This window comes from Amia ocellicauda, chromosome 21 (genome assembly GCF_036373705.1).
Source record: "Amia ocellicauda isolate fAmiCal2 chromosome 21, fAmiCal2.hap1, whole genome shotgun sequence".
Taxonomy (NCBI): domain Eukaryota; kingdom Metazoa; phylum Chordata; class Actinopteri; order Amiiformes; family Amiidae; genus Amia; species Amia ocellicauda.
This window is the reverse complement of record NC_089870.1, coordinates 5,697,095-5,823,566: the sequence shown is the minus strand read 5'-3', so window position 1 is coordinate 5,823,566 and position 126,472 is coordinate 5,697,095. Positions and strand designations below refer to the sequence as shown.

Genomic DNA, 126,472 nt, shown 5'->3' with positions numbered 1-126,472 from the left:
AGGTTTGTTTTTCTCAATTCATACAGCTTTTTCTGTTGCCAGCTTAAAATCAGAACCTTTTGAATAATAACATTCTTGATCCTTGTATGATTTAGTTACATACTGAGGAAACTGAATTACGTTCATCTTGACAAAATATTGTTTACCACAAAGTACTATTAGCATTACCTTCATTCTGAGAAAATAGGCAATAATAGAAAAATAAGATAGAAGAACACTGAATTCAAATTTCTCAGATAACATTCAGCTATTTTGTTTTAAGCTTTTAAAGCACTTTGTTATATTACTTTCAAATACAGGTTTATGAATGTTAAATCTGTGGCCCAGTTCTGATACACCAACAGGCTGATATTTATTATAGTCCTTTATGCAGACTTCACTTTGGCACTATGAGTTGGAGGACATTGCGCATACTGTAGTCTCAGTATCTGTGTCAAAAGTTACTGGAAGAGGCAGGACATTTTTAATTTCTAGCCAATATAGCTTAAAGAGAATATGCAGTACCTCCATTAATGGCCTTCAACTCTGAGGCCGGTGAAGGCTTAGTGGAAATCCTTCACATCCCTACAGTTTGTTTATATATGCCTTTCTTTGTTTAATAATCCTAATTAGTAGACACCTTATTTTTCTTTGCTTGGAAAAAGCTTCAGATCTTCAGTGTATTCCTTGGCTTAGATCTCTCAAGTAGTAGTGACAACAACTTATGTTTACATAACCATATGTTTGTCTGTACAGTACGTAGATCCAAAATGCATCAATTGGATATTCAGGCTAGGTTGTCTTGGTTACCTTTACAAATGTTTTGCTTAGTCATGGCTGCCGATTGATACTGGTTGCTCTCGGAATAAATTGAGTGAACACAGATTTCAATAAGTAAAACAAAACTAAAAGAAGAGTTCGAGTACTGAAAGCAAAGGAATGACTTTAAGAGAATAAAAACCTTTTCCTGTGTCGTGCAGCGTGGGCAACACACAATGACTTGAAGGGCGTACCTAACAGTGGCACTCGTGTTGTTCTCAAGGCTAAACTAATAGATCCCACACAGACACAGTACAAAACAGGTCCAAGACCCTGCGTGGTGTACATCCCTTTGACTTCAATATACACTTCGCAGTGCACTTCGAAAGCATCTCATTCATAATTAACTACCCTGAGTAATTATTAATACATGCTAAATAATTGAATGCCTCAAGATCTCTGTCAAAATGAGAAATAAGAGATTCATTTATCCTAGTTTTCTGTCTTGCCCTGTACAAATAAAATAAATACAAAATATCTATATTATATTATATGTTGGTGGCGTGCTCTCTTTGTCATTAAAAAGATGCTGACTCTTTGGTTTGTATGCCTTTGCTTGCCATTATCAAAGACTTCTGTTTTGTTAGATGTAACCTGGGATATAAAATATTGAAGCTCCACCAAGGCTAGACTCTTGCTGCCCATTACTTCTTCTCCTTCTCCTTCTCCTTGATATCAGGGGAGTACATTAGGTTTTCTCCTTTCTATCTAGGTTGAATAACTTAACACACATTTTAGCTTGACACACTTTCCAACAGGATCCCTTTACACTAAGATAAAAGTGTTTTTATAGGTATGAAGCCTGCCCAGACCATGCAGTCTCTAAGCCTGCCGAAACAAGGTGTCATGCATTTCTGTGCACGTGTGAACTTTTTGTGAGGTAAGGCGATTGTTTTTTTTTATTGCGGTCTCTCATTTTTATTTGTAGGATACAAAAACACCAATACGTAAGGAAAAAAAATATTGTTCCTTCTTTGATTGCTATTCTTAAATAATATACCTATTGTCATATGCCAAATTTGTGTTGAATTTTTATTGTTTTTGTATTTTGTAAGCAGGCATTTTATCTGGGCTGAACCTGGGCCAGAGAAAGAGGAAGGTGTGAGCTTACTTCAGGTGTTGACAGGTAAGACACCTCTGATAATCTACAAAAAATAGTTTTTGCCTCAAAGTCAATGTGAAAGCCTTGACTAACCAACAAGTGGATTATCATTCAAATCTCATTACTCATGAAGGGCTTAATTACCATATCAGGTGAGCCACAAGACCTGGCAGAGGCTGCGATGATTGCGGTGGCAGACCTGCTGGTGGGAGTGATGGTGGAGGCCATGCTGCATCATACGTGCCAGGGAACAGTCTAGACAGCTGGCACCAGTCTATCCACGTGTTCCACCGGTCCACCCGCAGAGACAGGTCCCCCGACCGCGGGCTCAACCAACCCTGCCCTTGTGCTATTTATGTGAAAAAGAAAATATTACTCAAAGCTTGCAGTGTTGCGCGGGAGTCCTTTGTCTTCGGTCTTATTTTCCAGCCTGTACATTATGACTTGTATACAAGCAGTAAACAGGAAGGGGCTGCTTGTATGACATGTACAGCGACCAATAGGCAGCTTTCTGTGTTCGTGAGATTCCATGGTAAGAGTCTTAAGCCCCTCCCCTTTGGGTAGAATGCTCTTTTTCAGATAACTGGTGTTGCTTTGTACAAGCATTTATTTTATTTTTTAAATTAAATCCATCATAGTTTCCAGTACATATTGTGATATTAGGTGGGTAGCTCAGTCTTCAACTCAGTCCTTTAGGACACATTTGGGATGAGCTGGAATGGTAAATCATGAAGACACTGCAAAGACTTCTACCATTTAACTACAAACTGGTGCGGTAAAAGGATTCTCACTCTGTTCCTGTGTCTTTCGGTATGTGTCTGATGTCACAAACATACTGCATTTTCATGAATCAAAACCACACACACACACACACAAATGTTCAGACATCATGCAAGTCTTATTCAAACCTGGGCTAAAGATGCTAAATACAGCTGTCTTTGCATTGCTCATATATATCCAAATAATGGTTCTGAAATTCTTTAAAGTACACCTTGGGCCAGGATTTTATGTGGTGGTCAAAATGTGCCTGCCATGCACATCTTAAAATGGTTTGCATGCTAATGTATTCCATCAGTGTAAAAAAGATAGCAGCTGCACCAGTACTTTTGCACAATAAGAACCTTTTAATAAATCACAAAGCTACAATTTCTCCTCCCATCTCCATCGTGAAAGAATGCCAGCTAAGCAGTTGTGCTACCAGGAACACTAAATGTTGATTACTCTTCAATGTGTATTTAAAAACAGCCTATTTATAGTGTGGTCCATAGGTACTGTGGCTTGTTACTGCCTACCATTTTAAGCACTTTTGCAATTTTCTTCTTCAGTACTGCAGGGATTGGAGGCTTCAAAAGTATGACCCTTGACAATTTAATCTTGTTTTTCAAATTGCATTTCATATATGGTATACTGTATGTAATGTATATCATTCTCTATGCAATTTTGCAGCTGCATAACCAATATGCCATTTTTTCTGTGATTGGGAGATTTGAGTCAAACACAACAACAATAATAGTATGTTGTTTTTTTCCATAAAAAAATATATAATTTTATTGTGTGGTCTTAATTGTTTTCAGTAACACACTGAATGAAAACGTCAAAACATGATTTGATTAATACATTGGAGTATTGTATTGTAAAGACTTAAACAATTTGTGGATTAACTAGCTTAATGTCATTCTAAAATATCCCTGCAGTTTTACAACTATGTAACATTTATACCAGAGGGTCTGAAAGGGCGAGAAAGTAAATCCTGAAATAAATAATGCCAAACACAGAATAAATCAGTAAAAATAAAAAATTGCTTGGCTGTCCTAATGTTGCTCTCCTAATGTTGTAGCGTTTGCATAGTCAAAATACGTTTTGTGACATCATGCAAAATTGCTTAGGTTAATCTGTAGTCTGATAAAAATCATGGTGTCGACACAACAAAATTAGATATAAATCATTTCCTCCAACGAAAGAGTCTATGCATAACAAAATGTGATGGATACAAATCACACCCCATAGTTTGTAAACTATACATATAAATACTTGTCTAGGTGCCCGACGGAAGGCATTTGTTGGACTTCAAGACTATTCATATCTGGTAATGCAAAACCGAGGAAGCAGCCCCTCTCTGACCTTCCCAATCCTCCTCCTTCCCAGTCTCTCCTTATTTATTTGTATTTGTTCACCCCAGGAGGAATTGGGCTTAGTGTGTGTTTGTGATGGTCATTGTTATTGGAAAAATAAACCAGTGTTGATCTTCTGCTGCTATTGTACTTAATGAGATCAAAAATATGTCTTAATGTTCCCCTTTATCTCCCTATTTCTTTTACCAAATGTGGTGCAGTTCCCCTGAAAGAAAGAAAAGAAAGCAGCATACGACCAGACTTAATGCACATGTCATGTATATATAATAACGACTCCCCTAATTCACAGTACAAACACTTGATATTCAGATGTGATTTTACTCACACAAGGTATAAAGTAGAGCTAGGCAGACTGCTTTACCTCCTTCCTTGTTTCTGTATGGAAGGAGCAATGATTGGATGCGAAGTAGGAGCCTACACCATCTCTGCTCTCTCTAATCAAACCGAATTGTCATTTCCTGGCAAAGGTCTGATCATTGTAATCAGTGTAAGTACCCATCTGGAGCTCATTTTATAAATGTCAGCTCCCTTCTCTCAGCTGTTGTTGCTCATTGGGTCATGAGTGCATCTGAAATTGACCCACTCCTGGGTAAAGTGTGATAATTGAGTTGTGTGCAAGTTTAGCTCTATTGCTCACCTCTTCACCAGACCTGCTGAAAAAGAAAAACTGTAGCTTAAACATTTAAATTGGAATTGTTTGTTACATGGAGAACATGTAAAAAGCATCAAAGTATATAATATGGCAGTAGGGGGATGGGATTGGCATAGATGTTTCAAAGAGTCTTGGAAATAATTTGGGGGTGGGGGGCGCAGCATTCATCTCATATTCATATGTTTGGCTTCTAAACTCCAGGTCACACATTGAACAGAGGTAAGCACTTTTGTATTTCCCCTAGTGTTCAACAGTCATGACAGTTGTGCAGTGTGAGAGCCCAGATTTTTCAATTGAAATACAGGAAGTGAGTGCAGTGAGAGTCCGATATTGAGAGAGTGATTAATAATGACTGTACACTGTTGCCTGCCTGTGTCTTGCCCTGGTTTGTTATGAAAATGCTTCGCTTGGAGCAGTCGGAGATTGATCTGCTGGAGCTGGATGGCCGAGGGAAACGGAGGACTCCGGGAAATGCATCAGACATGTTCAATGAAGCACAAACGATCAATCTGGGCCTAAACACAGTGCGGAATGACATTAGGTAACAGGAGACAGCGTGCTGTGAAACTGCACAAGGTTTGTCAAAGTTAATTGTGCTTCTACATTTTAACTCCACCCCCCAAAATAATAATACTTAAAGACTTTATTCAGCTTGATGGGCACTGAGTCCTGTCCACCTGCTGCTGGTGTTGATATCAATTATCTGTATCCTACAAATTGTAAACACAAGTAGGCTCTTTAATTAAAATAATCACAAGCAGTATCTGGAAACTAATTGTAAGCTCAATAGACCAGGAATTCCTCTGAGAGAACCAAAGTGTATACTTTGCCATGTAAGATGTTTGTTTTTGTCTCTGTGATTACTAATTGATGGATATTTTTGTTGCTTTTTATGGTTGAAGGGGCAAAATTCATAGATGAGGGTTACAGCTTGGCCTTGTGGTTTGCTTTCTCTAGTGCTGTTTCAGAATCCACTGTGGACAGAAAGACCCATTACAATTCTGAACAGGACTTTCAGTTTTTACTGGATTATTCTGGATAACACCAGAAGGAAATTGCAGAACTGTAATTATGAACAAATACAAAGAGCTATCTAAAACTGCTTACTATACCCTGGAGTGGAGTCAGCAGAAGTTTATTCCCTTCTAAGACATTCTTTCAAAACTTGATTTTATTTAGATTTTTTTATTTGTTTTACTTAAAATGCAAACTGAAAAAAGCAAACTATAATGGAGATTTAGTGATCAGTCACAAGTGATATGAATTTGGAATACAATGTATTCTGTATACTGTATACTGTATATCCATTAATGAGTGAAACAAATACAAAACAAACGTTTGGACCATTGGCAGAGTGTTGACAATGCTCTTCTGGCATCTGTAGGTCTGCTCTTTGTCTTTCAATCTTCCGGGAAGTGAGGGACAACAGCAGCAAAGTCTTGGTATGAGGTAAGACTTTGCTAGTTTGTATGCACAGGTGAATTAAACCGCCGTGTTACAAATTTAACATTATCCCCAAATTTTAAATGCTTGTTAAAGTTAAAGTCCCTAACATCTGATGGCTTTTGTGAGCAATCGGAGGCACTGTGACACCGTACAGCTCCAACAAATCTTTAATCAGAGCTGCTGTTCAGAGAGTCCATTCAAGTACATACAGGTTCCAGGGGACTGTTGTGATTTGGCTAAGGCCTTTGTGGTCTCATACAGATCCAATACATATACTATGGAGACATTAGAGGGGAACAAATAACACAGGGAGTTCAAGAATTGAACATGGTTTGCTATATTTGAGAGTTATAGACCTAAATGCCACCCCCACCCTTCTCTACATTGTGACAATTGGCTCACTTCCATCATCAATCTAAAGAAAATAATCGCATAGCCTCCTGCGAGTGCGAATGGCTGGTGAACTCAGCTCCGTGTTGAGAGGGGACAATGACCTCAGGGATGCACCATTTCTGAAGGATTCCCCTGATTAATGTCACTCTCTGTCAAAATCTCCCTGAATACCCCCGAATGGAGGAAAAAAAAACAAAAAAAACACTGTAATCATATCAGTCTTTGGGAAAAATCTGGATTTACGCCCAGCTCACTGAAGTTTAACAACTCCTTGATATATTCCATATTCTGCTCTAGCTTTCTAAGATGCGGACCGCCATTATTTCTAATGATAACCAGAGGGATCTTTTCTGTCACGTTGTTCTGTATTCAGCTGCTTAAATAAACACTGGAGCTGTGGGGAAAAAACTTAAATATACATTCCTACATGACAGCTTCAGCTATGCTACATTACTTCATCAGCTGTTAACTAACCTGCCAGTAACTTTCTTTTCAATGCTCATAGTTTAAAAAGAATGGGGAGTTTTAAATTTGAAGATGGCAGCCTGTGACTGCAGGGGATGTGTCCTGAACTGAAGGTAGTGGTCTGTCTGAAGTCTAGCTGCTGCTGTTGAAATGTTTTTCCCTGCTTCTGTTTATACCCATCAAGCTAGAGTGTCTAACCCCTGCATGAATTAGATGTTGTCTTTCTTAAAGATTAAAATCTCTTCAGGATGTCGATGAAACAAGACAGCCTTGTCATTTAAACATTTAAAGCAGCATGCTGATCTGTACAGCATGATTTTCAAAGCAGGAAAGATGAACCAAACAAAATGCATACAGGAACCATATGAAATGCAACTTTCAACAGGAGATTGTAAAGTGATTTCAATGAGGTTTTAGAAATGGCTCTGGAACCTAATTATGCATTTTTTTGCTGATGTTGTTCTTGTTTCTCTGTTGCTTTTTTTTTTCTCTTTTCCCATTATTTGCTTTATTAGGGAATTTCTGTAGTTGCAAAATAAAATTAGTAAAATTCGCACACACATACAATTGAGTTAGATTCAAGCCTTCGTTAGGAATGGGTACAGATGAAGAAGGCACAAAAACAAAATCATTCACAAACAAGCTTAACACAGTAACAATGTGATTCTTTTCATATCAACATTAAATCTTAAATAAAAGTAAACTACATGGCAATTAAATACAATATGTCTGAAAAAAATGCATGTGGCAGAGTAAACCTGTACTGTATAGACATGGGGGATTGGTAGTCTCATTACTTAATTAACTAATTCCTTTATAACGTACACACTATAATTTGGAGCATGCTGGGCCATGTGCTGAGTCTGAATAACTAATTGGATACATAAATGTAATGTTAAAGATATCCAATTAAATTGAATCACTGCTACTAGGCACACCATTTATTTCTTCTTTTCTTTTTCTTTTCTTTTCTTTTTACTGAAATTGATATAACAGGCCTCTAAAGATTCCATTACTATAAAGCCAGAGTCAATTTTTCTAGGCAGCCATCTGGCAGCCTATGGTAGAGTTATAAAGATTTTACTACAGGTTGCTGAGGAATTGTATACAGTGGACTAAGTAATATGTATTCTATGTACACTGCAGTGTAAAAACACATTCCTCTCCCTTTCATTTCCCAATTCATTAATCTATTGGTAACGTGAAAAGAAACCATCTGTCTGGGCTTCTCCCAAAGTAGTTTCTCTGAGGGGAAAAAGAAAATATTACTGTTGTGTTTTGCACTCTGGAGATAGCAGCACAGAGATCCATCACAATGAAATGAGACCTTATTCTCAAAGGCGTTCACAGATTCTACAAACACAATTTTCCTTTTTGTTTATCTTTTCTCCCCTTTAATACAAAGCAATTATATATATATATATATATATATATATATATATATATATAGTGTGGTTCCATTGGTTTGTAGAAATATACATTGGTTCAGTTATATATATGGGTAAATTGGATTCCACTTCATATATTTCTGAACCAATCTATTCCTACCAATGCATATATTTATTAGCCAGTGCATATTTATTGACCAATCTGAACCAATATTTGTATTTCTGAACCAATGTGTATATATATCTGAACCAACATGTATTTTTCTGAACCAATGTTTCTAAACCAACATATCTGAACTGATTTATATATTTCTGAACCATGTATATTGATATATTACCAATGTGTATATGTAATCAAAACTATGTTAATAGAAACAATCCAACCAATATATCTAAACCAATATGTTATTATAATAATTGATAGGCAAGATCATTATCGGCAATAGTTCTTCCCCAGGATCATACAGTGCCGTTGTATACAAAATGTACGTTTTTAGATGCAAGAAAAATCTGCTTTTCTTATTATGTTACTACACTGATTAGTATTTATTTATTGGCAGACGTCCTTGTCCAGGGTGATGTTTCTCTATTAGAACAAGTGAACTTCTGTAGAATAATGAAGCATTGTTTCTTTTCTTTTGAAGTATGCAGCAGTTAACTCGAGAGATTAAGGAGCTTTTTCATCATATTTTACAGTGATGTAAAATAAATAATCACATACAAACGACACCTCACCACAAAGACACAAAAGCAGAATGCATGGTTCAACATTAAACTGTTTATTTGAATGTGCAAATCTCTGTAATTAATGTGAGTCACCCTTGGTGTCCATTTTCATTTCAATAATATTTACTTCATATCGTTGTGCTTAAAATAATAATAATAATTAGAAGAGACTTTATAATTGCTTTATAATTGCAACTCCACTGAGCCCTGTTTAGTTTGCGTGTGTGTTGTTTGAAAATCGATTGTATCAGCTACATGGAGAACAACATGTTTCACGGTAAGTGTGCTCTTTTGGTTGCTATTTTGCCATTCAGTTTGTTTTATGAATATCAACTTTAAACTTAACTTTTCTAACTTAATAATAGTAGGCTGTTTTTAACGTGATTTCTATTGGGTCTCGCATTGTAGTTATTATATTTTGTTGTAGAGATGAGATCCCAGGAGGCACTGAGGTTGTGTTGGTGAAGTTTGATTCTGCGCAGTTGTGATAATTAAACAATCATCCAATCAAATCAATTTCTGCAGGGTTTGTGCAGAAAGGGGTTCTTCAATCTGCTGCGTGTGATGTCAGGCATAGTGCAGCAAGCTGTGGGATACGCCAATGCGACCTAAACTCTGATCACTTAGGTAGTCTGTAGAGTGTACCTTTTTTGTTTTAGATCATATTCCAAGAAATATTGCATTTTTTTCTGTAATACCATCTGGTTAATGTACAGCCCCGAGTCTCAATATAGATAGGATTCTGCCCTACCCCTTTATTAGTGAAAGGAAGATTTATAAGCTATTGTTTTTATTTCAGAGAAACCAATTCATTTTAATCACAGTATTTCGTATTTCTTCAAGTTGTCAGTTAGACTCATTAATCTGTGTGACTGCATGAATTGTACTAAACCTCTTTTAGGTTTCTTGTAATACTCTGCCTTTTGGATTTGCTTTTCATGTTATATAAGAACATAAGAAAGTGTACAAACGAGAGGAGGCCATTCAACCCATCGTGCTCGTTTGGTATTCATTAATTACCAAGTGATCCAAGGATCCTATCCAGTCTATTTTTAAATGTTCCCAAATTTTCAGCTTCTACCACAACTCTGGGGAGTTTGTTCCAGATTGTGACGCCTCTCTTTGTGAAGAAGCGTCTTGTGTTTTCTGCCCAATTTCCATTTGTGTCCCCGGGTGTGTGTGTGAGCTCTAACTAGTGCATTGTACAGTCTGAACATTACTGCCCTTGTTCTCAATTCTACACTTTTGACAATATACCCTAGCATTCTGTTTGCCTTTTTTTATTGCTTCCCCACATTGTTTGGATGGAGAAAGTGAGGAGTCCACATAAACTCCTAGGTCTTTGTCATGTGTTACTTCATCTAGTTCTAGTGCCGCCTCATACCTTCAAGGTTTGCTTTTTGACTTGGTCCTTGTTTTTTAAAAGAATCCTTCAAAGCTAACCATATTGTGATCACAGTTTGCCATTGGTTCTCTAAGTAGTGTCCCTCTGACACTATCTTGGACATTTGAAAAGATCAAATCAATGCATGCTCTCTCTCTGGTTGGTTCCCTGACAAATTGAGTTAGAAAGCAGTCATTTACCATCTCAACCATTTCTATTTCTGCTTCTGTAGTCCCAACTGGGCTTTCCCAGTCTGTTTGGGAAATTGAAATCCCTCATTATAACAGCCACATCCTCGCTACATGCAGTAATGATTACATTGTACAGTGCAACATCTTTCTGAATTTCTGAGTTGGGTGGCCTGTAACACACTCCTACCGCTAATCCTCCGGATCTCTTGTTCAAAAGTTTAACCCACAAAGATTCTGTTTCGTTTCTAGGATCTAATTTGAGTTCTTCTGCCTCAGTGTCATTTCTGACATATAATGCCACCCCACCACCTCATTGATTTTGCCTGTCTCTCCTAAACTGTGTGTATCCTTTCAACTTGTATTCATCCACATAATTTTCTGTAAGCCATGTTTCTGGCACTCCTACAAACATCATAGTCACACGCCAGCACTTTCTTTCCTTAGTGGAACATCTCCCATTGTCCGAGCTCCCTGTCCCCCTGGTCCCTAGTTTAAAAGATTCTCAATTACTCTGCACATACAATGCATTAGCCCCCCTTCTGTTTAGATGTAGGCCGTTCAGTTTTCACAGGTCCCATCTATCCCAGAAGAAAGACCAATGCCCGATCAATCTAAAACCCTCTTCCCAACACCATCATTTTAGCCACATGTTAAACTTTCTAATCTCTGCCGGTCTCCCTGGCCTGGCACGTGGTACTGGAAGTATTTCAGAGAAAACAACCGTGGAGGTTCTGCTCTTTAGTTTTGTTCCTAACTCTTTAAATTTGTCTTGCAGAACCTCTGCCAACCAAGAGCTGGATTAAATAAAATCTTTGACCCACCCGCTAATAGCAAACTACAAACCTGTTCATCATAGCGGTTAAATATATGATTAGAAGAAAGTGTCATCTTACTAAAAATGAAACCGCAACTGAGTACAATACAATACAACAGTAGCTTTAAGTTCCCTTTTGTGTACCTGCCCCCAATTCACACCTAACTGTCTCCAACTGGATCCACCTGGCACAACTCACTGAACTGAAATCCTGCTAGTCCTAGACTAAATGACCTTTCCTTCAACCTATTTACTTTCACCAACTCAGCAGCTCTACTGAATTGACTTAAATTATGGCAAACTACAGACACGATTAACTTCAACTAAGGCAGTTAAAACAAAATCAGGAATGCTAAGACTGTCTGAGACTAGGAACACAACAAGATGGCTGCCTCTCACCTGTACTGTCCTGTGTCTGTCTATGGCAACTTGTAAATCCTTCTGTATATGACTCATTTTATTAGACTGCGGGTTTTCCTCAATAAGCTGTCAGATAAGGATGAAACAGGGTTATATAGAAATCAATTTTACATTTTATTCTGTTAGTCTTAGTACTGAAAGCCCAAAGCGACACAGAATGACACCTCATTTTCTCTTATTGCTGTTTGACTATTGCATAGGCCTTATAATGAACCATAATGATGGATTAGTTCCCTGTTCCCTTAGCCCAATAATTCCTGTTTTGTATGGCAGAAAAGTGATAGTTTTTTTTTTACAATAATCTCTAAGCGTACAGTACTGTGCAATAGTTTTAGGCAGGTGTGAAAACAAATAGACATGTTAATAGATTTATCAATTAACTAAATGCAAACTGAGGGAACAGAAGACAAATCTACATCAAATCCATATTTGGTGTGACCACCCTTTGCCTTCAAAACAGCATCATTTTTTGAAAACATTCTTACATTACAGCATTTTTTCACACCTGCCTAAAACTCTTGCACAGTACTGTACGTCAGGCCCTTCTTGTTCCAAATGCACCTACTTTCGAACTAAGAGAGCCCTGTCCTGTTAATAGTAAGCAACATAACTTGTCTGTCCCTTTACCTTTAATACCATAGCAGTCTCAGTGAACACAATGAAAAGTATAAATACCCTTTGCAATTGCTGCATTTGCAAATGGCAATAAAACAAAGCAACATACAATTTGTATCACTATAAGCCTATTTTTACACCTTTTGACACCCCCCACCTCGCAGCTGTTGCTCTTGAGCAGATAACTTCAAACACATGCTTGTGTGACTTCCAGCAGTCGGGCCCTGGAGCCCACATATCGACAGCGTCACCACCAGTGAATCCATACAGCATTAATGCCAGCCTCCTCTCTGGCACCACCGTGATGGATGACATCATTAGGCCGAAGTAAATCCTAATGCGTTGATGAGCAGAGACCCCGATGTGCCAAAACTCGGACAAGTTCACTTACAGAACCTCCCACGGCTTCCATTGATTATATGTCACTGTGATTAAATCCATGCAGACAGTTGGGCTGAATCAGTCTTTTTAACACAGGCACATACAGACAGATAAAGTCTCGCTCAGTCTCGGATTCAAGGCTTTAATTGCCATCTTGAACAAGGGTGTCACTTTAAAACCTTTTAAATTGCAAGTCGTCGGCTAATTTCCAAACTCCTAGATTGGGAGTGATGAGCGATTGTGCTCCTAACAGACCAAAGTTATTAGTACAGGATCAATTTCGGCTTCAAAGTGCTATATCTTTATCGGAATTCGGGATGTGGCTGAACAGTGGTTGGCCTTTTACTGAAGAGAAATAAATGGGGCCAGGAAATGGTTTGGGAATTATTCTTTCCAGTTAATCCCAATAATAATTATCTCATTGACTTTGCCCAATTTGAAGTACTACTGTTTTGTATTTAAGCTTTATTTTCTCCCAAAATATACAGTGAGGGAAAAAAGTATTTGATCCCCTGCTGATTTTGTACATTTGCCCACTGACAAAGAAATGATCAGTCTATCATTTTAATGGTAGGTGTATTTTAACAGTGAGAGACAATAACAACAAAAAAATCCAGAAAAACGCATTTCAAAAAAGTTATGAATTGATTTGCATGTTAATGAAGGAAATAAGTATTAGATCCCCTATCAATAAGCAAGATTTCTGGCTCCCAGGTGTCTTTTATACAGGTAACGAGCTGAGATTAGGAGCACTCTCTTAAAGGGAGTGCTCCTAATCTCAGCTCGTTACCTGTATAAAAGACACCTGTCCACAGAAGCAATCAATCAATCAGATTCCAAACTCTCCACCATGGCCAAGACCAAAGAGCTGTCCAAGGATGTCAGGGACAAGATTGTAGACCTACACAAGGCTGGAATGGGCTACAAGACCATCGCCAAGCAGCTTGGTGAGAAGGTGACAACAGTTGGTGCGATTATTCGCAAATGGAAGAAACACAAAATAACTGTCAGTCTCCCTCGGTCTGGGGCTCCATGCAAGATCTCACCTCGTGGAGTTTCAATGATCATGAGAACGGTGAGGAATCAGCCCAGAACTACACGGGAGGATCTTGTTAATGATCTCAAGGCAGCTGGGACCATAGTCACCAAGAAAACAATTGGTAACACACTACGCCGTGAAGGACTGAAATCCTGCAGCGCCCGCAAGGTCCCACTGCTCAAGAAAGCACATGTACAGGCCCGTCTGAAGTTTGCCAATGAACATCTGAATGATTCAGAGGAGAACTGGGTGAAAGTGTTGTGGTCAGATGAGACCAAAATCGAGCTCTTTGGCATCAACTCAACTCGCCGTGTTTGGAGGAGGAGGAATGACCCCAAGAACACCATCCCCACCGTCAAACATGGAGGTGGAAACATTATGCTTTGGGGGTGTTTTTCTGCTAAGGGGACAGGACAACTGCACCGCATCAAAGGGACGATGGATGGGGCCATGTACCGTCAAATCTTGGGTGAGAACCTCCTTCCCTCAGCCAGGGCATTGAAAATGGGTCGTGGATGGTATTCCAGCATGACAATGACCCAAAACACACAGCCAAGGCAACAAAGGAGTGGCTCAAGAAGAAGCACATTAAGGTCCTGGAGTGGCCTAGCCTGTCTCCAGACCTTAATCCCATAGAAAATCTGTCAGCCTCGAAACCTTAATGACTTGGAGAGGATCTGCAAAGAGGAGTGGGACAAAATCCCTCCTGAGATGTGTGCAAACCTGGTGGCCAACTACAAGAAACGTCTGACCTCTGTGATTGCCAACAAGGGTTTTGCCACCAAGTCGAAGGGGTCAAATACTTATTTCCCTCATTAACATGCAAATCAATGTATAACTTTTTTGAAATGCATTTTTCTGGATTTTTTTTGTTGTTATTCTGTCTCTCACTGTTAAAATACACCTACCATTAAAATTATAGACTGATCATTTCTTTGTCAGTGGGCAAACGTACAAAATCAGCAGGGGATCAAATACTTTTTTCCCTCACTGTAGTTAACTTCAGATGTTGAGTTAAATTCCTACATTCATCCATTTAAAAAGGAAGCATATAATATTAATACTGAAATAAATAGTTCCTTGTTAGTTTTAGAAGTAAAATGTGAATATTACCAAAAAACACATCTCAGTTTGTTCTCTATATGTCATAATATAGCAGTATTTTGGTATGTTTGCTGTGTTTTTTTAATTAAAAGCCATTGAACAGACTTGGGCACAGTTGTTAAGATTACAATCCCATCTTGTAGACATGCATCCAGAACCAAAGTATTAGTACATTTTTTGTCTACATCATTCTTTATTTTTTATGACCATCTTATTTATCCATTTTGCTTTTAATGTGGTGTGACAAGCTCTCACATGTTCTCAGTTATACAGTTCACACTCGTAAGCATTGAGGTGCATACATGGCACATGCATTCCCTGGGGAAATCAAACCTCTGAAATCACTTTTTTTTTTTTTATCAGGATCTATCAAAAATCAAGGGCATTTGGATGATGGTTGCCAGATGTTGTTGCTTTGAGGGTTTCTTTATTACACTGTAACTAATGGTGATCTACACATACTGTTTCATTTCCTCCACTTATTTCAGTCTTTAAATGAGTAAATGTCTGAGGTCATCTTTTACTGTGATTGTCCTTGGTGTGATTTCTGAATTCTTAACTGCTTGGCCTTTTGCTGTCCAAAACTTTATTCCTATACGTTGAGTGTTTGTATATATATAATGCTCTTTGCAATTGTTTAGGTTCAGTTTCCTCAAAAAACCATGCAGGTTGACCTAACCTAAGATATTTAGTAGAAAAGTGTCTGGCACTGTTTCACTGTATTTGATCCCGATATATTTGAGCGCACATTCATTCAAAGCCTCTAGACATTACAGGGGGCATAATCAGTTCGCTGAAATTTGTATATAATGCCTAGGGAGGGATGATGCGTTACTCCAAATTGTTTCTGTCATGTACATGGGTTAAATATCACAAAACAACACGTAATTGTATCTATAGATAATTATCTTAAATGTTCCCGTACTTTGTACAAGTTGCGTCTCATTTTTCTTTTCAAAACTGTAGAACGTCTTAGAAGTGAAGATGACCGCTGCAGTCAGAACTAAACTGATGCACTTGGGAACTATTGCAGAAAATATTAGACCTCAGTTCCTACAGAATTAAATCACATTCACATTTTACAAAATAATAATAATAATAATATACTTAGGTGAGGTCATTAATAAATAAATAAATCCCACTTCGGTACCGCTCTCCATGGTCCTGAAGTGGAAAGTATGTTGCAGCTCCATATTTTTTGTAGGTATTCTAGATTTTTATTTAATCTTTTTTCAATAATTGAATATACAATTATTTATCATTATTAATAATAGTATCATCGTCATCAGGTTAATTCTTTATCAATGAGGTTGCAACATTATCTTTACATGCATTTATCTTGATTTGCACTTTGCAATGAAGCAGAAACATCAAATGAATCAAAGTTCGTTTGTTTTAAAATGTTATTACTTGTATTTCTTGTTTTAAAGTGGTTTTTTTTTCTTTCTGATACCAAGACGTTGTGTAGAAAATTCACCCAAGATTGAGAGCAATGGAACAACCCATGCAGCAATTTAGAAGCGGATGACTGCCATTTTCAACCTGTTAAAAATAAACTGTAGATAAGGCTGAAGAAAGTCGCTTTTTGGTATTTCTTGTCTACCACCACAACCCAGCAGCTGAAGACAGAGCAGAGAACATGCTGTACCTTATGCGTCAGTGTTTCACTGCGCAGGCGCGGCTGCACTGGGCACTGAGACTGAATGCCAACAGGAGAGAAAAAATGGCTCTCGATAATTTTCTCTTTGCCCAGTGCATCCTCTATTTCTTGGCTTTTCTCTTCGGCTTTATCGCTGTTGTGCCGTTATCTGAAAACGGCGATGACTTCCAAGGGAAATGCCTCCTGTTCACCCGGGGGATGTGGCAGAACGAGAACATCACGGTGGAGAAGCAGAGGTTTATTGTGGAGGAATGGGGACCCGAGTCGTCGTGCCGCTTCAGCACTTTCGTTGGGATAGTGTCCCTCATCTTCTCCGCAGTGCAGGCGTGGAGAGTCCTGTTCTACCTCTGCAAGGGCCACGATGAGTGAGTTTGCATCCTAGGACTGGACGCTGCTGTCCCTTCTTGTGTGCGCTTTGTGTGTGCTTTTAGGTTTGGACGTTGCATTTGTACCTTTAGGATAAACCTCTCCTCTTACAGTCCCCCTGTTTACGTGTATATGCGCTGTAACCCGGGTGCAGTGTCAGGTTCATATAAACGCGTCCCCTGAATGCATGGTCCAATAATTGTGTACATGCAATGGTGAGTCTCACGAATTGGCTCAAGATGCTACTTATTCTCTTATTGAAATGACCCCGTCGTTACACTATTATCGTGCACTTCATTGCTTTTATCCACCCAGATTTGGCGCTCTAGGGAAAGCAAGCTAGATCACTATCTTAAGCAGCAATATGTGGCCATAGGAAAAGTGCCGGCGGTGAGAGCAGCAGGGATGGCATTCATTCTCCAGGGCTGTGATAAAGGGAGAGGTGGCTGTTTGAGGTCCCTCTCGCCTTACAGTTTCGCATAGATTAGTCACCCCTGTTGTATTGCTGTGGGGGGTCTATTAAATCAGGCCTGGGATATTTTGCAGAGACTGGTCATTCCTGCTGGAGGCAGGGGGGTGGAGAGGGGGAGGAGGGCTTCTTTGTCATTTTAACAGCGTTTTATTACTTTTACCTGGAACATCTACATATATAAAAATACTCTCATGCAATGTCGTTAACAGCACAAGCACTAAACTACTGTATTTGACCGAAGCAGGTCTGAAAACATCACTGAGCGCAAATGAAGCTGAATGCCTGTGGTTTATGACATAATTGATTCCAAAACTGTATTTTGAGGCACAAATCGGGCAAACAAAAGCCGAACTAGGGGAATTTGTATATGTATATCTATGTATGCCAACGAAGGGAAAGCAATCCATTGAAAATAACAGTAGATCATATAAAATCATTTTCAGATTCTTGAAATCAATCTTATGCAATAGAACAACCCATGGCATGCACCCCCAGATTTTCACTGGTTAAAGGGAACAGCCTTTCTCCTACGCAATCCATAAGCACAAGAAATCAAGATCTGTACAAAAACTAACTAACTAAATAAATATGGCAGCTCTTATGTATTTGCTGATTTACATAATACTGTCATTTTCTTCCTGTGAAATATCCTTAATGTTTTTGATAATTATACTGTCTGGCTGCTCCTTTCTGTCATTTGCCCAGAGAATGACAATTAGGGAAATTGCTGATGTTGTGCCTTTTTCTCCCCTTCCCTCCCCTGTCTGACCTTGAATCTTTCTGTAATTACAGCTCCTTCTTTTATGCCTTCATAAATCTGCTGGTGAGCTCCTTTGTGGTTTTTGTCATCTTCGTGGCCAGTACCATTGTCAGCGTGGGGTTTAATATGTGGTGTGACGCCATCACAGAAAACGGGAGCATGCCAAGCAGGTTAGTAGCTCTCCTTAGCATTCATATGAACTAATTCTTCACTTCTAAAGCACTTTGGTAACTTTAAGCACACACTATTGATTTTATATCACGGAGGTGGCTATATATAAGAGCTATCAATTGAAGTTGGCATCGGACACGATGGGAAAAGTGATCTGTTACATGGGGACGACATCAAGCTTAATTATTACAAAGTGTGAAATATACAAAATAAATACTTTATTTTGACAGTCACCAGCTAAATCTCAATACTGGACTCACACAGAGGTACTGAATTAAATGTCTGATTCCCCATTTCAGATTGGTTGAAACCTCTGCTTCATAAATTAATTTCCAGTTAATGCATTAGTCTACTGGCCTGGTCAACATGATCATAAGCACAAACTGTATTTAAAAACAAACACACAGTCTTAGCCTGTACTAAATTAATGGCATCCCAAAGGAGTGGGATTTTTATGTGGATTTCTGCCTTTATTGACTTGCATAATCCACGATTACAGCTGAATATGAATAGCACTATTTGAAGCACATTTAATATGCTATGAAGAAGAGCACACCAATTCAACTTTGTCATGCATTAATTGCTGCCTCCAAATGTAATGTCAAATAAACATGAAATAACAGATTACTATAAATCACTGTAGGGGCAACAACTAATATATTCCCCTTTAAGTTTTAACTTAGAATAATCTAAAATATATGTATGCATGCCAACTTTTTAGTTTTCTTTGACTGACACAAATATTTTATGAAATTGGATATTATAAAAAAGGGAAATGTAATTTATAATATGACACTGAATCAAGTGAAAATGTCCTTGATTAGTGAGACGACACACATCCGGTGCTTATTGCATGTTGAAAAGTCATGCTTGCACTGAATCTACATAAAGGGATAGACTTGATCAAACTGTGTGCTACAGTTCTTATACTAAGGACTGAATTTGACACTAACAAGTATTGGATGGGATCATGAGAAGGAAAAGGCTTTGAGGGTCCCTGTAGCATTGAGGAGAGAGTGAGTCATACCAATGAGAGTGAGTCAGTTTGTCCAGGTTATCATTCAGCCATGATGGCAATGATGATCTACATGTATGATGCACTGACCTTTGAGTCTATACTACTGCAAGGGAATTTGCTGAGAAGTGCACTGAATTGGGAAATTGTCTGGTAGGTAGTTGATTTAGGTTTGCTTTATTTTCTCACTGATACATACAGGACACTATGGCTTTTAAATGGCCCTTTCACCCTCCTGGTGAGCGCAGCTATTACAGGCCTAGTGTTCGTCAGGTGATCATTGACTTTTGAGAGTAAATCTTGATTTAATTAAATTGTTTTGCTGGGGAAGTTCAATCTGCAGTTTCCTATGTGTGTGTGGCCTGTGTAAGTGTTTTATTAGGCATACATTTCAAATGTTCTGATACTGATAAGGGTTATTGAATATTCAGAAGTCTGTTAAGGAGCTGTAAACATCGCATGTTCAATGAAAAGCAATTTCCATGCATCTGATTTGCAATACAGAGAGCAAATATCATTACAGGGAACATTAGTCTTTGCATCTCGTGTTGGTACAATGCTTATACCTTGTGCATAAATGATTACATTAACTTAATTAGCTTTGTTAATGATTACAGTAGATGTAAAATAGTCTCAAATTAACTTTCATGTTACTGGTGTAAACATTACATCACCTTTATTGATCTACGAAAACAAAATATTAGGTCATTCACAACCCAATTACTAACCAACATTTCTCTCTCCAATTGTGATAACAGCTGTGAGGATCTACAAGACACAGACCTGGAACTGGGGCTGGATAATGCCTCCTTCTACGATCAGTTCGCTATAGCACAGGTAGCATCGCAAAATAAAGTAATCGATCTTTATCTGTTTCCAAAGTCAAATAGTATTCAGTTGGAAATACCTCTGGTTGAAGGAGACATTCATTTGTATTTGTAAGACTTGTGTTTTACCCTGACAAAGAAATTGCAATGATTGAATCAAAGTAACTATCCAAAAAATTAGATTCATACATCTTTTACATGGCCTCAGCCATTAGCAGATAAAAACTGAAACTGCCATCTTTGTTCTTGTTGGTTTTCCAACCAAGAGTGAGTAGGCGTTGGTAATTATTCCGCTCAATGCTGTGTGCAGAACCGTGAATTTGGAGAGGATGGGGTTTGATGACTGCGCTTCTGTCTTGCAGTTTGGCTTGTGGGCTGCCTGGCTGACGTGGCTGGGCATCACAGTCCTGGCCTTCCTCAAAGTTTACCACAACTACCGGCAGGAAGATCTGCTGGACAGCCTGATCCACGAGAAGGAGCTCCTGCTGGGGAGGTCCTCCAGACGGGGCTCGGATGTGGATGAAAAGAGTGGCATGATCTAATAAGTGCCCCCCGTCTGCCCACAACCCCATAATTCCTTCCCCAGGAGTCAGTGTTACTTATAAACTTCCAGTGAACCTCTGTATCGGTGGGTGTTTGTGACCTAGGGACATCCAGAGCTCTTTGGTTCTGATCTAGAACTTGAACAGCAGTTCATTTTACATTACCTCGAACCCTGGTCCTCTTTGCAGTGTTAGGAAGTGCTTAAGGAAAACCTTGTTAAGTGTTGCTAATTTGTAAATTTTGTTTTTTATTAATGAAAGTCCTTTCTTTGTCCCCAAGGCATGTATTGAAGCGCAAATGAGAACTGAGTGCAACACAAGGCACATGTTTTGATCCTAGCTCAGTGGGCACCAATGGGTGCTGCAAACATGATTCACTAGTAGATAATATGGAACAGAAAATGCAATTAAATCACAATCCATTTAGTTATTTCACAATTGCACTGCACATAACTAATTTTGACCTTTACTAGATAACTATACAAGGCATGACTGTTCCTGTGCATGCTGGTATTTTTCATGTCTGATTAGCTCCATCCAATCCCACCAAAAAGGAATGGAAGTTTGTAAATAGCAAAACTCAGTAAAACACCATTCTGGTTGGCTAGGCCTAAGTGCAATACACTCCACCCTCTCTATTTTATGGGAGCCAAGTATTTTGCATGCTGCAGCGAGGTGTGGTGTGTACTTTAGCAGTTTCACATGTAATCACAAGTAATTATATAAAGCTGAGACTCTTCAAAGGACTTAGGATCTGGACAATCATACTAAAAGGTTTTGTCATGTGTGCTCAATTCCTTATTTCAGTATTGTACCCGATAGCCTAACGGTTTCATTTCTGTCCTTCTCATCCATTAGAGAAATATGTGGGACCATGTAACTTCTGCTCTAGCAATGCCAAACCAGTTGGTTATTCATATTGGTTCTCACCTTGCCTGTCAGTGCGTTGGTTTTCCACATCCCTCCTTGGTAAGATGCTTTCTTTGACCTCTCTTGTTCATATGTTTGGCAGTGGTTCTAACTTGGATTCCTGGACCCCTAAATATGCTTAAAGAAAGCACCAGATGTATGAAATAGACAACCTTATTCAAGGATACAAAATATTTAACTCACTGATTTGATTTAACATATACAGCGTTCATCAAACCATCTGTAGAAATGTATGGAGCTTCATGGTGCTCAATGCACAAATCAGACTGTATGAGTACTGCTGTTCAACTGTATAATCATCAGTTTACAGATTCTACTTCACAGTATTCATTTAAAGAGGGATCCTCAGACAGTCAAAGGTTAAGACTTTGTTCCAGTTGTCCATTGTAGCCCTGGTCTATGCAGTACTCAAAAAGGGGCGGCTGCTAAGATGTGGAATCGACTTTAAAGAGCTACTCTTTAAATGACACGAGTGAAGGTCTTTCAAACAGTTTTCATAGATCCCTGGTTTTGTGTGTCAGATCAAAGGCTTCTGTTCTGTGACACTTTCCCAAATTAACCCGTTGTTACCCGACAGGTACATTAAAGACTTCTCAAACAGTGTTGTACTGGTGAGTAGGTTTCCATTTCAAATGCTCCGACAATGATTTTTCCTCATGTAGAAAGGATTAAATGTAACCACATGCATGGCATTCAGAAATCAATTAATTTACCAACTATATACTTTACTAATTTATTTTTCGAAATGACCCTGGGGTCACTGGGGTTGAAAGTTTACTTTTCCATTTTTTCTCCTCCTGTCTTGGCCTTCTTAGTCGTTTGGTAATGAGTTCATCCAGTGCAACATTTCTCAGTGAATGTCTACTCTAAGCTGTAGTTCACAGGTCATACATTTTCTTGTTTCTGCATGACTGAATAGTTTATTTTGTGGTATTCAACTGAACATTCCTCTGGCACCATATCCGAATCACCATTAGCCTTTTCTCTAGCCCTGTACCCGTCTCTCACAATGGGATGTGGAAGAGGTGTATTACTCAATTTAGTTTCCAATGAGTTTTATTTTAAAATAATAAAAATATATAAAGGCACTTTTTTTGTAAGTGACCATGTACAGATTGTAATACAGTGAAATACAAAAACAAAAAGGTATGCACTTTAAAGAGAAACAGACCATGTGAACTTGCTAGAGATATTTTTGTTGCTTAAAAACAAAAGCTTCGGCGCAATTGTCGATTCTGAAGTATTTTGTGTATTTATTGATATTACACTGTCACAGTGTATTGCTTCTAAGTGCAAGGCTTCCAGATACACCTACCTTATATCTATGAAAGTATTTACCTGAAACTTGGAAAAAAATGTTATTGAAAGCTGTGTTTTGTGTCTTCTTATTGCTCTGAAATTAAAGGCATTGACATACATTTAAAACGTGTTTTTTCTTTTTGCAGCTTTAGTTGACAGTCGGATTCAGTTGTCCCCAATGGCTAAAATGTATTTTGGACATTAGAAGAAACATTATTAGCTTGTCAAAATGTTGTATGTAGTGAATTGAATGACTGTGATGTATATCAATTTTGTGGTCACTACTTTCCAGGCTGTAGCTCTTTTACACCACTGTGTTATTTTAGTTAGAAAAACATGCCATAATAGTTGTGTTTTTGCTTGCCTGAAATCTCATTGTATTAAGAATGTGTAAGTATTTTAAAAGGCCTTACATAGTTCCATAATGTATCAAAGTGTTAAGGTTTATCATTGAGATTCAAAACAGGAAAACACAGAGTAACTAACTGGGGAAAAAGAAAAGAATGGAAGACAAGCAAAGAATGTCAGGAACCAAACATTTCAGATTTAACAAAGCAAGTTATGTATTCAGATATTTGCTGACACATAGAGTGGTACCCTTGTTTCCATCTAGGAAAACCAATTTGTGGCATATTGGTAATGAATTAATACATGGAGAAAGCCAATGTCAACATCATGTCTATTCTTAGAGTTAAACAATCATGTCGTATATGAAGTATCCTCAGACACAGCTGCTGCTAATAATGAATGCATAACAGAGTATTATACTGCATTTCCCTGTCAAAATGTTGTGCTTGATATGACTGGGGGAGTTTGGTGCCAGGTAAGTAAAACCATATTTCTGTCCCTGTTCCTTAAAGCTATGAATCTGAATAACTAGTGTACCATCAACATGGGGGAAATGGTCCTTTTGTTTGACATATTCTAAGATCCTTTTCCTATGTTATGCCAGTGTAGTATCTTAGATGACAATTTAGGAATGATTTCAGTGGTCCAAATGAAGGTTGAGTTCATCCAAACATGGAGTTAATTTTTGGTCTGTTTATTGAACTCTGTTTTGAAGCTTTCTGGTGCTAATGGATATTCAAATTTACAAAAAGGTGCTGAACAGTTGTGCTTGTCCCTTTTAAGTATTTAATGTCCCATAACCTTTAGAACACATTGGTAGTATCTTCCTTTGTATATGTACTGTTTGGTTTTAATTTGGGCATAGCTTTCACTCCAATAATCTGCCAATTTATTTCTAAAACAACTTCCTAAGGTATAAATATCCACATTCTAGATATAAAATACTTGTTAAATATAGGTATAAAATAGTTACTATTTTAGAAAAAATAAATGCAATGATGTTGGATTGGGTGGTGATATTCTCCCCTGTTGATGGTACCACCCCACCCACCCAGAGAAGGAAAATAAGAAAGCACAAAATAAATACCCACTTTAAATGTCAACACTGTTGACACGCCATAAGCTTAACAAAAATCCTGTTTACAGTGCCAGAATAAATGAGCTGGAAATGTATATATATTTTACTCTATGTAGTGTGAACCTTCTAAGGTGCATTTTTACACAACATTACAGAACTGCAGTTTTGCAGTGTACATTAAGTGCTTTTAAACAAGCCACTTGCTTGCTGAAGACTTTGAGTAGGACAGAAGCCACACACAAGGCTGGGATGTCTCCCATTCTGCTTAATAACCTTTTCTTCTATCACTGCATTGTTAGCCAGATCCAACAGCCCCACAGAACTTGCTTCACCTGAACAAAGTAGACAATTAACATGGATTCCAGTTCCTCGCAGGCTCTCAGGTGCCTCCGCCTGTCCGTACAGAACAGCACGGCTCCCAGCAGCGACAGCAGCACAAACATGCAGGTCAGCAGAGCAAAGTGGGGTCTGCTCCTGGAGTCGTCGTACGCTGAGGGGAAGAAAAAAAAAAACATTAAATATGTATAATGCATTTATAAATATTTAAATGAAGTAATACATATACATACACTCAGCTTTGTGAAGATACTTTCTACAGTCCCAGATCTAAAATCCCAATGTAGCACAACACTACTTTTGGTGCAGGTTAGTGGTTCATTTGATCAGCTATCAGCACCAAAACAAAAACTAAAAATGAAGCCCCAGACTGACAACAGAGGATTCAATTTCTTGTCCAGACTCCTCAGGTCAGAGCTTCACACACTATTTCAATGTGACTCGGTGACAAATACAGCAGGGTTATAGTTTAGATTTCAATGCTGTGCTGTAATGCTCAGATCTAATGATGTAAGAACTCAAAATAACTTCAAGGCCGGAGTCAAATTGTTTAACTCATCAATCGAAAATTGGAAAACCAATACTGATTATTTAAAAAATATATACATTTTGCAGAAAGCATTTATAAGTAACAATGACGAGACAATTGCTATGCACCTGTAAAAATGGTGTGTACATGTAATGCTTAACACTGATGCAAAGTAAATTGCAAAGTGCAAACGGTGCATTATATGCCCTTCAAGTGGGGCAGGATGTGTGGGGGGGAAATCACATAAGCTGTCACTTGTTATAGAGCAAAAACAACACACCATTAAAGCACAGTCCCTATGCAACAAAAACAGCAGCCCTGCAAAAAGACAAGATAAACGCCTCCCAGGAGAACAAGTAACAAACAAATAACCAACTCATCGGATGGTGAAGAGCATGCCGGCACTAAATTATCATTTATATAATACAAGAGATGGTTATTTTTATTAGCAGCGCACTTACTAGCTTCAATTAAAGGGAGTTTATTCCACCTTATCCTGATTTTATTAGACCACTTCTGTTACTGCTTTCATTTCTTTTTAATTCATTGTTTTAATTATGAGCGGAGACAAATGGTGAAGTTTCAAGTGGATATTTAAAAATATATGCATTTGCTAATAGTCAGTGCTTCAGTACCAAATAATCAACCCCCCTGACCCCCCAAAAAAGAAGATAAAAATAAGCTTGAAGCATATTAAATAAAACATCCTATCTAAGCTAGATCAGAAGTAATTTCCAAACGCCACAAGCTGTCATAATATTTTAGCTCCAAGTTGTTCCAGTACCATTTTAAAGCACATCATCACATTTTGTGGTATTAACTTCACAGCAAACTCTTATTGGTTACAGCCAGCACCTCAGAGATAATCTGAATTAGTACTCCTTTGTCATATTACAGATTTCCTGATGTTTTGTTGCTTCCCCTCTGGCACATTCTGATAAATTACATGTACGATTAAAAAGAAAAGGGCTCTGTTTTCCTTTAATGTGTACAATTTAAACAAATCAGCTTTAGAACACATACAAATAAAAAAGTAGGGCTGCTGGAGGCGGCTAGAAATTATTATTTTTTTCTAAGATCATGCTTGTAGCAGCATGAATAATACAAACAGTTTTGACAGTTTTAATTGATGAAGACAAGTGACACGCTGCATGCAGTCAGTGCATTCTCTTTCAGGCTATTTGCACTTACCTAGTAAACAATCATAGTAAGGAATGTCTGAAAATTAGACAGATGAAAGGGAGTTTAAGACTTGCAAGGCTCCACCACAAAAGCTTTAAACAATTATCGTGACTGTGTAGACTAGTGAACACACACACATTACTGCTGTAATAAAGTAGAACATATTATAGGCCTCAGAGCATGTGTTATTGTTCATGCAAATCACATATGTAGATTTGTTCCTGAGGTGCTTACTCTAAGTCTAAAACTATAGTACTCAAGAGAATTACCGTTTTTGTTCTCTGTGTGTTCCTTAATTGAACAACTTATTATTTTAATAGGACAGATTTCACTTTTTTTTCCTGTTCTTCTGTGTCACAGCAGTCCAGGGCTTTTATTGTTTTAGTTTCATCTTAATCTCTCCGGGACTTAATTGCTCTAAACATTTCCTCATCTGAGCACATTCAGCATTTTGTTTTACAAGTCTTTTCACAGATTTGTTATGCGGTGCAGCTGGGATACCATCTGCAGGGATATAATATGCTGTGGAATGATTTTTAGACCCGATCTCAGAACTTACTGTGAACGATGATCTCGGGGTCCCTGAAGCGAACCCTGCGCTCTGACCTCTTTCTGTGCGTTGCCTCGCCGTCATGGCTGCTTAAGTTTGACCTCTTCCTCAGGATAGAGGTTGGGAATGTACACGTTGTAGGAATGCCATTCTGTTGGAAAAAACAAAGAATAGGCCATGATTTTTCTAACTAGGTAAGGCTGACCTCATAGTTCACAGTACAAGCAGTTTGGGTGAAATTTCCCTAGATTCAAATAATGTATAAACCAGATCCTACATACCGAGTGAAGGCAAATTTGAGGGTCAGTCTTCACTCAGACAGCAGTGAGATTACAGGCACTAGTACTAGAACTCTTAACAAGGTGAAGAATGACATATATTAAAACTAATATTAAATAGTAAAACTTTGTTAAAGAAAACAAAAAAGGATACAATGCAACTAAAATTGCCCAAAAATGCAAGAGATTCCAGTGTATGAATGGTCTAATGAAGACCTTCTGTGTATTTGGCCCCTGACTGTTTCTCACTGCACCTAAAAATACATTTCCTGTTTTATCCAACAAATAAAAAGCCTTAGATATGAGATCTACCTTGTGGTTTACGACTTCTGGTGGAGGGAGGACTTCCTTTTGGTGCTGAAGCCTCACGTCCAAGCGATCCTCGCTCTTTGCTGGGGGAACACCATTAAGAGCATCGCTGAATGAGTCAGTGGTGGTGAAAGTCTTGGAAAGTGCTGACATATACTGTCCTAATGCATCTGTGGAAGCAAAGGAAATCATGGGCCTAAGCAGACAGCATTCGGAGCCTGCTTTCTCTCAATTCCTTGACCATGAAAAGGTTGATTTCTCCAGTTCTACAGAAGGAAGACAAGATATGTGTGGTGTGTGCTGATGGCCTTACAACCATACAATAATGAGAAACTGGACCCCAACAGCTGGTCCTGGACTCTACATTGGGCAAACAGGGTTCATGTCACCGTATCCCCGTGGTCATGCAACATTCTCATACCACAGCAGAGACGTGAGTTTTCACTCTGTCCTTGTGAAAGACATCTAAATCCTAAAGAGAGACTAACACCCGGCCTTGGTAACAGCCAACCATACGCTGCAATATTTACAGTGATAGCTCAAGGTGTGCGCCCTGCAGGAGACTGTGTAGTTGCACGCTCTACTTCCTCGAGTGCGTTCTAGCTGAGAGAAACACAAACATCAGACACCTTTGCCCGTGATATGCACAGACAATCCAAGTAGGATTCCACAGAAATACTTTGCTTTCCAGAAAGTTTTAGTTTGGTAAAATTAAATATTATATTTGTAAATACAGTGGTTGTGTGGATTCTAACACTGTCTTCTGATATTGATGTACAGTACTGCTGCCCCTAGAACTACGAATTCTGAAGTGTTTTCGGCTGGTAATGTCTGTGCAGCAAAAGTAGACACTTTTTCACATCCCAAACTCATGTGAGACTTTTTTTTGCAGCTGATACAGAGCCAACACACACACACAAAGCTGAAATATGTGTCTACCATCTACACTAGTCAACGTTGTAGTGTATCCTTCACTTCCACCATTATTCCTCTCTTGACAAGTGCCTCAAATACACTTTTTGACACAAACACACAGAAGGGAACTCCTTAAAATAATTGTGTATAACTAAGCAGTTTAAGCAGATAACTTTCTCCTTGTACAATGTGTAGATACATTAATGAGAGCTAATTGCTTCACATCCCAAAGCTATAACTCTTCACTGGTGCAGGCCGTGGTCTCGTCCAGCTCTCCTTCAGCTGGTAAATTAAAGCTGAATTAAGGAAAGCTGACATCTGCTTACCTGAATACTCTGTCTTTCCGATTTCCGCATAGACTGAAGCCAGCAGCTCGAGGCTCCTTGCAGTAATTGGGTGGTCATTACCAAATGCTTTCTGCCTAATTTTAGTTGCCTGAACCAAGCAAGAAAGAAAGAAAAAAAAACCTGAATCAAATCACAGCTCAGACTGATTACACAATAATTAAGTATTTAATTAAACAACTTAATTACGCTGTGATAAAATGTTACTACTTAATCACTTTTGATTGTGTTCAAAAACAAGATTTCTTGAAATACATCACAAAAGGACATGGGCAGTCCTAATGTACCAGTTATACTCTAGAAATATGTGACAAAATAACTGTCTCCCAGGAGGAGAAATCAGTGATTCTTGAAAACTATTGTTCAAAGCACCTTCATTTTAAAGGATGTCTTGAAATCACTGATATCTTAAGACCTAAAAGAAGTTCTACATACCTTTCCACTGTACTCTAGAGCAAGATGAGGCCTGGAAGCAAGAGAATAAAGAAAAAAGTTAGCTTGTGCTTGGCAGCTTGTCACACAGACATTGCCTCTTCTCTTACGTTAACGTTAACATGTTCAGTTTGTTTATGAAGGTCATGGTTGGTTCCTCCAGCTGTAATATTTACCGGGGCGTTCCTGTTTCAGTGTGTATGCCCCGAGCCGCTGTCCTAGGCTGACTGGGGACACGTGCGCAGGGTATTTTTTTGGCCTCCTGCTTGATGGTTGGGAGGCAGTCACAGAAGGTCAGTGCTCTGTGAAGACAGGCTTTTTTCCAACACGTGGCCCATGACCCCACCGTGCTGTTGACATATGGGCATAAGCTGCAGGACTGTAACCCCCGCTCTCTCTCAGCAGATGGGGAAGCCAGTTCAACACCTATCTCCTTCCTCTGCCAAGAGTGATTAAGGACCACTAAATATTTCACTGCTGTCAAGACTGACTCCTGCCCAAAATGTGCCGAAGATTAGGCATTACTTCACACACTGACAGGCTGGGTGGTGTCAGAATGTCAGAAATATTTAAAAAGTCACCACAAGAGCTACAAATACCCCCAAACTCACTTCTTTCGTTCAGGATACTATTGAAATGTAACAATTAAGGCATTCCAGATTGTGCGTTAAAAACGATTTGGCTCTACACATTAAATAAATACATGAAAAAAATCCCCTGATCCCCTTCTTGTTTTGAAGAACGGTTGAGTCGCAGGGATTAAAATCGAATTGCTAACCTAGACAATATGTCAAGGGTGACCTTTCGATTTCAGCGTAGACATTTCTTTCATAATGTGTACTTATCTTCCAATTTCTAAGGAGAGAGACACCCCTCCACCCCTACAAAAAAACACAAAAAAACTGAAAATCTGTTCTACTTGAATTCAAAACTATCCTGGGAATAGAAATACAGTGAGGGAAAAAAGTATTTGATCTCCTGCTGATTTTGAAATGATCAGTCTATAATTTTAATGGTAGGTGTATTTTAACAGTGAGAGACAGAATAGACAGAATAGACAGAATGGTGGAGAGTTTGGAATCTGATTGATTGATTGCTTCTGTGGACAGGTGTCTTTTATACAGGTAACGAGCTGAGATTAGGAGCACTCCCTTTAAGAGAGTGCTCCTAATCTCAGCTCGTTACCTGTATAAAAGACACCTGTCCACAGAAGCAATCAATCAATCAGATTCCAAACTCTCCACCATGGCCAAGACCAAAGAGCTGTCCAAGGATGTCAGGGACAAGATTGTAGACCTACACAAGGCTGGAATGGGCTACAAGTCCATCGCCAAGCAGCTTGGTGAGAAGGTGACAACAATTGGTGCGATTATTCGCAAATGGAAGAAACACAAAATAACTGTCAGTCTCCCTCGGTCTGGGGCTCCATGCAAGATCTCACCTCGTGGAGTTTCAATGATCATGAGAACAGTGAGGAATCAGCCCAGAACTACATGGGAGGATCTTGTTAATGATCTCAAGGCAGCTGGGACCATAGTCACCAAGAGAACAATTGGTAACACACTACGCCGTGAAGGACTGAAATCCTGCAGCGCCCGCAAGGTCCCCCTGCTCAAGAAAGCACATGTACAGGCCCGTCTGAAGTTTGCCAATGAACATCTGAATGATTCAGAGGAAAACTGGGTGAAAGTGTTGTAGTCAAATGAGACCAAAATCGAGCTCTTTGGCATCAACTCAACTCGCCGTGTTTGGAGGAGGAGGAATGACCCCAAGAACACCATCCCCACCGTCAAACATGGAGGTGGAAACATTATGCTTTGGGGGTGTTTTTCTGCTAAGGAGACAGGACAACTGCACCGCAACAAAGGGACGATGGACGGGGCCATGTACCGTCAAATCTTGGGTGAGAACCTCCTTCCCTCAGCCAGGGCATTGAAAATGGGTCGTGGATGGGTATTCCAGCATGACAATGACCCAAAACCCACAGCCAAGGCAACAAAGGAGTGGCTCAAGGAGAAGCACATTAAGGTCCTGGAGTGGCCTAGCCAGTCTCCAGACCTTAATTCCATAGAAAATCTGTGGAGGGAGCTGAAGGTTCGAGTTGCCAAACCTTAATGACTTGGAGAGGATCTGCAAAGAGGAGTGGGACAAAATCCCTCCTGAGATGTGTGCAAACCTGGTGGCCAACTACAAGAAACGTCTGACCTCTGTGATTGCCAACAAGGGTTTTGCCACCAAGTCGAAGGGGTCAAATACTTATTTCCCTCATTAACATGCAAATCAATTTATAACTTTTTTGAAATGCATTTTTCTGGATTTTGTTGTTGTTATTCTGTCTCTCACTGTTAAAATACACCTACCATTAAAATTATAGACTGATCATTTCTTTGTCAGTGGGCAAATGTACAAAATCAGCAGGGGATCAAATACTTTTTTCCCCCACTGTATGCTTTTAGTTTGCCTTTTTTAAGTGAAACCATGAAAAAGCCTTCGATTTACTTTGTCTGCTCAGGTTTGAGACTCTGAGAAAATATTCTCACCCAATACTTTAAATGTATTATCCTAAGCAAACCACCAAGGCTCACAATGGTGTACATAATAGCTCCTGTGTCCTGGGCTTATGGGGCTACATTTTATAGGCAGTCTTAGGCAGTGCAACACTCTGCCCCTTCACAATAAATTTGCAATAGCCATAAGCACAATTGACTTGGGTAATGATTATATTATTATTATACATAGTAATCATACCTTTGCTTTATGTGTCAGTATTAACAGAATAACAGGTTTCATTTAATATTTTTAGAGCAATTTGGATGCGCAACAAAGAAGACATGAAATCACAGTATCATTCAGGTGAGATACTGTTAATTGGGGCAATTTTCCATTTAAAAAGGGAAAAGAAAATGGTCAGCGATGGAAAGTCATAGCTCCTTTGTGTTCTGTATAAGGAACAATAGCTGACGAATACCACGGCGGCTCAATTAAGACAAATTGGGTCACCTACATTGCCAGGGTCTTGTTTTCCTGTTTGGACAGCTCTGGGTAACAAATCTAGCCCAGATAAGCAGTGATTCTCAGGCTGTAGGCAGAGAGGATAGGTATCCGGACACAAAATGAAGTCAATGGAAATGTCAGCCTGGTGCCAAGTGGCAGCGATGTGACCTGGCAGCATGGCGACTGTTACAAACACGGTGAGGGAGCGGAGTCAGGTGTCGCCGAGGGGCCCGTGCCATATCCTCCAGAGTAGCGTCGCTCTCTGCCTGTGTGCACTGCATGGAGGTCAACCATCACCTCCGCGTGTACTTAAAAATGTGGAGCAAGCTGTATTTAGTGCTACAGATGTAACTGCTACTGTTCCAAACCATATCATCTTAAATAAGTAATAGAAGGGAATCGAGTGTCCTGTTTGAAGTGTGCCAGGGTATCTGATAGCTGCACTCCGAGGACTCCTAAGGTCCGGGGACATGTCTGTCTTCGATAGGAAAACTTTGCTTTACCATCATCATTGATCAGGATTATTTACAAGACAGTTATCCATCACAGGGAATTGTTTAAAAACTGCAGTATACATCTGGCTTACTGTATAAAAGACTATCTGCACATAGCTTTGTTTGTATTTTATTTCGTAAAAAATTAATCTGTAAAATGGAAAAACCCTATTATTCACTTTTCTATATGCTAATGCTTTGGGGGGCAGTCCTGACATGTTTTCACCGGCTGCACTGTGTTTTATGGTGTGTGAGCTGACATCTCTTATACAGTAAGAGACATTCTGCACATGACAAATTAAGTTATATAAACAGTTATGTCTGGCATATTTCTTGTGTCCAGCCCCAGACCTGAACCAAACTACAGTGCTACTGCAACCATATGACTACTTACTAGCATAGTTAAAGAGAGAGCACCTTCATAAAAGGCCAATGAAGTAGAAAACAAAGAAACACAAAAGCAGTGACCTCCCTGCCCATTGCACTAATTCTGTTTTTATAATCTGCCAGATACCCATGATCTCAGTGAGAAAACAGACAGTGTGAAACCCCAAATCTATTTGAAACAGCATACAAACACATCTGTTTGTATGTTGTATATAGTTATTGAATAAACTTTAGGAATTGTTTCTAATGGTTAGGAACCATTAACAATTACATTTATAAACTATCAATAAACCTTTATAAAATATGATTTATTTTTTTCTTTAATAAAATGTCTTTATTAGTTATGATAAATCATATCTTATATAGGTTAACTGATCATTTACAAATGACATTCCTGACTTTTTATAAACAATTTACCAATCAATCATTTAATAATGATAGTATAATATAAAGTGTTACCAAAACTATTCTAAATACATATATAAATGTTTAATATAGCCTCTGTATAGCCTCTTATATAGAGGCTTTTTATTGTCCGATAAAGAAAACATACTATCAATGGCTCCTCAGAATAACTATGGTATTCTTGAAAATACAGAGATTGAGATGATGGATGGAAAAAGCAGACTGTCTTACAAAATAACATTTAAACGATTTTAACATGCAGTAACAGAAATAATGGGAAAGAATATATTATATATATCTTTACATTTCTTCACCCCAAGCAATTAAATTAAATGCTACAAGCAGAATGGAAAGAGAAGACTTAAATACATGTTTTAAGTTCAATTTATTTTCCTTTCTTATCTTTGTTTTTGCTTAATGAGTTATTGCATCAAGTGTAGACCAATGAAAATAGACACCGGATTCCAGTGTTCCTGTAACACCTGACTCACTATAAAAAGTGGTGTTTGTTTTCTCTCTTGCTAGTCTTCAAATACATTAAAGTGCTTATTTTGCATACGGTTAATGATACATAGACATTGCAGCCTTATAGGCTATACAGGAAATTGGCACTCTCTTTTTCTTTGTGTATAAGGTGTATACATCCTTATTTCTATATATAATCAAACCAGTAATGGTATTTTAAAGAAGAAAAGCTTCCAACACACAACGTGTAATAAACATATTCAATTTTGCTAGCCCACTTTGTCACCGTACATAAAAATATATCAATGTCCAGGCAGAGGAACCAAAACAACAACAGCAACACAATCTCCACATTGACCTTTCTAGCAAACAACAGGAGCACCAGTAAATTAAATGCACTGCACCATAGGAAGGTTTCCATTGTTACTCGATAATATAGGCTAATACTGGAACAGCAAACACACTACAATTTCTGACTGAACAGTAAATTAAAAACACAACAAAATCCACAGATGCCCCCCATGCATAACCCTCCAACATCCCCCCACGCACACAAATGTAGCAATGCCAATTATTGCACTGTATTGATCACATCTGTAGAGTTAATTATTGTGTCTGGAGGAGCTGCTCATCTTCAATCACCCCATATCAATAACGTATTGGGCTTTAAAAAAAAAACAAAGAAAGAAAAAGAAAAGAGCCATAATCCAACTGCTTGCAGTCTTATCTCAGATGCTAAGATACAAGCCCACAAAAGCAGCCTGGTATGAAATTGCTAGGCGTAAGTACTCTTGAGAAGGTGAGAAACAGATTAGAGAGAGGAGATGTGCAGTGAAAAGAAGAATCCATTTCAGATTAAATCCCCTCCCGAAATCAGGGGCCTACCTTTTACTCATGATGCAAAGCTGGGCTAGGTTCTCATAGTCCCTGGCTTGGGAGGCCTGCGCCGACAGATCCTCGACAGAGTCCCATGCTCCTTCACCCTGCTGTGCTACTTCAGGAGGGCCTGTCAAAGAGAGTGTAATCAGAATCAGTCATCAACCAGCACTCCTTCCGAGGGCCAGGAAACTAGATCCCAAACATGGGCATTTGGCCACCTCAAGTAAACCTTAAACTCAGGAGGAGAAGAAAAAAAAGAACGAGGAAAAAAACAAAAAAAACAAAGCTTCCGAATAAAAAATAAACATAAAAAAAAACACAATTTTGCCAGGTGCAGTCCCACAAAGTGATGCCGTACTCTGTTGTTCCCCTTTCATAACACACCATACTGCGTATGAGTCATAACCTTGGGAGAGAGAGTGGGGGGGGGGAGAGAGGCACAAATGTGCTGGAGCTGCTCGGGTACAGAAGTGCTGAATCAGAGGCCGTCGTGTTTCCATAGCGCTTTGCATCTCCTAATCAGATAATGCAGGCAAGGGGCATTTTTCTTCCCAACGGTCTGGGCTGCTGGATTTACGCAGATGCGAGGGCGCTGTGTCAGCAGAATTCTGGCGAAAAGAAATCCAGTGACAGGCCGTACCAGGCCATTAATCACACTCTCATGTGGATACTCACTCCTTTCCTTTTTTTTTTTTTTTTTAATCCACCAAAATCCGAAATTCATTGATATTATAAAGGGATACTGTTTAATTAAGGACTAACTCTTGAATAAAACGATCAAAGTCAGCTGTGCGTTAATAACAAGTGAGTTAGCTGCAAATGTCAACACATCAGGGTGAGAAAAATAACAATGGCTTTTTTTATTTCTCCCTTGATAACAGGAGGAAAGTGAAGGAAACTGGAAAGGAAGTACCTCACAAGATTTCCATTTCCTACTGTAATACTGGCTAGCAGTTTGGAGGCTGAAACAGGGTTGCTTGGAGCAGGAGCTATACTAAATTGCTGGCGTATTTTGGAGTGTTTATTATGGGATGCAGGTATACTTCTAAATTGTCTGATGTGTTCTGCTCCACACCTTTGGAAACATAATTAGTTAAAAACTTAAAATCTGCTGTGCACTGGAATATGAAATGTTTTAATGCTTATCTTCATCTCACTAAGAGCCATATTAAAATAAACATTTTGGACCACCTGCTGATACACTCCTGTACTCAGTTTTGTGCCAAATACCTTTTCATTTATATGCAGAAAAATAACAGCTATTCAGGTCATGTTAGTAGTTAGCTCTAAGCAGGTAGACAATAGATTAAAGTTCTGACCTAATCTGGCCTACTAGTCTGGTTTTGAGGATTTACAGAGTTCAGAGGCCTTCAGACCATCTGGGAGGTGATGAAAAAATGGTTGAACATAGAATTCAGTGTTAATCAATGACACTAGTTCAATCTTACATCAGTCATATTTTTAAGATGTATATAATAAACTGCAGCTATACCAAATGATGGACATATGGCTACACTTTTTGAGAACAATGTAGAAAAACACAAATACACTTGTCGAGGTCCCCAGCACTATAGAACTTCTCTTGAAGGGACCGTATTGATCTGCAATAGTATGCCTGCTGTATCCTAAAATGAAAACCTGTCTCATCTCTCACTCTGAGCTCTAAGCCATATGACTCACCACAGTGAAACATCTTCATCACAGCATCACGATTCAGGGAAGAAGTTTTATTTTAGCGTCTGAATCACCTTACTATTTCACCCACTGCACACAGTGAAATGTCAGCCTGCACTTCTGTCCATCATATTTGGCCTCTACTATGGACAAGCTGAGAAGTAAATGCCCTAGAACTCAGCACAAGTTTGAAATAGAGATTCAAAACATTAAAAAACTATATATATCGATATATAAAACAACAGATTTAGATAGGTCAAGACACTTCACTGAGGGTTGCTTATTTTCCCCAAAAAATGTATATATAAACAAGAAAACAATACAAGAACTCACAGTATATATTTTACTACTTAATTCAAACCAGAAGTATCTCACACATTCTCACACATTACAGGTCACATTTGAGTAAATACACATTACACACACAGTGGTATCAATATACAATAAAGCACAAACTTGCCTGGGCTCTCCTGGTGAGCGGCGAGGTCTATTAGTGCTACTTCGTAGAACATCTTCTCCGCCTGAATGAACTGAAGAGCTTTCCCGTCTGTTTATATCGGTTAAGGATTAGTGTCAGCTGTCACGGAACAGAAAGGAAAAGAACAATGGCAACAACAGACGAGGGCCCGACAGGTCAACAACTCTGTCTGTGGCTTCCGCAAGGAACGTGAGCACTGAAAAAATGTCCACTCTAACCAAATCCTGAAGATACTCAGAGTGTAACAGGCACAAGGTATATGCTCTGTCAATCTTCTTTCCTCATTGGACACTTGCTGGGATTTTGTGATTTTATTTTAGTTCAGTCTTGTTTACTATTGACTACTGTACATGTGCCACAGCTAAAAATACACACAGAGCTGGAGTTCATTCCCCTCTGCGCTGTCACGTTCTGCAAATAGAAGGAAGGGGAAAAAGTAACCTGCCATTGGGATGAATAACAGACCTGCTTGGATGGAGAATATGTGCTTGAAATAAACAGTGTTCGAGCCCTAAGTAAGCTGCATTATGTCACCTTCATGTGTCCTGCAGTTCTTCTGTTACTCACTTTTTCCCTTCTGGTTTTAGCAATATAGCAGGGCTAACCTTAAGCTTACTGCAAACACAAACTAACTAAGGCTTAAATGACATCTACCGTGTTTTTGTGGGGTGGACACTTTTATAATAGCCAATACAACAGATCAGAACACAAGCACCTCGGTTTAATGTTAGTTCAACCATATCCAGGCTAATTGTAACCTTTCCAGATCGGCCATTACCAAGCCTATTATAATCATGCATACCTTGATAGCTATATACAGTTCAAGTAAATAAATAATCAAAGTTGAAAAATTAAAACAAACATGGTTACACCAGTACTGACACCGAAGCTACTGGCATTGGGGAAAAAACATGACTTCCTGTCGCCCTGGTTCAATGCCCTTTGTCCCAGGCAATCGATCCCCTTCAAGGCCAGGATAATGAGTTGACATTCCCATTTCTAAAAGGACAAAATACGAGTACACCGCTGGACACAAACAAATCAGATAAGCCATTACCGTTAGCTGCATTTATTTCTGCTGAGGAGGACACAGCAGTATGATTAATCTCAGACTGTGTACAAAAAGTGAACTAACTACTTCCATAAACATGAAGATTAAATATAAACATAACTTAAAAAAAATAAAAAAATATATTAGTCCAGTAAACACTTGAAGAACATAAGCAACGTTGTAGCTCTTAAAGTAAAAAGGACATCTTATTAAACAGGATGTTCTGGACATCGATGAAAACTCAGGCCCATGCACACATTTCTATTTCATCTCACCACACCAGTCTGCTGCACTACACAACCTGCTAGCATAGTATCTTTTCTCAGAGTTCAAACATGACACACAACTCCAACTGGGGATGTCAAATACTTGTATTTAAAAAATAAAAAACTGATACTGCCCTTGACAGTATCAAGATTCCATAAATATATCGACATTAAGTTTAAATGGTCCCTTTCTCCACACAATTTCAATATGTATCCCAGTATGATCCTGCTTATCCTTAATATGCACATGCCAGCTTAGACATGTTCTGAATAACAGGTCAATTATGATCATATGAATATGATACCCATGTGACTTTTTTAACACATTTTAAAAGCAGCACGTGAGTAACACTGACATAGTTTGAAGTGACTATGAATAGGTGCCCTACTTCAATGCCTGGTGCTTTTTTTGGAATTAAATTGTGGGCTTCCTAGATTGTTACCTAAATGTCCATGATATTTAAGGTGAGATTGTATTGTAAATCATAGACATTTCTTCCATATGCTACATAAAGTGCTTTAAGTGGATCCAAGTAACTTTCAAATTTAATTCAAACTGAGTCTTTGACAGTAAGGTCATCTTGTTGTGTTGGAAAAGGAAACAAAACAAGGAAAATATTACTGTCAACAATGTCACTTAAATGAGTCTTTTGAATGATTTATGTGACACTTTACAGCTTGGCTCTGTTGTTTTTCTTCGCACAACAAAACAGGTGTAACTCAGTGTGATGGTAAATGTTTTATGAATGTGGTCTTAACTATTTAGGCAGGTGTTCCTTTTGAACATATCCCAGGGTAAGAGAATTTAATTTGAAATTTAAAATTGAAGCCTTCTCGTACGCAACTCTTCTCAGACACAGAACACGGATTACAATCAGGACTTGATAATACAGAATTTGTTGCTTCAGACATCTGAACATGTAATGTCAATTTAAGCGTGCCTTATTACACACTGCAGCGGCTGGACCAGGAACGAACGAACGATACATTCAAGTAACACGGAATTACCACCAATGTAAAAGGTAACCTTCATGATTTTTATCTTATACACTTCGCTATCTTTTAGCTTCTGCCTCTGGCCTATCCTTGCTTTTGGTTGTGGACACCAGGCAAACCTAATCTTTGACACAATTGCCAAATTACAGATACACATTAAAAAAGCAATTGCTGAGGGTGGGTGTCTGTCAGACAGAGACCAGAGGTTCTTCCTTCTACTCCCAGGGGTGAAAAAGTGCCTTCAAAGGGGATTAGTTTCATGCTTTCAAGACACACTACCGAACGATAATTTAAAAGCAAAGCAGCACACTAAGGTTGCAATGATCAGGCTTTAAATTGTGTGAAGCGTGTAAGTGCTTTAGGTGTTCTAGAAAAAGCCATGACTTGTAGACTACTGTCGGAAACCCACAACTGCAGGCATTCTTTAGCACCCCCTAAGAGAGAGGGCGTCACAATGCTGACAACAAACTAGGTCCGCCTCACAAGCAATTAGTCCTTTTGACCTTGGAAGGACTGAGGTGGAACAGGAAAGTGTCCCATGACCCACACACATACTTGGCCATTTGCTTTGATGTTCACATGGCGTGAAGACTGGCAAAATGGAAAGTTTTCAGCTTGGCGCTTTGGGTATAGGAGTGTATTTCACAACACGTGCATTAACTAAGTGAACACTGTTACTATTTCTGGTTGTGCATATTGACTCAAACTTATAAAAAAAAAAATACCTAAACAGATTTCAGAATACCGGTACTATTTCTGTAACGCAATTTAAAGAAGGACAGGATAATTCTTATTTGTTAGTTTTCCTTATTCAGTCCATACAACATTTGCAATTTCTATGCAGGAACGTTTTGTCCTGACAGTCTAGGAAGATAAGAAATTGGGCCATAAAACAAAAACAAAATCAAACAAACACACAAACTTTGCTTACTATTAACAATGAAAATAAACAGAGCCAAAGCCTGAGGTTTAGCACTGACACCAAGTTCTGTGGCAGTCCATAGTGATTGACACCAAATGAGCACGCTGGGTCGAATGACCTCCTCTTGTTTGTAAACTTTCTTATGTTCTTATGACTGTATATCTATGACTGGAAGTATGCATAATTTATATGAATGTTTGATTAAATAAACATAAAATAAAAATAACTGCTATTTGGTTCAATTTGATCTTCCAAAAGGATCTGAGCACAAATACATAGATCTGTTGTTGGTTTTTTTTTGACAACATTTACTCTGTATATTCTTTACTATGCTTTTTAATTGTATTATTATTAGTAGTGGTGGTGGTGGTATAATTATATAATTAGTATAAAAGTCCCATAATATTAACCAGTTTAGACGGTTAATCTGGGATGTATAGCAGAGAACAAGAGAGCACTAATAAGACTGTGAAACATTAGCTGCGGTTTCAAACAGACGTTGGAATGTATATCATGAACACTACACATCCTTTATCTGCAACCTGTACCTTACATTACACTTGTACTTGCAGGAGGCCGATAAATTCAAGTCAATTAAGCTTTTCATTGAATGTTGTAGGAAGATAAGAGGCTACATCTTTTTTTCCAGTACAATAGCTTCAAACACCCTGATTACTGCGCACAAGGCCCAGGAATGAATAAATAATGGCTGATACATAGTCATGTGGCCATTGAAATATGGAGTCCACTATGTATGCAGTGTGTATACCTACAGTATCTTTTAAAATAACTCTGTGATGTTAGGATACTTATGGCTGGATAAAGGAGGCAGCAAAAAAAAAAAAAAAAGTATATTGGAGTTAAATTAATGGTCCATGTTGGTCCTTTAGTTTACATCTACCATGGCACTGTCATCAGAGCACCAATCAATTCCTCGTCATACCTCTCAGGAACAACCTGAACCATTAACAGCAGCGAAAAGCAAAAGGATACACTTCTTCTCCTTCATGAACACTTCAGCAATCTGTGAAATAAATAAGGAATGTTTCAAACAGCTAAGAGATGATTTCTGTAGGGATCCTTCAGCCGCAGAAAGTGCAGGTGCTTGAATTAACGCAGATGGTTAATTGGATTTACAATACTGTGCTGATTTAACCCTGACAGGAAGCAAAATTTTCACAGTTGATAGTATAAAAGGACAGCTGTAGTGTGGAGATAGGAAAAGACTGTCATTAAGAACTGTATGTGCATATATACACTCACCTAAAGGATTATTAGGAACACCATACTAATACTGTGTTTGACCCCCTTTCGCCTTCAGAACTGCCTTAATTCTACGTGGCATTGATTCAACAAGGTGCTGAAAGCATTCTTTAGAAATGTTGGCCCATATTGATAGGATAGCATCTTGCAGTTGATGGAGATTTGTGGGATGCACATCCAGGGCACGAAGCTCCCGTTCCACCACATCCCAAAGATGCTCTATTGGGTTGAGATCTGGTGACTGTGGGGGCCAGTTTAGTACAGTGAACTCATTGTCATGTTCAAGAAACCAATTTGAAATGATTCGACCTTTGTGACATGGTGCATTATCCTGCTGGAAGTAGCCATCAGAGGATGGGTACATGGTGGTCATAAAGGGATGGACATGGTCAGAAACAATGCTCAGGTAGGCCGTGGCATTTAAATGATGCCCAATTGGCACTAAGGGGCCTAAAGTGTGCCAAGAAAACATCCCCCACACCATCACACCACCACCACCAGCATGCACAGTGGTAACAAGGCATGATGGATCCATGTTCTCATTCTGTTTACGCCAAATTCTGACTCTACCATCTGAATGTCTCAACAGAAATCGAGACTCATCAGACCAGGCAACATTTTTCCAGTCTTCAACTGTCCAATTTTGGTGAGCTTGTGCAAATTGTAGCCTCTTTTTCCTATTTGTAGTGGAGATGAGTGGTACCTGGTGGGGTCTTCTGCTGTTGTAGCCCATCCGCCTCAAGGTTGTACGTGTTGTGGCTTCACAAATGCTTTGCTGCATACCTCGGTTGTAATGAGTGGTTATTTCAGTCAAAGTTGCTCTTCTATCAGCTTGAATCAGTCGGCCCATTCTCCTCTGACCTCTAGCATCAACAAGGCATTTTCGCCCACAGGACTGCCGCATACTGGATGTTTTTCCCTTTTCACACCATTCTTTGTAAACCCTAGAAATGGTTGTGTGTGAAAATCCCAGTAACTGAGCAGATTGTGAAATACTCTGTGTAATGTATGTGTAATATATATATATAGTAAGTTTCTAATAGAACAAATAGCTGTTTAATGATACATACACACACACACACGTGTATTTACAGTGAGGGAAAAAAGTATTTGCCCACTGACAAAGAAATGATCAGTCTATAATTTTAATGGTCGGTGTATTTTAACAGTGAGAGACAGAATAACAATAAAAAAATCCTGAAAAACGCATTTCAAAAAAGTTATAAATTGATTTGCATGTTAATGAGAGAAATAAGTATTTGATCCCCTATCAATCAGCAAGATTTCTGGCTCCCAGGTGTCTTTTATACAGGTAACGAGCTGAGATTAGGAGCACTCTCTTAAAGGGAGTGCTCCTAATCTCAGCTCGTTACCTGTATAAAAGACACCTGTCCACAGAAGCAATCAATCAATCAGATTCCAAACTCTCCACCATGACCAAGACCAAAGAGCTGTCCAAGGATGTCAGGGACAAGATTGTAGACCTACACAAGGCTGCAATGGGCTACAAGACCATCGCCAAGCAGCTTGGTGAGAAGGTGACAACAGTTGGTGCGATTATTCGCAAATGGAAGAAACACAAAATAACTGTCAGTCTCCCTCGGTCTGGGGCTCCATGCAAGATCTCACCTCGTGGAGTTTCAATGATCATGAGAACGGTGAGGAATCAGCCCAGAACTACACGGGAGGATCTTGTTAATGACCTCAAGGCAGCTGGGACCATAGTCACCAAGAAAACAATTGGTAACACACTACGCCGTGAAGGACTGAAATCCTGCAGCACCCGCAAGGTCCCCCTGCTCAAGAAAGCACATGTACAGACCCGTCTGAAGTTTGCCAATGAACATCTGAATGATTCAGAGGAGAACTGGGTGAAAGTGTTGTAGTCAGATGAGACCAAAATCGAGCTCTTTGGCATCAACTCAACTCGCAGTGTTTGGAGGAGGAGGAATGACCCCTAGAACACCATCCCCACCGTCAAACATGGAGGTGGAAACATTATGTTTTGGGGGTGTTTTTCTGCTAAGGGGACAGGACAACTGCACCGCATCAAAGGGACGATGGACGGGGCCACGTACCGTCAAACTTGGGTGAGAACCTCCTTCCCTCAGCCAGGCATTGAAAATGGGTCGTGGATGGGTATTCCAGCATGACAATGACCCAAAACACACAGCCAAGGCAACAAAGGAGTGGCTCAAGAAGCAGCACATTAAGGTCCTGGAGTGGCCTAGCCAGTCTCCAGACCTTAATCCCATAGAAAATCTGTGGAGGGAGCTGAAGGTTTGAGTTGCCAAACGTCAGCCTCGAAACCTTAATGACTTGGAGAGGATCTGCAAAGAGGAGTGGGACAAAATCCCTCCTGAGATGTGTGCAAACCTGATGGCCAACTAGAAGAAACGTCTGACCTCTGTGATTGCCAACAAGGGTTTTGCCACCAAGTACTAAGTCGAAGGGGTCAAATACTTATTTCCCTCATTAACATGCAAATCAATTCATAACTTTTTTGAAATGCATTTTTTTGGATTTTTTTGTTGTTATTCTGTCTCTCACTGTTAAAATACACCTACCATTACAATTTTAGACTGATCATTTCTTTGTCAGTGGGCAAATGTACAAAATCAGCAGAGGATCAAATACTTTTTTCCCTCACTGTACATAGTGAGACAGGGAGAGGGAGAGTGTAAATATCTAACAGGGTTCAATGAGTCGACAGGGGCTTGAAGGGAGCCTGGAGCCCAGTCGTATGGTCTGCTTTTGTCCTACAGTACCTGTCTGGGAGCAACATTGCATAACCCTACATAACATACTTTTGTGCTGAAAATGAGTGATCTGTGGGAGGGAGGGGGCATACGCAGAAATGATACAATAAAACTTGGACTTTACCCCTGGTTACCCCAGAGGCCATAACTGCCAACCGGATCAAATTTCGAGAGTTGTGAGTTGTGACGCCGTGTCAATGTGGGCAATGTGATGATGACAGCAGTGCAATGGAAGCATTTGTCCTTTCCCCTGTGTGTTCAAGGAAAAATCCATACCTTCACTAGCTGTTTAAGGGACCTCTATACAACTGAGAATTGTCAAATGACATGAAGAACAGAAAAAAAAACTAAAATAAATCTGTCGTATAACACTGTTTCACAGCTCTGGACAGTTTAATTGCATGTTGGACTCAGAGGTAAACAATTAATAAACATACAGAGATAATTAATACAGAATAAGAAAGTGCTGATGTGGGCCTGAGACACACTGATGTGTTTCTGTGCATAATTCAGCTGGAACAGGCAAGAACAATGTCAGTGAAGTCCCAGTTGCAGTCAAGACAATATCCAGGAGTATTGTGAGATTAATGGATTAATGGGAGATGAATCTCTGTATTGTTTCAGGTTTTTTTTTTTGTGAGATAAACCAGGGAAATTGCCTAAATTGTACAAAACTGTCCTCTGTTAAATACATTGTCTCTTGCTTCGAAGTAATATCATAGCAGACAGACAGACAGATATATTAGACAGATAAAAGAAACAGATAGATATCTATTGATGCTTGCAATAAGTGCTAACTGGTTTCATTTGAAGTGCCTGCTATTTAAATTATACCCATATATTCAGTACAGCCAGCCAGAACTATGAAAATTAGATGCAATTAACTTCTGTTTATATTTATGTTCAGTTTTCAATTTTAGATGGTCGGATTCACCCCTATTGTTAATTCACCTCTAATCATAATGCATGTTTTCCAGAACACTTCACAAAACAAAGCCTTTTTTTTTAATTCACAATATATTCCACCAAAAGCTCGTCTGCATGTGCACTGTGTTGGTGGTGGATTTTCTAATCATAACAGAAAGTCATTTCAGATCTAATTGAGTCTCAGAGAAATATTTACTTCACAATCTGTGATTAAAGCTTTTGGGGTCCGCATTTAGATTCATGATGACTAATTACAGTAAAATGTGGTTTGTTCAAATGTGAGAATTACCCTGTTCTTCCTTGTTCTGTCAGGAGGGATACATTGCCAATACATTTGGCAGTACAGATTGTAAATGCAGACCCATTTTCCCTTCTGCTCCCCCCCATCTTCAGCTTGATTATATTATGAGAGCTACATTGTACAGTCAGAAATTCCCCTGTTGCTTAAATTAAAACATTGTCAGCCTTTGAAGAACAAGAACTACATCTTCTTCAAGAGACGTTCATGGAGTACTGTATGGAGCATATCTTAAAAACATACAGTGTTTACATTAGCCAGTGTACAAAATCTTAGCCAGGCTAAAGTTGAGGGAAGAAAGCATGTGCCATTTTTAACACTGTTCCACATTTTGCTGGGCTTGGAATAAAATAGTACAATCTATACTTTAGAAAAGCTAGTCTTGATATTTTTTTAATTAATTATAAAAGGCGCATTCCCCAATTTTATGGAGAACATTTTATAATTTATATAGATACATACACTTAAAAAACAACAACCTCCCACAAAAAATAAAATAAAATAAAGACAATGAACTAACAAACAAAAACACTGTCCTCTTGTGGACATGCAGACAAACATTTGTGGCTTAAGTAATTTCCCTTGGCTGATATACATTTGAAAAGTCCTCCAAATAACACTGTCTTTTTTTTTTTTTTTTTTTAACCCAAACAAACAAAACAAAAAGCAACCAATCAGAGGACAGCTGATGTCAGTGCGTGTCAGTGTGTGAGAGGAGGTCTCACCTGGTGAAGACATTGTGGCAGCGAGTGGAAGCTGTGTACGTGCGTCAGGCCGAGCAGGCAGGTCAGGAAGCACGTAAGAGCGGCCTCTGACTCCCCCTGCTGCTGAAACTGCCTCCCCTGCTCATACAGATCCTCCCGGCCGTCACTTAGCATGTCTGCCCTGCTGTGGAGCCCCTGGAAGCTTCAGGACCTCCCATCTGAAAATACAGGCCAAAGGGAAATGCGTATTCCAAGAAACAAACCGGGGGGAAAAAAGTGGAAGTTATACAATCAAGGCTCAAGGTTACATTCTGCTCAGCCACAGACAATAAGAGAGTCGAAAGATCGCTACGGGCTGCCTTGCTGAACAAAGGCACCTCCCTTTCGCTCTTCAGACACACACAATGAGACTCGCTCTGTCTCCTGTGCAGCTTGATTACTGACAGGCCTCTGGTCCAATCCCCAATCACTCTGCACCACTTACCTCCAAGAGTTCATTTATTCAAAACAAACGCTTTTCTCTCACAACTGTACACTGCTCAAACTGTGACACATGCTATTTGGCCTCTGCATTCACTTGAGCTTTTATCATTTTAACCTCTTAAGCCCCCGGCCCCTTCCTGTCAATTTCTGCCTTTAAGGCTTTCCCACAGAACAAAATATATAATTACAATGCATTACAATACTGACACCTTGAGTATATTTAATTTGTTATGACTGAACTATGAGAAGCCTATAAGTGTACATGTATGCTGTAAAGGCTAACTATGCTACAGTTAAGTATTATGTATTTATTTGCTGTATTATAAAAACATGTGGAGGTCTACTGCTGTCAAACCTTCTTGGAAAATTAATGCGTGATGGTCACTGTAACGACAGTGATGCATTAGGCTAGCATGGGGTATGTTCTAACCTCAAGGTAAAAAATAAATAATCCTCGCAATATTTAAATTGCATGCTAAAGGCCGGTCGAAAAGAACAAATATTTGTCTGCCGGGGCAGAGCAGAGCAATTAATATTTACATTTTCTTCACACTTTAATAATCAAGGTAAAAAGAAGCAATTTGTGTGGCATGGTGTGTAATCAAGGTGAAAACCACAGAGCACTTTGGGGGCTTTATGAATATGTATGCAAACATGGAGAGCAACAGCAGCTTGACACGTCGCACGAGCCCTAAAATGAGACTCCTGAATAGATTTCTATTCTATCACACAGGACAAAGCCGAAGCAGAGCGCAACAAACTGTCCACTCCCATTCAATCTGCATCTGGGATTGGCATATCTCCATTCTCAGCCCTGGGTTTTAATAGCCCCTAACACTCACCTCTAAGAGCAGCCTCCACATTAAATTTGCATGGCTGGATCCATTTGACGAGCTTTTGAGTTGAGTGCAAATTCTAGTTAATTGCCTAAAAAAAGCTCAGCTGATTATGCAGATGAGGCAGAATTTAAGTTTTTTTTTTTTACACTAGAAAGATCCTGGAAGAGATCCCAATAACCATTTATTGACAGACCAGTTGAGAGAAAATCTGTCTCTAACTATTTCATCCATTCTTTTACTAAACAGGCGAGCATGTCATTTTCTTCGGATACCCCTTTATTTACATACATCTATTTAAAGATATGACACAATGATCACATTTAAAACAAATGTAATTCAAAGAAAAACTTGTCACAACTAAAAATCTTAAGGTAGTAAGGTACTGTTTATATGAACACAAGATTATATGTGAAAATTAAATTGAAATGGCACCTTCATTTATTACTTAATATTCACAGTTTAACCAAAGCAATGAATGCCCCACATTTGCAAATGGTTCAGTTTACGTTCCTTATAGTAAAACCTGGAAAAACTTGTATTCATCTGTTACTTAAAAGGCAACAGACAATGATCCAGGACTTGTCAGTTTATATTTGCCCATCTCCCAAATCATGTTCATATATCAGAGCAGAAGGAAATGCATTCTTCTCCAGGGACTCTGACATCATATATAACCATTATAAAAACATCCTTTGATGACAGTTCTGCTGCAGGAGCGGATAAAAAAAAAAAAAAAAAAAAAACTTGCATGCACAAATATGAATACCTATATACAATTTATTGGCATTGCCACACTCTAAGGTACATTGCATTACATCACACAGCACTATGACATGACATTGATGCTAGTTTTTTGTTCAGGAAAATGGAAATTAAGTCAATGTTTTTGGATTTGCATAGCAAGGTTTTTGTTTCAGTGAATAACTGATAGTGGGAGAATTGAAGAACAGGTTCTGAACAATCAATACAACTTCTGTTGAGATAAACCTAACCAAATGTACATGAAATGTGCCAAAATATACTGCCTGGAGGGGAGGCAACCATTAGGCCTAGGCCTTAAGCTATGGACCCCCAGAGATTTATTTTCTCCTGTAACAATCCGCCATCCTATAGGATTTTTTGTTTGTCTCTCCTCCATGCCTAATGGATTCTTTTTTTTATTTTGCTTATATGTCTATTTGTTTATTTCCAATCTGTTAAGCACTCAATGTCTACTCTAGGGCACTATACTTATATGTTATTAGGTGTTGATGACTCCTCTCAGATGTCCCTTTTCCATAAAATACATATATATTTTTTTCATACCAGTAAGAAATTCTTAACTAGTTTTAAAACAACACATACAATACAGCAGTACTCCTGCACTGCAGCATAAAACAATATGTATACATATACCATGTATTTGACTGACAAATTCACATGCAGATAATCAAGGGTGATGTGTCCTGTTTCCTGGAAGTACTTAAAAAATCCACAGAGTAAATTGCGAACAAAAACATTAGTAAAATTATGGTGATTTCTCCAATAATGGTGATTGCAGACGTGGAACATTTTCCTGAAAATGGCTATAATCCTCCGAACTTATTTAAATAATGCGTTGTGATAATTAACACAGTGAAGTGTTTTCTTAGGTAATTAACATTTTATTGCCTGTTAAAATTAGGTTAATACATGATGCACTTATTGTAACCTCAGAAATGGGATTATGTTGTGATTTTATGACAAGAATTGTATGAATCAGTCCCAGGCAAAGCTTTAAGTCTGCAATATATCACTTTCCTTAATGCTGATTGAATTGAGTATGGTTCCCTTGAAACCGTTCTAAACATCTGAACAAGTGGCATTCACTTGCTTAAAAGACAAATAAAAATAACATGAAATGAAACAGTTTGTGGTTGCTGCTTTTTCATAAGATCAACTCCCAAGGTAACACTATAACACCCAGTGCATACAGATAAATAGCTTGAGAGTGCTCAAGAACAAATTAAGAAAATAGCCCGTGTTCACATCTTTAAACTCTGATAGCAAGTTGGCTCATCATTTAGTCTGTCAAGACACCCAGGCTGTCATAGCAACACGTTTCCGCACTGCCTAGAAATAAGATATCTGAGAACAAATTGATGAAAACAAGAACAATAAACCAACATACCAGCTTCTATTTAACACAATCTTCGGTTTTGTTGTCCTTTTTCTTCTCCTTAAAACAGTCCTAATGTTAACCTGTAGTACGTATGAATTCCACCTCTGCTAAATGTATTTTCCACAGTACGGCAGGCTCTGACCAATGTTTGCACTTTCTGTCAATAAAACACGCCTTTGTATTTTGCTTGGTTAAACAAAGGAAGAACAAATAAAATATTAACTAATTGTGTATTTCCAGTTTCGAAATGTGAATGGAAAATCTGGGTGAATGTGCAGTCCTTAATAAATTAATTGAAAACATCAACGTTGTCCTGGATACGGGCATCTGCTAATAAATAATAAATACAAATAAATAAATCAAGGGATCTCTGAAAAATGGCATCAGATGGCACAATATTGTGGTGTAACTGCTGCTTATGGGATGACTGTGCTTTTAATTGGTTGTTCGTGCCTAGATTTGTAATATTTGTAATATGTTTTCTCTAAAATAATGTGAAGAGTCATTACCAAAATATATATTCTAATATTATTATAGTTATTAGTGTTGTGTTCTTTAAGCAGCCACACAGCCTACAATCAGAAAGCCATCAGTAAAGATCCAACAGATCAAATGGGAAAGCAACAGCATCATGGTCTTCGAGGTTAGCAGAGCTGGCCAACTGTTTTCATGGCTGACAAGTTGTATGGGATTGCTGCACCCTCAATTACATGTGACATGCAATATTCTAGATATTTTATATGGGCATGCCTGAAAGCCACAATGACATTTAACATCTAATGAAAGACCTGAGTCAACTTATAAAAGTGTCAGCTGGGTTATTGGAAAACGCCACAGTCAGTGCCAACATTTGAAACGGAAGGCAGGACACTTCACAAAAAAATAAATGAGTGCATGATACCAAAACCAAAAGGGATTTGTGCGATCTGGTGTATGTGCTAAATTGAATTTAGCAGGCATATCATTTTGTTTTCTCAAATTACATTTCCTGTAATGGCAACATCATTTAGGATATGTATATAATAATTTTTTTTATCAATTTCTAGAGGGAAGTGACTACATGAATTGCACATGTGGAGTATCCAGCTGGGCAACAGATTCAAACTTACCACATAGTTTAAACAAGCAACAAACCCACAAACCGAGAACAAGCAATCCCTAGCCAGTGTTCAGAACTCAAGGGAGTCACATGTATACACAATGAGAAATGCCAACATACAGTCAAAGGTTCATTTGAGAGAGTGGAGGAAAAAGCCTAGGAAATGGAGATATAGGAAAGGATATAGGGAATGTTCTTTTTTAGGCTACCAAGTGAATCCTGCATTCACTCCAGTGGAGAAAATAAAAAATAAAAAACATTTCATTAATAATTTCAAAGACTTTTCTTCTCTTTGTAGTAAGCCACTATAATCAAATAAAGGTTAGGCCCATTTCTATGAAACAAAACACCACTTTATACGATGGAATTGAACATCTTTGGCAGTTAATCTTTATTTCATGAGAAACTTTAATAAAAAGGGTCAAGGCAATTGCTCCGACCAAATTGTCTACTTATCCCATCTCTCATATCTGGTATTTTGTAAAAACATTTATCAGCCCTTTCTTTTCGAGTTCCATAGTGTATTAGTGCTCTATTTTTATCATTATTTATTTGATTTGATTTTTGAAGTCAATGAGTTGGAACACAGGGGGAAAAAATGCCAACATATGTTCTGCCAACTTGGCTATCGTGAACCTGGATACTTGTTTTATTACTGTATCGATTGATGTTGCACAGTTTTAGAATAGGAATCTACCTGTAATTGGAATATTGATTCTTAGTACTCCTGGGAATGGGAAACAGTGGCTTTGAACAAAGGGATTAGCATCATTGGCATTCAGGTAAGCACTGTCACTGGCGATCTGTTTTCAAGACTAATGCGCACAATCAGAGCATTGTCAATGAGATTTGACATGCAATATTCCATACCTTTAATACGGGTATGCCTGAAAGGCCCCATGACATTTAGCATCTCATAAAAGAAACAAATAGGCAGGTGAAAGCCTCAGATATGTTATGAAGCCAATTCCCACGATTACATCAAGCAGCTGAGTATGCCAGTCTTATTAAGATTTGTGAGAAGCAGTCATGATGTTACAATGGTGCATGTAATACCCCGAGAGATTTCCTCTGAGGTGCCAAAACTGTGTAAGACAAAACACATGAAAGTTGGCATATGAAAATAGTCATGGCAGTTATATATATATATATATATATATATATATATATATATATACACACACAAACACCTCTCTTCTATACTTTTATAGATAGCTTATAAAAAAGTAAGAGTAGAAATTTCATAAATGTAATTGCACAAAATTCTTCAGCTTTTCTTGGAAAGTTAATCTGACCTCCATGTTAAATCAGCTGAGAGTTACCTTCAAATGACATCATTCATTTTGTCTGTTGTTTCATTACACAGATATGCATTTCCTCTTTCAATTAAACACAAAAAGTTTCCACTTACTAATCTGTCCCATCAATTAAGTGAAAAACCAGGTATCAGGCACTGCAGGTGACGGTTGTGTCCTTCGTGTTGGTCCCCAGCTCACAGAGGTAGTCAGCCTGTTTCAACATGTCCTACAAATAATGTTTCAGATCATAATCAGTGTGTGGGCGCTGACTGCATTGCTCAGTAAGGTGAAATATTTTCGGTAGCATTACTGAAGCAGAAGGTATATTGTCATTATATCGGCTGTTAGTATCTTTGTACATTTTTCCCCTTATCATTACCCTGCCATTGCTTAAAGAGACATAGCTTATCTGTTACTGGTACACTGTACTGAGGCACTGAATATGTATTTAACAGTCAAATTCCTGAGCCCACGCACTTAGCAAATAGTAAAATCTTAGTGAAATGACGACAATTTGCAGGATTCCTATTTTACAATACAGGGTTTTCCTATATTCCTGTCTATGTGAATTCTGCTGTATGGCAAACCAAAATTAATTGAATGTGCTGGTACATAGAGCACCCCATACATGTGTTACTTTTTAATATGAACTCACAGACTGCACATATTCTGTAATATCAAGATCTCTGTTGTGGTAAGGGCACTACATGACTGAGCAAGAAGACACCTGTTTAACCAGTTGTCAACACAATGGTGCCACAATGGTATCATTTGTTCCTTCTTTATTAAGTAGAATTCTTAGTGCTAACCATTCATGCAGATTAATGATGTTGTCATCATCAGGGAGGAGAAAGCCAATGCTAACATTATGTTTTGTGGAGGGCTTTTTTTCAGATGGATTTTCATTGCAACACAAGGGAAGCACCTGTTGTTATAACTGGCAAGAGGAAAGAGAAACAAACTAGCAGATGTCTGTTAATTTGTACCTTTTTTTGCAGAGGAAAGAATAATATTTTTCTCCTTTAAAAAAAAGATTCTAACTTAATTAAGTTAATAGCAACTGCTGGCAAATTACAGAACAGGAAGCATGGTGGGGTTTCAGAGAGTACGGGGAGTCCTCAGAAAGGTTCCCCAGCCAAGAGAGTCAAGTGACCCCTGGCCTCCAGCATTACAAGAAAACATACTGAAAACATTTTGTATTACACTACCAGCAAGAACAGTTCAGTGTACAGTATGTGCAATTAGACAGTCATCATCAAGAATACTGATATATATTGGAGTAGAGATGTTTCAAAGCATATGGGACATTCTGTTCTAAGGCCGACATTTGTTACATAGCTCTAGACACAAAATATATAAAAAGGTAACTGATACACTACTAAAAACACAAAGAAAAATCTTTAAAATTATCTAACAAATGTATGAATTACTAAACCTATCATCAGTTTATTATGCAGTTACAATTACTCTCCTGCCTGAACTTTTACGATGAAAAAGAAAGGTGTACCTTTATTGAGATAAATTAACCTCAATACCCATATGCTTGTATTTAATTATTATTTGGAGTTACCTGTTTATTAGAAGAACAGCTCTCAGGAACAGGTTAGGCAGATTATCTTAGACTGAATGTTGAAGTTTAGTAAAACAGTAGCCTTTCCTTAAAAACCTACAGGCTATTTGCGACTTGGCAGGATTCCTCCCAGCAGTAATCTCTCTGCCTTTTATTGGCTTATCCCTGACATTCAATACCTATTGAAAGGTTTTTATTATCTTCATGTAATCAGCAGTAAAAAAAAGCTCCATCTGTTTCTTTTTAAGCCAATTAGCTGACCTAAGATGTTTTCCTGAGAAATATAAAAATGAGCCATTAACCCATTCAACTCTGTTAATTAAGTGCACACAGTAATTTTTCTATTTAATTGGTAACTTGCTTACATTCAGGAGTTTGTGTCCTTCATGCTGATCCTTCTTTTTAGTTTTTTTAAATCGGCTTTGCTTAGTAAACTTTTCAATTATTTGACATTACTCTTTACATTAGACCTGGACGTGTTTTCCTTGCAAAGAAATAGGCTACTATACAATTCTTATAAAAGGTAATTTTACAGAAAATACTTCAGTGACTCAGTGGTATAATATATTCTTATTTTATAACCTTCTTTGCCTTTGAGACTGGATAAAGGGCAACCAACAATGGGGCAGTGTAACACTACTGGACTAACTATGCCACTTGTGTCAGCCGATACTAAAGAAGCTGCACATCTTATTGATTCAGTCCTCACCTCATTAAATTGGAACAAGCCAATTGGGAGATTCGATAATTGAAGAGCTAAACCACTTGAATGGATATGGATTTTCAAAATATATATACTCTCTGCACCTCACAACTAGAAAAAAAGACGAGTCAGTTCAGGCTTGTAGCATTAACATCCCCCTCCCACACACACATACCTTGTTACAGCTAAACAAAATGAAAAATGATCAGCTGAATCTCTGATTGTGAACAGAGTACACATGGTTTTCACCTTATAAACAGAAATACACCTGAAATAAGATCTATGCTGCACTGCAAAGCAAAGAAATGGATTGTAAAAACATGAATAGGGGGTAATATAGGATATCAGATACACTAACTAGCCCATTGTCAATGCTAAACTTTATTTTGATACCGTTATCTGAACTATATAAAACTAACAAACCTATAAATCAATGTACATCAAATGCAAATACAAATGCTAGTCTGCCCCAGCTACCTAGATCTGAAAGCGTACCCCTTGCCTTGATCCTGCTTCATTGATCAGGCCACATACGCTTCATAATTCCTTTACTTTACAACTTCAAGCAAAAGCCCTTGTTCTCTCTCTGTTCATTGAGCCCAAAACAAAGCTCATCTTTCATCTGATAACCAGAAAAGCTTTTGTAGTTAATAATGGGTTTTTAATTGGCTTTTAGAAAGCTTTTTTTAATTTTAATCATCTTAAAAGCAGGATCAAACAACATCATTGTTTTTAACGTGGATCTCATTAATTGTTCACTATCAGGAAAGCTGAAGAATTCAAAGTTATTAAAAGTTGTGTATATATACATACAGTGAGGGAAAAAAGTATTTGATCCTCTGCTGATATTGTACATTTGCCCACTGACAAAGAAATGATCAGTCTATAATTTTAATGGTAGGTGTATTTTAACAGTGAGAGACAGAATAACAACAAAAAAAATCCAGAAAACCGCATTTCAAAAAAGTTATAAATTGATTTGCATATTAATGAGGGAAATAAGTATTTGACCCCTTCGACTTAGTACTTGATGGCAAAACCCTTGTTGGCAATCACAGAGGTCAGACGTTTCTTGTAGTTGGCCACCAGGTTTGCACACATCTCAGGAGGGATTTTGTCCCACTCCTCTTTGCAGATCCTCTCCAAGTCATTAAGGTTTCGAGGCTGACATTGGCAACTCGAACCTTCAGCTCCCTCCACAGATTTTCTATGGGATTAAGGTCTGGAGACAGGCTAGGCCACTCCAGGACCTTAATGTGCTTCTTCTTGAGCCACTCCTTTGTTGCCTTGGCTGTGTGTTTTGGGTCATTGTCATGCTGGAATACCCATCCACGACCCATTTTCAATGCCCTGGCTGAGGGAAGGAGGTTCTCACCCAAGATTTGACGGTACATGGCCCCGTCCATCGTCCCTTTGATGCGGTGCAGTTATCCTTTCCCCTTAGCAGAAAAACACCCCCAAAGCATAATGTTTCCACCTCCATGTTTGACGGTGGGGATGGTGTTCTTGGGGTCATTCCTCCTCCTCCAAACACGGCAAGTTGAGTTGATGCCAAAGAGCTCGATTTTGGTCTCATTTGACTACAACACTTTCACCCAGTTCTCCTCTGAATCATTCAGATGTTCATTGGCAAACTTCAGACGGGCCTGTACATGTGCTTTCTTGAGCAGGGGGACCTTGCGGGCGCTGCAGGATTTCAGTCCTTCACGGCGTAGTGTGTTACCAATTGTTTTCTTGGTGACTATGGTCCCAGCTGCCTTGAGGTCATTAACAAGATCCTCCCGTGTAGTTCTGGGCTGATTCCTCACCGTTCTCATGATCATTGAAACTCCACGAGGGGAGATCTTGCATGGAGCCCCAGACCGAGGGAGACTGATAGTTATTTTGTGTTTCTTCCATTTGCGAATAATCGCACCAACTGTTGTCACCTTCTCACCAAGCTGCTTGGCGATGGTCTTGTAGCCCATTCCAGCATTGTGTAGGTCTACAGTCTTGTCCCTGACATCCTTGGACAGCTCTTTGGTCTTGGCCATGGTGGAGAGTTTGGAATCTGATTCATTGATTCCTTCTGTGGACAGGTGTCTTTTATACAGGTAACGAGCTGAGATTAGGAGCACTCCCTTTAAGAGAGTGCTCCTAATCTCAGCTCGTTACCTGTATAAAAGACACCTGGGAGCCAGAAATCTTGCTGATTGATAGGGGATCAAATACTTATTTCCCTCATTAACATGCAAATCAATTTATAACTTTTTTGAAATGTGTTTTTCTGGATTTTGTTGTTGTTATTCTTTCTCTCACTGTTAAAATACACCTACCATTTAAATTATAGACTGATCATTTCTTTGTCATTGGGCAAACGTACAAAATCAGCAGGGGATCAAATACTTTTTCCCTTCACTGTATATAGGTAAAATATTCGTCAGCTCCAGTGTTTCCTCAGGGATTTTAACTTCACAGTTCAAAATCTGCTCGTTATTCTGGGAAGTTGTCCATTGTCCTTTTCACGTACATACACCCACACAGTACGTTTACACCACACAAACAAAAAATGCATCGATACACATGTAGTTTTACTCCTTTCATAGAACAAAGACAAAGTAAATCCTACTATAATGTTTCTATAATGAGTCCAAATATAAAGGTTTAAGAATAATGTAACTTTAGATTAAGTCACTTACGTTGAAACTGTTCTTTGAGAAAAACAAAATACTAGTTATTTTTCTCTCTTACACTTTTTAGTGTGTTGGGTTTTTAGTACATGGGAGTTTGGCATTTCCTTCTGGTCTGCCCTTTGACCCCTTCCAGAAGAAAGCTAACATCAAAAGCACAGCACTTGACTTTTCAGTGCCCTATGACATCACGGGTTGTTATTGCTGTGTTACCAGTTCACTGATGATAATAACAAACAATAAACTGAACATTCTTTCGATTTCCTTTTGAAAAGCAAACAAAGATGGACTTTAACCTTTTACTGTTGGAATGGTCCATTCCAAATATGTTAGTTTACAAGTCATGAATGCGCCATAGAACGAATGTACACAACTACACCTACTTGTAAATCATACGACCTTATTTTGGCAAATATATACACAAATACATATACCTTCCTAACTGAGAAATGTAGGCTTGTGTTCAAGGACTTAAGGAGACAAGTTTTAAGTTTTATTTTTATACATTTTCCACAGGCTTGAGTGGATTCCGTGCTTTTTCGTGAAAAATCCCTGCCCACAGATTCCGTCTGGCCCTGCTTATAACATATAAGACCCATCCTGCAACATGTTTGCTTACTGTGCTGTACTACTGTGTCACCTTAATCACTCTTCAGCAGTTCAAACTGCTGGGCTATCATTGTATACACTGAAAAATAACTAGTTTGTACGTGAATCCCAGTGCTATCAAACTGAGCAAATTGATGCGGTGGCTGAGAAAGATAATGGATGTATAGCACATACCGCAGCTACTGCAAAGACATATTTCCATAACACTGCAATTGGCAGTAACATTTAATATAATGTATTTCCTGAAACCCTCAAACAGTCCATCTTTAACATTGTTATTGAGGTTTTTGTTGGGAATTGCCAATACATTCCAGGATAGAGGCAGATTCAATTCAGAAAGCTGTTAAGATGAGGACCAGTTCAGGAACATTTAACCTGCTATGTATTTACTGCCAGGCCTGTGAAAGGTAACAGCTCAATTTGATGTATTTTCACAAACATAATCCAGCAGCATGTAGTGTTGATGTGAGTATTAGACGTACAATGTTGTGGCCAGACCCCTTTGTCTGTTTATATTCTCTCATGAGATATACATCAAAAGCAGCATTTACATTGTTTATTCTCAGGTTTTTATCCTGCTTTGCCAAACACACTGAGGTATCACTCACAGTTACAGTGTCATATCAGTATACTGATACTAATACCATTACTTTTACTGCTACTAAAGCTAGGTCATTAAATAAATCGTGAAACATTTTACATATATATTAGATTATACACATTAAAATATTGAAGGGTTGCCACTTTTGTTTTTAATTGGGGAATGGCGGACGAACGTCATAATTTGTTAAAGGAAATTATACGAAGGTAGATCATTAAGATCCTCCGAAATTACGCATTCGCAAAATTCCCTTCCAATTACGTGTGCACATGCCTGTGGATGTCCTCGATTATAACACTGAATTATATACATATGTATGCCATAATCCATCGGCATTGCCCTGCTTTCAATTCTATACTATATTTGCCCAATACTGTGTTGTTTCTAAGATGTATTTCAAGTGAATCTCCTATTTTTCCGTCCCAGAATTCCGTACACAGTAGCCAAGACAGGGTTAAGGGAACTAACTAATCCAGTTTAAAAAAGTTTTAGTTTTTTCCCTCTTCTCTTTTTTGTTTTGTTTCCTCTGATGCCTCAGCAGGACAGCAATTTGCTAATCGTTACTTAGTGAGAAAGCTGGGCAGTTATTTCAGCGTGCTTGGAGCTAATTGGGCAGCCCTGCACACTGAAATGAACAGCCATTTGCCGCCCACTGTGGAATTAATCAGTCCTACAGAATTACATAATGCAGTTGTGAAAGCCTATCTGATTGTCCAGTAATTGTACTGCCACCAAGTGTCTGACAGTACTCCCTTGCACTCGTAATTTGGTGGCAGTCTCTCCGCATCTCTTTTGCATACACGGTTTCTCACCAACGCACCATTGAACTGCTGAAACTCTAGTCCTGGCTATGGACCCTGCCACCACAGGTGCTCACTGGCAATGAGGTTTCACAGCATTGGTAGAAGGACATAATTACACAAATAATAGGCTATTTAGACACAGCAAACACAGGCTGGGCATTGTCTATTGTGCTGCTGTCTCATTTCTCAGCCCAATTTCCTCATCCTGCATTACAATAAATAGCAATGGTGAAATTCATCATAAGGGCCCTTTGTCCACTTTGTATTCAAGTTTCCCGAGCTGCTCAGGTTAGGACTTTATGACCCTAAAATGCTTTCATTCCTTGACCTTGAAAAATAACTGAATGTGCTACTCTCTAATGCATGGCTGGGTAATGTATTGATGATGGTGAAAATTATAATACCTCGCATTTGTATTATATTTTTCATCTCAAAAGGATCCCACCGCACTTTATAGCTTCATCCTTCACCGCACATGGAAGCCAATTTGCACCAGCCGCTCACAATCCTGCAGGTATGCCTGGAAAATGCACTCAACGCACAATGGAAATCTTCAGAACAATTTAATGCTAGGACTGATCTTGGTCGGTTCACAGAGAACAAGGCACTGTAAATGGTTTGGATGGAGGGTAAAGGCCTCATTTAGCCAGTTTGGATTTTGTATAAGTAGACAGAAAATAAGTTGGTCCTAACGCTGAATAACACTAATTATACATTTTAAGGACCCTAAATCTGTAAATATAATTATTTTATTTGGCATTACAATGACTGACAGTACACCAGTACATTTAGCAGTACATTTAAAAGCTCACTGCAGGAAAGGTGCCAGGTTTATACCTTGATTAATCCCTGAACAGAGGTAAAATTGCAAGCTACAAAACTTGAAAATGTACTTATAAAGTGAGACTGCTGTGACTGCAATACAATAAATAAAACACGTACTTCAATTAATTAAATGCAAATGTATAAAACCAAAATCTTAATTCATGGTTCATGCTGCCATTTGAATTACTACTTAGAAGGAGATTATACAATTAACAGGGGAATTCAGTTATTTAATAAAGAGATCAATCACTAACAAACCTGGGAAGAGGCCAACACAAGGTTTTTTGGCAGTACATAGCATAGCAGTTCCTGTTTCTAAAAGCTCTGTAAAATAAAAATGCAAGTTTGTATGGCAAGCCAAGTTATCATTTAGAAATTTCTTCAGTTGCATTTCAGATATCTATAAATACTTTAACTTTTTACTTTAAAGATATCTGTAAATGTATTTAAGATATCTTTAAAATGTAGACATCTATTTTATTTAGATAACTAAATTATTTGAAGATATCTTTAAATGCACTTTAAAATGAGATATCTGCAATTAATTTCAAGATATCTTCTAATCATTTCGAGATATCTGTAAATGACATCTTGTATTTAAACCAAGATTATCACTTCCTGTTCACTTGTTCATTAATATCTTTGTAACTAAATGAGTAAACATACAGGAAGTAATTTAAAGATATCTTGAAATGATTTGCAGATATATTTAAATGATCAGGAAGTTATTTACAGATATCTTGAAATGATATGCATATATCTGTAAATTAACAGGAAGTAATTTGCAGATATCATTAAATGATTTGTAGATATTTTTAAATGAATATATATATATATATTTAGATGTATTCAAGATATCTTAAAATTAATTTCAGAGATCTGTAAGAGGAGTTAAATTACATTTCTCAAATTTAGAGATATCTGTAAATTATTTGAAGATATATTGAAATGCAATTGAATTTTGCTTACCCATAAGTTTGCAATAGAACAACTATCATTATCAGCTGCATTTGTTTTAAGGACTAGTCTGGTTGGTTTCACACAGCTGAAGCAAACTGGATACAAGACACAGTTTAATGTAAAATTCGCTCAATGTAAATTGAATAACAACTGGCACACAATATGGAGGAATTAAGCTGACAGGAATCTAGAAAATAATCCTATTGACTGACACTTTCTCCATTGCCTCCCCATAAAGCTGAAACTGCATTTGATAACTCCTTTGTGTCCAGGCCTAGTTTCTCATGTTTGTTCTGTGAGGAGGTGCCAAATCCCCTGTTGTACAGAGTTTAATCGAGGGGTCTAACAATATGTTGATTTACTGCAGAAGTGTGAGCTTGGTCCAACATCTCGAGAGGCCAAATTAACAAGTTGCACCTGCAGCCCAGATCTGCAAACAAACACCGCAATCTTCATTACAGGATATCTTAATTTTCTCAGCCATTAACTTGCGTAATGTTGCAGCTGGGTAAGCTTTGAAGGCGAGCATTTCACCATTTCTGAGTTAGCTTGACCAACTGGAAAAATAATGATGGTTTCTGGATGCTCCTTTGTCATTCACAATACCATTGCCAGAGTCACTTGTTCCTCAACACGAGATGAACTGGGGATTGAAAAAGCTGATTCAGTCTTGCTTGATGTTCTTCCCTTCCATGGAAACTAGTGCTTGTTGTGAAAGGGAAGGCTTTCTGCAAAACATTTGGAAGGGTTTGTAAATGTGAGTGGCAATCTAGAGTTTCCCTCAGAGATGTGCATAATGGTGTCATATTCATACGGTCTTGAAACCCTTTAATAGATTTGTATTATTTTTAAATGTACATCTTTAATCCTCCTTCCTTCACTATGCAGTATTTAATCTTTTGTAGTGTTCTCTTTTAGGCACACAGACCAGTAATCTCACAATGCAAATGAATACAGTGAACAAATAAAAAAAAAAAAATGTAATTGTGAAGGGGAACAATAAATTGCATCACTGTTAGAAATTAATTTATAAGTGTTGTTTTTGTGCTTTGGATGATGATGATGATAACCACAAAAATGCATCCTTTCTAGTGGAGCCAGATGTGGTGTAATCCTCGAGTCTGTACAATATCTAGCGATGATGGACTTCCTTTGTTAAGGTATCTGCCTACCCTTATTAAACATTCATTTTCCAGGCTTGCTCCACACTACCTATCACTCTGGAAGATGATTTCACTGCTGTGTGCTCAGAGGAGCATCTGTAAAACCAATTAAATCAGCCAGACTTCAAAAGAAGAGGCACCGTTCAGTTTTATTACAGGTTGTGGCATATTTCTACATTTGGTTCTTAGTTTGAACTCATTTTTCTTTCACTCACAGGCTTTTTTTGCATATATGGTTAAGGGTGCCAGGCATGCCAAATAACATGGGTTAACTTGTGGATAGGAACACCTTAAACAGTGAAACTAAAGGCCAAACAATACAATGTAATAAGTGTAAAAAATAAATGTGCAGAGTTACTAATGTAGTGATGGACCAGTGAATCCCATGAACTTTTCTGCCTAAATCAAGGCTGTTCTATAAATAGATATAAAATAAATATAAAGGCAACTTAATCCACAATGCAAACTACTTTGTAGCACGCATCAGTCTATGTAAATATTGATGCAAGATTCTTAACCCCAGTCTGGCCAAATCCAATGCAGTTTGCTTTAAAGTGGCATACATAAATTAGTCTTTCCAAATCCACATCTCTTACAAATTCACTTTCTATTAAGACTAGTTAGTGCTAGTTATAGCAGTTTACTTATACAGGATAAAATCTGCTTATCACACCAGAAGTTACACTTCAGTCCCACACAGAACAGTTTAATCTTAAAATCTTAACTTTCCTAAATTATGTACCACAAAATTTCTGTGGCCTTACAAATTTTCAAAAACTGCTGATGGTGTAGCAATGAGAAAGGGTTACCAATATCAGATTCAAATTATAATAGCCAACATCACTCTCATAATAATGGATTACTGTTGATGTATTTAGTCAGTTTCTCATAGATGAAAAAGTAGTCCAATTAGACTGTGCAATTCAAAATAACTGTGGCACTGAACCATTCGTCTATATCTGAAGATTTCAATTGCAAAGGGAATTAAATTGCACCGCAATTGGATTTCTTGATATGATCACCTTGCTTCAGACCTCCCAGAGCGCTCTTCCAAGTGGCACTAACTCAATCCATCATTAAGCATAAGGGTATTGAGTCAAATTAGGAAAAAACAACCAAAATTATATTAAAACGCTATACTGGCTGTTTCCGTTTTTCTTTTATAACTGGGAATCCTGTTAGACTCCTAGGATCTCTTTGAAATGGCCCTGCTGCTGCCAAGGGAATTATGTTGTATTATTGAAGGTAATTTGTTGCATCTATTTTATATCATAAATAATTTGTATCCCATTTGCTTTTGTGCTTTCTGATTGGATTACGCCCCCTTTTCTGTGAAATTCATGTTTTGATTAATTTTGCTATGGACTTAAATTGGGATTCTGGAATGAACTGGGTGGAACGTTGAATGGCAGTGTCTGTATAGTGCGAGATGATCTGCACCACAGAGCAGCTGAGTGCGCCGAGTCCCTGTTATTAGACATGTCACTCGGTTCCCGCTCTCAAAGTGAGACTGTCTTCTGTGTTTTGTAATAATAACATAATGTAAACGCACAAAGGGATATCTGCTTCAACACTGCAGGGGAACCATTACAGTGATATGTTTTGCGAATTCGAAATGGCTTTAGAATTTAGTTAGTCACAGAGGTCACAAATCCTGAGCATTGATGTCAGGCTTAAACAAATCTGCAGAATGCCAATTTGATCCAAGACCATTCCTGTGCATTGTGTTGTGCAGAGAAACATTATTAGTATTGAAGGGAATGCTGTAATGTTGGGTTTGGGTTTGGGTCGTTTTTGTCTCTTTTTATCAAAAGCAGCGTACTTGCGGTAATATCAATCAGATTTCTTGTACAAGACAGGTCAGAGAGGATTTAATTTGTTTTGAAAATATTAAAAAAGACATCAAACCGTGTTTACAGGTTTCAGATGAAATGTTAAAGCCCTAGAGCCAGCAGGTGGATTTATTGTATATGTGTTGTAAATGTTGGATAGAGAAAACAAAACAGGTGACCCACATCTTCTTCAAACAATAACCATTTTTTCACTGTTGTGTTTGGATTTCAATAAACACCAGTTGCCCAGATCTTGTGCTAACTCAAACACAGATTGTCTCGGCCTAGCTTTTTTCATTTTTTATTATGTTTTACATCAGCCTTCCACTATCACATTTCAAAGCCAGGAGAAGCTGTCAGCAATGGTCAGTGTTGAGAAGGTCAGAAGACGTGAGAAATATGGAAACCAAACACACTGCCCACAGACACACTGGATGCAGCTCCAAATGATCTTTCTGACAGGGAATCAGAATTAAATAGTCAAGTCAATTTATGAACTTCAATTGTGGGCTGGGAAACACAATAAAACATGTCATTAAATGATGCAGCCTTAATGTTTTTCAAGATATTTATCATTCACAGACAGCGACTGCGATCATCCCTGAGATTACAGTATTTTGAAACTCGCAAGCACCGCTGAAGATTAAACGCTTCGCAGCAACGTTATTGCTCCTGACACTAATAAAATTACTTTTTGATTAATATGTTGTATTAAAGCAAATTAATTTTGAACTAGGGAGGACAGATTAACTGTGACATTTGTTCACAAGCAAAAGTTCTTCATCAGCACACAGACACTTAACTTGCAATAGTCCACAGATGGGAAGCATTTCTGTTTTGTGCTCTTGATGGATTGACAAACTTTTTCAATTATACATCTGAAAAGCAATAGTATTGACTGAATGCTTAACATGCATTTCCGTCCTGGTTTCAGGGACTCTCATAAAAAATAATGTGCACTTGGAAGATATGTACACCTCATGCAATGAAAGTTTATCTGACGTTCCCAGAAAAGTTACAATACCATATTAGTGCTGCAAGCAATTCAGCCTAAAAAGATATGTGAAACAATAAAAGTCTAAACCAAATTTTAAATAAAAGTATAAACTCCTTCACTTTCTTGAGATACCTGGTTTTGTACAAACTAGTGCTCTGTGCACATATATATATATATATATATATAAATACATGAATTAAATAAATACACAACTTTTTTTTTTTTTTTACAGCTTTAGATAACCAGGAAAACTATTTCATTTATTTCTGCTATAATTACAGACTCGTAGCGGCTTTTCACAATTTCTAACGTCAATAAATCACACTGTCTGTGGTCAGAATTAATTGGGACCCCTGTCAGCAGTTTGAAGAAACTGGCAACCCAACTTTTCTTCTGTATAAATTATTTCTTAACATGTCTGGGTGGCGCTGTGGATTCAAGAATCAATCCAGTTTGTTAATTTTAGAAGAAATCAACCTCCAAGAAAGTACAAAAGGCCATACTACCTTTGGGGGTTATAAGAGTGACCCCACAGTCCTGCAAGTGACTGACAGTGCAAGGAGTTTGGTTACATATATGTGAGAATGCTTTGAAATTTTGTACCAGGATCCTGCTCTTCTGTAAATCCAATCAATTACAGTCAATCACAGTGCCAATGCTTTTAGCTAATGTGTTGAGGACAAGTTTCCTATTTTGTGATTGATTATTATTGTGGGAAAATTTCATTGCATTTGCAAAAAAAAAAAAAAAAAAAAAATCTTAGTTGTAGTTTCATCTTTAGTTGCATTATTCAGGATTAGTTTACATTTTCTGCAAAATTTTCACATAATTTAGCATTTTATTCCATCCTTGTCCAAATACAAGCTATTTTATCTTAGAATAATACAGTGCATCTTAAGTTTGTCTGTTTTTAGGAAAGTTGAATGTTGGATGGATTGGATGGATGCATGTTGAAACAAATAAAAAGAAATGCAGTTAATATTAAATGTAAAAACATAAAATAGACCAATTATATTTTCCTCCCAGTAGGTCCTTACACAGCCTTGATCATGTTAACATTGCACTGCATGTTCCACGTGACTGACAAGGCATACAGCCATTCTTAAAGGTTATAATACCGGCAGTATATGGGGTGAAGCTGGCAACAAGAACCTGGGCAATCCGAGAGAACAAGTATACCCTTGGTCAGTACCGTTTTCATTCCTGGAAAACAACAAAAATAGTCTCCTGTGCTCTTCTTGTTGCACACCAGTTCTTTGGAAATCATTCAAATATGATAAATACACTGGTAAAAATATTTGTCCCAGAAGTAATTCGGTCTGAAGAGGGTGCAATGAATGTAGAGACCTATATTGTGAATTTAAACTGACCTTTGTAAATAGCATTATACAGTAATGCCTGGAAAGATGTCCACAACTGAAATTCAGACACAGTGATTCCAGGAAGGGATCGAATAGAAATGCAGACAAAATACATGCAATGAAGGGCCAGCATATAATGGTGTACTCATAAGGACTCAATAAATACACATGTTCATGAAAACGCAATAGAAAGAGGGTTGTGAAGGATCACAGGGGGAGGAAGCTGGTAGCTTGGGCTCCATTACAATGCCATAAATGTTTATGTGTTTTTCCATCTATAGTTGAAAAAAGCTTTTCATTTGTACTATAACTTTCCTCTGTCGACCATAACTTTTATCTCCTCCTCCATGCATAGATGTGTGCTATAAAATTTTATAGGCCAGGAAATTTCGTCTGTTTGGAAACTGTGATATTTAATAATCCTGAAAACTTCTCATTTTACATGTGAGTTGTTTCAGTGAGGGAGCGGTTGGGCCCGTGTGTACAGTCTTAATAGAAATAACATTACTTCCGCTTATGCGACATCATTACCCACTGCAAATAAAATATATATTTCTTTATTGATCTCATTTTTGGTTCTTTGCATTTGTCTTTTAACATTGTGGATTTTCTTTTTATTATTATTATTATTATATTTTTTACAGCTACTGGGTGTGAGGAACTGCCTGAGCAGCCCAGGGATAAACCTTGTAGGGGTCTTTTATGTTTCTCTTTTGAAGAGTGTACAGCAGCAATAAACAATATGCTGACATGGCATGGGCTGCTAAATCGACAGAAAAAGCGGAATCAGATCTCCGCAGAACGTGCAGCAAAAACATAAATAAATAAGGACGCAGCCTGCTACAGCCAAAACTCTCTTCAGGATCTGTATCTTTCCAATTACTAACAATTATTGCGAACTATCACAGCTGAATTAATAGTGGAAGTGAAGAATCCATTACTGTGTGAATTAGAGTTGGCAGACAGTTTCTGCCACAGCTCAGACAGGTTTTCTCTAGTAGATAATGGCTGCCGAAAAATTAAGAAAAAGATCAAAATATACATATTAGAAAAGGAATGTATTTGTCAAATAATTCAGAATTTCTACAATATCAAAAGGTATTTTCCATCACTTGTGGACCATTGAGTCACAGCAACTAAGAAGTTTCAAGTTAAGTCCATCTTTGACCTGGAGCAGGTCCTCATATTAAAATTATTATTTTTTAAATCTGTATATTAATATATATATATGAAGGCCTCTCCAAGAGGTTTCCACCTGCTTTGAATCTGCAGCTTTCCTTTTCCACGTCGCGCTTACAAAGTTTATGATTTAATCTTCTCATCTTCTATGTGCTCGTCTTCTCTGTCTTTTTTCATCTCTTGGTATCTATTCAATAGCTTCCTTTGTCCATCTTTCATCTGTTCTTCTTGTAATGTGTCCGGCCCATTGCCATTTCAACATGTTCACTCTTTCAGTCAGATATTTTGGTTTGTTCTTGGATCCATTAATTTCTTTCTCTATCTCTTCTTGTTATTCCAAGCAGACAACTGTCCATGCTCCTTCGTGGTGTACAGTTTCTGTATAATTTTTGCATTAAGTGACCAGGTTTCACATCCATATGTCAGCCCTGGTAGTATGCATTTGTCAAATACTTTTCTCTTGAGGTAAGTGGGTAGATTTCCTTTGTGCTGTTTCTTTCAAATGCACTCCATACTGTATGGAGTTACAGTATAATTAAGGCCAATATATTTCAATCATTCCTGATCATATCATGTGTTTGTCTCATATATTAAGGTATGTCCCTTACCTTAAAGCTTCCCCTTTGTCATTGTCAGTCCAATAAAACAAAACACCAATTTAACAAAAGACACAGGCAGGAGACTATCCAGCAGTTAATATATTAGAAAAGCAGACACTGATTACTGTAAATCCTCAATTCCTCATTAGTGCTTCTGATTACACCAGAATGACTCAACATTTCAGTTATTTGTTCATTTAACAGAGACAAATAAAGCTGAAACACTGAGTCTCTATCACTATGATCTCATACATAGCCAAACCATATGTACCTATTATTTTCCAGTAAACTGGCCCAATTCCTCTCGCCACAGAGGCTTTTTACAATTAAAGTCATGCATGCTCAACTTCCAGATGTCATTTATGCACTATATATGGACATGTGTGCTGGCTGTAGCTTTTAAATCACATTTCAAAGCACATCATATCCAGCAAGCTTTCAATAATTGGCTTTCATACTAGTTAGATGGCTGAGATCTGGTATACTTAATCAAGTTTCAACATTGTGCCTGTGTATGGGTCATTCTAGCTATGTAAACTGCCTGGATGAGCGGTCAGTCAAATCTGAAGAATCACACTGACATCATCTTTACTTTGGCTTCTATCATGGCCCTGATAAATATGATAGATAATGTTCTTTAGTACTTAACATACATATCAGGACAATTATATATTTAGTTTATTTGAACCAAAGACAGAAGGCAGAAAAACACTTTTATCTTCATATTTCAAGCTTGAAATTGATTATTTATTGGGATACTAGTACTAGTTTATTTTTTTTCTTCACTGCCTTTAAACTATGAATTTCCACTGATCGAGACTGACCTGAAATGAATGACAGTGTATCTCCATCTGACTCCATTTACTCAAATGCTGTTCATGTCAATACATATAGGCTGATAACACATCGATTTACATTGTTATTTAATATTAGAAGACCAGAGGGGACATAACTAATATCATAAGCTGCACAAAATCTATTTTAGTCACCAGGAAAGGAAGATATTACAAAGTACTTACTTGCAACTTTAAAATGAGAGGACGAAACAATGACACAGATATGGTCAGTTTAGGGATAAAAAACATATATAGAAATGCTTGAAAACAAGTACAGAGAAGCTGAAATTAATTTATTGTCATGATCCCTTCACTTGAAAGTTATAAATAAACACATTAATTAACTCAGGAGAGGATGAACAGACCTCATCAGCTACATTATTTAATTTGATGAAACAATAATTATGAACCTGTGGCACTAGACAAGTAATACACATAAGCAAATTACTCTTCCTGTGTCTAAGTTGATTAGTATCTCCTGGTGCTAACTAGCGGCTGATACCAGTGCTCCTGTTATTAATGGTAAATTACACTAATGGTTTATTGCCAAATCTGCTAATTTTGGCATTATTGGATTAAAATGTCCCGGTGAAGAAGCAGTCTCTGGCCAGCAAAGACATTATGTCACCAATTAAGTCAGAGGAAAATGTTATTCCTGGCAGTGAAAGTGAACTTCATGCAAAATGTTAAACAGGCTTTGTGAAAAAGCTCATTGTCTATATTTAAGGAGACTTCCACCTGCTTTTCGTCTGTCATACATCTGAAGCCTTAAACACACCGAGAACAAGGAAACTCTCTAAACTTGAACTTGACTAGTTATCTTCTATTGCCTTGCTTCTATTTTAAGAGTTTACATTTATTTCTGTCATACCAGGGTTGAATCTCCAGTTTGATCCCTGGAATTCCACATCTCTCCATTTCCTGCCTGGGAAGCATTGGTTTTTGTAAATTTCAGCACTTGGATATACATTAAGGAGAATACATTAAAGCTGGTAGATAAATACAATTGAATACAATAAAGCTGGGCCAAATACCTCAAAATACATCAGTTGTGCTTGTGCAGTCATACTCTGAAGGCCCATTTAGCTCATTTAGATATATGCTCATAACTAATTGATGCCTATATTTAATCATGAAGGATGCTAGTGTGTGTGTGTGTGTGTGTGTGTGTGTGTGTGTGTGTGTGTGTGTGTGTGTGTGCGATTAAACTACGAGGCTGGGTAAATTGTTGGAGACTCTCCCAACCCTCTGTGAAAAGAAGTGCCTCCTGTTTTCAGTCCCTAAAGCAATTCCCCTTCACTCCCACTTGTCCACCTGACATTCAGCTTCCTTGCAAAACAATACATTATGACAGATAGGCCACAAAAACTTCCTAAGCAAACTTGTATCACATGAAACATAGAAATGTTTCATTAACCAAGTATATTTATATATATATATATACACACACCGATCAGCCATAACATTATGACCACCTGCCTAATATTGTGTAGGTACACCCTTCTGCCGCCAAAACAGCCCTGACCCGTCGAGGCATGGACTCCACTAGACCTCTGAATGTGTGCTGTGGTATCTGGCACCAAGACGTTAGCAGCAGATCCTTTAAGTCCTGTAAGTTGTGAGTTGGGGCCTCCATGGATCGGACTTGTTTGTCCAGCACATCCGACATGGGCCAGCCTTCGCTCCCCACGTGCATCAATGAGCCTTGGCCGCCCATGACCCTGTCGCTGGTTCACCGCTTTTCCTTCCTTGGACCACTTTTGATAGGTACTGACCACTGCAGACTGGGAACACCCCACAAGAGCTGCAGTTTTGGAGATGCTCTGACCCAGTCGTCTAGCCATCACAATTTGGCCCTTGTCAAAGTCGCTCAGATCGTTACGCTTGCCCATTTTTCCTGCTTCTAACACATCAACTTCGAGGACAAAATGTTCACTTGCTGCCTAATATATCCCACCCACTGACACAGGCATGATAATGAGATTATCAGTGTTATTCACTTCACCTGTCAGTGGTCATAATGTTATGGCTGATCGGTGTGTATATATATATATATATATATATATATATATATATATATATATATATATATATATACACATACATACATACATACACGCATACACACACACACACACACACAAAGAAGCACTAAGATCTCATCAAAGATACAGAATCCCCCGGATCACGCTCTCCAGTGAAAAACTAGAACACCTCATTTACTTCCCTGTCACAGTGAAGCCTTTAGCTCCAAGCTGCTTCAAAAACCTTACTGTCACCCCTATCTACTTGAGTTATTTATTTGCATGAAGTTGCCATTTTAAAAAGGCATGAAAACACTCTTTAGCACTCATCTAATGTGGCAGAAGACATGATTTAAAAGGAAACAGGTTTCACATTTTAAATTGTACAGATGCCATCCCACATGCATGTCACACTTTCCGGTTGTTCTTGATCAATATCAGCATGTTTTATAATTACCGCATGTCAACCAGACACGTTCAGCCTGTGCTTTAATGCCTCTGCGTTGTCATTTACCTTTCATCTTCAACAGCTGCGATTTGTTTTGTAAAGGTCTAAAAGTATACTTCTTAAAATAACCTGGATTCAACAATTTTGTTTGTGTGTGTGTTTGTTTTTTTACAGATCATTACAGTGAAAAAATCTATAAAGCATAAGTGATTACACTTCAAAAAGTGAGACTTCAGAAAAACACAAGGCCTGGATATTTGCCAGTCCCTTCTCAGTGGAAGTGTTATAAACAGTGTTATAGTGTTGCCTCTATCATCCTGGGGGGCCTAAAAGACTTATTCAAAAAAGTGATTTTACGTGGAGTTACATATTGGTCATTTCTACACCTGACACACCAGTGGCTTTTTTATATTTTATTATTTTGTTTGTTTGTTTAGTAGTGGTTAGGGCTCTGAATTCATGAGCAGGAGGTTGTGGGTTCAATCCCAGGTGGGGGACACTGCTGTTGTACCCTTGAGCAAGGTACTTTACCTAGATTGCTCCAGTAAAAAACTCAGCTGTATAAATAGGCAATTGTATGTAAAAATAATGTGATCTATAGTAAGTCACCCTGGATAAGGGTATCTGCTATGCTATGAAATATAATAATAATAATAGGGTCAATAACACTGAGTCCCATATTAGACCTATTCTCAGGATGATTTTACCTGAAGAAATAACATTGATAAAAAAAACAAAAAAAAAACAAAAAAACAGATAAATAAATCAAGCCACTCGCTTCCCTTTTGTGACTCCTGGCAGTCCGTACAAGTGTCTCTACATGCAGGCCGGGCCTGACCTGTCATTACCGGCAGAAGAATGGCCGAGGAGGAAGTGAACGGAGAGCATTAAACTATATAGAGTTTAGTCCGTTACAGTGCTGAAGTGCCCAGATGTAAATTAGAGGAGCGGCTGCACACATGGCATAAATTTCAATGATTGCAAGACCTGGGTTTTATTAAAATAATAAAGTCTCCGAGGCAATCAGACAGCGATCCATGAACCTCCGCAGTCCTGCCCGTTTATTTATGATGACATCAAACACCGGACACTCTCATTATGGTCTGTAAATAACCAGGGTCACGTCCTTGATGGGTGAAATACGGCAGCACAGCGGGCCTGTCTGTTTCTCACAGAGACTGTAAAACACATGGGGGGGATTGCTTGGGAACCATTTATTGGAGGAGACTGTCACTCACCAGCCGGGCTCAGAGCGGTCTGTGCTGTCCAACTGCCCATGCAATAGTCTATTAAGGATCTTCATTTTTCTTAAGATAGTGTCACTTTACCTCTTTTTTTAAACAGGGTTGCCTTTTGGTTTACATATGACTGCTTCACTAGTCTATCTGTCACTGTGCTTGCTTACTAAACTGAAGACTTCTTTTTACTCAAGGGGACTGAAATTCCAACACATCTATTTCCTACAATGGTCAAAAGTAGCTTACATTCTTTGATTACAATGTCTTCCCTATAGTACAATCCTTGTCATTTTCTTGCTTGCAGATCATTTCAGCTTCCTCTCAGGGGATTTTGAGCATGTAAAATGTCCTCTTTGCAGTAGATCATTCAGATGTTCATCCATTCATTTTGTGTTTCCAAAGACACCATCAACTACATGATTGTTAAAATAATATAAATATATGCCAAAGACGGAAGCAGTCACTGCAGAAAAATCTGAAGTATGGGAATGTGAACTCTACATCTTGAGAAATGGCTTAAGTTAAAAGGTGAAAGAGCAGTGTAATATTTAACATTCAAAACCTTTAAACTATGTATTTTCTTTACTTTAAATTATGTATAAGTAACATCTACTTATTTGCTTGCTTTACCAACAAAAGGAATTCTACGTACTGTGATCTCTAATCTCTATAAATAGGTGCTGCTGGGGACAGATTTATATGGTGAAAGCTGTTGTTTCCCATTAAATATACAGCCAGATTCTTTAGAAAAATAAATGGATTTCCATTTGTATCAATCATTGTAAAAACGGAACAACACATTTCTGAAGCAGTGACTCATAGGAAGGGTTTAGGAAAAGCTAAACCCATTCACAGTTCTATTCTTGTCTCCTGAGGACTGAAGGAAAGAACTATTATAATACGACTAAGCTTCTCCCAAAAGGTCACATTTGATAATGTCCAAATTGACTCCAGAGCCAGTACAAAATAAATACATAAAAATGGTAAGGTTTGATCTTGACGTTTGATTTAGATGGACTGTGGCAGCCATAGAGCTATAGTCCGAACTCCAGTGCATCTATAAATTCACTCTTTGAACAGAGGTTTCACGCTAATCAGAGGGCACTAGTTTCGTACTGCATGACAGAGTAATCAACAGACGCCGTTTCGTAGTCTCTCATCCATACTTCAAAGGGCACTTTTCTGACGGGTACGTCTACATTTCTGATTAGCTGTGCTTCACATGCTTGCATTGTTCCAGCCAATCAAGCCAGCCATCCTTGTAATAAACTCATACGGGCAATATGTACAACAGTATCATACAGATTTCATATAAATAACCACAGCTACACTTTATATGATCAGTATAAACTGGTGAAAATGGACAGTGACACAGACTTATATGGCAAAGTTCAAAATAATTGGGAATACATTTACATTTGCATTGAAGCCTTATTTCAAAAGCATAATAGTTTCTAAAAACAAGCTATGGGCAAGGAGAAACAGAAAAAAAAATCTAGTTACCTCAGACCTCAAAAAAGTCTGTGAAAGCAGTTTTGTAATGTACTTATATTAGGCAGCTCATTAACCATACACAGTAAACTACAATGCATATTACAATGGAATTGTCGTTAAACATTATTAAGATCATAATATGTATACCTATCCTTTATAGTTTAAATATTGAATCATTTCCATAACATATTGGTTATCAATTTTATACAGCGATTCAAATAATAATAATAAAAAGACATTGTAACTTACAACTCTGATTTGCACTGCCTGCCTTGAAAGTCATCATCAGAGAGATGTATCCATTTTCATATGTATAAGTTAGACTATAAAAATGTGCAGAAGAGACACAGGGGTTTAAGCAAACACACAAAGAAGCTGAGATAAAGGTATCAACATTGCATTCAGTTTGAGCTTTAGGGTTATGGTTCAGTGAAATGTAGCAGTCAGTGCTAAGGTTTAGGGGGAGAGAGCGAGAGAGAGAGAGAGAAGCGGTGAGAACACATTTATTAAAAGAAAACTAACTTTCAGTTTTACTTTCTTTTTGACTGATGCTGTGCCGGGAGACTGAAGGATGAGACAGATTAAAAGAAGATTCGGGTCTAATGGTTGAACTTCGTAATGAATCAAAACACTTTATTCAGTGGAATGAAGGAAGTGAACTGCCCAACAATTTATGAGACATTAGCTGCCTCTGTACTAACAGTTTTGCTATTTTTTATGTGCCAAGCTTCTGTCTTTTTTCAAAACCTGTATGTTAACTGTATTCATCTTGCACCTGGGACCATAAACCATGACCTGAACAGAGTGATGGCTTGGGTAGGGAACTCTCCAGGGAAATCTAGCAGTTTGTTTGCTGGAAACGAAGGCATAAAAAAGTAGGGCTCTTGACTCAATTTATGGCTCTACAATATATACAGTTAACTCTGCAATCTGCACTCTTGAGTACCAGTACAAGCTGTAAGATGTTAGTAATCGAGACAGAGAGACAGGGATGTATTTCCTTAATCTCTGCTCTTCTCAGAGTAGTGGAAGGAAAAGTGATTAGTCCAGACCACTATCCTGAAGGAGTCCGTCTAACCCAAAACTAGTTCTAAGCCAGTTTAGTAGACAGAACTGGTTATGCTTGTCAAAGACTCTCTGTTGTAAAGATGCTTAGTATAGTACTCACTTATCATTTTATGATGCCTTTGTCAATAAAGTTATTTGCGCTCACCTATGGTTTACAGCAAATCCGGTGGTGTAGTTAGATGATTCATTGTCCTTTTCATCCATGAAGTACACAATGTAAATAATGGACATGACATTTTACTTCTAGTCTAGAGATGAGTTTGTGGGTTAATGGTTAAGATTACATTTAAAAACAACCTACAGTGTACATCTGTGTGACGCAAATGGTGGAAGCCAAAGGTTAAGACACAGGCACTTGGCCACCAAGTTGGGCTGCACATCCTCTTCCTTGCTGTTCACCATCAGTAACCTAGAGTTTCTTGACGTACACAAGAAAGGCAGCTTAGACCTAAAGAACTTAATTAAAAGTATATTCTTACATGAATCTAAACAGCAGGAGTTTATATAATTATACATGGCTTTGTACTTTCAAGTAATACAACTGTTTTAGCCTAAAATGTGAAGACTATATTAGGGTATCAGTTTTGACATGTCTTTATGCTTTGTATACTCTTCCACTCAAGTAAAAGAGCCCATCGATGTACATTTTAAAACCTATATTTACCTTGATATCCTGATATTTTGTCCAGTAACCTTCCACTGAGAAAAATAGTTCCCAACATAACTCGAATTAAAAATAAATCCTTATTCATTTTAATTACTATTACTATGGTGTCTTTCTTATAGTTGATCTAGAGATTGCCATAGAAAGTAATGTAACTGAACAGGCCCTGTAGTATTCTGTCAGAACTTGTTGCCGGAGGCGGGGCTTCATTCAAGCCATCAGAGAGCGGATTGACTGGAGCTGAAACAGTTTGACTGGCTGGTTTTTAGGGACAGTGACTCTTGGATCCTGCTGAAGTAAAAACTGTGGACACATTTCAGTTTGTTCTGCTGAATTTACAGTTGGACACGTTCAACCAAATCTGGAAGCTGTTTGGCTGTTGCAGTACAATAGTTGTCTAATACATGTTAGGTTCTTGGGAGCACACTGTATACTACCCTCATCTCTAGGGACTCTGACTGCTGCATTTGAGATGGCGGTGATTACAGGAGAGAGTGCGATAAGAGTTCTGAGAGTGTCAGCCAGGCAGGATTACATTCAGAGGCACTCCAAGCCAACAGCACCGCAGAACAAATCAGCACTTGGACAGAAGTAGGGAGAACTAATTTGATGAGCTTCAATCAATTACTACTTGGCAGACGCAGGGAAACACACTTGTATTGTATTTCAACTGGTTTGAAATGCTCAAATCTGAAAATGTCTGGTTCGGGTTGTTTGGCCATTTCCACATTCACAAATGGTACGGGTCTATTCCAGGGGGTAATATGACTGTTTAAAAGCCACTGGGGTTACAAGTTGTTTAGCATGCTCATTTTATTGATAGATGTTTACTATAATAATATCTGTCCCATTAAGTCTGCTATGTTTTTTTATTTTGTTTGTCAGGTTGCTTTCAATGCTTTACCTCTATAAGACAAATAAGAAAGGCCACGAAAGTTCCCATACTGCAGAGGTAACTTTTCATGTGTGACTTCTGCTGCAAACATGAAGTCTCTCTTCCATGCTATGAGCACTGTCCCCCCTTCCCCACAGTTGTTTGGTATTCTAGAGCACGGCCTTTAATTAGACACTGAGACCACTCTCCCTTGCAGTTCCCTGTCCTCAGGGGGAGCACTATTTGGCTGCACTGATAAAAAAAAAAAAAAGATTTATTGATCATGTTTTATCTTTTTTTTCATCTACCATCTGCACAGGCTGCCACATGGTTCCTGTGCTGAGAGTGGCGTCGCGCCTGCTATCGAGATTTATAGTGCCTTAGGCCAGGGCTGCACTTTTATGCGGTGGCAGAGAATCAATACGAACAACCTACCAGCAAGTCTTCGCTGGTGCTTAGAATAACCCTGTAGGCCAATAAAACAGGAAGCCCTTCGATTTTATTGTCTACCAAGCCACTTGTAAATATTCCGCCCTTAAAGAAAAGCCGCACAGATAATTAATAATCACATTTGTAAAAATTTCAACGGCAATGGTTCCCTATGGGATGAGCTGCTGTCTGTTGTAGCTCAAGGAAACCGGCATGTAATTTGCCTTTTTGACACTCAACATGATAGCTGAGAGAAGGAAGGAGTCCTACAATGAAAAACTCACTCTTTCGATCGACATTGCACATTTTCAGAGCATTTGTGTTGAATATATAGCACAAAATAATCACATTCATTTAAACAATACCCATTAATTCAAAATGGTTTTATGATACATGAATATTCTGTCCAAAGAAGATGGTGGACACCATAATAAATATATAGGATATTGAGAGACTAGTCCAATACATGTCAAGGGAGGTGTGATTGTGTCCAGGCAATGAAATAGACTGTGGTGTTGTACTCCTTAAACACAAAAGCAATATGTGATTAAAACCACATCCATCCAGTTTCTTCGTGCTCAGACCAGTTAGAACTGAGCTTTTTGATATGCAAATCAGCCTGAACAAAATAAACACATTTATTAATTATAGCTGTTCGTTGGTGACATCCAGTCCTGTTTTTATTGAGAGAGGGAGAAAAAAAAAAGGCTGAAGACTTTAAAAGTTCACAGGATCGCGTGTAATTGAAGAGTGCAATTGGTTCACGTTTCAGCTTTTATCAACAGCTGTCTCTTGTCTTTGAATTGTTGTCGTGTTTGCTGTTGTGGTAAGTACATCAAAAGACACTTTACACTGGAATGTCAAAGCCAATTTAAGAACAACAGAACAAAGAGCCCAATCTATACATCCCTCAGTAATTCAGTGTTATTATAGTTAAACCAGAAGATGAAAGTGGACACCATTTCCATGGGTTTGCAGGAAGAGAAACAGGACTTTGATTCTAAATTTCTTTGACGGTATAGGTAATGAGTGACTGTTTTAATATACACTACCATGCACAGAAGCACTCAATCCCAACCTCTCTGCAGCAGTATAACCTAAATTAGCTGGAAAATCCCTAGCAACAATTAAAGCTGAAATACATGTCCATGGTGCAAACAGGGTCTGTTACCTTGTAGAGAACAGTCATTTGTTGCTTACTCTGCTCTGTGAGTTATGCATCACATACAATGCATGCTTACTACAGTACAGCATCTCTCTTTTTGTTTAAAAGCAACTACACCTGAATCATTTGAGCACTATACGTCTTGAAAGAGGTTTCAAATTAGGTCCAAGTTTAAATGCCTCGTAACTGTGGAGGTGAAGGGACAGAGTGGCATCGATTGGACTGCAGGGTTTCCTAGAGCTATATACAGGCTTGGTGCCATCTAGCCAAAACAAATTCGTGAAAACCCCCAAAAAATACAATTTTTTTTTAATTCGCTACCCTCCCCACTGCTCTCATTCGTTACCACTGAGTACATACTGGTTTGCAGTTTTGTATTAGCGGGTGGGTCAAAGTTTTGGCCTAGATCTTATTTTTTGTTGGCATCTTCCCAAAAATGCTACAGTGGCATAAACCTGATGAGGAAAACAGCAGCCATTGCAATGCGAGGCAACAACACTGAGATTGGCGGTATCAATTCAAAGCCAAGTGGGCTGTGCTCAAAGTGACAAAAATCAATTCTGCACCATTTCCATGTTATCTAAGACTGCACTGCTTGACAGAACGTCACTGCACACACCAAGCTTAGGGCTGGCTATCTCCACTGTGGTCGAAGCAGAGAGGCTTAGACAGGGGATCTACAGGAGATTTAAAGCCGTCTTCTCTGGTCAATCTTCCAGACGACGAGCTCAGAAGAATTCACTATGGACTCGACTCAAACCAAACATCACCCCTGCCTTTCATCTCCAAGAGTCTCTGCTGACTACTGTTCCATAGAAGATGGCTAGAAACAGTACAATGAATAGATACATTTCCTCTGTTTCCCATTGAGGCAGTCTGTCCCAAGTGCTGGAAGAAAACTATACAACAATGCCAGCTTCCACCTTAGTAAATTGTTTGGCCCTGCCAGGACACTAGAAGTTTCTTCTTAAACCCACTGTGCGATTCATATCATTCACTTTTTATTTTTATGAAGACACATATCAATACCTATTTGATGGAATAATCCCTTATTGTCTTTACTAGGATTACTGATCTCTGATTTCTCAAAACAGATGCATTTTGTTGACTTGCATACTTCCCCTGGATAAAAAAAGCCATACAATAAGCATAATGGACTCTGCTCTCTTATCTGCAGTTTTAATAAGCTGACACACTGTATCTATCATTCCAGATAGCACCTACTAAGACATTGAAATTAGCCTGCTGGGCCCCACAGTTTAATCCTGGTCCCAGACACTTTAAGCAATTCATGTTATGCACAATTGCATCAGGCTGTTCCACGGCACCCAGAGGGGTACTTTCTGATTTGTGTTTGATAGATGCAAATATACGTTCTGCTGTGATTGGGCTACTCTGTGACCCCTTTTACACACTGATGTAGTGCAGCATGATGTCATCCGCAGTTAATGCAATATGATGCATTGTGTGCTTGGCTGCACTCAAAATCAAAGTCTGCCTCAGTGGAGGGAAAAGTGAGAGTCCCACTCGACTCACTCCATCCATTGCATATGATCATACAAGACAGGACCTGAGGCCGCACTGCTCAGTTTTTACTAATAATAATTCTGTATTAAAACATCCAAATGAGTTACAGAGAAGCCTAACCCTCATTGCAATAAGCCTTGCAAAGGAGTATGCATTTCCATCTTGAGCTATAGTGGGCTTGTAAGTTACATTAAAACACTATAGACAGTTAAATTTGAAGAAGTAGTTTATATTTTTTTTTAATCTGAAACCTATCAAAGAACAATATATTTAGAATTGTTAATATAGTTAAGCGACATCTGTACTTATACTTACTAAATATATTATAGAAATGTTTGCTCCAACTGTAAGTCTACTGTATTTTATTTCCGTCTCCAATGCATTTTCTTACAATGGTTTAAATGGTCAGGTACAACTAGCATGGCAAAACATCAGTATTCAAAATTCAAAGAAAAGGAGGGGAATTTGCAAAACACACCAAAAGCCAACTTGGACCAATCTTGCAATGAACCAGATTTAATTTAGTAACTATCTGTTTTTGGTTTGTTTGCTTGCTTTTAATGGCCAAACCATTATGGTTGCTCATAGACCAGGGGCCTACATACATTAATGATAACATAGGCACCTCCTTCAGCAAATTTAAATGTAAATTCAAGACTATCAAATAGTGATATTAAGATCTCAACATGAGAAGAATCCAGTTTGGTTTCTTGTTAATCAGCTCTTCTTTGAGTACATGGTATGACAATATAACAAACACCTGTCCAAGCTTCTGATATATATAAAAAAAGAAAAATGTATTCATTTTGAAACCCCCCTAATTCTTTAATTAAACTATATCCAGATCTTTTCTATTTTCATGGACACATCACAACAAATGACAAATTCTGCAGTTACTTAGCTTTGTCTTATATTGGAATTGCACTGCAATCTCCAAAACAATGCTGCTGAATATCGAGCTTTGCTATGAAGCATTATTTCTTATAAGAAATCTTCTTCATCCAAACAAAGAGAATCCTTCTGAGGTTCCATGGGAAAAATAAATATATCTGCAGAGCACATGTGGTTTCTTTACAATCTGGTTTCAATCAATATTATGGGGGGAAATTTGCAATTTGCTGTCATCTCCCTTGGAGCTTCCGTGTATGAGGATTCTGCCCATACTTTGATTCCCAGTTGCTTTGAAAGGTGCATAAAAATAAGTCCACACACCATACACTGTAAAACCTTTTCGTGTTACTGGCAGAGTAATAGGATCCTATGGAAAAGGGATATGGTCTTGAACAAGAAGAGGGGGAGGAGAGATATAGAATAGTCCACAGAAAAAAAATCAACAAAATAAGTAAAAATGGAAAATGTATTATCTCAGCCAACGCTTGTGGGTTTGACTGGATACAATTCTGATGCTGTTCATTGTGATTGCCTGTCCATGAACAGACACCATGCGCAAATCCCATTTACAGTCTCCACACACAAGTCACCTTCTTAAAAGACTGGAACTTTGAAGTAAGCAAGTATAAAAATAAATAATAATAATAATAATAATAATAATAATAATAAAATTATATATAAAAGTGAACTTCCAAAGGGAATAATTCAGCTGGTTTCCCCTGGGGTTTAACAGTTTATTAGATCTGTGCTTTCCCCTGCCTTGTTGTTGATTGACTAATGCAAAAGGAAGTTCAGCTGTAATGTGAATCAGTGAAACATGCAATCACACAAGACCCTGAAATATGACTAGAGGAACAGAAAGGGGGATGGGGGGGGCTCAAGGGAAATACTTACAGAGGTGCTTAAAGAGCATTTTTGTGTGAGGGGAAAGGGGGAAGGGATCAAAGCTGGTAGTGGAAAACAACAAATCAACAACAACAACAACAAAAAATTGATACGCCTGGCACAAATTCAATCAGGAAAATAAACACGTACAGGATTAAGACTCAAAATGCCAGAGATATGGAGCAATGGCTATTGTTGATCTGTTGAGTACAATAGGGGAACACAGACAAAGCTCTACCACCCATATAATGCCAGTGTCAGTCTTCTTTATTTTAGTGGAAGTGAGGAATTACTTGTGGAGAATTGTTATAGTGATCATGTTCATTACTTTAATCAACACTTTGAAGGAGAAGCAAAACATAAAATACACAAATGGAAGTAGGACTGTCACAGCCATCTAGACCTGAAAATATGAATTCAGTCCCTGCCAGACACCTGAAGAGGGCAGAAGTGGTTTAATATAAATGCATGTAAGATTAATTAATCTACATGGAGAGACCAGGGAAGCTAATATACAAATAATAGGTAGCTTTAAGCTTACTGTCATACCATATTGCACACCAACTGCATGCATATTTAAGATACAATTAGTGATGCAATTCCTTTTTTTTTCAGTAAAAATATTATTTTAGTTTTTCCCCCGTTTCTATGAAATTATTGCTTTTTCTAGCAGGGCAGTAAAATTTGACATGCTGCCAATCTTGAGGTCTGAGACAAAAGGCAAAAACTATTGTAAACAACTAGGTTTCGAGACAGAAGTCTCAGCTGCAATGTTGACAATGTGAAAGTCAAATGCTCTAATCTGAACTGATAATAATAATAATCATCATCATAATAATAATAATAATAATATATGTATGCAATAACATCTGAATTACAGCCCCATAATCAACTCAGCAAAATAGACTAATCCCCCCCCACCATCCCAACCTTTTGCAACACCAGTTAGAGCCAGTTGTTTTGTTTATGCAACAGAGATCACGCTACGTGAAATAAATTACAACAGCTTTATCTTCACATTATTAGTGTTCTCTATATAAAAAAATAAATATATTCTTTCTTCTGACTTCCAGGGTGATTTGTGATAAATAAAATGATTCGAAGCTGGAAACTTTTTGCCCCATTAATTTGCTTTATGGCATCTGTTCGTTTAGGCGATAAAGAAACAAGCTATTTAATAAAGGACAATCAGAAGATCAACTTGCTGCTTTTTTCTTTCTTTTTTTCTTTCCTTTTGTGTGCCAATAAACTGCTCTCAACTATAATCTCTCTTAATGTAGTGTAGCATGGTCTTACACAGCATATGTGCCTCTGCAGGAAATTATTATATAATTATGGAAACATTAGGGTCATTTTTTTCTGTCTTGAAAATATCAATCCCACAGGGACAGTGAAACAAATCAGAAGCCAAGACCCAGCAGAAATCCAATGTCACAAGATTGTCTTCTTCTCTAACAGCACTAAGATTGCCTTTGTTTAGCAGCAGGAAACTCTGTTCCATGAACCTCTGGATGAGTGTTTGCAGTTTAGCACCTGCCGTTTTGCTTAGAAAATGGAAATCAAATGAATTTGTAATGCATCTTCAAAGGCCGCACCTCATCTTCAATTGGGATTTCTACGCATCCTTTAGAAAACCTTTGGGAAGGCTGCCAACACAGATCGGCAATTTGCTAGGGTACTACAGCCTTAGTTTCTTAGGGAAAAAAAATTAATAAATCTTGCGATATAATGTTTGCAAATTTCATTCACACCCGTTGTCAGCATTCCAATACTGTGGTTCTGCAGAAATCAGCAGAACGTTTCACTAAATTGGATGGCAGTTGAGGATTCCTGCAGTGAGAACCCAGGCTTGTGAGCAGAGATAAAACAACACACAGCAAAATATTCTTCCACCCTTGGGGATCCCTTCATGCAGGGGGCCATTTGAAAGTTAAACAAATGACAAATGTACATGAGAAAAAGTAACTAAAAAAATAAATAATAATAATTTCTTCACAGGCCCAAAGAGTCTGCTTATCACTCATAAAATTTGTTAGAGCCTCAATCATGGTGACCTTAGATATAGTTTTTTAGTATTTTTTTTTCTTTTAGTAATCTAAGAGAAACAACCATGTCAGTTTGAGCATTGAGAACAAAGCCCAGGTATTTATGAATGTTAATAAATTCACATAAAAACATCATCCTTTCTCCTTTGATTTTTCAGTCAAATGTCACTTTTAAACACACATTCCAATACAACAATGTATCCTTTTCCACTTCTGCCGACATTTGTTGCCTAAAGCCATTCGGATCAACATGAAAAAAGAAAGTTTCCAATGTTTTTTGCAGATTCACCACTGCATCCAAAGACATTATATTAAAATAATGATACCCAATATAGTATATGCAGATTGAAAGTGACTTGTCCAGCTACAATCAGAGAGAATCTGACCTGATTTCACATGTATAACTTCAGTTCAATTGTTTCAGTGATCCATGTCAATTCAGTGTGTTTGCAGGTTGGGCAAACTGTGTCTGCTAATACTCAGCACAGGTGATATGTAAGGTTCACAGAGGAACACAGACATGGTCAGTCTGGGGGGACTTTAACTTAATTTGCCTTCAAAGGAACGATGTCAGAACTCTCAGACTGACATTGTTGCTTAAGGCAACTTTCAAGAGGAAAAAGAAAACAGCTAGTTTGATGTTTGCTATTTTGATTCATTTAGTTTCTAAGGAAAAGAAAGAAAAATGGCTAGAAATGCAGCCCTGCATGAAAAAGCAGAGTATTGAAAATGAATAAAATGGAAACCCTCCATAACAGAAAATGCATAACAAACTCTAATCCAATGTGTTTACTTAGGTTTTGCATGCTAAAACTAAAGAGGACAAAGTTGTGTCCTTGTGGAGTGGAATGCCAGGCCGTAACTTTACGCAACATGCTAAATTCAGGATTTTATGAATTTATAAAAAATACTTACAATAATAAAATAAATAATACATATAATAAAAAGTCCTTACAAATACTTTTCTTAATTACAGAAGAAAGTATTTAAATCCAATTTGAACAGTGTATTGGAGGAGGAGAAATGTTTCTGGTGTACACAATAGTGGCACACTCACAAGGTTGTGCCATGGTCTGCAGTAAGTCACTGTTATAATCATGCATATAGATACAGCTGCACAAAGTGCTACTGAGGACTCAGATTTGTCTTGCAAACTTGCAAATTTATCATTAAAGACATTTCTCAGTGTCAGCTCTCCGATTTGAGGGTCACAATGTGTGTGTGTGTGCTCATTTTCTGCTCTGCAGCCCACATTTTAAAACCCTTTCACCAGCTTCCAGTTCTAACATGTACAAATTACAAATTAAGTGAGAACCTCACAGCGTCTTGCAGACTTTAAAGTGATTGCGTATTAAAGCATCTTAATCAATAAAGTAATGTAGTACATATAACACAGCTATCTAATGTTTTCTATACACTGCCGTAGGGTCTCATAAAATTAAATAAGAGATCATTTCCCAATATCTTACAGCTTCTTTCATTTAAAATTAATGTCTGAGAAATGTGCGGAATGATGAATGCACTGGCAACAGCAAAATGTAAGATTTGTAATTATAACTTCACTTTGCTACCAATAACCAGAGATCTCAGCAGATCTGGGCTAAATGAAATGCACGGACAACATAGTGATAAAGATCACCAGGTTATTTTTTCTATGCGATATAGCTCAGATGAACCTGACTGAACTGTTGTGTTTTCCAATCGTTTGGTAACACAGTAAAAGAAAGGGCACCTGAGAGGCCAGGAACAGGTCCCCATATTTAGCAGCCCATAAAAATCCAGATCATAATGAAATCACCTATTTTTATACTGTAACTACTATATTTTGATCAACTGCAGGCTTTATAGTGCATCTCCTGTTTGTGGGATAATGGCTTTCTCTAAATGGAATGTCTGTACAACCTTGCCGAGTACAGACTGATGAAACAACATGGACATCCCAGGTTTTTTTCCTCCTTCCTCATTGGAAAAGCGCTCGACCTGGTGCAGCAGATAAACCCCACCATCCGGCAAACTGCCAATCCTTCAAGTTAATGGGCTGCAAATTTACCGTCAAAAAATAGAGGAGCAAGAGGAACTGCGAAATTCCCATTACTTTAGGGATGACTTTTTTGAGTGTTAAGTGGAACATGCTCGGGGGGCCGTTGGCGGTTATGACTTTCAGGTCCACTGTGGAGAAGGAATTTCCAGTGCCATAGTAATAAAGCCAGATTGCATTCACAGGAGTCTCACAAAGGCTTGTATGAGGGGAGAGGAAGGTGTGCCAATATGTGATTGAAGATCATATTACAGCAATTGTGGACAAAATAGCTCACGCCAACATGCTTTGAACATGAGCCGAGGAACCCTGCTGAGGTGTGAGGTGCTGCAGGTTGCCTTTGGTAAAACTATAACTGAGATTTTGTGCATGTAGGTTTCTGACAACTAGAGATGGATGTTGAGAATGAACACTAACTCCCATTAGAACCCCGTAACACACAAGGTTTAAAGGGAAGGATGTGTTGGCATTATTTGAGGACTCGGATTGCTATTTCAGCGATGGTTTTGTTATTTTTTGGGAATGTGTTTATGAAGAAATGTTAAGGAATAAAATCTTTGAATGTGTATATAGACAATATTGTTACATACTAGGCAGTGACACATTTACATCAACCTAATAGGTATTGTAGTTATTTTTTATACACAATATTGATAGAAACAAAAAGAGACATATTCCAGAAATATAACAAATAAACAAACAAATATAAACAAATAATGGAGGAGAAAAAAAAAATATATATTACAAGTCTCTTTTTTAACCATCAAAATCTATAATTACCTTTCCTTCTTTTTCTTTTACACATGTATACAATCTAAATACAATTTCAGGGCTCTAAAATGGAGTTTTATATTAGCTTATTGCTCTGGTAACCTTTTACACAAGGGCCCACTGACTTAATGCCCATATCATCCACATGGAATTGCTTAATTTGAGTTTTACTGAATAAACCTCATTATCCTTTAGCTGAACTGTATTGTCTACAATATACTCCCCTGTGGATTTAGTGTTGGTATGAGGCAAACTTACATTTATTAGTAACTTTAATATCATTTGAGCAAGTGAGTGCGAGAAATATATCCCTTTCAGCCTGAACAGTCAATTAAGATTAAACAAAATATGTATTTTGTTTGTCAAACGGTTCAGCACATTCGAATTATCAAGGACAAGCAGTCGAGAGACTTGTTTTATATCACCTCCTTTGAAATTGCAAAGACACCACAACTGGCAAGGAGTTGAACTTTGGGAATTTCATGTAGGATTGTGTTCAAGAGGAACAACTAAACGCAATGCTTCATCAATGATTTCTCTCTCACTCTCTTTTTTTCCTCAGGACCTCAAGAGTTTATCAAATCAATAGAAATCTCATTCGAAATGTAATAAGAAAAAAAAAAATCAATGTCTTGCATATCTCCTGATTAAATCTATATTTCCCCCCAGTCAGTTCCATTCGGGTGAAAATGCATCAGCCAGACCAACAGAGTTTTGATGCCGAGGCAGTAATGGGATTACCAGGGGCTTTTGAGACAGAAATAGGAGACTGATTATGAGATTAGAAAACGCATTGGAATGACTGCACTTATTTTTAATAATAAAATAAAATATCACCTCCTTTAGTTGCACTGTACTCTCTGGTAATGTCATTTAATTAGTCAATCATTTTGTTGTTGTTGCAGTTTTGCTATTCATTTTTTTTATATATAATTTATTTGTATGCCTGCTATTATGATTACATTCGGAGACACTGGCCGGTGCTGGATTTCTTTGAAAACATACACTAAATACAGTTCCTCTGCACATGGGATTGATTGTGTCACTTTGATGGATTAGTGTTCTCATTGCAAGCTCCAACGATTAGGTCACTGGCCCAGGAGACAGCGCAGCCCTTCTGTGAAACGCTGATGCTGAAGTTACTTACAGATTATAAGTCACTGCATCATTACAAACCAGGCGCAGAACACTCACCCTAATACAGTGACTAATGTGCAGGTGTTCCCTTGCCGCAGAAATACCACTTCTGAAAGATTCAGATCGGACCTGACAATATATAACCTTTTTTTCTAAAGCTTTAAAACATATCGTAAGTAGGTTTAGATTTTTAAATCAAAGTCTGACATATCAGTTCACATCCTACCAATCGTAGAGCAAATCAGCATATCTAAATATTTTGACTGGGAATATTGTTGATTGGGGCTAAAATGAGGCACAAACTGGCCAAAATGTGTTCTTAAATTATAAATGAACCAGTTAGTATTGAGAACACTGTGTTATAATACCTTATTATCTAAGAGGTGCAGGGTGGTCTAATATGACTTTTCTGGCAACTTAAAAAGAGTCTATTACATTTTTTATTCAAAAAAGTAATATCTGCTCTTCTATTAGGATGAATACGATGTTTGACTAACTATCCCGCAACGTACAGCTATTTAAAGTTGCATGAGGAACTTATATGCAGTATACATTATGTATATTGAAATTAATGATTAATGTGTTTGCATACATGATTTAAAAATAAATGTTTTTATTTATTTTTGCGGATCAGGGGGATTTTGCCATAAATAGTATGATGTGAGGGTACACCTCTGTGCCTGTAGATATGAAGGAAGAGAAATAACATGGGTGGGAAATCGCCTGGTGCAGGGCCAGACTCTGGCTGTAACATTGGCCTTATATTTAATGACATGGCCTAAGAGAGCAAATCAGGCTACAGGATTTGGCTCTTGTGTATCCTTTCATTCACATACTGAGCAATACGGGTTTCCAGTCCCCAAACTGAAAAGGACAAAGGTGTTATATTGTGCGCTTAGTTCTTGGATTATCTCCTGCTCAAAGTACACAATCATGAGAGCAAAGTCTTACTAATACTCAGAGTATAACTACAATAAATAACTAAATCAAATACTTGCTTAAGAACTAATGAAACATCATTCTGTTCAGTTTGTCAGCTCTGCAGTCCATGGCTGTTGTTCTGCCACAAGCGTTTAGAGAAAGCCTATGTTGATCAAGTGACAGGGCTGATGTGTCAAATTCCATCAATGACATGGGGACTCATTGTTATATTGTTTTATAAAGCACAAATGGGAGAAACTGTTCCTATCAGCTCATATTAAAGCGACTCATTTGAATTTCAGAATGTGTTTCCAATAGATACAGCACAATCTCTAATTACATTCACACTAATGACTGATTACACTGTGCTACTGCTTGTAGATGGGTTTTGCAGTTGGTTGGCTGTGGTGAACAAGTGAGTTTTAATCCAGGAGGCCTTTCAATGCTTGGAAGCTGCATGTTGGCTGGGCCTAAATGTCAGTTTAAGCATTTTCCTCCAGGGGTAGGCACAATGCCCATTCATGGGGCACTATTTATCTTACTTGGTGAGTGAAACATCTCCAGGAGACTTCATTTTGACACTGGGGAAAATGGGAATGGGGTGCCAGTAACATAAGCTAGCAGAGATGCCAACAATACTTGAAGCCAACATGTGTAATGTGGCGTGGCCTCTAATTATCCACAACTTGTTCAAATAATCATTCATTAGCACAACTTTGGCCAAATATGTGACTAAGAGAGTGGATAGGAAGAGTAGGAAGATCATTTGGCAAGAACAAGAGCACACGATGGGGAGAAGCCAAAGTTGTCCCTCTCTAACAACAATCTGTATTCTATATGGTTGCTTTCAACTCCATTATACTTCAGAAACATTTTTAAAAAAATGAACAGGGCATTGCCAGTTTGAAACCACTTTCTAAACTCAGCAGGCATAATTTCATTGCTACACAGAAAATGAAATCAGCATCAACGTAAATAGGGAGTTTGGGACGGGTTACTTGCAGCTGACCGAGAATATTGTCATTGCATTTAGGTTTATTTATGGTTCGTAAATGCAATTCACAGAAACAAAGTCAGGAAGACTGTCTGCTAATAAATAAATAAATAAATAAATAAATAATAATAATAATAATAATAGGAGACAGATTAGGAATCTATAAAATGTTGATAAAAAGATGATATAATGATCGCTTGTGTGAATAGAACAGTGTGCTGACTCACTCCCTGGAGAACACAGTTTTCTGATAAATTACTCATGCTAGGTTCATCATTTGTATTTGTGTTAATTATAAGTACTACTAATAATAGTTATAGTGATAGTAATAATATTTTTATTACTGTTATAATCTCCAATGTACACTACCGGTCAAACGTTTCAGAACATCTAAATTTTTCCAGATTTTATTGAAATATATGCAGTTTAATGTCTCAATGTACTTTTTTGAATGGAGTGCCCGAAGTCTGGTTTGTAAACTTTGCCAAGTGCCAAAGGGTGCCAATGATAAAAATATAGGGATGCAAAAGTTTTTATACAGGGGCTAAAGAACATTATTTTTTTTACCAATATTTATGTACATTTCTTGTTGTCATGCCAACAAAACAAACCACAATACAGACAAATCTAAAAACTATGGACAGATAGAACCATCCCACCCACCTGCATCCACTGCCAACCTCCCCCCACCTTGAACCTCCCCCATATCCCTCTGTAGTCTGGAGAGCAAGTGCAGCTCCAGTCTGCTAATGGGAGTGTGCTGCAGAGTATGAAGCTGAATGAAGCGAGGCACATATTCTTCCCCAAAAATATATAAATACGCAGGTTCCATTTTTGCTCACAGATTGTCAATTTACAAATATAAAAAAACAATAGTACTAGGACTTCACTAGCTCGATCATTTTTGGAATATGTGCCTTTTATTTTTGACAATGATAATCTTTAGTCCTCATTCAAATTAAATCAATCAATCTTAATTGTATATAGTGGAACACCATGCCAAAGCATGAATCACATTACATCACGCATTAAGTTTGAGGATTATAATGCTAAAGTACATTTAAAACCCTGAATACAATCACAATCTACCCCCAAAACAAAGTCCCACAGATTCTCCCATTGCCTTGATGTTGCACACAAGAAGAAGTTTGTTCATTTGGCTGCATTAGTAACCCTTCTATAGTGTTTTGTGTTTTGTTTGCACTAGCACTCAGTCATTACCAATGCACCTTCGTTTTGTTCAGCGTATATTTACTTAATATCTACTGCTTTTACATTTAGTAAAATAACTAAAACTGGTAGATTAATATACATAGTGTGGCACTTACATTTTAAGACAAAAATAATGCAGTGGTATCAATCTACTGTGAGTATGAGTATGTACTCTACAAATCAAAGGCATAATTTATTTATTTTAGAAAATGTACAGCTTTCTTTTTCCAACTTTAAGTCTTTAAATTGTCGGAGATTTAAATATGATATGATTGTGGCCATTTCCATTTGATACAGGAGATAACGTTAAACATAATGCTTTCCCCCCGCGTGTTCAACAGACCCGTCCATTGCTGACAACAATTAATCACAACAAGACAGACTTAGAGTTTTTATCATCTTCCTCCTGCTCCCAGAGTGCTGCACCATAGCATAAACAGTCATAACATTAACATTTTGTTCGTGAAGTGCAGATATTCACAGTTCTGCACAGATCTGCGCAGCTCCACTAATGGGAGCAGAGGATTCTGTAGTTCTGTGCATAAATGCGAAAATCTGCGCACAAGAACCCGACCTAAAACATGAAAATTCAAAGAATAACGTGAGCGCTGCTCAATTACTTGGAGGCGGTGCCGTCACTGCCAAATATACTGACTGGTTTTCTAAAGTGCCAATCAGTTTAGACAATTGAGGGGTGGGCTGACAAAAAAAAAAAACTTGGTGTGCCAACCTATACGGCTCTATGTGCCACAGGTTCGCCATCCCTGGCATAGAACAAATAAACAATTGGATATAAAAAAGGCACCAAATCCGTGTGCTTCTCTTTTCTTTGGTATCCCAAGAAAGCTGAGACTCTCATCTTTCTAATGATGTGAAGCATTCTCTGATGTAACCCTAACCCTAACACCCCCACATTTACGCCCCCGCCACCCCCCCTCCGCATTCTGAATTGGGGGAGTGGGGGGTACTTGGTCTGAGTAGAAATACAAAATCTCAGAAAATATTGACAAATTTGACATATGACAGATTGAAACTGAGTGATCTGTGACCGTCTGAATGAGTTATTGAGTTATTGTTCTGTTTCCAGTTATTTAATTTTACAGTACCTAAACTGACCGTCTATAAGTTTTCTCTTTCATTCAAATAGCACTGCAAAGCCACAGGTGAGAGAGCAATCCAAACATTGGCAGCTAGTTAATTAAAACCCTCTATCCTCTATGTTCAAGGCCATGGGAGATTCATTAGGCTGCATATAGTCACTGTATAGATCGATTTCTGGACAGAGGGAACCAGGATGCTGCCAGGAATGTAAGCCAAGCAGATAAGTCAACAGCTGTGGGATGCAGCATATGCAATGTGCAACTTAGAGTAGTCTTTAATTATCTACAAATTGTTCCAATATTGAGCCTTTTGTATCACTTTGATTGAACAGGATATTAAAATATATATTATGCTGCCAAATTTCCAGATGTTATATGGCTTCTCATCTTTCCAATATTGAATACTAAGTAGGTATCCATAAGGAGAATACAGGTCTGCAATCTGATATAGTTAACGGCACAAAAAAGGACGAGATAGAATATTACAAGATCATAACTTCAGCTGGCTGTGTTCCTGTTATTGGGCACCTATGCTCTCAAATAGATGCCGTTGGAAGCATTTCAGATTCTAGCGCGATTTCTGGCCTTTGCTGCTATAACATGACATGTTGTTGCTCCTCCATCCATGACTCAGAGATCTCCGTCGATAATGCACAGGCAGAATTCGCTTCTTAGGAAGACTTTTCCACACAATAGAAATTAACTTAATCTCCTCAAGCAGCAAGCCGCCTGACACCCAAACAAAGCTTGATCACATTTGACCCTGATTCATAGAACCAAGAACTATAACTCTTTCAGGTTTGTGAGGAATTAATGGTATGTACCACCTCCCTGAGAAACAATTACTCAATAAAAGTAGTAGGTCTGACTTCATTGATTCATTCACACAATAGTGGAATGACAGCATGTCTGTCAGCTACTAGGTTATGGTATTGCCTTTCTATCAGTAAGTAAGTGTTGCCATACTTTTTCTCAGTAATTATTTGCTTGAGTCAAGCTTTTGATTCAGTCTTGCTCTCTCTTTGAAAATGAAACCACCACTCAATCTTGCTAAAGACATTATAAGAAAACACCTCAATGAGCTTCAAACTGGCTGATATGCATCTTTGAAAGCATGCATATAGCCTACAGTGACACTAATCATTTAACATTATATAAATGCAGGGATTATTAGAATATAATTGCCATATTTTACAATGAAAATAAGTAAGGCAAGAAGCAAGGCAAGGCCAATTTTCTGCTTCTTTATTGATCCCATAATCTCATCAGGAACATACATATGCTCAACATGGATCAGTGCTTTGCTCAATACATCTCCAACTCTAAGTGCAAAGTATCAATTTCTGTCCACCAGTGTAGGTTTGTGGGTCTATATCATTTAAATAACTATAACTGCCACAACTATAACTTGTGATGTCCACTTATACAACATGCATAATCAGAAATATTATAATACAGAAGAAAATAACATTACTAAAAATCGTTCTGTACAATGTTATCTTTATAAAACCAGACTGGTTATTCATTGTCATCGCATGCTTGATTTCATGCTTTCTGTTGAATGCTGATTTTTAATTTTCGTATTATTATTCCTGCTTGTATACGTGTGTGTTTTCAAACACCTAGACAAAACCAATTAATACCGTAACTATCTGTTAAGTACCTACATTTTAGTACATTGTATAAGGCAAAACACACTTCTAGACTAAATGATGCATTTCTCATTGTTTTTCCTCAGTGCCAAAATTAGCATATATTATATATGGATTGTCTGCAACTCTAAAAGGAGGCAACAAATCCAGAAATCTGGAATAAATAATCCTGCCTGATTGTTGTCCAAATTAATTACTCTTCTGATTGTAGATTTAATTAATTTAGTTCCAGTTCCTAGGAATAATTATGAGTGAATCCAAACAATTTTCTATTTTCAAACCCACTAAGGTAACTTGAATTTCACTGACAATTCACTGACAACCATCGCATTTCATGTGTGAGAACGTACATATAACAATATATCACCAGTTTATTTACTCATAAAATAGTGTGCAAGTGGCACTTTGCAGCTTTAATGAGATTAGGTTTAGTGACCTTTGGCATTTTCCCATGAGATCCTATTTATCTAGATTGAAATGGATTTTCTTTTTAAATATTGAGCAAAGCTTGGCTTCATTCAGCTCATAATCTAGAACATTAAAAAACAGTTGGAGGATTAAGGACATCTGTAATTAATATTCTTAATCCATTTACCTGCTACAGTCTATACAGATAGATATAACAAAAAGATTAGACTTTCTATGAGATAGAGAGCCTTTAAGAAAGCTCAGACAACAGCTGAACAGTAATATATATATATAATAATCACACACACGTTAGTAGTAGTGGTGGTAGTAGCAGTAGATTAATATTAATTTATAATGAGGAGAAATGCACCATTACAGACAACGATTTTTGACTAAATGTGTCAGTATGGGTGCTAGACTGTGGTATTAGATTTATTTTTGAAGTGTTAATTAGTCTGCTTCAGCAAAATTCTGTTTAAATCTAGCAAAGCTATTTCCAATTGAACCAGAGCAGAAAATAGCTCAGGAGGAGAAATAACCCAAACTATGCCATTCCCTGGATAAATTGAACTTTACAATTGACTGCGCTAAGCACCCTTGTAGAATTGTTCAAGGATTCAATACACTACCTCATTCTTAATACATTGTCAAAAACGTTTAAGCACTGGAAAAAAGTAGATGAAGATACATAAAATGTAACAAAGTGGTGAGGCAAGATGAGACATAAAATCATAGCATATACTTACATGATAACACTACCCAGAACAATTTATCATCCTGTCAAATCCTGAGGCCCGCTACAGTTATTTCGTAACTCAGATTTTGGTTGCTGCCTATGTGTAAAAAGAAAATACAAAAGAGTTAAAAACTTGCCACATCTTGGACTGTACTGTGTTCAAACCTAACATATGGTGAAACCTTTTTTAAAATCACAGGAACAAACAGTATATTTGCTTTGATATGCATGCGTAGCTCATATCCTAAAGTTAAATATGAATGTGACAAAAATCTCAAATTGGGGCAGAGAAGACCCCCACTAGTTGGCAACACCTTCTGTACTTCTGTGCCAGCCTGGATGCCAAAACACTTCACCTGGCCATGCCTGATTTAATTCCATCTAAGTTAATTTTGCCTCATATCATTTTTCCCTCCTTTAATCAGACAGTTCAGACAGAGGCCAGAGCACTAACATTTAATCATAGGGAAAAGAGAATTAACTTAATAAGATGGAATATATATTTTTTAATTATTGACATTATTCATTGGCCATGTCATTCCCTCCCATTCCCAGCTTCCAGCTTCTCCATATTCCAATGGAAAGGAATAAGGAATTATAGCATAATATTGATTTAAAGAGTGTGCTTAGAGATTTAACATGAAAAATTGCCCTCTTGGGCTCCCTTGGTTATGGGAAGCTTAATAGCATTCATTAGTGAAATTACTGCGATAGTCTACTGATTGCTTCAGCTACAAATTAGGATGACAGAAGTTAGCTTGCACTAATAATACACAAAATACAGTTTCTTCAGAAGAACTTAGTATTTTTAACAGGGGAAGGTAGGCTGATTTGTGGGAATTACACCAGCGTGCAGAAGTGATTACAGAAAGCTTTGATTACAGCAGGCCAGACAGACAGTGAGTCACCTTGCCTGATGCAACAGTCTCTATTTCCCACTCTGGAATAGCAACATAAAGACAAAACTATGAAGCAAACCTGAAGGAAATGCAGTAGTGCTTGTGTCTTTGCTGTTTGTTAGTTGGAGCGAATTTAAAGAGACATGTGAAAGCCTACCTCACTAGCAGAGCCCAGCAGTCACTGAACTGTAAAAGGAGTGTACAGCAGGTGCCATTACATGTCTGCTACACAGTCGAAGACCAAAAAGTGCTGCGGCTGAAAAAATATAGTACTTTCACATCTGCAGAGCTGCTTAAGAAACGTGCCTGTCATTTTCCATTGTCATACAATCTGTTATTTTAAGTTATAAGGTTCAAAGTTGAACACACTCACTTTCACAGTGTCGGGTTACATTAGTGCTGGATTGAGTTTCTAAGGCAGTTGTCCACCTGACCTCAGTTACCGCTGCTAAAGAAATGGCTTTCTTTAAACTGTGAAGTCACAGAAGGGATCCTGGATAGCAGTATAAATACACAGGAATCACACTCTGGCACCTGCAAGTAATTACAGTCACTGCAGACTCCAGGACACTACTGTACCGAGCTGCAGATCCATGCAGACTCCAGTGTTGAAAGGCACTTGTCAGAATGTGATGAAAAACACACCATATTATAGCCAAGTTATTTAGACACCTCAAGTATGAAAAATCTTATATTTTTTATAAATCCCAATTACCTGTTCTTTGTCACATTTTGCACAAACCAACCCAAATCCAGTTAATACAAAAATACTATCATCTGTATCTGTTTTTATAAATATACATAGTGAATATACACTCACCTAAAGGATTATTAGGAACACCATACTAATATTGTGTTTGACCCCCTTTCGCCTTCAGAACTGCCTTAATTCTACGTGGCATTGATTCAACAAGGTGCTGAAAGCATTCTTTAGAAATGTTGGCCCATATTGATAGGATAGCATCTTGCAGTTGATGGAGATTTGTGGGATGCACATCCAGGGCACGAATCTCCCGTTCCACCACATCCCAAAGATGCTCTATTGGGTTGAGATCTGGTGACTGTGGGGGCCAGTTTAGTACAGTGAACTCATTGTCATGTTCAAGAAACCAATTTGAAATGATTCGACCTTTGTGACATGGTGCATTATCCTGCTGGAAGTAGCCATCAGAGGATGGGTACATGGTGGTCATAAAGGGATGGACATGGTCAGAAACAATGCTCAGGTAGGCCGTGGCATTTAAATGATGCCCAATTGGCACTAAGGGGCCTAAAGTGTGCCAAGAAAACATCCTCCACACCATTACACCACCACCACCAGCCTGCACAGTGGTAACAAGGCATGATGGATCCATGTTCTCATTCTGTTTACGCCAAATTCTGACTCTACCATCTGAATGTCTCAACAGAAATCGAGACTCATCAGACCAGGCAACATTTTTCCAGTCTTCAACTGTCCAATTTTGGTGAGCTTGTGCAAATTGTAGCCTCTTTTTCCTATTTGCAGTGGAGATGAGTGGTACCCGGTGGGGTCTTCTGCTGTTGTAGCCCATCCGCCTCAAGGTTGTACGTGTTGTGGCTTCACAAATGCTTTGCTGCATACCTCGGTTGTAACGAGTGGTTATTTCAGTCAAAGTTGCTCTTCTATCAGCTTGAATCAGTCGGCCCATTCTCCCCTGACCTCTAGCATCAACAAGGCATTTTCGCCCACAGGACTGCCGCATACTGGATGTTTTTCCCTTTTCACACCATTCTTTGTAAACCCTAGAAATGGTTGTGCGTGAAAATCCCAGTAACTGAGCAGATTGTGAAATACTCAGACCGGCCCGTCTGGCACCAACAACCATGCCACGCTCAAAATTGCTTAAATCACCTTTCTTTCCCATTCAGACATTCAGTTTGGAGTTCAGGAGATTGTCTTGACCAGGACCACACCCCTAAATGCATTGAAGCAACTGCCATGTGATTGGTTGGTTAGATAATTGCATTAATGAGAAATTGAACAGGTGTTCCTAATAATCCTTTAGGTGAGTGTACAGTTCTCTATGCTTCATTTTATACAGAGGAGCACTGTTGCCCATACAGTTTTCAATTTAGGGGCACAATCCAAACAATTTAGGGGCACACTTAAAAAAAAAAGGTTCATATTTATTAATGCTCAAATGAAAAACAAATGCAACAAGTTACAATAAATGTAAATATATGAACAACACACAGCAGCGCCATTGCAATCTCAAAACGAAATTCAAATGTTTTTTCATTACTATGTATATTTTATACTATCAGCCTATATTGATCCACTGCTGGATGAAGGCCTCCCCAAGATGTTTCCACTTGCTTCGAACTACAGCTTCTCTTTTTCATATCATGCCTGCAAATACATATGTTTGTGTGTTTGACCATTTAAATAAAAATGCTTTAAGAGCTGAACTAAGCTTCCATTTTGCTTTATAGGTCTGAAAAGGTGAATAATAGCTTTCCAGTCCATTTAACTAGAGCACAACTTTATTTCAATCTCGGAAGGGGATCCAAATAGTGCAGAAATAAAAGAAAAATCCCAGTAAAACTAAAATAATAGCCAACACAATCCAGTTTATATATATATGTATACATAAAAAACAACAACAGTTCTTCCCATTCAGCAGTCTTTATTCTACTATTCCCTGCTGCAGATTTCTTCCCTTGTTCCACCACCAGGACCGCGGCAGCCCAAGCAGCAACACATTTTTAAAGGTCTCAATAAAAGAAACCTCACTGAGTTCTATTTTTTGCAATCTGTATATTCCTAAAATTCCTAAAGGCAGCAAGAGTGGTATCTGAATCTTTTATTATCTAAACTAAATCATATAATTCCCCAGGTTTGAGCTGAACTCCTGCAGCTCCTCTGTTTCTTCGCATGTGGCGATCATTCATGCTCAACAGGCCTAGAATAAAAAAAGCATCCCCAAAAGCCCACTTCTGCTGTACACTTCTGTGACGGTCTGCTCTTCAAACTAAAACCAAGGACTCCTTCCAGGGGAAATAGCGTTCAGGTGCAGGTAATCAGGGAAGCCGACGCCCAAATTCAGGGCAGGTGAAAAAGATAATTAGTAATTAGTCAATAAGTGGTTTTAAACAAATATTCAAAACACGGCAGATAATATTTCACATAAGTGCATAAAAAGCAAATAAATTAATATACAGACCCACATAAGAACAAAAGAAAAATGTGATCTATGTGATAAAGCAATCAGTGTTAATGACACCATTTGTCTCCCTCCATGACACTACCAGTGCTCAGTTATGGCTATGAAACCTGGTGACTTAATGCAAAAATGATACAGAAACCGTGGACGACACAAAGGAGCATGGACAGATGTCTGCTTGGAATAACAAGAAGAGATCAGAGAATTATCTGAAATATGTGACATGATTGAAAGAGTGAACATTTTCAAATGGCAATGGGCCGGATACATTGCAAGAAGAACAGATCAAAGATAAACAAAGGAAGCTACTGAATGGATCCCAGGAGATGAAGAAAGACCTAGAAGACGACAGGATGAACTCATACACTCATTCCAGTCGTGATATGGAAAAGAGAAGCTGTGGATCGAAGCAAGTGGAAACATCTTGGGGAGGCCAGCAGTGGATCAATACAGGCTGATGATGGTGGTGATGGGATTTGTAAATTTGTAAACCTTATTTTGGCACATACAGACTTGCTCAAATTTGTTGGTACCCTTACAGCTCACTAAAATAATGCTTTATTCCTCCTGAAAAGTGATGGAATTAAAAGCTATTGCATCATGTATATCTGCATGCCTTTGGTATGACAAAGAATAAAGCAAAGAAGCTGTGAAGAGAAATTAATTATTGGTCATTCTACAAAGATATTCTAAAATGGCCTGGACACATTTGTTGGTACCCCTTAGAAAATCCAATAAATAATTGGATTATAGTGATATTCCAAACTAATTAGTTTCTTTAATTAGTATCACACACGTCTCCAATCTTGTAACCAGTCATTCAGCCTATTTAAATGGAGGAAAGTAGACACTGTGCCATTTGGTATCATTGTGTGAACCACACTGAACATGGACCAGAGAAAGCAAAGGAGAGAGTTGTCTGAGGAGATCAGAAAGAAAATAATAGACAATCATGGTAAAGGTAAAGGCTACAGGACCATCTCCAAGCAGCTTGATGTTCCAGTGACAACAGTTGCACATATTATTAAGAAGTTCAAGGTCCATGGAACTGTAGGCAACCTCCCTGGGGATGGTACATCAGTTTCTGATCGCACCATCCGTTGCTTTTTGAGCGAAAGTGGCCTCCATGGAAGACGACCCAGGAGGACTCCACTTTTGAAAGAAAAACATAAAAAAGCCAGACTGGAATTTGCTAAAATGCATATTGACAAGCCACAATCCTTCTGGGAAAATGTCCTTTGGACAGATGAGTCAAAACTGGATCTTTTTGGCAAGTCACATCAGCTCTGTGTTCACAGATGAAAAAATTAAGCTTTCAATGAAAAGAACACCATATTGTTGAACTGCATTTATTTCCCTGTGTGAACAAGGTCACTGTCTTACTGTGCTACAGTACTGTGCTATAGTTCAACCCTGATACCTAGAAGAACACGGTCTGATAAGAACCAGTTTTCACCAGTAATTTGGGCTTGATACATCTTACAAACCCCCTTATATTAAACATTACATATGACTTACATTTTCCCCGGTTTAATCATATATGGGTTTTCCTAACAAGTTGTCAGGCAGAAACCGAACTTGCACTCATCACGGGACAGACACGTGGGCCTGTTATCTTTCTCTCCTGTCTGGTCTATATAAATGTTTGAAACTGTATCCCCAAACTGCTTGTACGAGTAAACTTTCTGATCAACACTCAACAATCTCTCAGCTTGTTTTATTAGAAGGAAAATATCCACAAAGAAGTTTGATTCAACAATACCTACAGTGAAACAAGGAGGAGGCTCGGTTATATTTTGGGGCTGGTATGCTGCGCCTGGCACAGGATGCCTTGAATCTGTGCAGGGCACAATTAAATCTCAAGACTCTCAAGGCATTCTGGAGCGAAACGTACTGCCCAGTGTCAGACAGCTGAGTCTCAGTCGCAGGTCATGGGTCCTTCAACTGGATAATGACCCAAAACACACAGCTAAAAGCACCCAAGAATGGATAAGAACAAAACATTGGACTGTTCTGAAGTGGCTTTCTATGAGTCCTGATCTGAATCCTATCGAACATCTATGGAAAGAGCTGAAACTTGCAGTCTGGAGAAGGCACCCATCAAACCTGAGACAGCTGGAGCAGTTTGCTCAGGAAGAGTGGGCCAAACTACCTGTTAACAGGTGCAGAAGTCTCATTGAGAGCTACAGAAAACATCTGATTGCAGTGATTGCCTCTATAGGTTGTGCAACAAAATATTAGGTTGAGGGTCCCATCACTTTTGTCCATGCCATTTTCATTTGTTTTATTATTTACAATATTATGTTGAAAATCAAAAGCAAAGTCTGATTTCTATTAAATATGGAATAAACAATGATGGATGCCAATTACTTTTGTCAGTTTCAAGTTATTACAGAGGAAATTGTGAATTCTTCGCTTTTTGTAGAGGGGTACCAACAAATTTGATCACGTCTGTATATACAGAAATGCATATACCTTCCTAACTGAGAAATGTAGGACTGTGTTAAAGGACTTAAGGAGACAGCTTTGAAGTTTGATACAGGCCTGTGCTCACCAAAGTACGACATAACACATCCATGTTGGAGACCCCACCCCCTCACCAACTGACACATGGGCTGCCATGCCCTGTCTCCAGAGAGACCAGCACCACATTGCAATTGAAGATTTCTTTTGTGAAACTCAGACATTCAGAGTACTTTATACAGGGGGGGACCTACACAATATTGGGCAGGTGGTCATAATGTTATGGCTGATCAGTGTGTATTCCATAGACCAGGGCAACAAACCCAAGTACAAACTACATGCTGATAACAGTGTTACCCAGCTTCTTCCTCAGTTTGATAACAAACCATAAAAGGTGAAACCTAACTTAATGACACTTAAATTATTCTACCTCGGAACCAAAACATGCTCAAGCCATGTTTGGTCTTAAAAGAAAGAGCATTAGCTAAAATGTTCATTGGAACATTAATATTTCACATACAATGCAACATTAACATTTGGTAAGAGAAGTATTCACCCATCCTAATTGATCCTCCACTGACATGGCCATCAGACCAGCCCCACTGGAATTCAAAGAAGACTCAAATTTAACATCATTAAAGAAATAACACATGGCTGGTTTGTTATCAACTGTAAGGTCATTGTTTAGAGCTATTGTTCAGTGTAACTATGTGTGTCCGGCACGGTCTTTGTCTGTATTCAGATTTAAAGCGGCTATTAATTGTACAATTAGCAGTCCTGCCTGGGACGGATTGTGCCATCCCGACAGCCCTGTGGGTTTATTGTCTAATTCCAGTTTAAATTAGCCGGTGTGTTGTTGTCATTTGATACTGGACACTCAGGCAAGCCAGCAGAGGAGTCACCTAGCTCACCCCAGTTAAGTATAGTTTTCTCACGTGTCTTCTAGTTTAGCTAAGAGATACATCGATTGTTTACGTGGTTACTTGTTTAGCTAAGAGTTATATATATTTTGCACCTGTATTGTAGTAACGGCAGCGACTGTTAGTGAATTAGCAAATGACTTAATGCACTTTGTCCTTAGATTGACACGCAGTTTCTGTAAATCAGAAGCAGTTACATTGTAGGCGGTTATTATTTAGCATTGTTGCGAGCTATTGATCAGTGTAACTGTGTGTGTCTGGCATGGTCATCCCTGGTCCCTAAGTGGTGGAACGACCTTCCCACTGAAGTCAAAACAGCAGAGTCCCCGACCTCCTTCTGGTGCTTACTCAAAACACATCTTTTCAGACAGTACTTGTAATTTTGCCATTTACTCTCCTGTAAGGTAGCACTTATACAATGTTTTATCATACTACTTGCCTTGCGTTACTAGTACTCGTACTGTAATTATGATTTCCCCTATGCTCCCTTTCCCTCGGCCCTTGACTGTGAACTAACATCTTGTCTGCACTCAGCTTTTAAAACCCAGGAGGTAAGACCCACAATATTGTATGCACTGGATTTTTGCACTTTGTATTGCTCTTATATTTTGTAAGTCTCCCTGGATAAGGGCGTCTGCTAAGAAATAAATAATTCCTCAAAGCCATCTACACCCCCAATACACATTCTATAGGAATCAAGGGAGATTAATGGGCAAAGACTGCTTCCATTCAAATTTCAATTTTATTACCCCAACCCTGACCAATCAGAAGTTTGGAAGGAAAGAGATTAGAATCTCTTTGTCTAAAATGTATAAAAACAGAAAGTTAAAACTAGCAATTCGGAGTGGAACAACCTGGGAGAAGAAACCAAGGAGACAAAATCCATGAAGACTGAATGGAACCAGGACCGGAACTTCTCCACTAAAAACCTGAAAGCTTTGCAACCATCCTCAAATCAACACAGTCTTCCAGTCCTCCCCGCTATCGACCGTCTGCATAACTGAATCTCATTAAAAACACAGGCAGTATATTTCGTGAACTAGTCCAGAATTAGGTAAATCACAATTACATAAAACCTAGTTGTGTATGGGATCTAAATTGTAGGAACGGGTAGCATAATCATAATACTTGTTTGTTATTTTTCAAGTTTTGTACCTCGAGTATTAACTCGAGTATTGGATAGATCTCCTCTCACTCTCACTTTTAATATTATCCACCCTGCTTGTCTTTATCCTATCTTTGCAAATACATATTGTCTATTTACATTTTTAATAAACCTATATCTTGTATAAAATGAAACAGCCTCAAGGTTAATTCATGCAGATCAATCTCCCTGCTAATCTGAGTTTGTATTAGTTAAAGTATTGTGGTAACTTGAGTATGAACCCGGTCTTGTTTTCAGAGAACTTGACCGCTGTGGGTTATATGTGTGGGGGTCACTAGATAATAGGACTTTATTCAGCAATTATTATTTCTTCTAATATGTGATACCAGATAAAAACGAAAACTCCAGTTTAAAGTCCTAGGCCAGTCGAAAGTACCAACCAAGTACTAATAAAACAATAACTGTAATGATACATTTTGGCTGTATCTTATCAGATCAGCATCCTTTCATTTAATTAAACTATTTACAGATACATATACACAAACAATACACATGCATGTTAATAATTATGCAGGCAAAGTATCCATCCTAATATAAACATCCTGGTTGATGTAATCTGCTTATCATTTTATGGACTGATTTAACATCAACATGTTTTTACATGTTTTAATTATTATTATTATTATTATTATTATTATTATTATTATTATTATTATTATTATAATTCCAAATGTGAGAATGTCTTTGTGTGCCCATTCCCAACATGCTTTCTTATTAAGGTGAAAATAACCAACTCACCGTCCTTCTCAACAGATAGTGAGAAACAGTTAGGGGATTGTGTTAAATAATTTAGTTTAAGTTCCTAATTTGTGCAACATAGCATGAAAGAAAAACATAGCTTCTTTAACTTAAACTCTACATTATTTTATTTATGTATTTGCTGTGGAAACAGAGCAGTGCATAGTTTTATAATGCTGTACTTCAGACTCTCATGCCCACGATGGATTAGAGTTTAATCTGTTTTACAATGCTTGGTAAACCTACAAAGTGCTTATTTGTTTTGCCCTGTTCCCATAAGGCTTTGCTAGTGCATATCTCTGGGCCCTCTGTGTCCATTTTCACCTAGATACTCTTCCTGAACCACAACATGAAGGTACAAAATGTCTAATGATATTAATGGGATTGTTATCGCAGGAGTTCCTTTGTATACACAGAGAAACACACCAGTGCGGCGATGTGTATCAGTTTATCACGGCCATTCCCCTCTCCTTCTCCTGCAATTTCACTGATAGGCCAGGAGAGACACTCAGGCAGAATAAAACATTTAATCAGTGTTAGGGGCGCATATGTTTACCCCAGAGGGACGAGCTCTTCATTGCCGCTTGTTTACAATATGTTTGTAAACATTAGTAGACAGGGATTGATTGCCTCAGCTCCCTTGCACATAAAGAGTCATCTGCCTTCATTTCCTAGAGCATCTATTTACTTCTTGGCAGCCACATTCCGTTGCCAGCAAGAGATTATACATGGCTTAATTGTATAGCAGACTTAGTCAGTAGAAACTTGACCGAGTGCGCTGAAGGAATTCTGTCAGAAGTAAATTTGTACATTACATTGTCTCATTTAAGACTTCCTGATAGGGGAATGCTGGGAAATCATTCTAGAACTCATCAAAATGCAGTTTTGTTCTTATATTCCAAATTGAATGCAAACATCCGATTCAGCAAAAAAACTAAACAAACAAAACAGTTGGTGCATACACTTTTGAGGTCTATAAAAAAAGTGACTTAAGCTTACATGTGTACATCAAGTGGAATATTTCCCAAGAATGCATAGAAAATGTTCTGACACAGCCACTAAGAATTGTGCAGAAATCATAAATGCTTAATGGTGCTGAAAAGACAAATACAGTCTTTTCATTTCTGCAGTTGCCTCCACTAATTGGATATTTTGATAATGCTTAAACATTGAATACATTTTCCATCTAAAATGAAATAGGCATTTGTAATTGCAAGGACAAATAAAATGTGAACAAAAAAAAGTATTGCCCATCATACAGCTACCCTAATACACTCACACACACACAAAGGGGCAAAGGGACAAACAGACAAACGGACAAACAGACACAAATCCTTCACAGTTTGATTTTTTTGAGAGAATCAACAGGAATGCTCTCGTCTTTATTTTGTAATTAATTTCTCATTAACAAAATTGAATAGCCTTGAAACTTTTCAAAGGCCATAAAATAACTTAATAAAATAAAATAAACGTGAATTACATGGCAATTAAATTGTAAATCATACCTTCATTTTAAGATATGAAATTCAACCTCATGTGAAAAAATACATTTAAGCTTATAGTAACCCACCATAAAGAACAGACAAAGCTGCCCTTAAAATATGTAGGGTTCTGTTAGCACAAGTCACACATATAGTAAAGTTAAATGATCTGTATGTGTATTTATTGACACAAATACATATATATCCATTCAAAAAGAGAATAATCTATATAGGCTAAATGTAAAAATATATATATATATGTGCAACCTACAAAATTGGAGTCAAGACTTGCATCCCATCTCCATTCAAGGGAATAAGATGTCTTATGAACTTCAGATTAATCCGGCTGGTCTCAAAACCCTGACTTTCGGATGAGCTTTGATTAAATGTCAGCCAGCCCAACAATTCCTCCATTCAGACTCAGCCCAGACAAACTGGAAGCCACCCGAGACCTCCCAATGCGCTCGCCCCTAAAAAACAGCTTGCAGAAACAATTTAACACATAATTAAAATAAAGTTATAAATCATCCCAGTAGCATATAATCATGGAATCCTCGGTTGATTTATCCTCTTGATGACTGTAAATCAATATTAAAATCAGGTATTAGCATTACAAAAGCCCCAGAAAAGATTCATCTTCAAGGAATTGTAGTTATCAGTAGAAGAAAGATAGGATAAACTTTAACTCATAAGATTATTATTTTTTCGGAGGATGGGAGAGTGGGTAGGGATAAATCACATATTTCCTAATATAATAGAGGCACTCGTTGATTCCTGCTATTGCTATTTCCATAGAGACAGACTAATGTTTCTGCACATAATTATACCTGAGGATGAAGTCATACAGAAGGTTCAGACGGTCCAATCTAAATGGTTGTCACTTACTAAGACCAAAGCACATCTGCCACCGCACTGCTCTCTCTGTTGTGGGCCTCAAGATGGCCTGCTAACGAACTATAACTACTGCTTGATAGACCAAGATAATCCAAAAGGGATGTGTGTAATATGTCTATGGAAATTGTTGCCTGAGTTCATAACACCCATGCCAAACAGGGCAACTCAACAGAACACAAACCCCAGTGAATTGTGGGATACCTAGAAAACTGCACAATATAAACAGGTGTTGCTGCCAAATGGTGGTACCCCTACTTACAAATTATATTTGTTATGCGTTTAGCAAGATTCAAAGGGGGGGATGTGTTCTTTCCAAACTTGGCATTTACATTTAATTCTTTAGTTCATCCATATATACCATGTGCCTTTCAAAAGGGAAAACATTAAGAGCTGTTTTTTGCACAAAGCACATTCTAAAGCCTCATCCAGTCTACTTTTCAAACGGTTTATCAAATTAATTTTAAATGCAATTTAAAAATAGGCTACAGAAAATGTTTTGTGATCACCTTCTTAGCCCACCCTCTTGTGCAAACCATGCTGTTAGTGAATGTTTTAAAGCTCAGCTTGGTTCACTTGTTCATGAAAGCAATATTGTTGGATTGTTTCGGTACACACAACCATTCTTTCTACATGATGGATGGCAAGATACCAAAACTTGACCAACTTTAAAATGTTATTTGACAGCATGTGGATACCCAGGCTTTGCCACAAATAAATGACTAATGTGTACTTTTGAGGGGAAGGGGAAAAAAGTGACATAAATGGAATCAATAGAACATAAAGGCTTGACATAACACACTGTCACAAGGTGATGGGAAAAAATGATGTAACACATCAAGGTCAATATTGATTTGTAAAGAAAATTTACAATTAATGGAAAATATGAGAAATTCAAATACATTATTGATAGGCTCTGAAGACAAATGTGTAAAAAGGAATGAGACAGAAATTGATTAAGCAATGATAGATGGCTTCGGCAGAGAAATATGGATGTGCAGTGCATAATTCTCTTTTATTAAGGTAAATGTACATGGAATGTGGTGAAAGCAGATGGAATTAATTCTCACTATGTACAGACCATTTATTTGTTTATTTTCAAGTACAATATAAATTGATGTATAAAACATCCATGCAACACTGCCATTCTATGAAAGAATATAGTTTATGGAAAAATCGAATTTAAAGGGAGAGGTGTTTTTATGGGCCTAAAACAAGCAAACCAAGAAAAATAAAAAATCATCCCCAACTCATTGTCTTTCACACTGACCTTATTGACGATATTTGGAGGGAATATGCAGCCGCAAAGACAAAAGAAATTCCATTTGCCCAGCTTATCGTAAGAGTGGTTTTACACCACTAACAGTGTGGTTTCTACTCATTGTTTGAGACTTAATCCTCCTCTAAGGGCCTTAAAAAGTAATTTGGCCCGTATGTCACGTGCAGGAACACTGAATAAATCACCTTTTATTTGCTCTTAAACCTCTCCTTATTGTCTGGCCCTGACCACTCAGTACTGTCAAGGGCAATGACCACAAGGTCCTGATTTGAAGTCACTTTGGCTTAGAGGTTACTATAAAATACAATGGTCAATGCTTCTATGCAAGCTTATCTGCAAACAGCATAGCTTTTCCTGGCTGAACATACTCAGTTAGCCCAATAACCACAACTGTAATTAGGAAGCGGCTTTTCATTGTGTAATATTCCTTGTAGCCGCAAAGTGGAGTTATTCAAATTTTGAATCAAATGACAGATATTACAAAATAAGTTAACAGAAATGAAAAAGAACGGATTTGAAAACTTTACATTAATCAGATGAGTGTACACTTTGTGACTGTACTGTATCGTTTAGACTACAAGGTCGCTTTCCTGAAATCACGGCCAACAGATAATCAGAAACAGACATATATAACAAATAAAAACAAACAAAACCTGCTTAATCAAACTAAATAAACAGAACAGCAAATTAACTTAACAAACCCAAACAAAAAACAAAAAGTGCATAAAAAAGATTAGCCTACACCCTGTTAAAAAGTAATAAACCTCACATGTGGTGTATTTATAAAGCTAGATTACAGTTCATTACCATGATTACTCACTAATCATTCCACATAAGTGCAGTGGCTAAGGAAAAAAAAAATCCCCAGAAATCAATAAGGTTGTAAGTTGCTGGCTTAAATCACTCCACCTTGTATTCTTGGGTAAACCTGTCCGTAATTTACAAAGGCTGCTGAATTTTATAGTAAGTGTTTTCCAACCCAAGCTGGATTCTAAACAATAATGACTTTTTAATGTGGATCTGTGATTACATTGTCATCATGAAATACGATGCTCTTTGACTGCATTGGAAATGAGGGCCAACGTGAATTACTACAACAGCATAGATTACACTGGAGCGTCAGGTAAAGCAATCTTCATAAATTCAAATCTAATCTAAAGAGGCCTGGCAGCCTGGACCTGTTGCTAGCAACTTCATTCGAAAACTGTTCTGTTGCCCGACATGGAAAAGCGCCTTGTCTGGATGTCTTTAAAGTGTTAACAACTCTCACTGTTGTTGTGCCTCCGATTTTCTTGCATCAAAAGCAAGGTAGGGCATTTGCAACAGTCATTATGTCTCAAGGCATCTTTCAATGGTTGCATCTACTATGTGTTGCATGGCACACAAGGCTTGCAAACAAATCGAGAAGGCTATAGAAAGAAGTCTTTGTTTAAGGCCTTGCTCCACCACAAAAATTCAACCAAAATCCATCCTTCATGGGACATATAGTCGGTCATTAATCATGCTGGGGACCATTTTCCCTTCTCTGTTGGTGTGGGAATAGACTGTAGGATGAGGGGAACACTTAGAAAGAATAATTGTGTCTGGATTTCCCTTGCCAAATTAGTCCATGTGATTTTCACTTTTTTTAATTATTATAATTAGATGTGGAGAGGGGTAAAGCTGGGATTAGGCAGTGCGAGGTGAGTGTGGTATCGGGGACTGATGCTGGTGGGAGGGCCGAGGTATAAACGGGCAAGCAGCTGTGCATGTGAGGTCTCGGAGCTACAGGGCATCTGAGGTCCTGCAGTGGTGGACAATTAGAGTGTCCAGGGCCTAGCGCTTGTGTAAAGATGACTGGGGTCTTGCCACTCTCATGACAAAATCATCTAATTTAAAGCATCTCAGCCCTGCCAGAACATTTTAGCTGAAGTGTTCTGCTCCATGCTCCTTCACATACACAATGTAATGATGAGTTGTGATGGTCAATTCAATCTTTCTTCCAAAATCAAGTCAAAATCAATCAAAATCCAAAATGAGGTCGGTGGCAGGGTGTGTGTGTGTTTTTGTGAGGGTGGGGTTATTTCACTAGTCTTTAGAGATTACAACTGGTTAAGGGCAAAAGTGACATGAGTTGAGTGGTTCAAGCTTAGCTCCCCCTGGGGTTTAATACACACCACAAGGCTGTCAATAACACAGCATTGAGGATGTCTGGAGAAAAGCCAATGGCCGATTGCCTTCCCCCCCCTCACCCTGAGCGATGGTCTCTACAGGAGTCTTGTGTGCGGTGGGCCTGTATCATATCTCTGCGAGGTGAAAATGAAGGTGTACAGGAAATGGGAACCCTTTCTCATACATTTTAGCCTCACATAAGCCACATAAATAAATAAATCATCTTAAAAGTAGTACATAATAAGCTGGCAATAATGACTTACTAAAGGATTCAAATTGTGTGTGATTGATAGATTCAAATTCGGCATTGATATCAGGCTTTGTACTATCCCCCCAAAAAAAATCTTGAGGAATATAGTTCTCAACAATTACATTGACAGTATTTAAGTTACACATACATGTATGAAGTTGAATGATGATTCCAAACTCAACAGTCAGAAAAGTCAGAAACTGAATAGATGATTGCATCGGGGACAGTCCTTTCATTTGTATACGGTTGTGCATATCAGAATTTCTGAGACAATTTCTGAGATTCTTTCATTGCCAGTGTGTTCTCAGCAGGAAATAAATTATAATAAATTAATCAAGTATCAAACAGGAAATCAATTAATACATAAACAGCTGGATTTCCCTTTATTTTAAACAATGCTATAATATTATTTATTAAACTCAATTTAACAATAACAACTTTTTGAACAGTAGTTTTGATTGACTGAACTGTGCTAAATGAGGTAGTGCCAATACTTATGCCCGCAGCTTTACAATTTATACTAGTAGTACTACTACAAATAACAATAGTCAGAACTTTCCGGAGGCAAACATGAGAGTACTGAATTGTTTGAAACACAAGCAGGCAGAATATTAAACAGGCTGGTTTACTCAAGAGTGATCCAATGCAAATAGTAAAACACAATTCATTTTCAACCAACCCCACGGTCCTATGCAAATCACCTGTAAGTGTATTAGTGTCATATGCAATGGAGTGATTAGATTTATATAAAGCTTTCATGAACCTGCTTAGTGATTGTATACAATTTGAGTATTTAACAACCCCAGCAAATATGCAACTGATTTTGTGTGGCTTATGGTACTTTCAAGCTTAGCTCACATATTGTTAAATGCTCTGCTGCTGCTAATCTAATATGTAATTTAAACTGTGTTTCACTTCTCTTGGAAGGTATATTCAACACACATTAACCTTTACACAGCGTGGATGTTATTAAGTATGCTTATTAATTAAATGCATCGATGGTGTAAAGCATATGCATTCTGCAAGCTTGAATGTCTGATTCTTTTTTTTTTTTTTTTTTGTGTTACATGTGCTTAATTCATACAAAACTTCTCAGTACATGCATGCACAATGTACCAGAAGGTTGGGAAAACAGAAACTTTGGAATTCATACAACTTCAACAGTGCCATTTAGCAGATTACACTTTAAAGATTAGCCTTCTGTTTCATAGACCTTGATTAGGACTAATCTTGTAGTAGCTTAAATACTACCTTAAGTAACACTGGGTAGTCCAAGACCAGTGTTGATGTGTGTCTGTGAAATCAACCCTACATATACTTTCAGATGTGAGCTTAGTCTTTCTGATTGTAATTGAAACAAAAAATATAATGGTTCAGATTCAGAAAACTACATTATGCAGTCCACAGTTTATCTGTAAGATTTGAGAAAAGATAACTAGAGGGCATAACATTTTTTCAATTCAAATCAACAAATAAATAATAAAAGAAGCTTTGACTGAGCTATGGCATTATAGTGCCAAGTGTTTGCTGTCAGTTTATAATACAAAGCAATACCTTTCATGGTTTACCGACAGCAAGGATATATAGCAGATAACATGAAAACATGACAGAAACACATTGCTGTACGGAGCAGACTTTAATAATATAGGTGTAGATCTCTGTACAAGCATCACATCGAAATGGTAAATTCTTGTTAAATTAAGCAAGTCGTCGATTTATTCCATACCTTATCAGGATTGCGTATAGACAGGCTTAATGGCAAATAGAAAGATAGAAACGGCCATGCTAAATGCAACTGGCCAAAAATAACAGTATGAAGAAAGCTGTGCTGAGGGTGTGATGGCTAAGAGCCCTGACTTGGAACATGGTCCACATTGCTTGAGAAAAAACTGAACTCAGAACACAGAACTGTGTGTAATTCTTAGCGAATGATCATATTAAGAAATTTGTGAATATCATCAAAATGCATAAGAAAATATTTACATAGTGAAAATAGAAAATGATTGACTTTGTAGACTTTTATTCCCCATTTATGACATAAAAAATAAAATGTCAAGTTATTTTACAAAGAAAGTGAAGTTCAGGTTAGGAAAAGCTGAAGCATTTATAATGAATTATGGCATGTCATTAGATTTTTTTATGACTGTTTAACCTCTACCTTTAGAATAAAGATTGTAGTGAATCTAGCAGAGAGCAGAACATCAGTGTTAGGCAAATGAGATGCATTAGCATGCTGGATTCTTAACGCAATGTTATCTGTTTCCTACAGTCATAGTTGTGTAATTGTAAAGTGCATCCATCATAGGAGGTAGCCTGGGACTACAGCACAGCTAAAGGTCAAAGCCCCTCAAGTGTCTGTCCATGCCAGCTAAAGAATTAGACCCCTGCTGCAACACTCAATCAACTGCTGGATTTCCATCTTAACAGCATTTGCTGTATTAAAAAAAAATGTTCCCAAATTAACATTTTCTTTGGAAATCCAAACCTCACACACACTGAAAAAGGAAGCAGCCTCAGAGCCAAAGTAGATTAGAGTGAGATCAAATGAAGCAAACAGCAAACCTTCATTTGGGAGAGCAGCATGGTTGTGTACTGCTTAAGCATCTGTTTCAACAGATTGTCTCAATTTCTACCACCTATGCTTGGAAAAAAAAGAAAAACTGGAAAATTCTTATCAAACAACACTGTCTTTCCAAAAGATGAGCCAGATGTTGTGACCCTTCCCTTCACAGCTGTGATTTTAAGTAGCCAGTAAGAGATTTCCAGTTGCTCAGCTGCTTTCCCAGGCGTCAACTTTATTAACTATCACTTGCCTTCTCATTACTAATCACGTTAAGCATTCAACTCCTAATTAAATAGCAAATTATCACCAAGCCCAGCTAAAGTTAATGCAATCTCCAAACAGGTTATTAAAGGCGTTTATCATGTACAACCTTGCAATTCTTGATAAGATCATGTGGCGGTGATGGCACGCGTGTTTGATAATGGAGGCCAGTGTGTGGATATTAAAGTCGTAACGCATCTCAAAGAGGTTTCTTTAGTGCTGTAATTTGTTGTTCCAAGGCGTTTGCAATTGGAGTGGTAATTTGATCTGAATTAACACCAGATTGTGCATAGACCTGAATGCAAAATATGGAATAAAATAATATACAAAATCCTTCTGTACATTATAATGAGGGTTATTCACTTCTTAGTGCTACAGTGATACTACTTAATGTGCCATGTTTTCAAGGTTGTTTTGGCATTGGAAAAACAGTATATGCTACTGTATCAATTATATACACAGGAATTAAAAAATGAACACCTATCCTTGGTATCAGCCTTCTGAGCACCCTTCAACATCAGACCATTCTGATTATGGATTAAATATTCCCTGCAGGGCTGGGTATCTTTATGCTTAGTAGTAGTTCCCAGCTGGTAATCTATTTTACATGACACACAATCTACCAGATGTGTTTGTATCTGCTCCCTTTGGTGCTTGGTATTGTGTCACAGCTGTATTACTGTTAAATCACAAAGGACAGAGTGGTCTTCCAGGAACAGGGCTTAAAAAACAACAACAAAAATATGAAGGGGATAGAAGAAGAGTTAGCTATGTGTATTGATCCATGGTCTTAATGAATCATTCAGGTGGCCTCACGCTAATCACAGAACCTGGACACGAAAAGTCTTGAGCAAAACGTCCAACACAGATGTAGAAACTAATGTTTGTGTAAAAGTGGAATAGAAAGGTGAGAGGTGAGGACTGGGGCAATGATCTGGCTGCTCACAGCTCTAACAATAGTGTAATCTATTTCTGTGAACTGTTGCTGGGCTTTTTATTTACCTCCAATGTCACTCCTTCTCTCACCTAGAGTGCTTCTTTTATCCATAACAACACAGAGGAAAACCCTTTAGCTCTGGTAACTCAGCTCTAAGCCGAGGTTAATTTAACGGATATGGAATTCTGGAAGCAAAATGGATCCGTGTCACTTAAAGATGGCAGCTACTCAAATTTACCCACAACAGTATCTCTTTAGCAGGTTTATAATTGGTTTGACACCCTGGCATTTTGCATTGGTAGCATTACCTACTGCGTCTTGAAAATGTCCTGTTCTGTATTTTGGAGATTGCTCCTAACATGATATAAAAGCCATATTATTGTCACTCTTTGTAGCTTTGTTGACTGGCTAATGATTCAATGGCCTGAATATTCCACCTAAGTGTTTCACTGTCAGTTTGTGTTGCGTGTGGTTAGCGTGACGAGCAGCCACTGGTGCTTTCTGCTATCCAGTTAGTGGGAGGCTAATGCACCATCCCCTGACCCAGCTGGGGCCGGTTGATTTTTCTTGTGAGAACACAGAGTGATAGAAGCGAACCATCAACCCGGCTGTGCCTTGCCAGCACACTGTCGGGAGCAAAGTGGAATATGGCCGAAGAAAATTGACACTGCCTCTCTGAGTTATTAGCAAGCAGTCTCTGAAAGCAACAGCAAAAAAGACGTATTTCTTTACTTTGGAAAATTTCCCCCACAAAACAGAATGATCTAGTGCAATCACATTCAGTTTCTGTAACAGTGACTAATAAAGATCTAACAACGTAAAGGCTAGGTCACCAGCTAGTCAGTTCCATATAGTCTAATTTACTTTTACTTTTTACAGGCATACATCGTAATCAACTGTGACAAGCCTGTAACACACAGCTCACACAGAAATATAGCATTCAATTTTTTTTCCCCTGAAATACTTCATGCTGTGCTTACTAAATGTAACATTAGAAACACTACAGCAGAAGGACCACCCATTTGATGAAAACAGTCAAAAAGGCATTAGTTTGAAGAAAGTCTATATAAAATCACTTGAAACCATAAGATAGGTTGCCTGTGTTGTTGAGCTGCCTGTAAACTAGGTGCTAAACTCCATGTCACTTTTTTTTTACAAAGAGAGTGAAGTTAGGGAAAGGAAAACCTGAAGCATTTACAATGAATTATGGCATGTGATTAGATTTTTTATTACAGTTTAACCTCACTAAAACGGCACATATGAAACAACCCCATGTGTCTAACGCATTTAAAAGGGCTTGCCTGCAACTATCCTTGTCAGTACTCCTTTTGATGGACAGGTGGCACTACAGAGCCTCACACCTCAGTTCAGACTGAATTCAGTACATTGCAAGTCTGAAGCTTGAAACAAAAAGGATATATATACACTCACCTAAAGGATTATTAGGAACACCTGTTCAATTTCTCATTAATGCAATTATCTAACCAACCAATCACATGGCAGTTGCTTCAATGCATTTAGGGGTGTGGTCCTGGTCAAGACAATCTCCTAAACTCCAAACTGAATGTCTGAATGGGAAAGAAAGGTGATTTAAGCAATTTTGAGCGTGGCATGGTTGTTGGTGCCAGACGGGCCGGTCTGAGTATTTCACAATCTGCTCAGTTACTGGGATTTTCACACACAACCATTTCTAGGGTTTACAAAGAATGGTGTGAAAAGGGAAAAACATCCAGTATGCGGCAGTCCTGTGGGTGAAAATGCCTTGTTGACGCTAGAGGTCAGAGGAGAATGGGCCGACTGATTCAAGCTGATAGAAGAGCAACTTTGACTGAAATAACCACTCGTTACAACCGAGGTATGCAGCAAAGCATTTGTGAAGCCACAACACGTACAACCTTGAGGCGGATGGGCTACAACAGCAGAAGACCCCACCAGGTACCACTCATCTCCACTACAAATAGGAAAAAGAGGCTCCAATTTGCACAAGCTCACCAAAATTGGACAGTTGAAGACTGGAAAAATGTTGCCTGGTCTGATGAGTCTCGATTTCTGTTGAGACATTCAGATGGTAGAGTCAGAATTTGGCGTAAACAGAATGAGAACATGGATCCATCATGCCTTGTTACCACTGTGCAGGCTGGTGGTGGTGGTGTAATGGTGTGGGGGATGTTTTCTTGGCACACTTTAGGCCCCTTAGTGCCAATTGGGCATCGTTTAAATGCCACGGCCTACCTGAGCATTGTTTCTGACCATGTCCATCCCTTTATGACCACCATGTACCCATCCTCTGATGGCTACTTCCAGCAGGATAATGCACCATGTCACAAAGGTCGAATCATTTCAAATTGGTTTCTTGAACATGACAATGAGTTCACTGTACTAAACTGGCCCCCACAGTCACCAGATCTCAACCCAATAGAGCATCTTTGGGATGTGGTGGAACGGGAGCTTCGTGCCCTGGATGTGCATCCCACAAATCTCCATCAACTGCAAGATGCTATCCTATCAATATGGGCCAACATTTCTAAAGAATGCTTTCAGCACCTTGTTGAATCAATGCCACATAGAATTAAGGCAGTTCTGAAGGCGAAAGGGGGTCAAACACAGTATTAGTATGGTGTTCCTAATAATCCTTTAGGTGAGTGTGTATATATATATATATATATATATATATATACACACACACACACACACACACACACACACACACACAGTCTGAGGAAGGGAAGCAACCATGTAAATGAATCATTATTATGATTATTAAATTAATTATCAAAAGAAATGATCTCATAATGATTTCACTGATGTATCTCAAGCTAGTGGTCTAACAAACAGAAAGCTTTCAAATGACTAAGAGGTCAGGTTTCTGTTTGCATCCATCACTGTTTCTGTAGACTGCAGCATCTACCTTCAATACTCACACAGGGATTCCTTTGTGTGCTTCTGTGACAAAGCAATGACATATAGACTAAAATAAACACTGTACAGAGCTGCACAGCAGGATCTATGAAATTACACTTCTGTACAGATTCCTCATTTCCAAATTGTGAACATCGATTTTCCTTTCACAAAATAGCCCATGCCTTGACCCTCGCTGTTCAACATGGGCTGACATTTTCACAATTCCCGTCTGATTGTTCAGAGGTGCATTTAAATGTTGTTTTACCCGGTCTTATGAACCACAGCTAGAGATATAGAAAAGCAAACTACAGCACAGTCTAATGGCACTTGTCCTTCGCTAAGTATGCATTACCTATATTATTTCCCACTATGGGTGTCTTGAGGTATTTGTCTTCTGGGGATTGAAAAAAAAAACACGTGATGAATCGACATAATGGCTTTGCTTCTCCTCATATCCTCCCACAGGCTAAGAAACTCAGAAGGCCATAAGCAAGCTAAACCAATACACTTTAAAAGCTTTGTTCTTTCTTAAGCAAAGTTTGTGCTGCTCCCAACAAATGATCAATCAATCAATCAATCACTCAATCTGTCACTTTCAGGTGGTGTTTGTAATGGGTGGGGTGTGGTTGAGAGTATTGATGTTTTAATCCTGTGGTATTCATACATTAATTCATGAGGAATAACCACACATTATTATAAAGTGTTACCATGACATAAAATATCTAATTATTTTTGCATTTCTATTTCTATATATTTGTATTTATTCATTCCTTTACAGCTTTATATATTCACTTTGGGTTTACATTGTCTCCAGATAGGTGGTCAGTGTAGCTTTATATACTGCAGTTGCATCTGGGATGGGTGAATCCCTCTACCAAAGGCAACTTTCTGAACCCCATTTGACCACAATGGCACAGAATGTGTCTGTTTTGCTATTCATAAGAAATGACAAGGACAAACTGGTATCTCTCTTTATGCCTGGCTGCCTTTCCCTGATAAAGAAAAATAATTATAGCTGGCAATTTATCTTGGTGACAAACTCGATCTTTCGCCTTTCATTTACTTTTGCCACCTTGGTCGCCTTCATATTCCCAGTTTTAATTTAGATAACATTGAAGCTCAACAGCAATCTGACATGTATTAAAGACACCTGTACCAGTTATAATTTAGAGATTCATAAGCACTGAAGTATGTTTAAATCTTAATGAGTGGATATCTTATAGAAAAAAAGAAATAGGTGACGTCCCCACACAACCCTAATGAATGCTTATGCTTGATTACTCAGAATTTCTCTCTTGGGTAGGATGGAGGTGTTGGTGGTTATTTTTGAAGTTTTCAGGTTCATAAGGGAGACTTTTTCCCCTCTGCTGCTAAGTTATACTATTAAGGAGCAATGTATACTGTTTTCTTTTTCAATTAAAGGCTTACAGATGCTTAAAGAATAGCTAGTCATGTGCTGTAAGGAGGGAATGGGTTTCAGCCTGTGTGGCTATTGTAATACAAACTGCAGCACGGCACAGGGCTGCTGAGTTAATCCTTCTGGTTGTCTGATCTATAAATCTCCATGACTAGCAAATCAATGACTGCTGACTAGTAGCTGTATTATTACATGGTAATTACTGAGCACTTACTACCACTATCTGTAAAAGGCACTAGGGGTGTCTGGAGGGCACTGTTTAGGTCTACAGGCACGATGCCCAAGGCCTCTGTGAGTGGGAGAGGGAGAGACGGAGGAAAAAAAATAACGCTGATCATTTTTATCTCTGCGTAAGGGGGAAAAAGACCAAAAAAGACAAGCAGAACAAAGAGATAATTTGTATGTGTCAGCTGGATCATTAGCATCATTGTTAAAATAACTGATAGCATTCCTGCTCTGATAGAGATGATTGCATGAGGAATTAAAAAATGAGATGTTACTGTGGTTGGATCAACCCCTCCCCCCAATTGCCTCTGCTGTATGTGAATCTGTAGAAACAGTATACTATTTTAATAGGGCAATATACAATATATACAATGTATATATTATATAAGCTATGTTTTTTTTTTAATATAACCATGTACACACAGTCACCAATTAAGGGCTAGAAGTAATAAAGGATTGCACATTGAGATGCAAATTAGTCTGAGATTTCAGGTGACGTGCAGAACAAGAGCAGTTACTTTTGCGTGGTTTAAAGAACTGTTTTGTGGAAATAATTTGTCATTGTGGTTAAGCAGAAAAAATTGGGTAGAGATTGTGTGAATGAGGTGCACCGTTTATTAAAATTAAATAAAGGTGTCAGCATTAGCGACACTTTCAATTGCATCAATTAGTTATGAACTTTGGAAAGCACGTCTCAATCGGCAAACCTTTCAATGGAAATTTGGGACAAATCCTGTAACCCCACCAAGATCAAAAGAGCAAATCAGGAACAGGTACAACCACAATCACTGAGCTTCTGGATGATCGGAAAGGTGACCTGGAGCCCACCAGATATGCACATATGCCTTTAAAACCTCCCGTTTATTCTCATTTATAGAAAGAAGAAACACACCCATTTGGGAATGTCCAGGCGATTTGTGATTCAAACTTAAACATCCAAAGGTCATAGTGACGTATCCCCAGTGAGTTCATGACTGCTTTACTTTATAAGAACGGTCAAATATTTAAGCAGCTGAAAGAAATATGGAAATGGCTGGATATTAGGGAAGGTAGGAATACCTGATTTAAACAGGCCTAGTTAACGAATATTCAGAACAACCCAAAATACTTTCACTGTCCTATCAGCCTTTGTACTAACTTTATTTTCAATCATTTGTATATGTAACTATTTTTAATAAAAGGTGATATGAGATATTGAATGAATAATAATAGTAATAATAAAAGTAATAGTAAATGATAATATTAGCATTACACATTTGTATTTTGTCATTCCCTTGGCCTTGTTCAATACACCTAGAATTGTGAAAGATTATTCTTGCTTTACAGGTGCTGCTAAACCTTATAAAAGCTGTAACTTACAGAGGTACCTGTTAAACTGTCCCCTACAGATTAACTGGATTTCAGTTATTTAAGGCATCTGTTAAGGAAACAGCTGTCTGGCTACTATCATTTCAATATAAATGTGTGCGATTTCACACACACCCACATATATATATATATATATATATATATATGTGTGTGTGTGTGTGTGTGTGTGTGATTTAATATATACATCTCCACACATGCACATATATTTAATGTACATTTTAAGGAATAATTGTATACACTTCTTACACGGTCAACAAAAAAAAAATATTTCTGAGGAGAGGTCACTTGGATATTGTGCCACCAAACTGGGTTACAATATTGCACATTAACCCTCCAAGAAAACAAACAAAAACACCAAATCAAGGTTTCTTGGTTCCAGTAAGATATACAACACCCTGACACCCCATCATAAGTTAACACTGAATAATTGAAAGAGTTGTAATTAAATGCTAATTTAGTATTGATTGTGTCCCAGAGCTAAAGCCTCAGAACTGGGTCTCCGCACCTTCTTGTTGTGTGAAAATCTAATAGCGACAGTGCAATTACCTGCCATCGCCCTTAGCAATAGGACAGAGACAATCTAATTCCCATCTCCTGACACTCCACAAGTGCCTAGGCAGCTTTACGAGACTCTTAAGAAAAGTTATATGTGTGCCGGGCTGATTATTATGTACAGGCCTCTATTGCACTCTAAAAGTCATGGCAATGCATCGACGCATTAAAAACACATTCGAAGTACAACACCTTAAACTCCATGTTTCAAACACCAAAGAAGATTGCGTTGTGCGGAGCGTTCTCCCTCCGTCAGCCTGGGCTTTTTCTTGAATTAGCTGCAGCAGAAAATTTACTGTAGCTCACATTAATACCCTGATTATAGCTCCCAGGGATGTGTAGCAAAAGCCCATTCTACTAAATCAGCCCAGTATTTGTGTCAAAGATTTATTCTTCAAACCTTTCTTCACTCAGCCCGAATCATTCCTCCTTGCTGTGGATGGAATTCCTCTGCACTATTAAATTGGAGTCGTTATATGGGGATGATTTAATAAACTTACATACATAGCATAATATAATGCAGAGCACACAATAGTGGTATAACTGTTATCTAGACCATACAATGCCATTCTGGATGCGTTTAGCCCTAAAGTGTCAGTATTTACCCTGTTGCTTATTGTTTGGAAGTATTTCATAAAATAATGTTGTGTGCATTTGGCTGCACAATTACTGTCAAGTCTCAGTATTAAACACACACACACACACACACATACTGATCTCTTCAGTTACACTACAGCACTGGAATGTGGCCTCTCTAAGAAGCAGCTCTTAAATAACCACATTTGGATTATTTATAGAATCGTTCTTGGTACTCAAGAGTACATTCTCCACTACAATCTACATGTCTGCTGACAGCTTGAGTGACACCCCATCAGTTAGAGCCCCTGATAGTACATCTGGATGTACTGGGCACATGCCATGATGTACACTTACATATGTAACTCACTTTGGTTATTACAGAGGACTGGAGGCTATTCTTAGATTGGAGTATCCAAGGACATAAGGGCAAAGCGAAGCGGCCACGTGTCTCCCATAGCTATGTTTCCTCATACCTTGCTTGCATGGCCTGTTCAGTTATGTCAACCATGCCACAACTGAGCTCTCTGCAGCTTTGGGTTATCCCCACCATTCACTTCTTCTCAATAACACGTCTTTGTGAACTCCAAAAAAGAATGGCCTTTTATTGCATTCTCAAAATTCTTTTCAGTTCAGACCTGGCAGAGGCCAGTGATAAACATTCACCACTGTTTCCCACGGAGGTTAATGACTTTAAAAGTGTCTCAAACAGGTCAATTCGTTGCACGTCCCTATCAAACTCATTCCGTGGCTGAAGGGTAATGCTATTTTTAAGAGGCACATCTGGAATGGTGCCGTCGCAGCACAATTACCCTTTAGAGACACAGCTGATCTATGCGACATTTTGGTGAGTGCCCTGCTGTCTTTCAAAGGAGGGCACAAAATGTTCTGGTCTTTTTAATTATTATTATTATTATTATTATTATTATTATTATTATTATTATTATTATGCCTTTATAAAATTATCATGTTAGCTGTACTTGAATTCATTGTTCAAGGGTACAGAAGCAGTGTCCCCCACCTGGGACTGAACCCATGACCTTCCAGAGTTAAGGGTCCTGACCACTACTGGTTGTACTGGGTGTCGGCAGGAACATCCTACATGATGGAATAGATTATTTTACAGTGACCACCTTCTGCTGACAAACACAACCAAATAAAACACTCAAACGATTTTTAATTCCCCTCACAAACATCTGATAATGGAAGGAAGTGTGGCAGAGAGCTGAACGAAATTTCCCATAACTGCATAGGCATGTCCAATTAAGTGGTTGATTGTAAACCATACAGTAATCATCTACGTTCTGTGGCATTGACATCAATCCAATTACTTTGCTTTTTCAAAATTCATTGACCATGTGAAAGGATTTCTATTAGTTTTCATCAGAAAAACACATTTGCTTGGCACTAAATAATAAAGTTACAAACAGTAGGACAGCCTTTACGTCTGCGTTGATGTTCAAGAAAAATCCAATCGAATGGAATTTTGATGCTGGTTATTAGATTAGTACCAATTGTACCACTTTTCAAGACATGTAGCAAGCTGACAACATGCACAGGACTGGTAAATGAAAGAACAGAAAACAGTTGTGTTTGGGAAGAAGCTGGTGATTGACTTAATTCTGTCACGGAAGCAATCGCCTGTCTGATTGGTGTTCTGTCCAACTCCCATTTTCTGTACCTGCACCGTAAAAGAGTCAGTGTTTCCGTGTGTTTTGTTTTATATGCTGTAGTGTCGATTGCTAGCTTCCCTGACTTACAACTGACTTCTCCCGCGAGAATTCAAAATTTGAAGACTGATTGCTTTTATGACAGTAATTGACATATAAACCACAGAAAGGGTCCATTTGTGAGACAGGTTTAAACGTTTTCCCTCTGTAATTATGTAATATGCCTTCTGTGGTAAATGGTTTTCATTTTATCATAGGGGTGATAAATGGTTTGTCAAGGAAAGCTGCACAAGCAGCTATAGGAATGGTAAATGGTAATGGGCAGGCTGTTCAATACATCTTTGACTTTGCCCTACCGTTCAGAAAAGTAAAAAACTAAAAAACTAAAGAAGTTTCCTGAAATTACTGTGATGATGGTTTGCAATATTATGACGGAAAAATTTAACAATTGAACCCTTATATTTTACAATTCAATAAAGTATACTCTGATAATCTGTTTAGGATATTCCGTTGATCCTAAAGTGATATTTAAGTGCAATTTCATCTGACATACCAAATTTCTAGCTGGAGGTATAGGTTTCAAAGCCAGTCAACATCCCAGAATGCATCATGGTATACTTGCAACATGGTGTGTGACCCCTGAAGTAGGCATTAGTACATTAGTATTACTGCATATGTGTTATTATTTTCTGTAATCTTGCAACCCCTAAAAATTAAATATGTATTAATGAATTCTTAATATATTTTTCACTATTGTTACTTTTTCATTTTAAACCTTCAATTTGCTTATTTTTAAAAGTGAAATCAATGCAGCACTATTGGTCAGTCAACCTGACTTGTGTCAGCACTTTTCCCCTGCAATACATTGCAATACAATTATCTGCATTTTAAGTTCGTTACTTTAAATTAATTGAATTGCAAGGCTTCAGAGTGTGTGTGCCTTGTGGAGCAAGGAAGGTGGCCCTATCTAGACAACATCAATAATGCAACATGGATGCCTTCGTGTTCAGATTTTAAATAAGTGCATTTGCTACAGTAATGTTTTTACTACATTATTACACTATATACAAGTATATTTCTTTGCCAACATTATCAGTTTGCTCCAGTTTTCCTTAATTTTATATTCCAATAATTTCCTTCCTCACTTGTCCTTGTTTTCATTGACTGGATCAAAGTAATATAGGCTACATTAAGCTATTGCTAAAATGACAGGAGCAACCCATCATTTAAAATAAACCTGGACAACATTCAGATTATGAATTCAAAACAACTGATTGAAATACACGTTGAGTGATGACGCCATTTGGTACAATAGACTTGTGTGTGTTATTAATCTCTTTCACTGAATTTAACCTGTGCTCAACCATGCTTCTAGACACCTGCCTTCAGTGATTTTGGACACTTTCCCTGGCATCCTACACTTCACTATTCTCCACACCTTTATCTCTCTGCCAAATGATACAGATCAGTCACCTCAAACATTTTCTGGTTGGAAGACTCCCTTTCAAAGCAAAAGCAAAACAACAAAATCACTTGGCATATCTCCTTTGAAACCAGACAAAAAGGTCAAGTGTGTGTCTGCAGCCAAAAGTGAAATGCATCTAGTACCTACTGGAGCAGGGTCACTCACTGTGTACTGAGGGTCCTGTTATGTTTCATGTTTTAATACTCTATGTTTGCCAGATTGAAGATTATCGGACCTGGACCAATACTACCTCCTGTGCCAAGAAACAGAACTGCTGATGTAAGATGTAAGTAAGCTGACCAAAACAGCTGAATTTCCTAATATGGTCTAAATGGTGCCTTTGTCATTGAAATTGATGGAAATAACACAAAATAATAATTGTATAATAACAGTGTAACAGAAGTATAATAATCTGTTTGCACTAACAGTGAGTGGCTTAAGTTAGGTAATTATTCCAGATTGGTGGGTACCATAATAAGGTTTAAAGAAATAAAATAAAAAAAATCCAAAATAAACCCTGTCTGACCATGCACACTGTAGTAACTGCTTTAAAATAAAAATGCAGCAGCTTGGGTCAGAAAGGAGTATGCTAGATTAGATAACAGAGTGATGAAACAGAACCTAAAAATACTATATACTTTTATAGCAAAAGAGAGATGGACTGCCTCCTGCAATGTGATTAAATGTTGGTAATATATCACACGGAGTTCCCTTGCACTTTAGAGACGTCGCTTCCTGGAGACCCTGCTGGTTTGATCATGTTCCTGTTTATAATAAAATACATCCAATCAGCCCCATTTTCAGAGCGGTTCACCTGGAATGCAGATGGATTGACGCACTTTCCTCAGAGCAGCGGTGTGTGCAATAGGCACTGTTACAGGGTCTGAAATAATGCCCCCAGGCTGTGCTGCTATTTCAAAAAGCAACCGGGGAGATCTTGCACCATTCTGCTCTCCTGGGGTCTAATTTAAACTTCACAAGTTGTGTGCTGGAGCACTAGCACAAAGAGATCAGCTTTTGGACTTCAGTACCGTGGTCTCAGTGTTACACCTAATAACCCGAGCATTACCGTTCCTGCAGGACAAATTGTAAAGGTATTCAGCACTAACTGGAAAGACCTTTTGTCTATCTATCCTTCTATCCATGCATCCAATCATCTGATGACAGCATTGTTAGCATTCATGTGTTCAATACAATATGCTTAGTATCTTCAGTTTAGTCTCAGCTCAATTTAATGAGTTACTGGATAAAGAGAGAAGGGCAAACTAATACAATGATGATATATTTACAGGAAACTGTCATACTGTATAAGGACTTGATAAAACTACAACCTAGATTACCAAAGCAAACCATATTGATTGGTAGTATATTTCAAAAAGATAAAGTGATATTCTCATTTCCACCTTTGGACAAAAGCTATACTGTGACAGCAGAGATATGCAGCAAGTATTTAACAGAAAGATATCACACCCTTGGCCTGGATGAGTATTATGCCAAATTCTGATTGATTTATAAATACAGACAATAATACAACAAATGCACAAATAGGAATGTGAATACATTAGATACCCAAGAATTCACAAAAACAAACAAACAAAAGGCTTCCAATAAGAACTAATTTGTTTGTCCGTAGGCAATGACTTGTCTCTCTGGGTAATAGAACTAAATCACTGGGGGATTCCCAGCTGAAATCAACACCACACTGTCATTTTTGCACACTAACTGGTTTTGTTGTAAAAAGGGCTTTTTGCAGATACAATAGAAGGAAACTAAGCATTTGCTGTAACCTTTTCATGGTGGTGACAACCATATTGAAATCGCCTTTACAGGCTGATCTGGTATATAGTGCATCTTTGAATTAGGAGGCTCCAAAAGGGTTGTTTTCTTGCATGCAGCTCAGGGCTTCACATATAAGGACCATGATGTCATTGCTTGTTCCCATCGTGTGTAAGATGCAAAAAGACTTACGGAGAGCCTAATGGCAGAAGTATTCATATTCTTCTTGGAAACTAATACTAAGAATCTCATGCTATTGAAAATGGGGGATTATCTTGATTAAGCAAAACACAGTCATCTTCTGTTACCTATTGCTGCTCAACCACACAGCTGTGGTAAGGTGACTCCTCACAAAAAAATCTAGTGCAATTACGTATTGTAACTGGTATTACTGGTACTCCTATATGGAGCGTTTCACATCTATCATAGTGTGCAGAATGGCACTTTAGATCTTCAGAAAAATAATTTACAGTAAGCAGCTTTTAGTACAATCAATACAAACATTTAAAAACATGGTCACAAACAAAGTGATCCCATGGCTGCTCCATCACTAAATAGCTCATTACTGTGAGCAATGGCTTCTCATTTTTCAATGCTCTTCAGTAGCCTCCACAGAAATTACACCAATTATTTATAATTATTTTCTTTTAATGAGTCATTTATCAGGCCTCCCATATGATCATTAAATAATGCAAAC

At 38.1% G+C, this 126,472-nt stretch overlaps 2 protein-coding genes across 6 annotated transcripts; one reads left to right on the top strand and one right to left on the bottom strand.

The window, feature by feature from the left end:
- Positions 1 to 16,674: 16,674 nt before the first annotated feature.
- Positions 16,675 to 23,218, top strand: tmem179aa (transmembrane protein 179a, genome duplicate A). The gene is made up of 4 exons (XM_066694084.1): positions 16,675 to 17,075; positions 18,341 to 18,478; positions 20,253 to 20,331; positions 20,684 to 23,218. Exons 1-4 carry the CDS (start codon positions 16,690 to 16,692, stop codon positions 20,861 to 20,863), a joined length of 783 nt encoding a protein of 260 aa, XP_066550181.1. The 5' UTR covers positions 16,675 to 16,689; the 3' UTR covers positions 20,864 to 23,218.
- Positions 22,832 to 74,574, bottom strand: c21h14orf180 (chromosome 21 C14orf180 homolog). Of its 5 annotated transcripts, none has more exons than XM_066694080.1 (12): positions 74,375 to 74,574; positions 52,328 to 52,440; positions 46,377 to 46,573; positions 41,398 to 41,428; positions 37,152 to 37,238; positions 35,024 to 35,144; positions 29,397 to 29,427; positions 28,944 to 29,052; positions 27,706 to 27,872; positions 27,125 to 27,266; positions 26,575 to 26,601; positions 22,832 to 25,008 (listed from the first exon to the last, which is right to left on the bottom strand). In XM_066694080.1, the coding sequence occupies exons 3-12, from the start codon at positions 46,527 to 46,529 to the stop codon at positions 24,803 to 24,805; spliced, it is 1,074 nt and encodes a 357-aa protein (XP_066550177.1). In that variant the 5' UTR covers positions 46,530 to 46,573; positions 52,328 to 52,440; positions 74,375 to 74,574; the 3' UTR covers positions 22,832 to 24,802. The 5 variants fall into 5 exon arrangements, with proteins under 5 accessions (XP_066550177.1, XP_066550176.1, XP_066550180.1 ...); XM_066694079.1 differs by lacking the exon at positions 74,375 to 74,574 and adding an exon at positions 53,785 to 53,874; XM_066694083.1 differs by lacking the exon at positions 74,375 to 74,574 and adding an exon at positions 53,785 to 53,874 and having other exon boundaries at positions 27,706 to 27,785.
- Between the last annotated feature and the right edge of the window lie 51,898 nt (positions 74,575 to 126,472).

What these genes read in the sequence shown, in the direction of transcription:
- tmem179aa (XM_066694084.1), top strand. Translation starts at nt 16,690, where the DNA reads ATGCTGTACCTTATGCGTCAGTGTTTCACTGCGCAGGCGCGGCTGCAC. An exon ending in AACGGGAGCATGCCAAGCAG is followed by an intron (nt 18,479 to 20,252) that starts GTTAGTAGCTCT and finishes TTGTGATAACAG; the next exon opens with CTGTGAGGATCTACAAGACA. An exon ending in ATCAGTTCGCTATAGCACAG is followed by an intron (nt 20,332 to 20,683) that starts GTAGCATCGCAA and finishes TCTGTCTTGCAG; the next exon opens with TTTGGCTTGTGGGCTGCCTG.
- c21h14orf180 (XM_066694080.1), bottom strand. Translation starts at nt 46,529, where the DNA reads ATGCTAAGTGACGGCCGGGAGGATCTGTATGAGCAGGGGAGGCAGTTT. An exon ending in TGCCACAATGTCTTCACCAG is followed by an intron (nt 41,429 to 46,376) that starts GTGAGACCTCCT and finishes TTTATTTCACAG; the next exon opens with ATTGCTGAAGTGTTCATGAA. An exon ending in TTACTATGATTGTTTACTAG is followed by an intron (nt 25,009 to 26,574) that starts GTAAGTGCAAAT and finishes TCTTCCCCTCAG; the next exon opens with CGTACGACGACTCCAGGAGC.